Consider the following 144,179-nt stretch of genomic DNA (forward strand, 5'->3'; position numbering starts at 1 on the left):
GTGCTTTTGTGCCCTTGGCCTCAAATATTCCTTCTGACAATATTGTGAAGTATTATAATCATGATTTTAGTAGATAAGGGCCCTAGGCTCAAAGAGGCTAAGTGTGACTTTTTCTTGACCCAGTCATTCAACGTAGCTTCTCATTTTTCAAAGAGTTCTCTACAAGGGCTGCCTGCCAGCAAATGTGTTTTAAGGGACACTTTCAGTTTCACTTGACCAATGCTAAGAACTCATAGAGGAACACGGGCTTTTACAAACAAATATCTGTTCACCAATTTCTAACTTTCTAGCCTTTCATATTTCAAGTTGTGGTGGCAGGGTTGTCTTAGAACGCTGACAGCACCTGGGTGGCTCCAATGGCTTCAGTGGTGAGGGTTACTTCTCAGTTATTTATCTTCCCAGCTCATAACCACGGCATCTTTCCAGCGCCTCAATAACAAAAAACCATATCTGAATAACAATATATACAATGCTGTCCACTCAGGTAGACTTTACCAAGTTTCACTTGTTTTTAAAGCAAAATACCTGCAGAGAAGGCAATGTTAGGACTAAAAAGGTCAGTTTACACCTTCCTTAAACCCGCTACGAAAAAGCATTTGTTCGACAAATGGAATAGTTTAGGAGTAAGGCACACACTGTAGACTGTGATTTAAAGTGATTGACATCTTTGGCACAATGTACAAGGGAGAGGCGTGTAGCTAAACATTTGCCAATATTCTTTCCTGGAAAAGTCAGCTGTGAGAGAAGCAACGATGCATGTGTGTAACGTTTTAAAAGCCCGAAATCCACTTTCCCCAGAGTAGGAACTTAGGAGTTCATCAACAAGGATAGTATTGCGAATTAGCTAGTCAACTTGGCTAATTAGCTCAAGAGAAAAGGTAATGCTGTCTTTCCAAGTGAGTCCCCTTTCAGTTCTGTGATGTTTGCACATCTCACCTGGGCCTTTCGATTACAAATCCACCTCCTTAAGGAGCCCTATGAAAAAAAAACAAGATAAAAAAAAATCCAGCTATAAATCAGCCACGTGGAGCTACTGCTGCAGCAGCGGTGGCTGACTTCCTGGTTTTCTTCCTGCAAGCCTCTGGCTGGGGAGACTGGGCAGTGGGCACCGGGGAAGAACAGGGCAGCCTAGTGTGGCTGTCCACCTGAGGGGCAACGGGGGCAGCATCCTGGGAGGGCACGGGCGTCAAGGACAGAGTTTTGATCTAATAATTATAATAAAAGTTTGGAGATCTGCAAGCTTGAGGAAGCGGAGCCGTAGAGCAAAGGCTACGACCAGCCCTGGGGGAAAGTGTTAAGTTAGTTCCAAGGTTACTAGGGACTCTGGGGGGGGGGGGGTTCTCGAGGTCGCGGGTGGAGAGAGGGGGCACTGCGGAGCTAAAGCGGGCAGGTAGAGAGAAAGGAAGCCTGGAGAGCTACACTCCCCGGCCGGTCGGAGCTCTGCAGAGGCCGCCGGAGGGGAGGGGGGTGCGGCAGCGCAGCGCAGAGGCAGGCGCGGGGAGGGGGCGGAGGGGCAAGCCGGGGGAAGGTAAAGCCGAGGGGAGTTCCGGATCTGGAGCTGGAGAGGGCAGGCCGTGGGGAGGGCGGCGGGCGTAGTGATCCGGGAGGGGGAGAGAAGGAGGAGGAGGAGGAGGGCCGGGGGAGGGGGAAAGGAGGGAGGGGAGAGCGGTGGCGGCGGCTGCGCCGGGCTGTGTGTCTCTCGCCGCCGGAGGAAGATGAGGCTGAAGATCGGGTTCATCTTACGCAGTTTGCTGGTGGTGGGGAGCTTCCTGGGGCTCGTGGTCCTCTGGTCTTCCCTGTCCTCGCGGCCCGACGACCCGAGCCCACTGAGCAGGATGAGGGTGAGTGACCCGCCTGGCCCCCTCCGGCAGCGGCGACCTGCAACTTGTTTTGTTTGTGCGCGCGCGCGCGAGCGTGTTTGTGTGTGTGTGTGTGTGTGTGTGTGTGTGTGTGTGTGAGTGGCGGGAGCGAGGGGCGGCGGGGTCGTGGCCGCGTGGGCGCCGCAGCTCCGCAGGTGGCGCTGGCCCGGCGCCGGCCGATCGGGGGCGCCTAGCCCTACGGCGCGGGTACCCCTCGGTCGCTGCCGGCCCGCCCCCTGGCCGCCCCTTCCTCCCGCGCGTCCCCGCCCCGGCTTCAGCGCCGTCACCCGCGCTGCCGCTGCTGCTGCCGTTGCGGCGGCGGCGCGGCTAAAGCGGACAGTAACGCCGGGACTGCCGGGGCGGGATCGCGGGACAGAGTCGGCTCCCCCCGGAGCCGGGGCCGCTCGGTGTCCGACTCGGGGCTGTGACCCCCGCGCTAGCGGCGGGCGGGCGCGGGCTTGGTCCGAGCTGCGGCCTGTGGCGCGTGCAGGCCTGAAGGAGGCGAGATGCCGGCGCCGCCGCCGCGGTCCGGTGGAGCAGGCCCCGCGGTCCAGCCTCTCCTGAGGTCCCCGCCCAGTCCGGGTGCTCGCCGCGGGGGCGCCCCCAGCCCGCCCGCCTCGGGCTCCAGCCCACGGCGCCGCCTCCCCGTAACTCCCGTGGCCGGTTGCCGGGTGCGACGTGGAGCGAGGCCTCGCCCCGCACCCCCTGTCCCTTCGATTCCCGGACAGGGGGAGATACGCGTCCCCACCCGGATCGGCGTCCCCGCAGCCGGGAGCCGGGGATCCCCCCGGCCCTCCGCTTGCTCTCCCTCGTCCTGCCGATCCGGAGCGTGCTGCCCTCCTCCCGACCCTAGCCGGGCTGCTCCGGCCGAGGACCTAACTTGTGCCAGCTCCTGGCCGCCCCCCGCTGCCTGCTCCATCAGCCTGACGCCGAGAGGCGCGCTCCGCTGGGACGCATCCGTCTGCCGCCCTGGGCGCCGGCGGTAGCCCTGACAGTGCCTGGCTTTGGGGGTTTAGTCAGGCTGCTCCGAACTTTAGTTACCGGGATCCGGCCTCTGCGCTACAGTCACCCGGCAGTTGGCGGCGCGAACTGCTCCGCTCCCGTTTCCCCAGCTTGACCCCCAGCCCCCACCCCCAGCACGGTAAACCGTTACACCTCCCTCGAGTTCCCCATCCTCCGAGCCTCCCAAACCCGCGGGCTCGAGTCCAGGTTAGACTCAGAAGGCACTAGGAGTTCCGGACCCAGAACTGAGCAGCCGTGGGAGGACTCTCTTAAGAAAGTGCCTTTTGCAAATAAAAAATCAGCGTTGCATCTCCATGATCTACTTTATTAACTTTACTTTTAGAAAGTTAGCGTCAGGAAGTTGAGGGGGAAAGCTTGTGAGACCTTCCAAGAGTAAGGCTTCTAGAGGAGGTTCCCATTTATCATTTGTTGGTTATGACCCAACTTAATCTGTAAATTGCAGTAGTTAAGGCTGGCTTTACGGAAGTGGAGTCCCACCCAAGTCGTCTAAATTGATGAAACAATTTTTCCTTTTCACTGTGTTTGGGGTGAATTTTTGAAATATTTTTGCTCTCAAACTGATTTGATGAGATAAATATTGAAATTCGTTTTCCCAAGTCACCAAATGCTCTTTTATATAAAAGCATTATATGATGCTGGAAATCCTAAGCCCCATTTTTCTGAGAAGGAAATTGAAAACCTGCCAAAACTGGTTATGTTTAAAATGTCCTGTAGTTCTGATCCTTTTGAAGCCAGGATTGGACCCAGCAAAGTGGAGCCTACCTGTAATCCCAGCATTTGGGAAGTTGAAGAGGGTCATGTTTAAGTTCAGGGACAGTTAGGGCTTTATGAGACTCTAGTCTTGAAAAACCTGGAAAAAGAAGTGGGGGTGCAACATAGCATCTTTCTAGGTAGTTTATTAGTATTGACATATAATGAGCTATAGTGACCACCTTGATGTCTATGAAGTGAGCATAGCTTAATATTTTTGTCCAATTTATTTCATAAGTTTGGTATAACTTGTCGTTTCTTTAATTTGCCCAAGATAGACAAAGATTTTTTCAAGATTTACCAGCACAGTTTTAAAGAGAATACTTAGGTATCAGGAGACATTAATAACTTATGAGCAAAGAGTAAACTGAAGCAATTTAAGGTGTCAGATGTCACAAGTGTTCATCATACTATTTCTTCCCTCTGATAAAAGGGAACCTCACCCAGTGTGTGTGTGTGTGTGTGTGTGTGTGTGTGTGTGTGTGTGTGTGTGTGTGTGTTAGGGAAGATTCAGATGCTGAGGCCCCGAGTTCTGGGTTTTTCCCTCTACCTTGTGGTGCTTCTCCGATGTGGCTGCAGATCTTTTATGACAACCTGCTTCTCTTTCCTGGATGTGGGTCTGTATGTATGTGGTCTCCTTTTGATCCCCCAGAAGACCCGAGCTAGACCAGAACAATCTACTGTACCAGATGAAAGTTCTGCCTCTTCTTCCACCAGATAAGCCTGTGGCTCTGTCCAGCCAGGGCCACTTCTGTCTTGAACTGTTGTTATTACTGGAACTAAACAGTAGTTGGAAGATGTCTTTGCTCTAATTTTGTACAGCAGTGAGGTGAAGTCAAAATTCCCTCTTCTGAGCCTCTTGGTATTTCTCTGAGGTGACTGGTATTTTAAATGACCTTACCATTTCAATCTGACTTTGTTTTTGTTTTGAGAAAGGATTTCTTGTAGCTCAGGCTGGCCTTGAACTCTGTGTGTAGCTGAAGATGACCTTGAACTTCTGATCCTTCTCCCTCTACCTCGTGAGTGCAGGGATTACAGTCATGGGTCATTATGCTGGATGTGTGGTGTGCCAGGGAATCTTTTACATGTTTAGCAAGCATGTTGTCAATGGACCTATGTCCACAACTCTATTATATGATCAGCTTTGCTGATTTGTGAATGGCTGCTGCACACTAGGTATGGTGCTATTTAAGGAAATACTTCTTGCTTTGGTTTCATGTGTCTTGCAACCTGGTGAGAAAAATACATGTTATCAAGCCTTCACAAATATACAAATAAAATTGTGCTATGAAAGAAACACATGACTACACTTGTGTTCTGAAGGAAAAACCTCAGGAGGTAAGAAAATGGAGAGGTTTGAGTATGCAAGTCTCATTTGAATAGCTGACTTTTGAGCTGAAATCTAAAGGTTTGAACAAGAGTAGTTGTTGAACTGGGTGTGGGATGGGGAAGTCCTGAAAGAAGCAGCAGGTGCAAAGGTTCTGAGACCTGAAGTAGCAAGAATAAGGTGAGAAAGGTCAATATATGGAAACAGAGAGTGTCATAGGGTTTTACTGCTGTGAAGAGACACCATGACCAAGACAACATTTAATTGGGGCCGGCTTACAGGTTCAGAGGTTTAGTCTGTTACCAAGGTGGGAGCATGGCAGCATGTAGGCAGACTGATGCAGGAGGATCATCTAAAGGTCTCTAGGAAAAGACTGACTTCCAGGTGGCTAGGATGAGGGTCTTAAAGCCTGCACCCATAATGACACCCTTCCTCCAACAAGGCCATACCTGAATAGTGCTGCTCCTTGGACCAAGCATATTCAAACCACCACAGAGTGCTACTAAGTAGAACAGGCTAGGTCTTGTAGACCACGCTAAGAGTTTACATCTTAAGTGTAGGAAGCCACTGAAGGCTATAAGCATGAAAGACATGCTTCAGAAAGATCCCTGCAAGGAAGTATGCATACGTTGGTTTGTAGAGCAGATGACAGGAGTCCCATAGGAGTAATTTGGGTCACACATGGCACTGGTCAGATGATTTTAAGATGATGTGGGTGGTGCCATCTCTGGGCTGGTAGACCTGGATTCTATAATAAAGCAGGCTGAGCAAGCCAGGGGAAGTAAGCCAGTAAGTGACATCCCTCCATGGCCTTTGCATCAGCTCCTGCTTCCTGACCTGCTTGAGTTCCAGTCCTGACTTCCTTTGGTGATGAACAGCGATATGGAAGTGTAAGCTGAATAAACCCTTTCCTCCTTCCTCCCCAACTTCTTGGTTATCATATTTGTACAGGAATAGAAACCCTGACTAAGACCCCTCCCCCCAAATTGCTGTATGCGTTGGTTCTGTGGGACAGTTCTCTACTGAGTGGTCTTAGTCAGGCGGGGTAGCACCCTGCTTTCAGATGTTCCTTCCTCTCCCACTTAGTCGGGCTTTATAGAGGCTGCTCATAGGATAGCAAGTACAAGCCCATGTTCTCTTAATCTGGCAAAAAAAGGAACTAAAGCAACAAAGCTGTTCATTAATCCAGTAGCTGTATAAGCAGACAACAGGAGGGCATCTCAAGGAACTGTGTCCTACTTTGTTTCCCGTTGTGTTTCAGCTTACGCTTGATACACTTTATGTAGTCCATTCTTGAAGGAAGTCAAAGCAAGACCCTGGAGATAGGACCTGAAGTAGAATGCTAGAGAAAGACTCTGTACCGGCTTGCTCTAGGGCTCACTGTAGTCGGCTGACTTACTTATGCCTCCTAGGATGAGGAGCCCCCCTGCTCACAGCGGACTGGCACTCCCACGCCACGCTAATCAGTAATCTAGAAAACACCCCATAAACTTTCCTGCAGGTCAGCCTGATGGAGGCATTTTTCTCAGTTGAGGTTCAAGTCGACAAACAAAAAAACGAAGCAGCACGAACTGGTTTTGTGTAACAGCTGCTGGGGAAGGCTTACACATTGCTGTTTGTGGGGTGCGTACTTTTCAGTAAAGAAGGAATGAGAACAGTTGGACAGCGGTTGGATTTGGATCCCTTCTTGGTCTGGGAGGCCAGCCATGTGGAATGGGAGATAAGAGTGGGGTAGGGGTGTATCTCTGTATACACGGCAGCATGTTGGGGGCTGTGGTGACCTGGAGAAACAGAAAGGAGTGCATCGGCAATGGAAAGCAAATTGTCAGTTGGTGCCTCTAGTGAATAACTGTTTGCAAATTCTAACTTAGTAGTTAGCCATACAGGACAGTAATCAGTTGGTCAGCAGAATGTGACTAGCTGAGTGCGGGGAAATATGATCATTCAGCTTCAGGGTAGATAACTGTCTTTGCTCATATTTTGAATGCTAATTCTTACACCCGGAGAGTGAATGTGTAATCTGACAAAAGTAGCAAAATAAAGAATCTCGGTTTCTAGTGTGCACTTGACAAAAGCCATATATACATATGTGTGTATATACTATATTAATATATATTAAATATATGTATATATAATACATAATATTAATATATATTAAATATATATTACATATATTAAATATATGTATATATAATATATAATATTAATATATATTAAATATATATTACATATATTAAATATATGTATATATAATATATAACATTAATATATATTAAATATATATTACATATATTAAATATATATATATTACAAAGGGGAAAAGTAAAAAAGTGGAATGCCTGCTAATGTTGACAGATAATTTTAGGAGGAATCTGGAGCCATTGCTTTTGTAATAAGTGGGGATAGGAGTATGAAGGGCATCCACTGAGATGTCCATGTATTATATTCTGGGACTGTGAATTGAGTCAGGGACACATGAGCAAGGATAGAAATGGGAAGTTTATTGGGAAGACAAAGAAGAGCCAATCCTGGAGACTGGGATGGGCTGAGGGGCTGGGTCAGCTCAGAAGTTCTGCCGGTTGCCTTCTCTGCACGGCACACACCTTCTCCTAAGCCTGTGTGTTATGGGCTTTCCTCCCAGAGGCTGCCTGTTGCCCTGTAGCTCAGGTGGGGAAGAGCTTCCAGTTTTTCTCTGCCAACTGGTTTTTCCCATATGTCAGGTTTAATACCTCTCTGTCCATACCCCTCATCTCTTGCTACAATATAATAAACATGACACCCATCCTGCAGTCGTTTCCTACAACTGAGCGTTTGTTAAACCTTACCCATTGCTGTAGGAGTTGGAGATGGTCTGTAACAGAGACGGTAGTAAGCTGTGCCAGAGTCAGGACCTGTTAAAGGCTGGTCCTGATGGTTACATAGGAATAAATTGTGCTTGTGTGCATATGTAAGAGAAACGCATGCATACACACACACACACACACACACACACACACACACACACACACACACACACACATGGGGGAGCATCTAGGCCTTTTAACATCTCCTTACCTCGTGACTTCCATTTGTTCAAAATAATGTATTGAATTGGGTCCTTTATGTGCACCCCTGGGCTGTACTACGGAGCTGTAGAAATGTCAAGGATGTCAGGCCTTTACTGAGAGAGAAGAGCAGCCACAAAAGGGAGAGCTTTCAGGAGCTGTACTAGGTCAGGTGAAAGTGGAGAGGGAAAACAAAACGAATGGCGTTTCGACAGCTGCAGAATGTCAGGGACTAGGTCAGGTAGAAAGAACGTTCTAGACTAAAGGAGTACAGTAAGAAAAGTGTGTAATCTTTCGCTGTCGAGGAGTGGTGGACTATGAATGGAAGAGAGCTCTGACCACACTTTGCAGGGAACTGAATGAAGGGCTATGGAACTGGGCGGGGTTTTATTGATTTAACATTTAACAAGGCCTTTTAAAGGCCTTGGAAGTGAGATTGAAGAGATGGTGACATTTACATATCAACTTTTACTCTATGAATATTTCAAATATTTACTAAACATCTACTAAATGCTTTCTATTGCCCGGGGCATTGGCTGCGGTATATACAGAAGCCGAAACAACTGTGGCTAACATGCGTTGGATTCGTCCTATGGACCAGGCATGGATATTCTCTCTGCTGTGTTAATTGTGACAACCTTTGAATGCCAGTGTGATCTAACCCAGCTCATGCAGACCAAGCTGCTGCAGGGAACCCTTTATTCAGACACGACTTAGCAAGCAGTAGCGTCTACTCCCAAGAGTTCAGCCTTGAGAGTCAGGATCTCTGTCTTTTCACCACTGACAGAATACCTAAGCTAAACAAGGAAGAGGGGTGGGTTTTGGTCCACAGTGTCAGTGCTTGCAGTGTCCTGGGAGGGAACACACATGGAGGAGACTAGCTCACACTGCCACACTGCCGTCAAGGAAGCAGAGGGTGGATGGCAGTATAGGGTCAGGCTGGTCCTGAGGGCGTGACCCACTCCCCTGCTTCCCTAGGTCCTACATCCTACCTCTTCTCTCCCCAGTTACTGTCATCACATTGTGTGTTTGACCCTCAGGTTCATCCAGCCTCCCCAGTTGCTCATTTGCTCTGTCGTTAGCCAAGCCCTTGATACGAGGGAACCTGTGGGGACCCTGTACCTCCAAACATAAGTACTTAATCCTTCACCTTTGATTTTAACACGCTCAGATGGTGTGTAGAAAGGGCGGTCTGCAAAAGAGAGCAGGACAGTTTCAGACAGACGCAGTGCGGTGCCGGGTCGTGTGAAGGAACGCAGAGGGGATACCTTGGGATGGATGGATGTTCGGGAAGAAGAGGGAGCTGGAGCCTGAGGAGTGACTTTAAGCCTGCCTTGTGAATCTGAAGCAAGTGTGTTCCAGGTAGAGGGGACGGGAAGTGCGGAATCCTCCAGTTGGAAGTGATGCTGGAGGGTTTTGAGAACTAGAGAAGTCGGTGCGGCTGGAGTGTCTCCCTGTGTAGGATAGAACTTGATGGACTCAGATGTTGTCAGAGTACTTGCCTGCAGTGTGGGTCAGGTCCAGTGCTCTGTTATTAAAGTGATCGTTCCTATTCTTTGTCCTTCTGACATCATTCCCCTTTCCCTTTCAAGTGTCCTGGGTTGCAGGATAAACAGATGACTATTTCAGTTACTAGCTGTGGGTTTTATATAAATAGAACGCCACACACACCCTTGCCACAGATTTGCCTGCCAGATGTAAGCAGCTGCAGCGGCTGAGATAAGACCTATATTAGTCGACCCCAGTAGGGCGTGTGGGATCTCAGACAAACAGCTTCTAGATGAACTGGAGCTGGGTGTCAGCACAGTGCTTGTTTTAAAAGGGGACGAGTTGGCTATACTGACAAGGGCCGGAATGAAGTGTGTAAAAACATGAAAGACCATGGCCAGTCCTGGAGACCCTACAGAAATGAGCCTTGAGAGATGGAACCATAAGTATGATTAGAGCAGGCTAAATGCCTGTAGGAGATTATTGTCTTCAGGTTAGGATGAGGCTCACCTAGGAGAGGGGGACAGAGACTGAAAACAAGGTGACATTACAGGAGTGGAACTGCTCGAGGGGAGGACGAGTGCCTGATGTGATGGAAAGAGGGTGCTGGTGACTTTAAGACCACAGCCACGGAGTGCTCTTATGGAAGCGCGGAAAAGATAACTCAAGGGCCATCCGCAGACTCACAAGCCTCAGTATTGACACAGGCTGGGTCAGGAAAACATGGCAGTGGCCGTGGAGACGCTGCCTTCCCACTTAAGCATCCTGTAGTGGTTCTGCCAAGAGAGAGAGAGGGGCTGTGTAACATCTTCAGCAAATCTCAGTAAATAGTGAGACTTGAAAACTGGCTCACATGAAGAAGCTGAAGTGGTAAGAAGTTCATTCTGGGAAATACATAGAGGAGCTGGAGTATTATTAGAAAGCTTTTACTTACAGTCTTAGAGGAACACAATGGTTGTATCCAATAAGATGTCTATCTCCCCCTGCATACTATAGTATGGGGATAGCCCTGCATGCATATTCTAAGTTTATGTACAGTTTATAGTTGTGACAATGTGGTGATTCATAGACTAAATATTATGACAATACATTAGACTTTTTGTGCTTTTCACTCAGAACCCCTATGACTTATAAAGTTGCCTAAAAAGTCACTTTAATTTCTAAGTTAGAAGAGAAATTTGATGCCAAAACTATCAGACCAATTGTTCGTGTCTCATACGGCCGTTCAGCTGATGTACATGTGAAGGCGGGAAGCAGGATAGGAAAATTGGGCAGATTTCAGCCGTCTGGTTTGGGGGGGTGAGAGGAATTATAGCGTAGCATTCCGGTTTTCAAGGCGAGATTTACCGTTATTCTAATTTAGACCTGTGAGCTTTGACAGCAGCAGACAGCTTGAACAGCAGCTACCCAGGGCTTTCTAAGTCCTCTAGAAGAATGACGAACTAACTTGCAGTTACTTCATTTGCTAAGCATCCTGATTTTTCAAACTGAGAAACGTTCTTCTTCCTGCCCCATTATACATTCCCCTCGAGCTCCCCAGCCTTCGAAGTGCTTCGGAGCATCACCCGGAGAAGCATTTGACATGCCACCAGGGAAACCTGCTTCAGTTCACTGAATACGAGAACCAGCATACTGAGACTGGAGGGAAAAAAATTAACTCTGCATTATCTAATTAGGTTTATGGGATTGCTGCAGAGTAGCCCTGCTTCTCAAATCTAGAAGGCACAATTAACTGCAGTACTATATCAATACCAACTAGTCTGCTAATAGGCTCCTAAGCAAAGCAATTGGAATTTGTTATTACCGAGATTTTTTTTTTAACTGGTGAATTAAAATTAAATTATACACTACCGGGAACCTTTCTGCAAGAGAATAGATGATGCTCTAATCATTTTTTTCACCTTTTAATTTTTATTGATTCTTTGGGTCTCAGGATACATTTAGCCTCAAGAGGTATGGTACTCTTTTCAATAGCAAGCTTACATACTTAATAATTTTTTGGCTTAGTTTTAATTTTAGCATCTGTAAATTTTTTAAGGTTTTGTGTGTGTGTGTGTGTGTGTGTGTGTGTGTGTGTGTGTGCAGGAATGTATTTCTGTGCATGTGTGTGTACCTAGTACCCTAGAAGCCAGAAGAAGGCAGCAGATCCTCTGGAACTGGAGTTGCAGGTGGCTACTGAGCAATCTCTCTAGACCCCCAATTGTGTTGCTTTTATGAAATGGTTTATAGTATGCTGTAGTGTTTACATGCTTACACTCTGTGTCTGTGCCTTACGTGAGAGCTTGGTATTAAGCAGTTGTTCACAGGGAAACTGTGATGGTTTTGTCAACTGGATTAGATTGACATATGGGTTTGTCTGCCAGGTATTAACTTAGGTGTCTCAATCAGCAATTCTTAACCTGTAGGTCTCGATTCCCACAGGGATCCCATATCAGATATCCCATATATCAGATATTTATTTGTATTATGATTTATAACACTAACAAAATTAGTGAGGAAGTAGCAATGAGATATATGGTTGGGAGTCACTACAGTATTAGGAACTGTATTTAAGAATCACAGCATTAGAAAGGTTGAGAAACACTGGTCTTAATTGATATGGGAAGGACCCAGCCTTAAAGTGGGCCACCTCATCCCTGGGGTTTGTTTCCTGGTTTGTGTGAGAGCGGAGAGAACCAGCTATGCAGTTGGCATTCATCCATTCATTTGCTCTGCTCCTGACAGGCTATGATGAGCCTCACTGTTTTAAGTTCCTGTTGCCTGGATCTCTCTACTATCAGGGACTGTGCCCTGGAATTGTGAGCTAAAATTAGCCTGTCCTCCCTCGGGTGCCGCTACCAATGCGGTATCTTTATACTTAGCTGAGCATTTCAATCCTGATATATTAGTTTAAAAGGCTAAGTAAGTAACTTTTTTTTTAAAGCACAGACTAGTAAGACGCAGTTACATGTTATAAAAATAGTCCTAAGACCTGTGCTTGGAGTCCTGAAAAATCTTGGCCCAACATTATTTATTGTTACATTCTACATTTTAGAAAATCCTATTGAGTTTGAGGTACATATTCCACATACATTTCAAGAACGTTTTCCTGTTGATATATGTGTGAGTCATACTGCGCATGCACAGACACAGGTATATGTGAGCGCCCTAGTAGACCTAAGAGAACATCAGATCCCTGAAGCTAGAGCTATGGGCAGTTGTGAACCATCCAGACTGGGTAGTTAGAATTAAATTTCAGTCCTTGTGAAAAAGCAGTGAGTGCTCTTAATTGGTGAGTCATCTCTCCAGCCCCTCATGTACGTGTATATTGGGATCTAGTGTCTGGCAAACAGTACAGCCATTGACCTCTGAAGTGGCTCAGTCAGCTGTGTGCATTTGCAGCTGCCTGTGAGAATGTTCAGGCACAGGACCTGACAAGAGAGAACCCCAAATGCATCCTAGTTCTTTTAGGTTTGTAGTTTGTAATGGGTTACGCCAACATTTTACAACCTGGTGAGGTTAAGTCAGTTAAGTTGTGTTTCTTTACCGCTGCCATGAAAAACGGCATCTGTGAGTGGATATTCCTTTCTCCTAGAAAGATGTACCCCAGAATATATTATACTGTACTGCATGATTTTTGTTAACAGAAGACTGTTCACATAGAAAAGGTACACTTTGTGCGGCCATTTAAAAACTTGTCTGAGATATATCTTGCTTTGGACTTTTGTTCGTTTTCAGACAGGCTCTTCTGTATCTCATACTTGTCTGAACGCTGACGATGGTCTTGAATGCTGGTCCTCTGGCCTATAACTGAGGGCTGAGCTTACAGACATGCCATCACACCTGGTTTATATAGCACTGGGGATGGAACCCAGCTTGGCTTTGTGCATACTGGGTAATCACTGTACCAATTTAGCCCAGCCCAGCCCCAGCCCCAGCCCAGCCCCAGCCCAGCCCCAGCCCCAGCCCCAGCCCCAGCCCCAGCCCCAGGCCCAGCCCAGCCCCAGCCCCAGCCCCAGCCCCAGGCCCAGCCCAGCCCCAGCCCCAGCCCCAGCCCCAGGCCCAGCCCAGCCCCAGCCCCAGCCCCAGTCCCTGGAGACAGGCTTTCTTGTGCTGATTTGCAATGGCTGAACTACCTCTGCAATTCTTTTCCTGTGGCAAACTCAGCATTTTGCCATACAACTTTTGTTAGATAATTTGATTATTATGCTTCTTAAAATTCGACTAATCCTTCAGAATTAATCTTTTAATCTCTAATGCAGCAAGGTAAGCTGTGTAAGTCTTAGCGCGCGTTTTCTCTACAATCTTGTTTGAAAGCTTTTACATCTTTTCTTTTGAAAGAAGTCATTTAAAACCCCCTGTTCCAGCATCCACTAATTCTTGCTAGGATGATTTAAAATGAATAAAAAGTCCATTAGGTTTTTGGCAAATATGTTCTCAATTATGATGTAGAAAAAAATGACTGCAGAGTGCTCTTCAGAGTAACGAACTGGAAATGACTCTATACATCACGAGTTTTCTACTGTGATGGATGTTTCGGTTTTTTAAACTAAAAGATCACCAAGACTGGGCCTTGGGTGAGCTGAAATTTTATCTTAGCAGTTAAGCACTGGATTGCTAGAGCAAGGGCACTCGGATGTGTCGTGTAATTAATTAAGCTTCCTTGTATGATGGCCTCAGAGCAAAGTCTAAGGCCAGTATCTGTCTGAGAAGGTTGGAGGGAGACCTTTCTATTGTAGCTGGCAATTTATTACATCTGCCTACAGTCCATACAAATGATAGTGGTAGTGGGGGAAAAAACATGTTTAGCAAATAGCTTTCTAAAGTCCTCTCTTCTAAAAGTGGATGTTTTTAAAAATATTTGTATTTTAAGGAAATACATTCTTTGTGAATTGATAACTTCTCTTCTTCTTGTAGCCAATATTCCAACTCAAAGCATAGCACACGTAACATTTGTATCTTAAGATAAATGCAGGGTCCATGAAAGCAGAGTACAGTTTGGAAGGGCAGCATCACTCTGCAGAGGAAAAATTACTACAGCCTTTCACAAACCTTGATTCACCAAGGATGAAGTGTCAGGCTTGTATATCCATATGCCATGTGGTTATTCTCGGGTTGCTTTTTTCCAGTGTTATACTTGAAAATTGGAAGAGATTTCTATAAACACAGGTTCATTTTGTTTTCCATTAATTACTAGCACAGAAACAATGCAAGCTATTCCCCTGACTCCGCTGCAGAAAATCCCAGCCCGAGTCTAATGAATAGATTCACTGTAGTACAATCATGGTTCATAAGAGACGGTTATATTATCCTTGACTTCTATTCCATTAACTGGTTACGCTAAGCAAAAAGTGAATGTTCACAATCTTCCTTATAGGGCTGGGAGTGCACTGTTCAGCCATGAGGGTCCATGTTTGAATCCCCAGATCCCTGGAAAGCCGAGGGTGATACAGCCCAAGTCATTTCCTAATCCCCGTTCTCTTCGGGTGAGATGGCAAATCGGTAGAAGCCCTCCAGAGCATGAGCCAGCCAGCAGGAGACTGTCTCAAACCAGGTGGAAGGCAAGGAGTGACATCTCATTGTCCTGACCTCCATGTGCACTCCATTTGATGCGTGCACTGAGACAGGCTCTCCCTCTCTTTCCCTCCTCCACCTACACGTGAGAGTGTGCACACACATGCATATGTGCAAACACACACACACACACCTTGTATATGTATATTGGCAGTGATCACATTCTAAAGATCAAGCAAATGGCTTGAATCCTCATTTACACGCACTTTTAGCTTGTACAACTGGCACTTGTATTTAAAATATGTCTCGTGCAGGTTAAAAGACCTGATAAAATACAGAAAGATCGAAGGTAGTTTTTATAAATAGTGATAAGGCATAAATCCTTTTTTGAGATACAGTAAAGATAATATGTATTTATTTCGGTGCAGTTTTTGTTTTCGAATGGATTGAAATTTCTTCCCTGTTGGTCCCTCAGTATTCATGAAAAGAACTGCCATTTGGTTAGGGAGTTCTTTGTTTCCTTCCTCTGATAGAAGGTTTGAGTCTCTGACTATGAGGCCTGCCCTTGAGTAGCTGGCCAGTTTCTTTGGGTCGGTGAGAAGGTTCTTTCCAGGGCCAGCGTGTAGTGGAGGTGTGCAGTGGATGAGGCAGAGCATCCAGACCTGCCATCGGGCACCGTGTGCCTGAGTCTGGAGCCGCCTAGCTTGTTGACAATTGCCAAACACGGACATGGAGAAGTACATTTTTCTGAATATATCCAGTTCTGTCTCTCTGTCTGTCTCTGTCTCTCTGTCTCTCTCTCTCCCTGATTCTTTTTAATTAAAGACAACTGAGTTTTATAACTCTGCTCATGAACCAGTGCTAATGAGAGAATGCAATTTCATTTCTAAAATTGAAGATAATGAACCTTTTAAAGTTTTGCTGTATGTAATCTTCCCATTCCCAACTCATTGTACTGCTTGCACATGCCTCACTTAAAACACACACACACACACACACACACACACACACACACACCAGTGGTTTTCAGAGGCCTCTTCATCCTGTAGAACGCACAGTTGTGTGAAGAATGGAGTCCAGCACTGACTGTGAATCAGGAAAAGGTCGGAGGTGAATTTTTTTTTTTCTTACATAGATCCTTTTTGTCAAAGAACTGTGGCTTTTCCTGGGTTGACAAGGATATAATTTTAAACTGCTTCACATATGCAGCAATGAAAATCAAATCAAATTTAAATTTCTAAGTAGACTGTCTTCCTGATAATATCCTTTAAAACTGATTTAGGACAGTAGTGCTTGAACTTTGAAGTCTTGGCATTCTGGAAGCTGAGCATTGCTGTTGAATTGGCTTCTCTCCTCCTGCCAGCCTCCCCTCCCCCGCCCCGTCAGCTCTCTAAGCATAGGTTCACTTGCCACGGTTTTCCTTAGTAACTGTATCTTAAAGAGTACAGAATCAAATACAGTGTCTTATCACTTCAAGTTCCTGATTCACTCCTCTACTGTTTACCAGTTTAGAATTCTATCAGAGCCAGATTTTTTCCAGACCCATGAGTCCGTCCTGATATTCAGTCTTTCTTTAGGATATACACACAGAAAATACAAACCAAACCAAAACTGTGCCACATTAGTTTGAGGTGAAGCAAAGCACAAGAGAATTGTGCTTGAAAAGGGAGCAGCATCAAGCATTACTGCCTGGTCTTTAATTTCTTAACAATACCATCTGTAGGCATGTTTAGATTCTCCATGTTTTATTCTCACACTTTATCCTTGCAGGGATGCGTGTTTAGGTAGGAGAAACGGCATGCCCCACATCCCTTGGGCCTTATAGTAATGGGATTGGAATTTCAAAGCAGATTCCACTTTATTGGGAAGGATTCAGGACCACCAAGTAACACATCCTGAACCATTTTCTATGAGTCAGCATCTGTCAGAATGTTAGCATGTGCTACCTTCTTTAAAAGGGAGCTCTTGAGCCAGTGAGGCTTAAAAATGCTGCCCCATGAGATTCACAGTGCACATTGTGTGTTAGCAGATGTGGAGAGTCCTATGAAAAAGGATCTTCGGGCCTCGAGCTCAGCTGACCCAGCCTATCCAGTCTTTGCAGAATAGTTTGTTTTCATTAAAGAAGTTAATGTCTCCTGGAAAGGTATTTTCCTGATACCCGAGCTAGTTGGCAAGTCACCTGGTGATGTGTGGACAAATGGACTCTCGAGCAGGACAGTCTGTCCTCACTGGCTGATGAATTACGTGTCTATACCTATGTATGCCATTCACCATCTAACTGGAGTCGTACCATCCTTCTCAGTCCGTTCAGGGGCTTCCTCTTTCCTAAGGCTCTCCCTGTATATAGTGTGTGATTCAGAAGGGCTCGCCATGTGGCCCTTGACGGTGTCCACCTGTAATGCTGTTAGCATTGCCTGTTTCCAGACATATTCCTGTGCTCCTGGTGGGCAGACAGGTACTCTTGGTAAGCTGCCCTCCTGGTCCTAGCAGACTAGTCCCTAGCAGATGGCACTTCAACCCTGGCTAGTGGCTTTCATCACTCTCTCCTTGGTCATAAGTCCTCAGAGACTTTCTTACCTTTTATTTATTTATTTTATCTGTTTATTCATTTGTTTGGTCATTCATTTATTGTGTGTATGTGTACTGTCTGTCTGTCTGCCTGCCTGCCTGTCTGTCTGCCTATCTGTCTGTCTGTCTGCCTGCCTGCCTGTCTGTCTGCCTGCCTGCCTGTCTGTCTGCCTATCTGTCTGCCTGCCTGCCTGCCTGCCTGTCTGTCTGCCTGCCTGCCTGTCTGTCTGCCTGTCTGCCTACCTGTCTGTCTGCCTGTCTGGCTGTCTGCCTGCCTGCCTGCCTGCCTGTCTGGCTGTCTGCCTGTCTGTCTGCCTATCTGTCTGTCTGTCTGCCTGCCTGCCTGCCTGCCTGCCTGCCTGTCTGTCTGCCTGCCTGCCTGTCTGTCTGTCTGCCTGTCTGTCTGTCTTTTGGCTTCCCAGGAGGAGGAAGCTCTTAATCGTCAAGCTCCAACACGTTCCTGTGCTGTCAGCAGTGTGTCCTGTGCTGTGTCACACGGACAGCTCTCACTGATTTTGCTCTATTGTTTATTTGAAGATAGCTTTAGTTTAGTTGTATATCCCCACTTACAGAAGCTATTTCACCACTGTTGGAGAAATTCTACTTAATGATTTAAAATAGGTTTCTTGGGATAATCACGTTTTATGGGCCACCTCTGTCTTGCCCTTTTGCCACCACAAATCATAAGTACTTGGTGCTTGTATTCAGGAGCTCTTTTGTTTTTGTTTTTTTTTGTTTGTTTGTTTTGTTTTGTTTTTAATTTAATTTTTTTACTTATTCACTTTACATCCTGCTCACTGTGCCCCTCCCACAATTCTTTCTCCATCCTCCCTCCCCTTCTCTGAGCGGGTGGGCCTTCTCCTAGGTAACCCCCCACCTTGGCACTTGTCTCTTCAAAGCTAGGGACTTCCTCTCCCACTGAAGCCAGACAAAGCAGACCACCTAGAAGAGCACATCTCACATACAGGCAACATCTTTTGGAGTAGCCCCCATCCAGTTGTTGGGGACCCACATGAAGACCAAGCTGCACATCTGCTACATATGTGTGGGGAGGCCTAGGTCCAGCCTGTGTATGTTCTTTGATTGGTGACTCAGACTCTCAAAGCCCCAAGGGTCCATGTTAGTTGACTCTGTTGGTCATCTGCAGAGTTTCTGTCCCCATCGGGGCCTGTAATCCTTCCTCCTATTCTTCCATAAGAATCCCCAAGGCAGGAGCTTCTTTGTATAAAAAAAATCAACAAAGACTGATTCCTTGACTTCGGTTAAAAGTAAAGTAGTTTTAAGTGTGACCTGTATTAGATTTCTGTTCTTAGAAAAGTAGGTAGATGTCTATTTCAAAGCACAGGGATATAACAGGCCCCCAAATCAACTGAAGCATGAACAAGCATCTTCAACCATGTAAAACCAAAGCCCTGCAATGCATATTGCATGAACAAGACTTTCTGCGTCAGCACGGATGAAGTATTAGTCTAATAACATTTGCTCGGAAAACACCAACTTTTCTTTTGGAAGCTCCCTGCCATCATCATGTGCTCCTTCCTCGCTCCGAGGAACCTTTGTGTACAAAATTAACATCATTTGTCTCTTATGGTTTGCTTGGCATTCAGTGTACACGCGTGCCTCTGGAAGTCTGAACGCTGCCTGATGGGAAGCATTAGTTCCACCAGCAACCCAGCCTTTCCCGTGGAAATAGATGCTGGTCGACTGTAAAGTCCATTAGCAATCGGCTCGGTTAGTGTGCTGATGGTAAGGAACAATAAGTAACTACTTGAGGTCTGTATAAATGAGGATATAGGCCTAGGTACTATCAGCAAAACCCAAAACATCAGCTTCTTTTTTCCCTCCTACCTGAGATCCAGATTGATAATGGCTGCTCTTCGAGGCTCTCTGGAATGTCACACGATCAGGCCCCTTCCCCTCCTATTCTAACATTCTTACACTTCTACCCAACCCATGGTCTAGTGTTTCACTATTGTCTCAGTTACTTTTCTGTGGCTGGGATGAAGCAGCTTATAGACAGAAGGATTTATCCGGGCTTCACGGTTCCATAGGGATGGGATCTCGCCACAGTGCCTGGGAGCATGGCCGCAGGCAGGCACGCAGGGGTGGCGCTGGAACGTCGCTGAGTGCTCACGTCCTGATCCACAAACCGGAAGCACGGAGCACACTGGGGATGACGGGAGATGTTCGAAGCTTCAAAGTTCATCCAGAGACGCATCTCCAAAGCCACACCACCTAATCTTTCCCAAACCATTTCACCAACTGGGGACCAAACGTTTGAGTCCCTGGGAGTCACTGTCACTCAGACCAGCATAGCTGTGGTGTTCTCATTTTTTTTTCAACAGGAGGGAATCAGAAAGATGTTTGCTTCTTTACCGGCACACAGATCTCATTAGTGAAAATATAGTCACTTAGGTTAATTTGCAGCACCAGTTTTTAAAATTGTTTTGAAGCCCCGAGTGATGGCTCAGTGGTTAGGAGCACTGGCTGCTCTTCTAGAAGCTTTGGGTTCAATTTCCAGCACCTTCATGGCAGCTCACAACTATCTGAAACTCCAGTTTTAGGGTACCCAATGACCTCTTCTTGCCTCAATAGTTACCAGACACTCACTCTCTCTCTCTGTCTCTCTCTCTCTCTCTCTCTCTCTCTCTTCCCCCCCCCCCCCCCCGTAGATATACATGCAGGCAAAATACCTTTGTAAATAAAACGGAGGCTGGAGCTGGTGTGATGAGGTGCACCACACCTAATCCAGTGCTTAGGAAGCAAAGACAGGCTGATCCCAGGGGCCAGCTACACACACACACACACATACACACACACACACACACACACACACACACAGTGTGGGGCTGGCAAGATGGTTCGGTAAGGGGGTGGATTTGGAGGACAGAGTGAATATGATCAAAATACATGAAGTTATCAAGTCATTAATAAAGAATGTTTTAGAGGAAGCTTTACATTATGTGTGATATGTTGATGCACAGAAACACCAGAAGAGTGGTTCTAAGCATCCTAGGTCTGAGGCAATAAAGGAGAGGCCGAGGTGGGAGAATTCTGCGTGGATGGCTGTCTATTGTAGCTCCACAAAGCCCTGAGGCTGGATTGGGTGGTGGAAGTGGTAACTTCTGTCATTCTCTCTGTGGTTAAGGACACAGCCTAGAGTTTCCTCCTTTGTTGAGAAAAGCTCCTCTTTCCAGGAGCTGAACAGGTTTTTAGCCCGGCGGTTGTGGCATGCACCTATAATTCCAGTACTCAGGGTTAGCAACAGAGGCAGGGGGATCTCTGAAGGGACTCTAAGTTTGAGGCCAACTTGGTCGACAGAATAAGCTTCAGGACAGCCAAAGCTACACAGAAGCCCTGTCTTGAAAAAAAATTATGCTGATTTGTGTATGTGTGTGCCCACCCCTTAACTTATTTTGGTGTACTGTTAAGATCCTTAGGATATAAAGGTGACTACCCTGTCCCCAAGGGAGCCACTGTCTGGTTTTTTACTACAAGCAGGATGGGAAGCTATTGACACTATTTTGTGTGAGATTAGAATAGAACTTTCCACTGGGAAGTAGAAAAGGGGAGGCCCCTGGAAGAGAATCAACCTTGAAGCTCAACCAATGCAGAGCATGGCCAAGGTGACAAAGCGTGTGACGGTGGCTTTGTGTGCAGGGTGGAGTGAGGAGAGAAACCAGCATCTAGCAACGGAATGCAGAAAGAGAAGTAATTATCAAGAGTGTGGCAAACATTGACAGTTCCTAGATAAACCGTGTTCATTTATCCTAAAAGGTTTAAGTTGTTTTGAGTTTATGGGGCTCACGTTTCAGAAATGTGAGCATTATTTTTGCCTTTGTGGGCATGTCATATTGTCTACCCTCGGGGTCACTGTTGGCCTGGAGGTGTGGCATCATGTCATCTGCTTAACTGCCAGAATCCCATACTGTTACAACTGTGGGAAAAGAGGACCCCCTAGCCCCACTAAATCTTGCCAGGGAGTCCAGTCTCTAGAGGAAGCATGAAGACTTTCTGAGAGAGACAGAAGAAATACATCGAGGAGTCAACTGAAACAGACAAACAGAAAAGACTTTCAAGACCTTCTCCTTCCCATCACCTGCTGCCAGTCAGCATTGTAACGTTTGTCTGAGATCGTGGACTAAATGCCATGTCATTCAGCTCGCTTGCATGGGTCCTGTACCACGTGCAGACTGTTCTGAATAACATACATCCCACAGGGAAATAAGCTCTTGTTTTAACCGAAGGAAAATTCAGAATTCTGGATCCCTCATGTGTTAGACAAAAGGGGAGAGTTGTGAGCAGGACCCTCAAAGCTGTGGAACGTGGCTGTGCAGCTTGGATGCCTGCGTCCCCTCTCCTCCAGGTTGTCTGCTTCTTCTTTATGTTGTTTCTGAGGTATGGAAATGAAGACGGAGCATGCTTCTCTACCAGAGGAAAATCTGTTTTTCTGTAATTTCTTGTTCCCATATCTGACTTCCTAATGGTCTTTCTTCGTCACAGAAAGGCGTCTTGAATTGTGATATGTGGTGTGCAGTAACCCTCTGTGGGGATGAGTAAGCCAGAAAGACACAGAAGAAGAAAGGGGGTTCTTAATGACCCAGGCTGTTCTTCTGCTAACACAGCTGATGAATAGTGCAGTCGCTTTGGCCCAAACCCCCAAACTGCAATGTTTTTCCAAGTATGGTAAAGTCACGTTTCTAGCCACCTTTCTAAAGGATGTCCATTTAGTACGTTTATATAAATTCTTCATTTAACACAGAGGTATTTTAGTTGCTTACACAGTAGGAAAGTAGGCTGTCTGGTTAAGCTAAGTATATTCAGTGTCTGACAGTTCTAGTAATTTATTATCCTTTTTCTCTCATTTTTCCATACACATTTTGTAAAGCAACTGGACTTTAGTTTTCTCCTTGTCTGTTTGCAAACAGATTGAAAGTCTTCTTGATAGTCTAGGAACCAATTAAATATTTCTTTAATGGCTCAACTAATTGCTCCATAACTATTATTTATTTTGCTGTGCTTGCTTACGGTAGAGAAAGTTAAAAGCACTAAGAGATAATAGAGCATTAAGGAGATTAATGGTGTAAACTAATTGGGGTTCTTACTGCCAGGTTTAATGTAACATGTTAATATACAGCACTTACAGGAGGCATGTTTTGAACATGTCTTGGTGGTTTAAAGGGACAATTTAACTTTAAATAGACACTTTCCTTATCAACTTGGAAAGTGTGTCCCATTGCCTGGGGGCTTGTATATAACCACATTTCAACTTTTAGAAAATGTTTGGAAAGCTGTTGGGATTTTTTTTTTTTTTTTTGCCAGTGATCTCCCCATTCATAGAAATACTCTGTGGGTTTGAATGTGCACTGAGGAATTTATTATGGTTAGAAAAAAAGGGAGTGATGGTGTTTGTTGATAACAAAACTGTTAGCTGTCTTGAATCCAATGCCTTGTTTTGAGAAGTTTGCTGTGAGACTTTGAAGAATATTTGTCCTCTAGGGAGTCTGTTAGTTTAGCGTGGTTTTCAGCTCACGGAGCATTCAAGTCTGAATTTTGGAAATGCCCTCTGTAATCTTTATTGCTATTTAAGAAACCGGTGAAAGGACTTGTAAACCTGAGCTGTCAGCTTGGGTTTCTTTAGCTGAAGTTCCACTTGAGCTCAGTGTATAAGTGGCTGGTGTAAATTTCCAGTGTTGGGTGGATGTTCATAGGATGGTGTGCCATGCACATGAAGTATGTCTTCGGTCATTTATTCCCTTCAATTTCAAGACAAGAGTACAAAATCTGTCCTTGGGATTTCGAATGAATGTTGAGGGTTGGGCCTGGTGAAGTGCCCCGAACGTCTGTCACGGCTCTAATACTGTCTGCTGTTTTCCTTCCTCCTCTTCTTCCCGAGGCTTTTGGGACAACTACCATGCTTGTAAATTTAATTCTTTCTTAATTCACTCCTAGAACTCTTCTCTGAGTCTAATTCCTTCCTGTGTCTGTAAATGCTTGAGTGACATCTCATTTCTCCAGGATCTTGTAAATGTAAATGGACAATAGAGGCATTGAATTTGGCCTTTCCCCTGGTGCCCACAATACCTGAATGTAACCCACAAACATATTCTTCTCTCTAGGACCGTAGATCCTTCTAGTAAGTTAGCTTCCAACTGCCAACTTGACACAGCCCAGAGGGATTTGAGGAAGTCTCAATTAAGGGATTGCCTTGATCAAGTTGGCTCTGAGTGTGACTTTTGGGTGTTCTCTAGGTTAATCAGTAGCTGATGCAGGAGGACCCAGTGGATGTTGCCAATCCTGGGCTGATGGGCCTGAGCTTTATAAGAAAATAGCTGAAGTTGAGCCTGGAGAGAACCATGGTTTCTGCCTCAAGTCCCTGCCCTGCTAGTGTCCCTGCCCCGATGTCTCTCAAGGATGGCCTGTAATCTGTAATTCGAAATAAATTCTTTCCTTTCTAAATTACTTTGGGTCACAGTGTTTATCATAGCAATAGACATTTTAATTTCTTAGGGTTTGTGCCCATAAGTACAGTGGCTGATAGGACCAGAAGATGCTGTTGGGGCTCCTCCCTCTTTGAGCTGGAGTTACAGGCAACTGTGAGCCTTCTGACATGGGTGCTGGGAACTGAACTCAGGTCCTCTGCAAGAGCAGTGTGGACTTTGGGCCATTGAGCCATCTCTCTAGCCCCTCAAAAAAAAAAAATGCACTGGAAAACCAGTGTATAGTATGATCCGACATTGATGGATTGACACTTTAAAGACCAAAACTTAAATATGCCTCTTAATGACGTATGTTATTTAATCGGGAATAGCCACCTTTAAGTTAATATGGCCATAATAACTCCATATGCTGGCTTTGTTTACTTTCAGATGTGTTAAGGTAAAATTATTTGATAGTCCCCCCAACTAATAGGGAAATCTCTTAACACGCAGACAGTAGGGAGTCACTAGTTTCCTTGGTCAGATTTTAATAGTGAAGGGATTCTTACATTGAAAGGTATCTGAGGGGCTGGAGAGATGGCTCAGTGGTTAAGAGCACTGACTGCTCTTCCAGAGGTCCTGCGTTCAATTCCCATCCGTAATGAGATCTGGTGTCTCCTCTTCTGGTGTGTCTAAAGAGAGAGACAGTGTACTCATATACATTAAATAAATAAAATCTTTTTTCTTTAAAGAAAGGTATCTGAGATGTTTAATATGGAAACTTTTCACATGTTTCTCAAGGTCTGTAGAAAGAGATTGGAATTGAGGCCATGATCATTTGGTAACATGAAAATTATTGCTGCTTGGTTGTCATGAAGACAAAGTAGTTTGACATTAATGCTGCAGTAATAGTGCAGCAACTGGCCCAACCCTAGAGCCACCTCCTTGACTGAAGTTTGCTGTGGTCCATAAATGCTATCTTTATTACCTTCTGTTGTTTAATTAGCAGGTTTATTCATATAGAAATGTTCTTTGCTAAGACATTTAGAGATTCACTAAAAACAATATGTATTTCAGAGAAGACAGAGTTTTTAGATCTTGTTATTTCTCAGCCCCCTCCTTTCCATTTCTCTTGTTTTCCTTTCCTTTCTGTGTTTTTCCTGGTAGGCAAACAGAATGAGCAATCATGTGGGCCTGTGAGATGCCATCGCAGAACTCTGGGTCCACACGTTTTCTCCGAGCACGTTCTGGGAAGTAACCGTTTGAGACTCACTACTAAGCTGTGTGCCTCTCTGCCCTTCTATAAACAGAGGAGAGCTGCTCTGCGGGGTTTCTATAACCCGGGTTTCTTACGAAACATTTTCTATTTCACCAGGATGATGTTCAGAGCTATTGGAACATGTCCTCTTAAAGAATTACCTCTGAGGGTAAAGGGAAGTTGGTGTGGGATGAAATTTTACAGACCCTGAAGCAGGCATTCATGATCAAAAATTTATCTTTTAATTAATTTAGCAATAAAGAGAAAAAAGCAGCTTCCCTCAATGTGTGTTGTGAGCGAGTGTTTGCTGGTCCGGCTGGTGAAGGTGCTTATCCCTAAGCCTACATTTGTAACTCTCGCCTGCCTCCTCAAATAACCCCCAGCACACACAAAATAAATAAAATGTAATTCAGAATGCCTCCGTGTTCTCAAGCCTTATACCAAAAGGAGGTTTAAAATGATGTGTTGGTGACGAGCAGAGGTGTTTGTACTGTGTCTGGTATTCTGGTTCCATCATACCTAATATTGATGAACATTAGACAGGCCATCTCCATAGCTCCTAGTCTAGGGTTTGTTCAAAACACAGTAGGAAGAAATGCTACCTTCATCTCTCACCCAGTTTGGCTATCTGAAAGCCCATTAACGGGCTTCCCTAAGTCCAGCGCTGGGATGCTCGGGCTCCGATAGAAGTGGAGGGATGGAAAGGAGACGATGACTTTGGGCCCAGACGGCTGTCAGGGTGATCCTGCTGTCTCTCTTAGAGCATGCTATTCAGTTGGTCAAACCTCTCCTTGTCTGCACCATGGGCACTGCCCTCCTCATGGTGCTACCTTGGGGACTGGGGAATGGCAGAAACTAAAATATGCAAGTACTATTTGTCATAGTGCTTAGAGCTCAGAAAGGAAGCAGAGTCTTCTGAAACCTTGAAGCTTACCCCTAGCAACAAACTTCCTCCTGCAAGGCCACACCTCCTAATCTTGCACAAACACCCACCAACCAGCAACCAGGTTTTTTTTTTTTTAATGCCTGAGACTTACAGAGACATCTCAGCCTCAGAGTGGGATTCAGTGGGCTCTTACCTCTACCTCATTTAAAACCATTTGTTAAGGGAGAAAAGACTAGGAGGCAGACACTTCCTAAAGCGATATGCAGGAGCGCATGGGAGTTCAAACACTTCTGTGTGAGATCCATTAAAGATTGAAACAAAATCCTCCTGGCTATCAGACTTCTATTACCACTTAAATTTGGCAGAAACTGTTGGTTATACTGACATTATCATCCGCATGCCTGTAATGCCTTTACTTTTTTTAACCCAGTGACTCGAAAACATATAAAAACAAAATCTTTATTAGAACAGTAACCTTTGAATAATTGATATCAACCAAACACAGCATAGCAAGTGACAAGAACACTACACTCAAAACCTCATTTCCAGCTAGACAAGACAACCCAGTAAGAGGAAAGGGGTCCTAGTAACAGACCAATGGGTCAGAGACACCTCCCCCAAGCTCCCACAGTTAGGGGTCCCATAAAAATCACAAGCTAACTAATATAACATACATGCACAGGACCTAGCACAAACCCATGCAGGCTCCGTGATTGTCATTTCTATCTCTGTGAGTCCCTGTGAAGCCTGCTTCGTTGATTCTATGGGTGTACTCATGGTGTACTCAGCCCCTACGGCTCCTACAATCCTTCTCCCTCTTCCGCCCCTGCTCTGCCTAATGTGTGGCTGTTGGTTTCTGCATCTGCTCCCGTCAGTTGCTGGATGACACCTCTCTGGTGACACTTGACAACTGGGCTAAGCTCCATTCTAAGATTACGACAGAATATCACTAGGAATCATTTACTTGACTTGTTTGTTGTTTTTATTTATTTATTTTTTTGGCCAGTTGCATTTGATTTTATTCTAGGTCTCTGGGCTGCACAGCCTCTGGTTCTGGGCCATCCAGGCAGTTCAGATGACCTAAGGTGGTCCTCAGTCATTAGTCGGTCACTCTGACAAGTTCACTGCCACCATTGCTCCAGCACACAGGACAAATGAGACAGAGGAATTCTTATTGAGCATCAAGTGCCACAGACTTGGCTGGTACTGAAATATCATTGAGGTGCCCCTAGGGCTCTGAGAGTTTTGTCATGTTCCTTAACCAAAGGTAAGATTCCCCGAGATTGCTTTCATACATTGTTGGTATCTAATTCTTAGAGGGCTCCCAATCTGTGCAGAGAACGAAATGGCATCACTTGCTACGAATGCTCTTAAAGAATCTATTCCTCACTCAACCTTTAGACAAAGGAGAGTTTATAAAGTCAAAGAAATTAGTAAGACGTTGTCAGTGCATTGGAGAAACCATTTAGCCAGCCAGTTACACACGTAGCTTTTGCATCAACCCTCTGGAATTAAGCTAATTGCATTCTTTTGAAAGTCAGTCACCTTTTGCACACAGCAATTTTATGCCAAGAGAATGGAAATGTCAGGTCTTTCTATTAAGAGAACCGCATCCCCTCTAGATTCTGAAGCAGAACAGGGCTACTCAGATGAATCCGTTTAGCGCCATCTTCAGTCATCACTGTATGTCCCAAATCATGCTGCGTTCAAAGACGGCCTTGTCCTCAGACACTGCTTTGTGAAACCTTGGGATCTCTCTTGAGAAGTAGACAAGTATCCAATTAGTACACTAATATCGGAGAGCAGACAGCCTCCTTCAGGTTATTTTAGGATGCCATGTGCAAGACTGTTATTTTGGTTAGTAGACTAGCACATGTTCTCCTCGGCTTGTTAATAAGCTGCTTTATTTGTTTTTCTGAAACTCTGGGCCTCTCTGGTGTCCAGGCTGTGCTAAGGAGTAGGAGGTAGAGATGTTCTCACGATAAGGTAAGACATAGTTATTTTCAGATTTTTAGTACCAAGACTGAAATTTAGTATCATTGATTGTGTTTTGTGTTGCTTTTTATTTTCAGTGAGACTAGACTAAAAACCTGAATGGAACGGACTTGGAACAGCAGGTCTCAAAGGCCACTTTTGAGCTCCAATATAAAATTAACATGGGAAAGACAGACAGGCCATGTAAGGAGCTGTGTGCTGTAAAGATTGTGTTGGCTGCTTTCACGCAGCCCGTGTTCCCCTAAATGTTTAATATCGGAGGTCATATTCCTCACACATAATTCTGTTCAGATCAGATTTATTACGGTTTTATGAATTTTTTTGGGGGGGGTTTACTTTTTTTCATCATCTGTAAAGTTCAAACCTTAACCTCACTTTTGCAATTTTTGAGACCCTTTAGGATGTTTTCCACCCCTGTATACTTCTGAGAACCTGGGGCTTTGTGCAGACTCGGCAGGACTCTCCCGTGGCGCTTTCTCCTCCATCTCTAGAAGGCATTTCATGGTTACCTCCCTAGCCCAGTGCTTCTCTTCAGCCCAGAATTATGATATTTGTACTAATACTATTGTTGCAGTAAATATTAAAAATATTAAATGGTTTATTTCTTTACCGGCCCCGAGGTCTCACTCCTCAGGCCTGGTTTTATTTTGGAGCTGCGTGCACCTCTGGTGCCTGGTTCGAGCCACCACCACGACCCAACTTGTCTGTGCAACTCCCTTCCCTGGCGGTTTTCTACTGCCTATTCTCTGCGTCTGTCCTGGGGTCTTTACCCCTAAATCCCACATAAATACAGCCTGATAGCTTTTCATATAGGTTTATATATTCAATTCTCAATCCACAAAGCCACAAATCCTCAGTACACAATAAAATTATATCAAATAGACAAAGATACAAACTGTCCCTCTATATGAGTTATTAGACCTATGAAATCCTTAATGTTCATTGCTATTTATCACCAATCAATTCCACCAGGCTCTAGCTGGTCCTTGGAAAAACTCAGGTTGCCACGACCTTCACCCTCTGTCCTCTGCCCTCCTCCGACCTCTGACCTCTTAGACCTCCCTTGCCCTGCCCAGTCACTGGCTTTCCTTTATTTTACTAATTAAAATGGGAAGGTTCAATTGGGTCATTTGACTAGGCCCGCCCTTCTTGGGGAAGTGGAATTAACATTAAAATACAAATAGCTTCAGGACAATCTACACACTATGCATTTTTTTGGTGTAGTCGCATCATACCTTTCTCTGTATAATGAGATATTAGTTAATAAAGTGACTAATTACAAACGTGGCCAAAGTTACAGAACTGAGGAATAAAAGACCCAGCTATGGATACAAAGCCAGTGCTCTCTGAACTTGCTGCCTCAGTGCATTTTGCTGCCTTTAGAAGATAAAAATGAAACTTTAAGTGCTTTGAAGGGGTTCACAGATATTTGTATGACTAGAATACAATCTATTTTAAGCAAAGAGAACTAGGTTATGTGCTATTTCTATATTGAGCCAAATCTGTATGTTTTCAGTCTGTAAACTTCAGTATTAATCCTTCATTAGCATCAATGGAAATGCCAGTTCTCATTTATTCTGGTAGTTTCTAATTGTGTCCTACAACTTGCTGTGTTAATTGCCCTGCAGGAGACTAACAATGCTTCAACCAGATTTTCTAGAACCCCACAAGTAGCCGTAGATCGCTTCTCATTAGTATAGTTTTATTGTGGCATTTTCTTTATAGAAAGGCAAGGAGGTTTCGATCTCTGAGTCTGTGAGGCTTTGAGGTTCGAGAACAGTGACATCTGTCATTAGTGCGTGCTTGTATTTCCAGCCACGGCTGTCCTAGAACTTACTCTATAGACTAGGCTGGCCTTCAACTCAGAGATCTGCCAGCCTTTGCCTCTGGAGTGCTGGGATTAAAGGCGTGTGCCACCACCACCTCCTGGCTGGATTGTACTGTTGGGTTCAGAAAAATCTTCCCCACTGAAAGCCCGACATATGAATTGTAGCTATGAGGGTTAGAAAATCAATAACACTGATTGTTTTGTGTGTGTGTGTGTGTCTATACCTGTTTAAGAACAATCTTGATATTGTACATTATTTTTATTTTGCCAAAGGGAAGCACATGTGTACTTTTGGAAAATGGGAAAGCAACCAATATTTGAGGTGCTTTCGCTGGATCTTACCCACTGTCTAGCTTTTGGCTAAGGAGAAGTGTTCGAAGTTGAGAAATGTGTGTTGCCAAGGGTCCAGCTCCATCCTGGGCATTGTAGAAGGCAGAAACTGGGATCAGGAAGAAGTGAGTGAAGTTGGAAGTTCCTAAACTTGGAGGATACTAGGAGAGTCTGTAAATGTCACAAAGGTCACAGATTGGGGCAAGACAAGAGCACATACCTCTTCTAACTTATCTTCTGCTGTTGCCTTTCCTGAATCACTAATCTTACTCTTTTCTGCTCTTTCCTTTTGAGTTAAATAATCAATAAATAAAACCCGGTAGCAGGTTCACTACCCAATTCACCCTCCCCCCACACACCTTTCTATTTTGATAAGCTTCATACCGCTCAATAGCTAAGCCACTGTCTAGCCCCCATGCAATTAATCCACCTCCTGCCAGCCAGCAGCCCAGAGTTATTACTTACTAAACTCTGTGTTCAATCTTGGCTGCCCTGGATCCTGAGGACTGCACTCTCCCCACTCCTTCACATGAAGGCCATGACTCTCAGTCCTGCCGTCTTCTCAGGCGTGGCGTCTTTCCTCCACACTCTCCCAACCAAGCGTGGCATATCTCCTCCTCCCCCCCCCCCCTTACCCAAGCCCAGGGAAATTCCAAAAACCCTGCCTCTATCTCTCCTTCCCAGCTATTGGCCATTGGAATTTTTATTTACCAATCCGACATTTAGGGGCAGGTTCCCAGAAGCTATCTGCAGATGCTCCTGAAAGCAGGTTTTCTTTGGGGGGGGGGGGATATAATTAGCATTAGACTATAAGCAGCTACATTTTCCTTATCTTGTTAAGGTTCTGCTTCCATTAGAAAGCCTTGCAGCCTGCTCAAACAGATTTCTTAACCGTTTAGAGCATTGCTTGGCCATGGACAGTGCACTGGGCTGCCGTTTGATAGCATATCTGTGGTTGAACCTGGGCTCGCCTGTTGAATGCTTTCTACATAAAGTAAGAGCATGTGCTTGCTCTCTGTGGCGGCCCTGTGGGTGCTTTGCTTTCTCAACTACATAGAAATGTCTCCTGTCACTTTAAGGCATTTTGGTTCATGATTTTAAAGGTTCATGGTTTTAGTTCCTTTTGGGCAGAGGTTCTACAGAGAAAAACTAACCAGAACCAGGGCTGAGCGACAGAAGTGGGTTCCCAGTGACTTGCCTGGGTCAGCGAGGGTTTGGTGCCTCTGAAACAGTGGCACCAGTGAAAGCAAATCAGGAGACGAGGTCAGGTTGAAGCCTGTTGTGGATTCGTCTGGCTTGAACCCTAATGCTATCATTACCTATATCTTTCCTGCTTTAGGATCGTAGGTGCACACACATTTATAATTAGAGCCCCTTTAGGAATCAATTACTCTATCACCATATAGTGACTCCGTCTCATTCTTCGGATTTTTGCTTAAATTTTATTATCAGGTCGAAGTATAAATGCCCTTGCTGTCTTTTGGATTCTGTGTGCACAGAGTATCTTCTCCCATCAGTGTGTTTGCGTTCTTAAAGCGAAGGGACCCTTTCATATGTTGCCCTCTATTTTAATACTGTAGGTTTCAGAATTCATCTTATTTTTTGAAAGGCAAGTCTCCACCTTCCCCGTCTTTGTTCTTCTGTCTCAGAACTCTCTCTCTCTCTCTCTCTCTCTCTCTCTCTCTCTCTCTCTCTCTCGGATGCTGTGACTGTTCTCTTCCCTGCTGGCGTTTGCTGGAGTACGCAGTAACACAGAGTTTCTTAACCTTTCTGATGCTGTGACCCTTTCGTATGGTTCCTTCATGTTATGCTGACCCCCAACCGTAAAATTACGTTCATTGCTACTTCATTACTGTGATCTTGCTACTGTTATCAATTGCAGTGTAAATATCTGATTTGCAGGATACCTGATGTGTAACCCGAGCGAAAAGGTCCTTCTATCCCCAAAGGAGTCTCGACCCACAGGTTGAGAACCACTGCAGTAGTGGTTTGACCAGGACTGTTGGGACTCCATATCTTAGCTGTTCTTCAGTACGCTTCTCTACCTAACCAGTAGAAATACACCCTTGTGTTATGCTACCCCTCCCCCAGCACTTATTCTCAGCTTATTCTGTGAACACACATCTTCTCGCACCGTTGTGTGCAGCTACTTGGAGCCAAAGGCTAGTTTCGCTCAGCATCACCGCTACGCTTCCACTACGAGGCACCTGCCAGTGCCTCCAAGTCAACCAAGCAGATCCCGGTATCTCAGGCAATCTGACCCAGCCTCCGTCACTGCCTCCAGCCATGTGTAACCGGCTGGACCATTTGTCACACCCCGTGTCCTGTCCCCTTCGCTATTTTGTCCTTGGCTTTCTCTTATCAGCACAGAAGGTTTCTGGCCTCTGTTGCCTCTGGCTCAGACCAGAGATAGGAACCTAGCATTTGAAGGCACACTTAATTAATTATGCTTGTGTAGAAACACGGAAGCTTATTTAGGACAGGTTCTAGCCGGAAGAATGAGTACTTGTTTTCCAGCCGGAACCGTGCCTGGAGGCTCATGCTCTGGATCCCCTGTGGGCCCGGAGCCAGGGTGAGAGGTAGATCGAGTTTCAGAGTTCAGCAGCTCACCTTCGTTAGCCGTTTCATAAACATACTTAGAGCTTCATGAAAAACAGTCACCATCTGTACGATACCGAGCGGCAGCCAAGCAGAAGAGAATTTTTATTCACGTATTTATTTATTCTCATGTAGAGGCTGGATTAGTTTTCATTCTTTCTGATTCTTCAACAGAAATGGTAAATGTTAAATATTAAACGGTTTCTGTGGAAGGCAGGTCGTTGTAATTCTGTCTCAGTGCTATCTAGTAGAGAAACAAAATAAGTTCTGGTCGTAAGTGTAATTTTAATTTTGCTAGCTTCCACATTGAGATTTTTTTAAATCCAGGTAAAACAATGTTAGCATTTTACTGTCCTCACTGCGTTCGGTCATACATCACCACATAGTCAGCAATTCTTGAGTGTGTGATTTACTTCCTTTCCCGCTTGAAATCTGGTCTGCGGAGACAGTGACAGCACATCCAGCCGCACAGCCACAGGTGCGCTCACCTTAGCTTCCGGGGTGCATAGCATCTCTCTTACTGCGTTCTACTTCGAACTTCCACCTCTCCTGAATTCACGTACATACAACTCTCTGTAACAAGGGTACGTGTGCTTTGAGAAAGATACACTGGTCATTCAGACAAATATCCCTTTATTAAAACTACGTAGATCGTTCCATTTCTTTATCTTTAATATGACTGAAGACCTCCAGCCTCCATTCCATGACACAGAGTAATGGTTCAGATATTGGCCTTCCATAGACAAGCCTGCTGGGGTTTTCACTTTACCACAGCTGTTTCTAATGCAGAATAAGAAAGCCAGGCTGAGAATTTGTGCTCTTGTTTCTACAGCTACGGTTAGGGACAAGAACGTTTTTCAGGTTAAACCTTCGAGTCTAAGAAAATTAAATGTGACAGCATTTGCAGCTCGGCACAAAAGCAGTGAATGCCTAGGCGTCTTTGCAGAAGTTTCACTGTGCTGATTATGACTGGGTGGATATTTCTGGGGTGCCTGCATTGTCTTGATTTGGCCCCTTGTCCTACCTGCCTGACCGGCCCGTGCTTTTTTGGAAACTGCTTAAGTAAATACAGTACCACCAGGTTGTGATGCCACAAAGTACTGTATCACCAGGTGATGGTACGGCACACCTTTAACCCCAGCACTCAGGAGGCAGAGGCAGGCGGGTCTCGGAGTGCAAGGCCAGCCAAGGCTACACAAAGAAACCCTGTCTCAAAAGACCAAAAAAAGAAAAGGAAAAGGAGAAACAAGTCCTCTAGCTTAAAGGAGAAAAAAAGAAGGAAGGAAAGAAGGAAGGAAAGAAGAAAAGAAGGAAGGGAGGAAAGAAGGAAGGAAGGAAGGAAGGAAGGAAGGAAGGAAGGAAGGAAGGAAGGAAGGAAGGGAAAAGGCTGTACCAACATAGCAATTAAGTGACATGAACAAGGCCAACACAGGCTAAAATGGAAGGTGCTGGAAGGAGAGAAAACTTGCCCAACCTCAGCACCCTTGCCAAGCCCTACAAGCAGGGAAAGACACTGAGAGCAGGAGAAATAGTCTCCGCCCCAAAGAGCTCACCAGTTCATTATCCAAAACCAAACTGTCAGCCCTGAAAACATATACAACTAACATTATATAGACTAAGCAGGTTATATTTTGTGTGTGTGTGTGTGTGTGTGTGTGTGTGTGTGTGTGTATCAACAGAGAAAGAAGCTATAAATTGAAAGAGAGCAAGGGTTTAAAGGGTGGAAAAGTAAGCAGGGAATGATGTAATTATATATATGAGTGATAGTTAACTCTCTAAACGACAATCCAATACATTGTTTTAGAAACCTAAAAATAAATAGCAATTAAGGACTGTTGAAGTCATTTTAACTGCCTTTGGACATGATGAGCTAACACAAGTTTTCAACCTATCGTGTTTTTAAAGGCGTCAGCTCCCAACCCATCAGGCTAACATTTCGTGCTTAAAGTAAAAACAAAACTTCTGGAGCCCAGCAGGCAGTATGGTTGCCCACTCTGTGATTTTTAAGGGAATTCTTTTCAGGATGAGTCAAAATAGCTGCGCTTTCCCATGGAACTGGGGACAGCAGCACGCCTGCTCACTGAAAGGCAGTAAGCCTTGGAAAGGTCATCCAAAGGTCCTTCAAGACTTATCCTGGACAAACTGCAAACACAGCGGGAAAGGTTTGCATTAACATTAATCTCGTGACAGGAAGCATGTTCATGCCTATACTAACAAGAATAGTTATTCATTACTAATTTTGTATGACATGATTAAAGTTCGATTATCCAGTTTCAGTCAAATAAGTTTAACAACTGAATATTCTCATTCCTGTGTGTGTGAAATACAATTTAAGTCTGCAGAAGTGTCAAGCAGAGGGTTTGGCCAGCGATTAGGATGGTTAGATGGTTTCTATTTAAAAGAAGCTGTTGTAGGAATATTTAATCCCAATCCAGGGGTTCTACCCCACCTTTGACCATTTAGTTCCTACACAACCTTTATATTCACAATAAGCCTTATCAGCACTAGAACCCGGCAGATCTCTACCCTCTACCTACTAAAATCTACTTTCTGTCAATAACCCCAGGTTATTACTTGCTGAGTTTCATCGGGGTTGCTCTTAGCTCCAATTAACCAGGCTTTAGGGCTATGTTTTCCTGACTCCTAACCCATGGCGACTTGTTTTTTTTCTCCTCACCCTTTTCTCTCACTCATCCTTCTCCTCTATCACCCCCAGGCCTAGGAACCCTAAAACTCACCTATGTCTCATCTGCCCAGCTATTGGCTGTTGACATCCTTATTTACCAGTCAGAAATAACTTGGGGACAAGGTCACAGAATATCACTTGGGTCAATGTGGGGCGACCAGGTCTTGACTAAAACAATGTTAACATTACAATAGGAGTAGCATCAGGCCAATCTAAGACAAGGGGTTCTGGTTTGGGTGATCTAAACCAGTGGTTCTCAAGCTGCGGGTCATGACCTCTTTATGGGTCAAATGACCCTTTCACAGGGTTCACCTACGACCATCAGAAAACCCAGATATTTACATTACAGTTCATAACAGCAAAATTACAGTTATGAACTAGCAACAAAAATAATGTTATGGTTGGGGGGTCACCATAACATAAGGAACGGTATGAAACTGTGGCAGCATCAGGAGGATGAGAACCACTGCTCTAGAATAACTTCCTTGAAAATGGGTAATTAACACTGAAGGATGAAGGGATGTAGAGTCTGGGCTGGGTAGCCCAGTGCTGGCCCACCACCGTCTCTCACTTGTCTTGTCTTCTCTGCCTTCTGCTGTGATGACTTTTGATAGAATGTAGTTCTGTGGTCCCATGGGCTAATCTGCTATGAGAACATCAGAATACTTCCCCACATATCTACAGGCTTTATCAGTACAGTGGAGCAAAGGCAATCCAAGTATGTCCTTGGTGTTTCCATGTGCCCTGTGAACCACGGGACATTAGCCAGAGAATAATCATCTCTACACACATAAGATTCTTGGAGATGAAATTTTTTAATGCCTTTTATGGCAAATACTAATACTTGCAACTTCCTCTCTTACATGTGTTCAGTTTAGGAGGATGATTGATTCTGGGGCAGAGGTGCACACAGTGTGCAGGGGAGCACATTCACTGAATTCGAGTTTACTAAGTACCTGAGGGGAAATGGGCGTGTTTATATGTTATCAGTAGTACCATGGTAACCCCCAATTTGGAAGGCTTTGTTTCCTTAACATTCAATATCCTTAATTTAAACAAGAAAAATAAATATTCCTCTTTTTACATTCTCCCGTCTAGCGTTTCCTCTTCTCACACAGGACAATGTTCTCATTGTGCAATTAAAATTGATGAACCTGATCCTCAGCTCTGTGGGCTGACAAGGTTGCGTTGGAGAAGGCCAGCTAGCTCCCTCTGAGCCTGGGGTTCTTCAAAGATACTTTGTTCTGATGGTTGTTGGGATTAAGTAATTGCTAGTCAGAACTGAGGCTGGAGGTATACAAGAGAAGCGGAATTCTTTCTTTATTAATGCTTGTGGAACCGCTCGGGCAACAAGATAATGATCCTCGTGGCCTCTGAGCTGTGGGGAATTATATGAATGACGACATGCTGCCTATAGAAGTCCGAGAGACAAACCTTTATTGTGTATTGTACTTTGCTGTCAAGAGCTCCTATTTGCACATACCCTGAGAACTGTAGTTGGATGACTGTATGGTAATTATTTCTGAGAAATCCTGAAGGTGAACTAAAAATGCTGTAAAAATTCAGTCTTAGGAAATTAAAGATTAAATTACAAAAACACCACTGCAGGTAAATATTGAAAAGCTGACAAGCATACAGTGTAGTGTATCTATTCATTTGCTGTCCATTACACTTATACCAACTGTAGCTCTAAAGGTCGGTTTTTCAGTCCTAGGGGAAATCATATGAATACCTTTTTCCTTTATTACTTGAAAGGATTCCTCGTAATTTTCCTAGTACATTTCATTTTAGACTGAGGGCTTTTAGATAAATTTAAATGGACTTTTCAAGCATTTGTGTCTGAAAAATACTCTTAAGTTTTTCAAAATCTAATACATACAAAATCGAATGTATGTTTCACTTCATGAATTTAACACGGGAACTTTTTTGTTGCTCCAAGCAAATTTGGTAAACCCTGAAGAATTTCGGCTTTGGAAAACAAGGATTATTATGTCTCTGGATTTGTTTTTTGTTTTGTTTGTTTGTTTGTTTGAGATAAGATGTCATATAGCCCAGGCTGGCCTCAAATTTTCTTTATAGCAGAGGCTGGCCTTGACTTTTCAGTCCTCCTGCTTCTGCCCAAGTATTAGGATTACAAATGTACTCTAAAACACTTTTAACTCTCAGGAGTCTGTAGTGTGGTAAGTATTTCAACCCTTGGCTTCGACTAACCCCAGCTTTGTTTTGAGAAGTCATTAACTTGTGGTTTAGTGGAGATCACTTTGTTAAGGTCACAGTGGCTTCCAGTTTCTTATCTCTTAACTTGCCTGCCCCTTGAGACACAAAGTGTGTTCACGAAGAAGGGTCAAGCTCTCGCTGTGATCAAATCAAGCCTGTGGGGACTAAGGGACTAAAAGTCCTAAGAGAACACTAAATTTTAAGAGTCTTTTTTTTTTTTTTTTTTTTTTTTTTTTTGTTCAGGAAAAGAATTGAAAGACTCAGCTTAGCCCTAGGGACTTTGGAGCCTACACAAAGTGGACACCAACAGAGCTGTTCCACCCACTGGTCTAAATCTAGGCTCCCAAGCCTGGGAGAGTCGGATTACTGGGTGTTTGGCACAGAGTTTATAGAATTCTTTGATGGAAGACCTGTCACCCATGTCTTCAGTTTGCTCCCAGACTTAACAGCTTTGTGGATTTCTTTTTAAAATTAGACTCTTTCTACGTCCAGTAGTTGGACAGCATTTTCTACAGTGTTATTCAATACCTCTCAAATAGCAAGGTGGTACCATCCCATTCTGGCACACAGCCTGTGCTTCTATTTCAAGAACACACCCACTGCCTTGATGGTGGCCAGGTGCCAGCTTGTGTAGCCAAGTTGTGGTTTGGGCGTGTGGACCCGTTCCTCTCTAACCCTATCATAATCTGACTCCCTTTCACTCTGGTGGAATCCAAGCTGGGCAACAGGTGCTGTGGCCTTGATTGCTTCTAATCCGGGGCCCATGATGTTAGAAAATGTGTGCGCACACAAAGGGAGTTGAAGGGGGAAAGTCCAACCACTTCGAAGATTCTGTGTTAATCCCTTTCCTCTCCTTTACTCTTTCCCCCTTTTTCAAATCCTAGGAGCAACCAGACTAATTCAGAAGTGTCCGTTGCTGACCTGAGCCCAGATACAGAGCCTCGTGTGGTTCATGGAAGCTTTTCAAGATTCATATAAACGCCACTATTGTTTAGAAACTGTTCTAGTAGTTAGGACTGAACTAGATGGTATCAGCCATTTTCCCAAACATTCAGCATTTTAGAACATACTTTTAAAACAAGTATAATGCTATCTATACGGTCCTCTTCATATTATTCCAGCTGCTCATTGACTTGAGAGACACTGTATTCCTTTAAAAAAAAAGTGCAAGGCTAAACTTAAAGTTTACAAATCTTTCAGTATTTCAAAGTAGAAATGAATGTTTCATACAAAACATAAATGCTTAAAGTCCTTAACACTGTTATTCTTACTTTGGAGATTTCAGAAAGGCTTTGATATCAAAGATGTCTGTGTCTGAATCCTGGCTTCCCTGTTAGAAATTACATTCACCTAGAGAGTTTACTTGATTTGCCAAGCTTCCCTGCTTTCATGTATAAAATGCGTAGTCCTCAATGAGATTGTTGTGAGACTGTTATATGTGAAAGAGCCTACTAGCGTGGTTCACTGGTAAGCCCTTGGTATTTGGGTCCTCTATTTGGCAAGTCTGTGATAAGTGTGTTTCTCAGGGGTTTGGAGTGAGGGTTTCTAAATTGAGGTTACTATGTCTCCTGGTCTTGTATACTGTTTTTATTATGTATTTGCATACAGTTTTGGAAATCTATGGAAAATCTGATTCTCATTTTTGGCCACAGTTTCATAGCTGTTAACTAATTACTCAAAATGCTAAAAGAAAGACGTGGCTAGTGAGCCTAGTTAATAGAGCTGTACCATTGTGGAAAAAAAAATCCATACAAATTGTGTAGGTAAAAGGTGACACTCTCATGGATTAGCTGTGTAAATGCTATAGTCATGGGTAAGTCCTAGAATCATCACCTTTTTTACATATGTGAGTCTTTAGTCAGGACAAGTGTGTATATGTGAGTGAGAAATGGTCCTCAAAGCAGAAAATATGCATCAGTTATGACTTGAATAGGAAAAGTCACCCACAGGGTCCTGTGCTTGAATACTGACTCCTTAGCTGGTGCTAGTGTTTTTGGGAAGTTGTGGGGCCTTTAGGACTAGGGCCAAGTTAGCAGAAAGGGTCAGTGTAAGCGTGTTATCTTGAGGGTGGTATCTGCTCTGGGCCTTTCTGAACTCTCTGCTTCCATGGAACACCTTTATGTTCCTGTGAGCCCTCCCCTGTTTAAGTATCTGTTAGGTATTCGGTTACAGCCGTGAAAGTAAAGTAGCATCTTACCATCCCTTGTCACAAAATGTAACACTCACTTGACACGGTAAGAGTTATTAATCGGTCCTGCTAATGCCTCATCCGTTTGGTATCTATGAGAGACAGAGCTGGCATGAGGAGAGTGCTTTAGTCTGTTTTTATTTGCTTGAGGTAGGCCTGGCTGTGTGACCCAGGATGGGCTGGGATACGCGACATTCTACCTCAGCCTCCCCAAGTCTCAGCCTTAGAGGAAGCATCACATGCAGCTTAAAATCAATTTCTGTTAATCCACCCACAAGTACACAAAGTACTCTTACTTAAATTGGGCTTAGTGACTGTGGTTATCAAAGTAGTCGTGGTTTGGTGCTTTGAGCGTAAGGGGTGGTTTTGCCACGTATGGCTTTCCTTAAATACACTTTAAGAAACACAAAAATATGAAGTTGAGTATTACCAACTTCTGTGAAGATCTGAAGGGCCAACATACTTTCCAACATATTAAAGGGTGGCCTGGTAAACTTAATTTGTAGATGATGCTTTTACAAGAGACTCTCAAAGGAAAATAAAAATGCTGAGGATCCTGACAGGTGTTTATAAAATAGTGCCATAAATCATCAGACTCCAAAGAGTCCTCTGATTGGTTTTTTTAATAACTTTAATTTTTGTAACCGTACCCCCTCATTAAATTTCCTCTTGGTGTCTGGAGACAGGCAAGACAGATTAAATTTCAGTATCTTATGCTGTTCATTAGATCAGTGGAATTGCTTTAAGAATTCAAATGATAGTACAAAAATCCCACTTGCCTTAAATCTTAGGTCGTTGCTTCCTGTAAGGCAGAAGCCATTTCATTTCTTGGTGATACCCAGCTCCTGATGCTCAGAACAGTAGGCTTCACTCAGCTCCCCCAAACTGACTTTTTTTTTTTTTTTAAGGGTTAAATAGGTAGTTTTGTTCCAATTACTATTCTAATGGAATAAAGGTGAGCAGAAACGAGATTTAGTGAAATAAAGGGCTCCAGAAAGCAAAAAGGAAATTGTGATTATTTGAGCAAACAAGACAGTAGGACACTTAAAATTCCCTCTCATTGTTTTGTGTTTTGCCATGGAAACAGCATCTAGTAATGGGTACCAAGAAATAAGTGTGTACACTGTGCACGTGTGTGTGAGTGTGTGTTTGTGTGTGTGTGTGTGTGTGTGCATGTGTGCATGTGTGCATGAATGCGTGCACACTGTTTATCCCATCCATGTACCTTGCAAAGAAAGAACAGCTGGGAAACTCAACCACTTAGAGATCTCTGTAGTTTGAGCATTTCTAGTCACATTATGTCGAGTATTGAGAAATTAAATGAGTTGCCTGAATAATAACAAGGAAATGCAGTTTCTTCTCAGTTACTTTTAGAATAAACATTGAAGAGTTTTAGACACAAGGAAATGTGTTCTTTTCAATGTAGATAGTGGCCCAGTACAACCACTTTTCATTCATTCATTTATCCAACAGCATTTTAACACTCATGAGTGTGGGCACTCCCCCCACACACACTCACATGCTCGCTCACACACACACACACACACACACACACACACACACACACACACACACAAGTGCACGCACACAACCTGCAGTTCCCAGTTTCCTGCACGGACTAGGAGAATATGTCCTGTCCACTGTGCCTCGATCTATGAGTCTTGGCTCTTCAACTGGCCCCACTGACAGTGAACGCCTGGTCATCATTTCAGTTCTTTTGTATTTTATTTATTTTCATCAGTATTTGTTTGTTAGGCGCTATATATGTGATATTGCAGGAAATGGAGATAACCTTTTCTTTTATTATATTATTCTCTAGCTCAAGAAAAGTTAACATCAATAGAATAATTAGCCAATACTAAGATAACGTTTAAAACTAGAACAGAGCTATTAACCATATTAATACTGAGACATATAAATCAGTCCTTTGATGAGAAACTAATTAGTAAGTGAAATGAAATTAGAGTTTGCTTTGTCTTATGACTAATGGATTAACCATCAGTAAACAACTATGTTCTATGATTCTTTAATTATTAGACTTGAGTTCTTTTTTCTTTTTGTACCAGGGTTTTAACCCAGAGCAAGCTAAGCATGTGCACTGGCACTGAGATAAACCCTTTAAACTTAGAAAATGCTCTATGATTTACTGTGAATGTTAAGATCTCGATGTCAGCTATATAAGATAGGTATTAAATAAGTATGTAAACTTTTCTTAGAAGTTTTTTTTTTAAGTAGATTTGTCCTATTTTTGAGATCCACTCTGAAGTAAATGTTAGGTTGCTGTGATGTGAAGTATAACACACAGCAAAGGTTTACAGTAATTACAGTTACCTAAGTACTATGTAATTCAGTCTTATTTAGCCTCTCACACACTTCAGTTCCTTCCGTGCACAGGGACTGATGTAAGGAGAGATGTACTTACATTTTAGTACGGCTTATAAAAGGAGCCAGAAACCTTGTTCTCACGACTTACTCTGTAGAGGTTTCATTTATGGCAGTAAAAGCACCATGTTTGGTGTGTGTGTGTGTGTGTGTGTGTCTGTCTGTCTGTCTGTCTGTCTGTCTGTTTGTCTGTCTGTCTGTCTGTGCGAGCATGTGTATGTGTGTCTGCATGTATGTGTGTTTTATTTTTTTATTTTCCTTCAGTCACAAGGTGATAACTTTATGTAATACAATAAAGATGAATTGATAGGAAGATAAAAGCATACAAAATAGAAGCCCACGTTAGATTGAAAAGCGGTAACCTCAGCTCTCAGGAGCCCTGGAAGATGCTCAGTGCTGACTTGGGCTTCTGAGCACAGCTTCTTCTCTCCAGGAACCATCACGATTCCTAGGGTGGAGCTGGTGCCCATCATCCCAAGATGCAGGCTCTGTGGACCATCAGTGGCGCGTGCAGGGATTTGTTTCAATGAAAGGAACTCCACATAAATCTCTTCTGTAGACTTAGGTTTGGCATTGCTTTAAGGAAAGTGGTTTTGTGAAATGACAGGTCTAAAGCAGGGAAGACAGACTTTACATTCTAGATGCTTCCTTAAAGCTGTAAGCATGTGCACCCAGTTAATTGGTGACTTTTAAGAGGGAATATCTCTCTGGGCCCCTCTGATGGCTCTGCAGAGTTGGACACACTATTGCCCCCATATACCTGAGTCAACTGCCTGGTGTGACATAGTAAACAATAGAGGGTCACGGTGGAACAAGGATATGTGACAACCACATTAAAGCCAAGGATAGTCCCCTTCTGCCGTCCGTCCCCATCACTGTTTTAAAGAAAACTGCCGCTAAGGTCACAGCAATACTGTGTTATTGTTGAAAATCTGCTAGCTTCAGCCCCTGAATTTTGAAAATAGTACCGTTTTTAATCTGCATGGTTATTCTTTTAAAAAAAACAAGCCCTAAGTCTTAGCCTTAGCACCTCTTCAAATCAGTTCTCAGAAGTGCCCCTACTTCATTTTCCAATGCTTTCCCTGTGCTTTAATAAAAGATGAGCCCTTTAGAAGCTAACGAGCAACTCTGAGAATCACTGCTATTAACGCTGACAGTGATCACCACACACTCAGACCGCAGTGTGTTCTGCACGGACCCTTCACTCTTGTTTTAAATACACGAGGCTTCCCACACCCTTTGAATCCCATTTCTGACTTGTTCATTCTATTTTGTGTTTTCTTTTTAGTTGTGTGCTAGTTTCTGTGTTTGGGGGTGTGCACATGAATGTGGGTGCCACCAAGGCCAAAAGAGGGCGTCCAGTTTTCCATAGCTAGTCACGGGCAGGTGTGAGCCACCTCTCGTGGGTACTCAGAACTGAACTCAGGTCCTCTGCAAGCGAAGTAATGCTTTCTAAACCACTGAGCCATCTCGGCCACCACCCTCCTTTGTTCTGACATATAAAATGTTCAGTATAATTAATGAATAGGTAGTGTTTGGTGAATGCATTTCTTTGTAAACCTTGAGCTATATATAATACTTTTCATATAAAACCACTCTGTAACTATAATGTAACTCAGCCTAATAATTAACATATTGGGTTTTTTTTTTTTAATTTAAAATTGCTGGATAGCCCATTTTATCATGTATGTTTTATTTAGGAGTTCCTTTATTCCACGTTTGGAATAAACTTGTCTCTCATAAAGAAAAACCCCTGGCAGCCCAAAACTTAGCAAGCTAATTTGTCATTATAATCACCTAGAAAGCTGTTTTCAGTGTTCCCCCCACCCCAAGCTTTTAAAGAAAAATTTCACACGTTCCCATCAGACTGCATTGTTCTGAGTCCCTTGGTTAGCTGGCCTTTTGTGAAGGCCCGTACTCCTTCTTCAAATCTAAGTGAGTTACAATTACTTGAGGAAAGTTACATTAACTACTTAATTTTTCCTGTTAGCTGTCACATTTCTACTAGATGTCCCCAGTCTGAGGTGTCAGTGCCGGTTTCTCTCCAACAGCCAGACCCCCTTCCCTTATAATTTTCTGTCTCTGAACTAAAGCTGCCCAACAGAGACCAGTTCCACTTAGTGCCTGAGATCTTGAGTTCTACCGCTGGGCACGCCTTTTCTGTGTGTTCGCTTCTGGACCCTTCCAGTGTACAGAGCAAGGAAATGTGTTGGGTTCTTTTTCTCATGAATTCACATGGAGACTTCTAATTGAAATGTAACATTAATTTTTAAATCATATTTTATCTCCTTGAGTTTTACTTCTAACTAGTGAATGCATTTTCTGTGTAAATGTAGTGCTGACATTTGTAGAACAAAGAATAAAACACTGAATAAAGTTTTGAAGTTTCCATATAGTTTTTTTTTTTTTTTAAAGAAGAAGAAAGAAAGAAAAGGAAAGGAAAGGGGGAAAGTGAACCTGGACTGGGCATGAAGCTCAGCGGGTAGAAAGTGTGTACCACCTTCTAGCACTGTGAAATCTAGCCAATAGAGATGATGCTCAGGACTCAAGTGTGTGATGTCTTCAGCAAAGTGATCTTGCCATCAGGTTCCAGGGGATGACCAGAGCAATGGCAGTGGCCTCCTGTGACTTCTAGGGAGGTCTGTGGGACCCATGAAGGGATTGCTATCAACTCAGGATACCCCAAGACCAACTTATCAGCACAAAGGAGATGGATTTTCCCCAGAGCAACAAAGGTCATTGAATAAGAGACAAAGACAGGAGAGAGAGGAAAAGGGAGAAGGAGAAAGGAACAAGGAAGAGGGGAGAAAAGGCAAGAGGGAGGGAGAGGGGTATTTGTCCTGGGGTGGGACAAAGAACTGCCTCAGAAGGACATGACACATAGGAAAATGGCAATTTATAAAGGTAAAGGGGGAAACCCCTGTGAGGATGAGATGCTTAATTGTAATCGGGCATGTTAGAGTCAGAGACCAGAGTGGGCTCTTAGTATTTTGGTAGCTAGAGCTTGGCTGTCAGCTTTGGGAGGAGGAAGGGTCCAAATAAGGGGATAGACTTTAGTGACTAGCTTTAGGAATGTAATCTAAATCTAAACAGTTTTTAGCAAGACAGAGTGAATGGGGGTGTGGGAGGGCCGGGTAGGGGGTGCGTGGGAAAGAAGGCCTGCCTGCGCCATGTTTACCGTGCTTGGGCCAGCCAGAGTCCCTTCAACCCCCACAAGTCTTACTGTTTGACCTTTAACTCCCCTTTAAAAAGTGTCTTAAGACCGAGCATCTGACAGCAACTATAAAGCAAGCAGAGAACTCAGTAAAGACCCAAGAGCTTACCTTCTTTTATAACAAAATATGTATTTTAACTTAGGACCCTATGCTGCCCACCTAGGGTTTCTGGCTTCCCCGTGCCTCAAGGTTAAGATGTCACACCACACGGTGTGGCTCCCTTTCTGTGACTGGTTTGTAATGTTTGAGCTTACTTCACAACATTGTTCTATTTGAAAATTTTCAAACCATCTTTGGAGAGAAAAAAAATTGCTCAAGGTGAGGAGCTGGAGGCAGGAGGGTGGAAAGGAGTTCAAGGTTCAAGGTCACCCTCAGCTGTGTTATTTGTACTAAAAGAAATGCACGAGGGTGTTTTTCTTTTGAATTGTACTGTTTTTATGTTGTGGTTGTTGTCCTTAGTGCAGAGGACTCTTTCTTGTCTTCGTATGTTGGGGGGACAGAGGGGAGGGAGGAAGAAGAGAGAGAGAGAGGGAGAGAGAGAGAGAGAGAAGGAAAGAAGAAAAACTCCCACCTGTGACCTGTCTGTGAACCGTGAGACAATGCTTCCATGCTGGGCCCTTGAGCCCCTGATTTTCCTTCCAATTCTTTTCTGCTTGGCCCTTGCCTTCAGTAGAATGATCTTTCTTGACAGGCAGTAAAATTCACAGTCTACTGTGGCAAGGAACTTCCTCACAGTGTGGGGAAAAGACCTTAGGTTACTATATAAACATTCTAACAGGCCAGTTTTCTTCAGGATAAATAATTTTTAAAACAATCTCCACATGAAGCTTAGTAATTTAAGAGGGTTGTATGAGTGTATTCAATATAGAAAATAAGAAAGGCCGAGATAAGAGAAAAACAAGTCCTTGTAACCTTAGAACTGGAGAAAGCTTCAAGCTTGCTTTCTTCCTCCTCTTCCTGTTGTTGTTGCCTGTTTCCTGTTTGGGGCTGTGCAGTGCCAGCATCCTGTGAAGCAACTGTATGCATTCTCCCCTTAAAATTAATAAAGATTTTGAGCAAAAATACTTTTCTTCAACTTTTAAAAGTTAATGTATTCTTCAGCTGTATTAACTGTAGCGTGACCTCTTGATAGTTCCATTCTTTTGGTGAGCATTTATGCATAATTTATGAAATTAGAATTATCTTCCCAAAATATATGTCTAGCTCTAAGACTGTATAGTCAGGAGGAACCCAGCAAGTCGAACAGGGAGGAGCATGGACCCTGCAGCTGGTGACCATGCATTTGATCCCTGCATTTACTGCTTCTTGATAAGGCTTTCCGAGAGCTAAACTCCGAGTCCCATTTCTTATCTGTAACCTGAAGATTTATGGTCCCTCGGTAAAGTGGTTCCTGGCAAGAATTGAAAGAGATAAGTATTGGCTCTTGGGAATGTAGGTCAGTGACTACAGCATTTGCCTAGCTCGACCAAGGTCCAGGGTTTTGGCAGGTGTGCTTGAGCACTCCGAGGGGTGGGGACAACATGAAATTGCTGTTCCTTTGTTTCCCCTTCCCCATTGCCACGTGGAACGAGACGGAGTTGTTCCTCTTGCTCAACCGCTCCAGTGTCTCCCTTTCAAAGGCCCAGTTTCCTGAAATCACCACTCCAGTGGTCGGTAGGGTATTCTAGAAAGAAGTGTGTGTTGGACAGCCTTAGGATAAAATCGAAATACTGCTTTCCTCCTGGCCAGAGAGTGGTAGCAAAGTTAAGAAACACAAATTAACTTAAAATTCACTGCAGCAAAAATTTAGTGTTCTAGTAATCTAAATAGAAACTGTTCCCTTCCTACTAAATCTGAGATTTAGAAGAACATCCTGAATTATTCTCTGTTAAAGCTATGTCTGGCTCATTTATTTTTGTTGCTTTTGTTTTGAGATGGCCTCAGGTAGCTCAGGCTGCCTTTGAAGTTTCCATCCTCCTGCCTCAGCCTCCTGAAAGCTGGGATTAGAGTAGTGTGTGTCACTACTCTCTGCCAAGGCAGTTTCTCACCATCTAACTTCACCTAGTTGAGTTCTAAATCGGTCTGGTTCCCTTAAATTTTTTATAAGGAATTTTTTCCCATGACCCTAAGAATAGACCAGTGGTCACATTTGTAGATAAGTATTCTTCAGGGTGTGTTGGTCAGTTGATGTGGAAGTTTGTGGGGGATGGGGATGGTTTGGTTTGTCCCGATTGATGCCCTTTATATTACAGGAGGAAAATAAACCGAATTCCAGTCTTGAGCAGGGTTAGCCCACCCTGAGAGGATGCTGTCACGACCTTTCACGAGCTCTCCAGAACCACGTGTTTGAGGAGTGTTGGCTACTGTAGAGTGTGAATAACACAGGCATGTTCCTAGTGTCAGGAATCCTGTAGGTCTTTTGAAAAAGCTTGTGCACCCATCAGCTGTGGTCTGACAGCTCAGATTCCATTGTTTCCGAACAGCTAGCTTAACATAGGACAGAAAACCCCACGTTAGTGTTTAATTTTGAGAAAGACTGATTTACCTCTTTGTGCAAATTTGTTGGAAATGCCTCCCCCACCCCATTCCACAGGCTGTCAGGAGAGATTATAACGTAACCCACGGGAGGAGCCTTCGACAAGGCCGATTGTTGGCACTGTCACAGTTGGTGAGGGTGGATGCCAAGGCCAGACTTTATATGTAATTAGTCAGTAGATGTACTAATTGGGCTTTTAAAGCCTCAGAAAATTAATGACTTGTGTCCATTTCTCAGATCCTAGAAAGTGTAAGTCATTCACAACAGCCTTTTGACATGTCAGGACATTGTTGCTAGATTCGGATAAAATGGAGAGTTCGAATCTGATCAGGCACCCGTGCCTTGTAAAGGGAGAAGAGACCAGAAGGATTTTCTCAAGTGGAGCTTTTGTTCAGGTTGAAGAAGGAAGAGCTAAGGGAAGTTTGGGGGTTAGAAATGGGTGGAGGAGTGAAGGGGGAAACGCCAGAGCAGCCAGAGCGGGTAAGAGGTGCAGATCCACGTGCTCAGAGGAAACTGGACCAGGATGTGCTGCTGGCTGACATTGTTCTGAGACACAGGCGGCAGTGATAATCCTTTTAAACAAAGCAGAGGACTGACCTTACCTGAGCCCCCTAGGAAAGCTGAAATTGTCTACCTGCCCAACCTCATCCAGGCGGTGATCACCCCCTTCACTGCGCCAGGCATTCGCTACACAACTGAGGGAGGCTGTTGTACCGTTATTATATTACTGATACGCCTGCGTGTTGACCTGTTGCGTTTGGAATAAGTTCTTTGTTGGTCTGGGACTGCCGGATGGTGCTGAAAAGGTGGAGTTGTCTGTATACACAAGGTGTGGGCTTGGCTTGTGTTCTCATTCAAGATGAAGCTAAATATTGCTTCAAAAATGTTGTGTTGTAGGGCAGGGTGCAGCCTGGACCCTCTGGTTCACACAGCACTGGGCACAGCACAGCAGCCATACAATGACTGTCTTGAAATTCTCTCGCACTGTCTTCTCCAGATTATTTTTTCCTGTAAAACTCTTTTTTTAGTGGAAATTCTCTGTATTTACATTTCAGATGTTAACCCTTTCCCTCAATCCCATCCCCTCCCCCTCCCATTGCCTCCATGAAGGTGCTCCCTCTCCCAGCCACCATCTCCCACCTCAGCACCTTGGCATTCCCCTACACTGGAAAAACAAGCCTTCAACTGGACCAAAGGCCTCTCCTCTCATTGATGCCAGAGAATGCTGTCCTCTGCTGCATATGCACCTGGGGACAGGGGTCTCTCCATGTATGCTCATTGGTTGGTGTTTTACAGATATTTTTTCTTATCTGTTCAAAAAAAAAAAAAACTTAGTTACTCTATCCTCTGGTTCATCTGCTCCGCTACAGTGGTCATTCTGAGCTTTTGCTTTGATCCGCTGTGGACCAGTCCCATGGATCCAGTCTCTAAGTGCAAATGGAAGACCGAAGTCCAGCCCCCTGGCAGGCAGTTCTTAAGGCCAGTGAAGAACTGCGCTTCATCTCCCAGTCTCCACTTTGCTGCCTTTGTCTTTACCCAGACCCTGTCTCCTCCCCTCCAGCCTGTCTCCTCCCCTCCACCCTTTCTCCTCTCCTCCCCCTGTCTCCTCCCCTTCCCCTGTCTCCTCCCCTCCCCTGTCTCCTCCTCTCCACCCTGTCTCCTCCCCTCCCCCACCCTGTCTCCTCATCCATGGACCCACACTATCTTATGATGGGGAGCCAGCTGTAGGTCACAGCTTTTCCTGGCGTACGTCCTCCCTTCTCTGGGTACTGATTTCTCCCTATAGGTAAAGTATCTGGGTCTGTTAGAGGACCAAACTAGATACTAAGAGAAGTAAAATGTGTGTGTCTTAGTGGTGTGTCTGTTCTTACTTGAAGGCCACAGGACACTTGGGACAACCTAGACAATAACCAGCTAAGCATTTCCACCAGAGACCAGCCTGTTGAGAGTTGAAAAGAAAACCATATGTGACAACCTGTGTAACATAAGCTGGTCTGCATTTGGACATGTTTCTGCTGAATTTGATGATGCTCCAGGGACTAGGACCCTAAGACACATTAAAGCTCTGCTCTGGGCTCCAGAGTGGCACATCTGCCCGACCCAGTCTCTCTCTTGGAGTGGTTTTCTTTTCTTCTAGGTTTGGAGATTATTTTACACCAGTCGCTATGTGTGAGCTCTTAAGTTCCTGTTGCCCTGCTTTGTTCTTGATCTTCTGTGAAGAAGAGGCTTCAGGGCAGAGCCAGGAAGCTCTAATCAAAGGCTGCTTTATCCAGTCCAAGCTGCAGAAAGTGGTCCTGGGTACTGGGAGAGCACTGTATTCTGCTCTTACATTTCTTCTTAGAGGGACTATAACCCACTGTGCTTTTAGTTTTTCAAGAGGACATTAAATAGCCTCTCCCAACCCAAATCAACACTTTCCAGCTGGTCCTGCTCTCACTCTGTAAAAATGCTTTCCATAATGTTGTTATAGACGGTGAGGGTCTGTTGGTGTCATCATTTCTCCCTGAGACATCCAGGGAGATCGGAAATCATTAATGTGGCTTCACTGGACTTGCCAGGTGGGAAGGAGGATTAAGAACTAAACCATCTGCTCACCTTTGAGTGATACGAAATTATTTAATCCAGTGTTGTATTGGAAATAAGAAAGGGGACGGACACACACATGGACGGGCACACACACACACTCACATGCCCACACACATGCGCCTGCCACCCCCCCCCCCCACGGATTAATGCTTGGCACTAGGCTTTCAGAAGATGAGTGAGAAAATGGAATAAAGGGAGACTCTTACTGAGCAATTCTAGGTGAGAAAATAGAGCTGATTGGCACAAACTGAAACAAAGTTGCAACTCGATGTGAGTGGGTGGAGCTGAGCAGATGTGACCTCACCCCAATCAATTCAGCCTTAAGTACTTCCTCCTTTCAGTACCTGATGAAATGCCCTGATTGTTCTTGCGGAGGGTCTATTCAGCAGGGTTAATTTTCCTTCTTTCAAAACCTTTTGGTCTTTAAATGTATGTTTCCTCTTCTTGTGTGCATACATAATATATATTCATGCATACATTATTCATAAGTCTTAAGAATTTTCACAGATTTCTAGCTTAAAATCTTATTGCTTTGTTTTAATTTTTTTCCCTCCCGGCTCTTCGTTTTTTTTTCCAAACATTTGGGTTTTGGGGGATTTTGGGAGGGTTTTTTGTTTGCTTGCTTTTTTGTCTTTTACTCTTTAGACAGCTCATTCTGTAGGCACAATCTAATAAAAATTTACTGTAAAATATTGGCAACTTTATTAAAACATACTATTGTAGCTAACATATCATCTATAAAATGAAAACATTTACTTAGCTTTCGTGTGAAGGTTTGGGAGACACTTGGCTTTTGAACACAAAGTTAAGAATCTATATTCTGGCCTTCAATGGTTTCTAAATAGAATTATGACTCTTTTTTAGTGATGCTGTGTGCCTTGTGTTTATAGCTCTACCCTACAAGCTTGAGCTCACACTAAAATGTCAGCATAGTACCTTTGGAAATGTACTATGACATGATTTATTGGTCATCTACTTAATACTTGTATTTGCCTCCTAAAAATCATTTCAAACCATCTAATTATTATGAAATATTGACAATAAGATATTTTTTAATATGCACCTGCATGGGTCGTCTCCAGAATTAAAGCATGGGTTTTTATAAAGTCCCAGAAGGTTAGGATTATTTGGATTTTATAAATGTTTTTAAACTGATTGTGTTTCATAAGTTTCTTAGCTTTTATTTTATTTTTGGTTTTGCCTTTCTCTGTGTAGCCCTGGCTGTCCTAGAACTCATAGAGATCCCCCTGCCTCTGCCTCCTATGCTATGGTTAAAGACGTGCACCACCAGCACCTGGTTGGCTTCTTGATTAGGTTTCTATGATATTGACTTTAATCTTGGTTAACTAAATAGCCTTTCTGGGAATGGCAGTACACACTTTTAATCCTAGCACTCTGGAGGCCGATTCCAAGCCCATTTGATCTACGTACTGAATTTCCAGCCAGTCAGAGATACACAGTGAGACTCTGTCTCAAAAAAACCTAAAAAAATAAAAGTACATAGTCTTATGAATAAAAGGTGGAAAGTTGTTGTTAAAAAATATCAGTTTGTTGCTTATGGTTTTTTTTATCATAAAAATTAACCATACTTTAGTATTTTGTTGTCTCGTTTTTAAAAATGTATCCCCTTTGATTATCATCACAGGATTTTATACTCTAAGTTCCAGTCTTTCTGCTATTACTGTTTACAAGTATAAAGTGTATCAGGTGCCACTTGTGAGATAGTTTGGTCTGGGGAAACTAAGGGAACTAGGAGGGTATCAGGAGATTTACGTTCCTGTGTTTAAATAAAGTACTCATTTTTCTGTGAAGCGCCAAGATTTCACTTGCAAGAGATTTATCCAACTCTGAACAAAAGAGGAGACTTTAAAGGGATTATTCAAATTTTAGATGTGTAAGGAAGTGCGTGGTTATCTCATTTAGATTCCCCAAGCTCTAGCTTAAACCGAGCAAGCATAAAATAAATGTATTGGAGGTGAGTTTATATTCCAGGAAATGCTGTAATAAGAGATGGTCCTTGGCTGGATGATTTCTATGTACCCAGCCCTGGAGCAAACACCCGCTGGGCACCTGCTGTCTGCCTAGTGATTGGGCCTCACAGATAGATAAACTGTTGTTTGCCTGACTGGGGTGTGTGTGTGTGTGTGTGTGTGTGTGTGTGTGTGTGTGTGTGTGTGTGTAAGGTCTGTGGGAGGAGGCTGTTGAGTGATCTGCCAGCTGAGATGCTGGTTTGAACTACTGTGTGCTTATTGGAGAGTCCACTATTCTATTATTGATAGAATAGAGCATCAGAAACTACAGAGTTAATACGAAGTATTTTGAGGGACTCCTGCCCTCTCAAGCTACTATTTTAATGTTGAAAGTCATATTCCTAAGAACTACTAAGATTGCTAAAATACTTTAAACATACAACTTTCTTACAAGTACAATATTAGTTGGACAGAAAGGTGCGTGTTTTTAATTCCAGAACTCCAGATGTGTGTGGAGGCCAGGGCTCCATGTCAAGTGTCTCCTTGGTTGTTCCCTGTCTTTTTTTCCCTTGAGATTATTTATTTGAACGTTACATGTGTGGGTGGAACTGGACCCAGCGTGGCATTACGGGCTATTGTGAGCTGTCCTGTGAGTGCTAGGAGCTGACCCACGTCTTCTGCCAGACCAGGAAGTACTCCTAACCTCTAAGCCAAGCTGTCTCTCCAGCTCCCCAACTTCATGCTTTTAGATAAAGGCCTCTACTGAACCTAAAGCTCTGCCCCTTACACACCCTCTTTGGCTAAGGTGGCTGACCAGTGAGCTTCAGGGAATCCACCTGTCTCCACCCTTACCTCTCACAAGAGGCAGGTTACACCTGATTTTCTAACATGGGTGCCAGGGATCCGAACTGAGGCCTTTATGCTTATGAGGGGAGCGTATTATCCACTGAGCATCTCCCAGGCCTCATGTCAGGACTTGGGCTTTTTCATGTGTTTGCTTTTGTATGAAACTGAATAGTGAGGAGAAGCTTGCTTAACCCCTGCTTAGTTTCTTAAATAACTTTAAGTACTTAAGGGAACATCGGAGGTTTCCACTCAGAGCACCCAGGACTCATTATTTACCTGAAGGAAAAGTCTTGGATGGCTTAAAGGTCCTGGGATGAGTATGTGTGCCACTGTCATCGGTTAAATAGGAAATCTAGTGGCCAAAAGCTGGTAGCTAAAAAGGATGTTTGGACCAGAAAATGGAGATAAATTTAGATAACCTTAGGGAGTTTATCATTCCTTGACTAGTTGATTACTAAATACCAGAGGACATTTTCTACTGATTATATAGTATTTTCAGTACACTCGATTTTCTTGTGAAGTCAAAAAATTATCCTGTTCTAACAGTGGGGAAAAGAGTGTTAAAGCCAGTTCAAAGATCCGAAGTGTGTCTTCTTGGGCTACTTTTGTTGCCGTATGAGTGATTACTGTTAGGTTAGTTGAGGAAAAGATCACATCAGTGCAGATGGACTCACTCTGTTAGGAGCAACAGATGAAGCTTGGCTAATCACACAGGCCTGTAATCTCAGTGACTCTAGAGACGGAGGCAGGAGGACCACAAATCCGAGGCCTGCCTGGGCTTCCAGAGTGAGTTCCAACCCTGCTTGGCCAACGTAGTGAGACTATCTCAGAAAAACAGGATCTCAGTGGTCGAGAACTCTCCTACCGTGTGCGAGGCCCAAGGTTTAGTCCCTTGTGTCTTTTAAACTAAAGGAAAAGAAAGGAACACCAAAGATATCGAGATATGCAAGAAGTCCAAAGATGGCCAGGTCAGTGAGATGCCTCCTGATGCTCTCGGGTAATGGAAATCTCCATTTTGTTCTGACTCCTAAATATTAAAAAGTATGGTTTGGCCAAGTTTTTAGAAAGATACCTATATTCTTGTTTATCACACAGTATAGGAGAGAGACACAGAGAGCTGTATTGTTGGGTGTGTTTTTCTTCTTCTTCTTGGTGTGCCTGGGAACTTGGCAAAGCACCTTTCCAGTGCTCAAACTGGTGGCAGTACCTCCCAACCCCTGTGACTGTGGGGTTTATAGTGTGTGGGCAGTTTTGAGAGAAAAGTCACGTAAAAGGAGAAATCACTCATTTTATAACATAACTGGGGGCTTCTCCATAGACAAGATCTTAACACTTTGGTCTCAAGATTACATATGAGGACGTGACTTACAATCTGTTTACTCAGTCTGGTGGTCCTGCCAAAGCCCCTCAATGTCTGAATCTCTCAGCTGGGTTTCTTAGTATGAAGTGATCACTATAATATTAAGTAAAGACTTTAGTTTATTAAGTCTGGTAGTTTCAACAAAAAGAAGTGTGCACAGGAAGCCTTCTCTAAGGGCCTCTATTTGTTTTGGGAGATATGCCATGATGTCATATTTTATCTTACTAAGTCACACCCAAAGCTTGTATGGGGTTTTTATATTCCTGTAAGTGTACTGAGCCTAGGAGCACACCACAGTTCTGCACTAGGCCCTCAAATAGATGCTGCTGTGACAAAGTGAACTTCAGGTCCTCTCTAGTTCAAGAGTCTTAGAATATATTTGGAAATAGGGTCATTTCTTACAAAGGATGATACCCTAGTGCTGTGGACCATGTAATATAGAACCATTTAATATAGGTGGCCCCAGCCGTGAGATTATTTTCAGTGCTGCTTCATAACTATAAATTTTATTACTGTTAGGAATTGCAACTATCTGATAAGGGAACCTTTAAAAGGGGTCATGACCCACAGGTTGAGAACCACTGCCCTAGATTTTCAAGGGATAGTGAGACCTTCATTTAATCCCAGACTTATCAGTTTTAAACCCCTATTAAGCACTTGTGCAAGAATACACAAATGCACACAGCTACACACATACACGCACGCATAGGCACGGACAGGACGTTTACATACACACACAACATATGGGGCCCAGGCGAGCCACAACTCTCGGTGCGACCAATTTTCAGCTCTCTGAAAGGGGAAGCTCTGGAAGGTCTGCTCAGATGGATTAGTGTAGACTCCAGCTGTATTAAACAGAGCACAAGGCACCAGGGCCTGATCATCATACATCCCCTCACGTCCTGCCGCGTGTGCATTAGAGGCTAAGGGACCGTTTCCTTTATTTTGACAGCCTTCCTTCCAGTTCTTTGGCTGTTTCTTCTGTTGAGAGTGAATGACTGCAGCCCAAGAAATCATGTGAACTTTCCAGTTAGAAGGTAGTCTGTCTAATTTCTTTGGTGTACTTTTTTTATTTTGTTTAGAAGTATTTTTAATCATTAACTAAAGCTTACTGTGTGATACTTTTAAATTCCATGGCTCGTGAGTGGTGACATCGTTCCACAGTGGCCATTTTCTCCAGACTGTTGTTAATCAAGGGGCCATGTAAGCCCATAAGCTCATCCTTAAGTCCTGTGATTTCACACGTACTCTAGAATACTGTCGTTTGCTTGAAAGACCATTTTTATAGTCCTTCAGATTAGTGGCATCTCTACCTCGGCGTAATCATAAAAAAGGATTTGGGGGTTCAGAACAGGGAGCATTTTATAAGTTATAAGGAAACAGTGACCAGTCTGACTTACTTCTATTTCATGTCACCATCTGGTGAGAAGTGGTTGTGTATTTTGTGAATATAACCATCTTGTAACAGAACCTTTCGGTTCTCTTTGCATTCCTAGTCAACGGTGATTCATTGGCTTTGGCTGTAGAGTAAGTCAGTCGCTATGGTAGTGTCATGAGTCATGGATGTTTCTGACTCTCGTTACTCTCTGGAAGAAGGAATGCACCGCTTTGCTTCTCCAGGGAGTTAGGAATTACACTGCTTTCCGGCTGCTCTCTGAATCACTTGACATTAGAAGTTGGCATGGTTGTTCTTAATTGACGTGTCATTTGACAGACAGTTCTAGTATGTGGTTCTACCTTCACAGTTACTGACACACAGGCTTCCAGAAGCCATCGATTCAATTTTCTGGCACAGTTAGGTATCATTAGTGCACACTGTCATGCAGAGAGGATAGTTAGGACTCTGGTGAATCCATGATATTGCCAAGAAGGGTCTGTCTGCCGATCCAAGCCTGTTGATCCCAGTTCCGCAGTCTCCATTTTGTATCTTTTCCTTTTCTTCTGTCTCTCTTACTACAAAAGTACAAATTTTAGGACTCACTTCTCCAGTGAATATTCACTGAGGGCTCCATACAAAGGCAGATGCCGAGGACACAAGAGACTTAACCTTTGTCCCTTCACCAAACTGCCAGTTGAATGTGGGGCTTGAGGGACCTCACCCAACCTTTCACCCATCTTTGCCTATAAAGTTTTATTGTCCCCATCTGTTTACACAGTGTCTGTGACCACTTTTACCCTAGAAGACCTGATTTGAATAGCTGTATGAGAGACCTTATGGCTTGTAAAGTGTCACGCAGATAGGGTAGTTAGGACCCTGGTGAATTCAGAAGATATTGCCCGGAAGGGTCCGTTTGAGTCTTAGACAAACTTGCCTGGCCCCTGCCTCTTAGGTAACAATAGAGACAGTGCATAAATGCAGCCTGGTGTGTAGCAAACTCTGACCAGTATTGTTAGAGACTATCTACTGGGAACCTCAGCCACGCAGGTGAAACGAAGCAACCGAAGTTAATAGCCCCATATTTAATCTTAAGAAAGTTCTTCGGAGTGTTGTAAATTTAAAAAGTGAAGAGAGACGGTGCGTGTGGAAGAAGGGGGGCGAGGAGAAACTGGTCAGCCAGTCAGAGTGCAGATTTTTAACTCCGCTCGGGTACTGACTCTGATCTCCGGTCATTTGGTTAGTTCATTCTGGGTGACAATGGTCATACCTCACTCAGGAGGTTACACAAGCCTGTGGGGGGGGGGGTGGAAGCACGTGGAACACACTATTCACACCCATCTGTGGTCCTACTCTGAGAATAATCTTTCCTGAAGGTGACTGGCCAAAGTGAAGAAAGCACGGGGGGGGGGGGGTAATGGAAGCAGCTGAATTCAAGAGCTACCCTGGTGACAGAATTAACAGGGAATTATGAGGGACAGAATGTCAGAGGAGCAGATTAAAGCAAAACGAGACGGTGACATGAAGTGTGGCTTTGGACTGAGGGTGTTCAGGGTCTGAGGTAGGGAACGCGGCTGTGAGGCTGTGGAGTGAGGTAAATGGTAGGTTCTGCTGGGGTGAGTTAAACAAGGAGGTGGATGGAAGGGGCCGGAAACCTTTGTGTACATGGAAGCCACACGTGCGGTGTGACCCAGGGAAGCGAACAGAAGAGACAGCAGTGTGAAAGTGCTTGCTGAGCTTGAAGAAAGAGGGTCTCCTGGGATGAAGACAGGGCAGGCTTCTTCTTGGACCTTCAAAAAACACTAACAGCTTCAAGTTGGACAAAGACCCATTAAGGGAGAGACAAGCTCCAAAGAGCTTCAAGTAGAAGATGCGCGTGGGGTTTGAATGAGATTTGAGTCCGGCGCAGACCTTCCTGGGGGACTGGGAAGCTGAGTTCACGCTGTCTGAAATCTGCAGTTTGTATGTTAGCATAGGACAGGTATCCCATGGCTGCAGGTTCACCTTGTGTGCTGCCGTGTGGTCCACGTCCTTCTGCTATTGCTTCCTCCTTTGAGACAGACGGTAGTTAATGGGGTGCATGGTGTGGCTGTCCAGACCTTTCTTCCATATCCAGTGCCACGTCCTTTCCCCGGCTCTAACCGGTTCTCACCAGTTAGATGGGGAAAAGTTGACGGGGAAGAATGTGTGTCTTCCCTTTTATGTTCAGTTTGGTTCAGTGTCAATAATGCCAGCTTCACACCTGCAGCGCACTACAGGGTTCGCTGGTGCTCTCTGGTGTGACTCACTTACAGCACTGTACCAGTTTGAAAGGGCAAAGAGGCAGACACCTCGCCTTGGCTTCAAAGCTGGCCGCCCTGTTGCAGAACTGGCCATACTTAGGGGACACTTTCCATCTGATCCGCTAATCCTGAGGGACTCTTCATGAACATTTTTGGTTTGATGACCATCTAGTTATTTACTTTAATTGTTTTAAGTTAGTATACAAATGTAATGAATTCCATACTGGGCACGCAGGGGCAAGCCTTTAAGTCCAGCACTCTGGAGGCAGAGGCAGGGTGGGCGAATCTCCATGAGTTTGGGGTGAGTTTAGCGCAGCCAGGGGCTCTGTTACACAGAGAAACCCTGCCTCAAACAAACAAGTAATAGCTTTCACTGTGGCATGTATGGGCGTGTAAGAGATTGTATTTTGTTTTGATCCGTTCCCCTCCCCCACAGCTCTGCCCTGTGCCCTTGGCATCCTCTGGCTGGTCTCTCCCCGCCCCCAAAGCTCCTTTCTTCTCTTGGCACTGCCGTCTCTTTTTCTACTTGCCTTCCTGTGACTCAAAAGTTAGATTGAAGCTTTTACACAGCTCCGGCCAGTCATAGGCTCGATCTGGAAGCCTTGTCTTCTGAAGGAAAGGCATCACGGGTTGACATGGTCAAGCTGTATTGGGCCTTATAGTTCATGTTTTAAGGACAATTGTGCAAAACTTTAAATTGACCCCGAATGACAGCTGGTGTATTTCGCTCCATTTTCTGATTTTTTTTTAAATACTTTTGCTATCTTTGGGCCATTTTGTAAATATACAAAGGTTCTTGCCCACTGAAATGAAAAGTAGGTGTAATAGAATTCAATAGTTTGGTGCCCCGTAAGCCAATATTCTTGATATTTATGCACTTACTTGTTCTGTTGGTTTATCCTTGAATCCATTGTAACTGGCTGTATGTTCTCATTAACTGTGTTACTATCATCTACCTTCCAAGTTCAAGTCTCTTGTTACATAGACTGTGAAGAGCCTACTTGCAAGAAAACCTAGCAAGGGCTGTTCCCTCTTCAGTTTGGACCCTTCCACCTTCACGGATCTTCCTGTCAGAAGTCCTCGGTGCCTTTGCTTCTGAGGTACAGTATGTCAACCTTTTGCCTAGGCCCTACCATTCTTTTTCACAAAGCGGTGTTTCTCAACATCAGCACCATCTCTGGGGACCTTGAAGCATACGAAAGTGCCCTGCTCTCTGCACTGGGATTTCATTGGTCTGGGCATGTGGCGTTTGAAAGCGCCCTAGTTGTAATATCTACGAATATGTAATGTGTAACAAGCCAACCTTGGCCTGAATGCTGACCCTTCTATTGCAGAGTTATTTTTATTTAGGATGCACTTGTCTTATGATCAGTGAATCCAGAGGGACTGTCCAGCCCTCCGTGAATTTTTTTGGTATGATGACTGTCTGGTTATTTACTTCTCTTATTTTAAGTTCGTACACAAAAGGAATGGGTTTCACTAGGGCATTTTTGTGCATCTGTATGCCAGTGTAAGAGAGAGATTGTGTTTTGTTTTCATTTGTTCGTATGTGTCTCCAGAGCAATCCATAATCAGTTGGTAGCTCTGATTGCCTCGACAGAAGGAAAAGCAGGAAATGCTGCTTTTCATTGTGTGCCTATTGGATCTGTAGCTTATTAGATACTGTAATATGACTCAAATAAACTGATCGTTTATAAAAAAATGATTTTGACTTCTCTAAAGTCAATCCTTAGCCATCTGATTGCCATCTGAAATAACTTACTACAAACACTTCTCTCTCTAATGAACTGTAAGTAGATAAACAGCCTGACTGTCACTGTTGGGCCTAGAGCTCTCATGTATTCCCTAAAATGAAGGTTTTGAACTTTAATTCTCAAGGTCATTCAATTAAAACTTTGTCTTAGGATCATGGTAGTTCTGTTGACCTGTTTGGGGATGGTGTGACTGAAGTGTGAAGTGACCCAGCGTATGAGCTGTCCTACTTTACAGCCCGAAGGCAGCCTTGTGTCCCCCTGCCCAGCTGGGCTGGCTCTGTACTTCCTGTGCCCTTCCTTTAAGCGAGTCATCCTCCAGCTTAGGTCATTATTACAACTAAGGCGCTTTCAAACACTACATGCCAGACCAATGAAATCCCAGTGCAGAGAGCAGGGCACTTTCGTATGTTTCAAGGTCCCCAGAGATGGTGCTGATGTTGAGAAACACCGCTTTGTGAAAAAGAATGGTAGGGCCTTGGCAAAAGGTTGACATACTGTACCTCTGAAGCAAAGGCACCGAGGACTTCTGACGGGAAGATCTGTGTGGGTAGAAGGGTCCAGACTAGAGAGGGAGCAGCCCTTCGCTGTGTTACCAGGAATTTGGCAGAGTCAAGTACAGACAGTAGTTTTAAAGGCCACACTGGCTTAGTTACACTTGTCTGAGTTTTGTTTGCTTTTATAGTTACTCAGCCAAACTCTCACTGAGTAGAAAACCCCGAATTGGGACCAAATGCATAACTCTACCTTGTTTCCCTGCCATTTGGGGCACGTAGCCAGCTGGCTGATGGGTGTTGTCCATCTGATACCACTGCTGCCATATGGCCGAATTGCTAACAAAAGGTTCAATTTGTCATATACCGGCTAGCTGAAAAACACGGCTGTAGCCTAAGACCAATTAAGTGTCTGTCTCCATCATTGGGAAGTCTTTTAGACAGAGTTAAGTTCATTAAAAGACAAGTAAAGATGTGTGTATTTGAAAAGCTTGTTTGGTCATGCTTCCTTTCCAATCGGAAAGATGGCTTCCAGGGCGTCGTCCTGATTTACTGCATCCTGCTTGCGGTTCACAGTTTAGAATGTTTTATTGTTCCCTCAGCCTTTTCTTGAACATGAGAACTTGTATCATGAACTCTGCTGTGGTTGCTGTGCCTTCATGTACTCATTGTATATCCCTCCCTTTTATATAGGAAGACAGAGATGTCAATAACCCCTTGCCTAACCGAGGAGGCAATGGACTAGCTCCTGGGGATGACAGATTCAGACCTGTGGTGCCATGGCCTCATGTTGAAGGAGTAGAAGTGGACTTAGAGTCTATTAGAAGAAAAAACAAGGCCAAAAATGAACAGGAGCACCGTGCTGGACGAGATTTCCAAAAAGACATAATGCAGAGGCAATACCTTACATTTAAGCCTCAGACATTCACCTACCGAGATCCTGTGCTACGCCCAGGGGTCCTCGGGAACTTTGAACCCAGAGAACCCGAGCCTCACGGAGTGGTTGGTGGCCCTGGAGAAAAAGCCAAGCCATTGGTTCTGGGACCAGAATACAAACAAGCAGTTCAAGCCAGCATTAAGGAGTTTGGATTTAACATGGTGGCAAGTGACATGATCTCACTGGACCGCAGCGTCAATGACTTACGCCAAGAAGAGTAAGCAAATCCTCTTCTTTCTAAACTCGGGGCAGCTACTGTTTTATAGATCTGTAGATTTAGGGAGGTTGTTAGGACTGGAGGGAATATCTGTGCCTTTGTTTCAGTGAAATAAAAGGACCTTTGTTCAGCAACTTGGTCAGAAGGAGGAGGCCTCCATTTTGGCATCATATTGTAGATATGATGCATTCATTCCTGGGGTCTGACATGTCGGTGCTGGGAAGCGTGTGGTCCCCCGACTGGCATCAGGCTGTGAATATTGTTTCCAGTCCACAAAACATAAGTGAGCTGGCACCAGAATGGAAACCAACTATGCCACTGAATAACTGTTTATCGACTGGCAGGCATTTAGTTGCTGAACTTCCTTACTGTGTTCTCATTCTGGAACAAGAAAGCTGCTCGTCTTGTGGAACGGTAGCAAATCTGATGCTGCTAAGGACATTGCATGTCCTTAACTAGATTTATGTCTCCCCTCCGATCTGAAACAGAAATCGAAACAGTGGAGCGTATGCAAAGGGGGTACTCGGAAAACTGTGGCTTCCACTTTTAAATTCTTTTCCCGTGCTATAATTTTTAAGTGACAGATTTTCAGCTCTTAGCTTTTGATAGACAGTGATTATTGAGTGACTTCAGTGCTTTCTCTTCCAGCTTATTCAATAATTGGCTCCACTGCTGTGGGATCTAAGTAGCTTTCATGCATGTGAACACAGACTGAATTGAGGATGTCTAGCAAAGTCTTAAAAGGGATTCCTGATGTGCCGTAACTGTAATCTTTATTTTAAAAGGTTGACACAGCAGGTGCACACACCACCAAATCCGCCCACAAACACACACGCACAGACGGGCATTCTTTATGACTGTGTGGTAAAAATCCCAGTACGGTGCATTCTTTAGAGTTTGACATTCATACCCTTGCTATTTAGACTGAGAAGTGATGAATGAAATATGAAAACTATGTGTCACCGTGATGGTGAGAGGCGGCCATTTTATACCGAGAAGGGTTAGCATCTCATGGGGCTATGAAGGAAAGATTTTAAACAGTTTGTTCCTACTGGAGACTTAGTCATAAGATTGCCAGATTTAACAACTCAAAATATAATATAGTCTACTTAAGTTTTAATTTCAGGTAAATAATTAGGAACTTTAGGATAAAGTGTTGTCAAACACTCATGGACATATCGTAAGATTTGTGTGTGTGTGTGTGTGTGTGTGTGTGTGTGTGTGTGTGTGTGTGTGTGTGCTTATTTGAAATCATTATTCAGCTGAGCATTCCCATCTGTTGTCTGGCCATGTTCCCAGTCAGGTACGAAGATGGCTGTTCCAGAGGTTGGACCTGCCCATAAATGTTCACTATCTGTGTGCCCCTGTACAGTGTACAGCATTCTGTGTGTTCCTACACCACAGTTGGAGGAAGGGGGGGCTATCATTTGTTGACTTTCTCCTGCCTGCCAGGACTTCCTAGTATTCTGGAATTGCTAGTATAGTTCTCACAACAGACCTGTGAGAGAGTTCTGTGCACATAAAGCCTGAAGCTCAGAATCATGACCTCCTGGTATTAACCCAACAAAGTGGCAAAGGTAAGACTCACTAGTAGGCATTTGTATGTGAAAGTATGAACTGTGTATTGTTAAAATATGCTGTTTATGGTCCAAGTATGGTTGGTTTCTAACATGAAAGCATGGTAAGAAAATCATATCAAGGACAGTCCATAGAAGAAAGGTCTCTGGTTCTCACTGTCAAAGACAAATCTGGTCCGTCTCTGAATTATTTTTTATATTGCCACCGCCACCATCTCTGTCCGTCAACCGTGTCTCTGCTGAAATCTTGCAAATGCTTCCTAACTGCTCTGTTTCTGTTACTGCCTTGTACTCACAGAGCGACCAGTGTAATACTCTCGAAATCCAATAAGGTTACTCTTTGCCTTTCACTCTATTCGAAATAAGCTCAAGGTTCTAACAGCAGCAGCCCTTGCTCTGTGAGCCTGCCCGGCAACCCTCCTCTTGCTCCCGTGTTTCTCACTCACGGCGCCTAGCTGTGTCCGCTGCCCCCTTAAGACTTTCCTCAAATTTGCCTTCTCCCTTTTGATGATGGTCAGACCCTTCCCATCTATTACATGCACTGGTTGGCCCTCGCTACTCTTAAGGTCTAGTTGGTAAAGCCAAGTTCTCCAAGTTCTGTTCTGTTCATTCTCAGAGGCCACTTTGCTTTTAGCTAGCACTCATCAAATCTCAAAGTTAGATGCTGGCTAATTTAGTTCATTATCTCTCTTTCTCACCTGTGATAAACAGGTTGAGAACTGTGTGTTTTATTCACTAGGTGCTTCTAGGTCAACAGTACCAAGCTGGTGAATAACTCTTGAGAGGATGGATGGATGGATGGATGGATGGATGGATGGATGGGTGGGTGGGGTGGGTGGTTGGGTGGGTGGATGGATGGATGGGTGGGTGGGTGGATGGATGGGTGGGTGGATGGATGGATGGATGGATGGATAGGTGGGTGGATGGATGGATGGATGGATGGATGGATGGATGGATGGATAGGTGGGTGGGTGGATGGATGGATGGATGGATGGATGGATGGATGGATGGATGGATGGATGGATGGATAGGTGGGTGGATGGATGGATGGATGGATGGATAGGTGGGTGGGTGGGTGGATGGATGGATGGATGGATGGATGGATGGATGGATGGATGGATGGATGGATGGATAGATGGATGGATAGGTGGGTGGGTGGGTGGATGGGTGGATGGATGAAATTTGCCAGCATTCTGCCTCCGGCTTCATTATCAGACATGAGATCTTTGATCTGCCATTTACCGCCTCTAACTTTAACAATAGGTTTGACAGTATTGGTCTGTCAGAGGTGGGATTAGAATTTAATGGCATAGTAAACCAAAGGTCTTTTTCCTACAGTCCTGTTGACTAAAACCTTGGGTACCATTGACTCATCTGACTGCTGGGGAGCTTGGCCTCATCCTCATCCTCACATTCGAATGTGCTCAGTGACTGATTAAGCTCAGTATTCCCCATCGCTCTTCGAGAGACATAATGTCACTACTACTAATCTAACCATCTTCCCTCTCTCTGCAGTCCCTTCCTACCCTACTCAAAGCCTTCCATGAGCAATGTTCTCCTAGTCTGTTTTCCTGCACCACTGCAACAGGACCTAGAAATAAGATGTGGCTTCTTTTCATGTTTCATTCCTATTAAGTATTGTCATCAGCCATCAAATAAAATGCACTGTATCTTTAGGTTTGCTCCTGAACCTTTCCCTGAATTGTTTTTAGTTCTCTAAAAAAATTATTTTTCTTCTTTGAAAACCCATTTTAAGAAACTTAACATAATTGTCATCAGAAGCACCTTAAGTTCAGATCCTGAAGACCAGTGTGAAGCCAAGCAGGTGTGGTAGCCAGCGTGGAGTCTGAGCGAGGGCAGAGACAGAGCAAGGCAGCCAGGTAGCCAGCTTAGACTTGGTAAACTCTGAGTTTATCGAGAGAGACGTTGCCTTACTGAAAAGCAGCTGCAGGAGACACTGACTGGAAACGTCTAGCTTGCACATATTCGTACGATCACAGACAAGTGAACACCACACACGTGCATAAAAAGAAAATGATAGGTTCTTTTCCTCTTTGAACACTTAAAATTCAGTGTAAAGTAACAAATAATTTAGTCGGCTTGTTTAAGAGCTTTCTCTAAAGTAAGATTTACAAGAGCACCTTCACATATGATCTAGTGCACCTCTTAGTGCTTTTCTGCATTTATTGACAGCATGTTAACAACAGGCACGTTGAACACACCACCCTCGTGCACACCCCTCGTGGAAAATCTGCTTCTTGAGCCCATCAGAGACTCTGGGCGTGGCTGGCACTCTTCAGCTTCGCCCTTACTGTGTGTTGCTCACAAAAGCCAGCCACCTGCAAGGCATAGCAACCTGCTCCGGTAGTTGGTCCAGCTGTGACATCTAACACTGTGGTTAACTTGCTCGTTCTTGTAGCTGTTCCAGTGTCGTGGCTGATGAATGTTCTGTACCCAAGCAGCCAGAGAGAGCTGCCCAGCTGCCAGCATGACTCATGGACATAATCACTTTGAACTGCATTCACTGGCTGAGTAACTTGCTGGGTGTTGATAGCTTATTAAGAGGCTAACAGTATTTTGAGTGTACTGGAGCCTCCATCTTTTTTGGAAGACTTGAGCCAAGAATGATCCTTCTTGTCTTCAGGTTTTTTTTGTAACAATAAAGGACTATTTATTGTTATTCAACAGGTCCTAACTGGTGTATAGCTGGTATATCCGGTTATCCTGCCAGGGGATGTAACAATGAGAAAATATTATCTCTGTCCCCAAGAGGCTCACCATCTACCCTAAGGGAGAAAGGAAAGAATGTTATAATATCTGCTTAAAAGGAGCTGTAGGAAATGTGTGAGCAAAGACAAGGTTCAGAACAGTAAGCCCTCACACAGGGAGGGCGTGGTCAGTAAAAGATCTAGGGAGAGGAACTGGGGAAGAAAGGGTAGACTGTTCCTAGGGAAAAGGTACTGGACGAGTGAGTGGGTAGGTTCGATTGAATCAGAAAGTATATGAAAAAGCAAGCCAAGACAAAGCGGATAGGGTGCTGTCAGTCTGTAATGCCGGTCACAGAGTTTGCCCTGAGCTTGGCAGTCGGAGGCAGAGAGAACTTTAGGACTGCTACACCATTTCCTAGGATGGTCATGGGGGGAGGGGCATAACTGACTAGGGGCTCTGTGGTAACAGAGTAGTAAGTGACTCCAGTAGAGGTTACGGAATCAGGGAAAGAGAGAGAGGGGGAGAGAAACTGAAAGAACAGAAGATTTACTAGGTCCTAGCAAGTGAAGGAAAGGAAGAAAGAATCAAAGATAAATTCATGGCTGTCAAGCCCCATAACATAAAGAAACTGTGCCAGGTAGAGTCTACCAATTGGATAGAACAAGTCTTTCTACCCAAAGCTTACTTGCCTAAGCTAGTGTCCTCCCTGGCTTTAGAGAACCCATGCAGGACCAGTCACCCAGAGGAGTGGAGAGTTCCATCTGTGGTTACGATAACTCATCTTCTATTGAAGTTTGAGATTTTCCTTCCATTCTGTGAGCCGCTGCTGCCAACACAGGAAAAGAAGTTCTGTCCTTTTTCTGTTCAAGACGGCAGACACAGAGTATAGAATTCAAGCTGGTTTTGTTTCAAATAAATGAATTAAATATTTTGACTGGAGCAAATCCCTCTTCCTCTAATATTTCACCTTGCCTCCCACTTGCACGCCCTTTGCATTTCAGTTTATAAAGCTGGCTTAGTTGTATTTGCAAAGTGTAATAATAGATGTAAAGTACTTTGAAACTCTTAAGAGTGAGCTACGGAAATGTTAGTAGGATTGTTAATTATGTCCTCAAACTTATCTGTGGAACATACAAGTGCTTTAAAAACACAAGTATACCCATTTGTACATTTAAATATACTTAAAATACTTAAAATTATATCCATACCTTATACAAAAAAACAACATTGTCTTACAGGATTTCAAAATAAATATTGATTTTTTTAAAATTTTATATTTAATTTTATATTTAATTCTAATTTTATATTTAAGGTGAATTGTGACAATGAGAGTTTTCTCATTCTCTCTCCACATAAGAGGTTCTCCTTGATTTCCATTGGGTTTTCTAGAGTAATTAATTTGTGAAATGGTTAGTATTTCTAAAATGTCAATTAATTAAAATGTTCTAGCTTTCTTTTTGACTTTTAGAGACAAACCTCACATAACTGGACCCCGAGTCCATCTTTGCTCTGGGTCTCAGAAGTACACTATCATTTCCAGCCTTGTAATGTTCTTTTTTATTTCAGTATCTCTTTAGTCTGACTCAGCAGTTTAGGTTGCAGTGAGCAAGAACTTTGGAGCCACTCATAGGAAGTTAAAACATATTTGGGGTAATATATGACACGTACACATACATGTGCATAGATGAGCGTGCACATAAATGTACATTTCAACACTTTGCCCCAGTTCCTACTATCAGAATATATATAGGTCTCTATGAGCATCCCAGTTACGCCAAGAACCGTCTTTAACCCACAACCCTCTTATCTAATAAACTCCAAAATATATCTGTTGCTGTTGTGGTAAATAATAAAGAAATGGCATGACCAGTTCCTGCGCCCACGATGCCCTGGCTCTCTGACCTAGGAGGTCTGCAAGCCGTTACATCGAGGCACCTTCCCACGGTGCACCCACTCAGAGTTCTCCTGGCGTGATGTTACCATGCCGGGCCCACACATCCCTATTCCGTGGCGGGCTTGGTGTGTCCCACCACAGCCACAGCACCTTTTCTTGAACTCAATTAAGTCACCACACGAAGGAAAACACCACACAGTAACCTCTGATCCACTTTATATAATTTTCCCATCTAGATAGCACAAAATCCTGTAGACACACATCCCTTACAAAATATTCATAACATTCTGAATCTATGCATAGAGAAGAATCTTAACATCTGCTGCCATGTTGTTCCCAGCTCCTCCTCCTCTTGCTCCTCCCTCTCTTTCTAAAACTTTATTCCCGCCCATCCTTCCCTCTCATCCAATGACAGGCCTCGTTTTATCTTGTACCTGCCTTCCTGCATAAAGACATCATTTACATATGTCTCATTTGCAAAGTGCAGTTTTGCAGCTGATCTAACATATAAGTCTAATACATAGCAAACTCATTTGAAAGTGGTTTCAGGTAAACTTTTGTGGCCATTTCTCTTCTTTGACTCCAAATGGTACTTTCTAACTAGAAATTTGTCACTCCTGGAAATTTCTAGTACATTTAGGGATTTTTCCAGATTTACTTGTAAAATAAGTTCTGCTCTGAATCTCTGCTTCTTCTTTCTCCAGTACACATGCACATAAAAAGAAATGTGCAGGGACATACATTCCCCCTGGGAATTTCCCCAGCTGTGATGGCTTCTGTTTAATATTCTGGTTAACAGCAGGAGGTGTGTTAAATCAAAAGGTGACATATCATATCACTCTTATTTCTTTACACGGAAGAGGTTCACGTTCACAGACTGAGGCTACAGAGACTGAAAACTGTGCTGATGTGTTGTTCTGAACTGCCATCTCAGCAGAACACCCATAATCTTAAATCCCCTTACCCTCTCTTGGCATGCCTTCCCTGACACACTCAGGGGGTAACCCTCCCCAAAGCGGGGGTGACTCATCTGCTGCCCCGTTTGGTTCACATTGACTGTCTTGTCAGAGTTGCAGGTGCATGGGAGTTAGCTCTGCTTCCTCATGGCTCATCCCCTCCCCCTGGTCACCTGTCTCACAAATCATCCCGTGTGTCAGAGGAGAATTAGAAACTCCCGTTGCTTACACTGGCTTTTCTCAACCTTCTGCTCCCAGCCAGGAATGTAAAATTTTACACACACACACACACACACACACACGTATATATGTATATATGTGTATATGTATGTATGGACTGGAAAGGTGGCTCAGCAGAAGACCACGCATTTTTGCAGTGAACTCTGGGCTAACAGGCATCTGTCACTCCAGTTCTAGAAGATCACACCCTCTTTTGGGTTCTGTGGGCACTACAGGAATGTGGTACACAGACATCCCTTCAGGCAAAACACATACAGTTCAACGTTTTTTTAGATCTTTGAAAAACTATGTGCGGTGGCATTCGAAGGTATCTTGAACCATCCCACTTTGGTGACAAAAATCTTAGGTAAAACGCTGAGTTCTCTGTTTGTTTGGTTGGTTTTGAGTTTTTTTTTTTTGTTTTGTTTTGTTTTGTTTTTCTTTTTTTTTTTTTTTTCTTGTCAGACTAAGTTTCCTGCTCTGGGGAGACAGTTGGAGGGTAAAGTGCTTAGGAACTTGTGCCTACACATAATTTGCACATCACATGCAACTTTGGAATGGAAACAAAGCCTGTTTCCTGCCTATCTGAAATACCCACAGGAATGCTTTTCGGACTTTCTCTTTCTAGAAGGTCTCAGACTGTAAGGCTGTTAGTCTCTGCAAAGTGATTAGCCTTCTGTGTACTAGAAGGTCAGTTCCTCAGGAAAGAGAGCCACTTGCAATAGATCCAGACACTCCAGCAGTTGCCACTGCAGCCCTGTGGAAGCTCGGGGTGAACAGCAGGGGACAGGTCCTCTGGGCTTAATATGGCTCTTCTGGGGACTCGGTGGCTCAGGCTGCAACATCCAGAACCATTGGATACAGCCTGCTATCAGTGCGCAGCTCTTTACTGTGCTTTGCCCTTGTGTGCTTGGTGAATAGGGAAGTGGCCTTGAGTCATTGTGGAGGACCTGGGCGTTCAGGGGTTTCCTCCCGAGCGTTAGTTACTGTTAGGTGGTTATCAGGGACAGGCCACTCTTAGTTTAAGAGGTGAACATATTTTATCTGTGAAAACCTTAAGGAAAAGGTCTTCCTCTTTGAACTGCCTTGTGGCTTCAAAACCAACTGGGTTTGGCATGATGCTAAGCTGTCTGGGGAAACTCCAAGGGCATCGGGCAGAACTGAAAGGGGGTTGACAGTGAGCAATTACCACCCTTGGATTGGGCTTTTGATTTCCCTGAAATGCCCTTTACTAGAACCTGATGCCTCCCAATGTCTGCAGAACGGAGAACACAGCCTGAGGGTCTCAAGGCTACAAAGGATGGAAGAGCAGACCCGTCTGGGGACCTTTAACTGGTCTTTGACTTCTCCTTTCCCTGGGGATTTGGTCCCACAGTGACAATACAGGTTTTACGAGCTCCCGTCCTGTCCCCCTGGTTCCTGAAGTCCTAAGTATGAAGTCATCTGATTTCTTCTCATCTTTTATTTTTCCCTTGTTTATGAAAAGCTTCCCAGGAATACGGGCAATACCGTTTGATCACAAGTACTTGGTTATAAAGAATAATCAGAGCCAAGCCACTGAGTGTGGGGCCACCGTGCGGTACGGGCACAACTCTAAGAAAGGAAGGCATTTTCCACATTGAAAACAGGTCACTTCTGTGAACATAGGGAACTGGCTCGCTGTCACATAAGAAAAGGGACGATCCGAACCTCTCACTCGGTGAGCAGGTGCTGTCCTGGGCCCACACACGCAAGAGACACTCAGGGCAGTAGAGAGAGGGCTCACTATTGCCAGGTAGGCCGTGAGGCCCTGTGGTGACATCCTTAGGCCATACACTAAGGAGTTTTCACATGTGTTTTTGCTGCTGTTGCTGCTGTGTGGCTGTTAGTGTTGATGGTGTTCAAGATTGGAGAGAGGACAGTTTGTCAAAGTAGTTAAATCAGGCTAGAGACACCTAGGATACTTTCTCTGTCTCCAGATTAAGTGTGAGGCTGACATCCCATGAGGGAAGGCTAGCTGTCGGATGGACATGGGGGCAGCTTCAGCACCTTCTGTCTTCAGTGGGGGTTGTGGAAGCTGCACAGTGTGTATCCCAAGTACGCTTTGAGAAAGTTAATTATCTTTGCTCACTGGGAGCTAAATACGTAAAAGATACATCAGCAGGACGGCTGCTTTGTCAAGCCTACAATATATAAAGTAAACATGCTAAAAGGTTTTTTAAAAAAATTCACCTGGAAGCCAAGCTAATTACACAAGTTACAGCCATCTGAATAATATACTCTAATTACATTCAGCAATACCTTTTAGTGTGTCCCGGGGAGACGGCCCACAGCTGTGTTCTCGTCACTGAATCCTGGGGGAGATCCCATCTTCAACATATAGCAAACATTCGGGAAGAAAAAACACCGTTTTTGTTTGTTTGTTTGCTGTTTTGTTTTCATTAACCCAGTAACTTATTTTAGAGTGAGCACTGTCATTTTAATCAAAGGGGGGGGGGGGAGATACCTGCACTTTGTGCAGAATCGAAAGTCCCAGTGAGCAAATCAAAAACTAGGATAAAGGGCTCTGGAGAAAGATTTGAGAGTCTAAACTCCGTTTCTCGAGGCCCTGGAGATGAGCACGCACCACGTAAAGAGACAGATTGAGTCCCAACTGCACTGAGAAGAGCAGCGTCGGCAAGCTCATCCTCCTGTGAGGCAAGAGCGCCCCCCAGAGCCTGCGCCTCTGAGCTGCAGGCCCGTGGCCACCTCCAAGGAAGAACTTTTCTGGGTTTGTTGCTGTTGCTTGGTTGGTTGGTTTCTTTGTTTCTGAAGGAAAAGGAGCCTGAGGGCTGGGATGGGGCTCAGGGAAGTCCTCAGGGAAATCGCTGACAGCTTTTGGTTGAAAGCTATAAGGCACAGTGATTAAGGGAAAAGCCAGTAGATTTTCAAAAACTACGTTGATTTTAAGCAGTTTCTCTATAAATTCATTGCTACAAATTAGAATAACACAAGACTGCCTTTCATTGCAAACTTCTGAACATCAGGAAGTTTAACTACCTACTACAGTTACTCCAGTCTATCCAGACTACCCCAAATTCTCTATATAACTTACCATTTTGAGATAGCTTCTGTCCTGCCTCGGCCTCTTTGGATTTTCTGTTATAAGGATACCGGAGCTTTGCAAAGAGGCAGATGACCTGACGCGATGGCACCCTGTCTCTACACCAGTGACATAGGACTCGTGGATAGAGAATAGCGCTTAGTGGCCAGCCTTGGTATTCTTGGGGCAGAAATGGTGTTAGGTGGCATCTTGAAACTATTTGCCATTGTCATAAGAATTAAAACTGAACTCACGACGGCGGCCAGGACTCAAGCTTTCAACATTTTATTGGCTGGGTACCTTCTCGAAATAGTTAATATTTCATGGTGATTGCTTTTGGAATTTAGGAACGTAACAAAAGTTACCCATCGTTCCTCGAATCTAGAGACAGGATAGGATAAATAACAATAAAATGTATTTATATGATGCAAACTTTATTAGACATTATTTCAAAGACTTAATTCTAAACTTTTAATTCATGGGTTCAGGGCCCTACATAGCTTATTCTATACAAGGCTGGAGAAATGGCTCTGTGGTTAAGAGCACTGACTGCTCTTCCTGAGGTCCCGAGTTCAATTCCCAGCAACCACATGGTGGCTCACAACCATCTGTAATGGGATCTGATGCCTCTTCTGGTGTGTCTGGAGACAGATACAGTGTACTTGTATATAATAAATAAATCTTTTTTTAAAAAAAGAAACAAAAGGCTTCCCCCTTTTTAGCAAGTTAGTGGTATAAAAGAGGACACGTTTGCCGTGTGTAGCACTGCTAGAGGCAGAATAGCTTGAGCATTTGAGTTCACTGTAGAGCCGGGTTTTCAGCAGGGAAAGCACAACTGGATGATACTGTGCTCCTTCCACTCCCTTCAGTTCCGGTTTCCAAGGGAAGACGTTTGTTGCACAGTTCCGAAGTAATGAAGTAGGAGGGCCTGGGTCATCTCAGAAAAGCGTAAGGTAAAGCTAGTCGTACGCCATGGTGAAGTCCCCCACCCTGAGGTGTCCATCATAGGGTAAGGTGTGGGTCACACCCGTTGTGGCATTGTGGATCAGGTCCCCCACCCCACCGCCATGCTTGTCTCTGAAGTGTCTCCTTATTTGTAAGAAGTGGTAAGCACAGTCTAAATGCATTCGTCGCAGGATTGTTCCTCTCCGTTAAGGTCTTTTTAGACGACTCTGGACTTCCATCCTTTTCGTCTTCCCATAACCCCTGCTCCTCAAAGTGTCTAGAAATCACTGCCCTAAATGATCTTCCAAAAATCTCTCCTATGTCAGAATTCCTTGACTTCCTGTGTTCACGTCTTCTGCTAGTTTTCTACCTTGTTTCTCTAGGTTTGGAAGCTGAAGAAACAGCCAGTGCTCAGCCATGACGGCTCAAGATTACTCGGCTTCTTCCTGTGTTCTCAGAGGTCTAGGAGGCAGGCAGTGGACGGACCCTGGGCCGCTGCCGACATCACAGCTCTGTGGGGAAAGTAGGAGCAGCTGCAGCCTTGATCAAGTAGGCTAGGCAGTGGGGTGCAGGGACATGCGCCCTGGTCTCCAGCACATTAGCAAATCGTGGTTGTTTCTAAGAACTTGCACTCAGTATCCAGCCGCTCAGCAGAGCAGAGCAGGCATCAGTCCGGCAGCAAGAGAGACCAGGCTCACCCTTCTTCAGTTTCCCCAAAGTAGGCAGGGAACCGGGTGGATTATCTAAGGAGATAAACGGTCGCCCAGTTGATGTTGCTACGCTCACTCTGCCCCGTTTCCAGGATACAGCCCTGTTAGGAAAACGTCTCTTGTCAGGCCTTACATTGTACACCAGCTCCCAGGATGCAGAAAGACCCCTTTGCTCTATAAGTGAAGAGGAAAATGATTACCTACCCTTTCTCCGTGTTTAGCAGCAACCACTGACTGGTGAACGTGTCTTTTTATTGTGCATTTATACATTCCTGATTTTTTTTTAGGACATGAGCTAATTCTGTGTGCCAAGAGGTCACCATTGCTTATGTTTCCTTGTGTTTAAGCCTCATCTGTCTTCCCTACGTGATACCTGCCAGAGACGAGGTTTGCAAACTGCCTAGCTAACACTAGGCAGCAAATACGCCAGTTATTTATAGCGGTGACAGTGGTATAAGATTGATTTCTCTCCACTTTGTCTCTATCTCTTTTTTTCTTCTCTCAAACAATACGATGTGGCCTTCAATTCTTTCCAGTCCTGGAGTTTTTGTTTTATGTGTTTATTGCTTTGTTGTTGGTGATGGTGGTGGTGGTCAGTTTATTTTGTTTTGTTGAGACAAGGTTCTCTATGTGGCTGTCCTGGAATTCACTCTATAGACCAGGCTGGCCTGAAGCTCAGAGATTCACCTGCCTCTGCCTCTGCCTCTGCCTCTGGGCTTTAAGGCATCACCATTGCCATCCATTGAATTTTATCTCTTCCTTTGAGTCCACTCTTTTTGCTTTCCTTTCGATTCTCAACCCCCCCCCCCCCATAATACTTATTAGACTCCGTAGGCACTGTGCGGAAGATTCAAAGTCACAGGATAGCTGTCAGTAGGAATGGATTGGACGCACATTGCTCATAGAAGATTCATAAAAGTTTAAAGGTTAAGGCGGTCAGGAAATCTCCCCATGTTCTTTGCTCATTCTGAGCACGGAGAATCTCCAAGTGACCACCAAAGTTTAGGTGGCTGCCCTGAGAGAATCCAGACTTCCTAGGATCATTCACTGGGTCAGCTGCCCCTCCCCACACAACAAGAGGAAAGGTGACGAGCAGTTTTATGGGTGGTATTTGCGGCACAATCACAAAGCATTTTCAGTGTAAGGAAACACTTAAGGAGGGGGTGAGGAGCGTGGAGGAGCAGTGAAGCAGAGGAGACAGTGACAGTCAACAGGTGGTCAAAGGACCTGGACCTGGCACCTCCTGATGACCTGAGAGTGACCCCTGGGACCCTCACAGTGGAGGGAAAGAACCAACTCCCACAAGGCATGCTTCACCACCTCCTCCCAGCCACCCCCAACACACACATACATCTCACACTCACACCACATATATCACACACACCACACACACATACATCTCACACACACACACACCACATATATCACACATACCACACACACATACATCACACACACACATCACACACACAGACACACCACACACATATACATAACATACATCACACACACATACAACACGCACATACTTATATCACATACACACACACCACACATATATCACACACACCACACACACACACATACATCACATACACACACCACACATATATCACACACACCACACACACATACATCACATACACACACCACACATATATCACACACACCACACACATACATACATCACACACACACCACACATATACATAACATACATCACACACATACATCACACACACCACACACACACACACATATACATCACATACACACACCACACACATACATACATCACACACACATACATCACACACATACATACATCACACACACAATACAAAAGTAAAATCGATGCAACAATAGTGTTTTAAAGCATTATGAGATTATGTATGAAGATGCTATGAGGCCCATTTTTTTCTAGGCTGATGTAAGAAGTTAAGTTACAGGTTTTGTTTTGTTTTCTAACATAAAAGCAAAGGAAGGATGATAAATCCCAATCTGACTCTTAAAAGTGGGCATAAAAAAAATCTCAGTTGACCAGGAGTAGTGGTACACACCTTTAACCCAGCACTCAGAGGCAGAGGCAGGTGAATATCTGTGAGTTCGAGGTCTCCAGATAGAGCTTCAGGACACCCAGAGCTGCAGAGAGAAGCACCGTCTGGAAAAGACATCCCAGTCATGTGCTTAAAGGACATCTGCTTAAGCCTAAGCTGAAGTATCAAACTAGGAAGAGGACAGAAGGAACTCCAAGAGCAGAGGGACTGGTACTAAGAAACTGGCTTAACTGCCCTGTCATTCCTGTCTCCTAGGTCAGATTCTTAGCTATGGCTCACATACTGGTCATGTGACTAAATATAGGAGTTGTGAAGAAGTTGGCAGTAGAAAAAAAAAATTCTGAACATGCAGCAACCAAAAAATTAATTTAAAATCAGTCAGTGCATAATGAGGCCAAACTGTTTCTGGCGGGCAGCGTTCTCCCATTTTGTATTGTTTGACTTCACTGCACGCGTGGTTCTAGACACAGTGTGGACGCGCTGCATTGTATCGATTGCAATCTAGGGCCCACGGAGGCTGCAGGCTGCCTGGAGCAGCTCAGCTCTGGTCGGAGACTGATGGACGAAACAATACATGGGATGTTTCCTACTTTCACAGAAACACAGCACTTTAGCTGCAGAAGACAAAGACAGTATGTTTCAATTGCCATTCCTCAATATTCCAGCATCAAATTACTGAACATTCGGATGGAGTTTGTCCAAATGTTTGATTTTTTTTTTAATTTTGTCTAGTGCTGAGAGAGTACCTGCGTGGAGACCTAAGCTGAGTTCCCTGAAACAGGAAAAAGAGAAATTCACTGTTGGGAGTTTTAGTTGCTCATGAGTTTCCTAAGAAAAAGAAAGTCAATAGGTTTCCATTTGGGGAGTAGAATAGAATCTCCGGTGTCTCTGAACCGTCGCCAAGAGGCTTCTACCGTCTCTACTGCATGTTCCTGTGGAACAGTCTTCTCAGCCTTGGCAGCTGTAAAATCATCAGAATAGGTGTGGAGTCATGTGCCTCTTACCCCAGGACTGGGGAGGCAGAGGCAGGTGGATTCCCGGGAATAAACAAAGCGACATAGTGACACCCTGTGTTGAACAAGAGGACAAAGCAGGCTTACAGGGCTGCAGCCTTTGGGGCAGAATACCATCGCAGCAAGCCTGAACCTGAGATCAGGGTGCTTGGGGCCTCTCACACTGCAGACTCCTAGGAAGAGCTGAAGAGAACAGTCAGCCTGGCGAGGTCCACATTTAGAGCTCTTTGATCTCCTCTTCTGGCAAATGTGGGTCATAAAAGACTTGGCTCCTAAAGTTACTGTGAGGAACAAATGTAATATGGAGCCCACAAGATGGCCCTCACAGTGGGTAGCCGAGGTCCCACTGGTTAGAGCTGGAGGCTGTGGGCCATGACCTCTTCCCCCACTGTGTCACAGAGCAGGGGTTCTTACTTGTGGTAAGACACCTCCTCCTCACTCCTCCCTCTTCCCACCTCCTCCCTCCTCCCTCCTCCTCCTCCCTCCTCACTCCTCCTCACTCCTCCCTCTTCCCGCCTCCTCCTTCCTTCCTCCTCCTCCTCCCTCCTCCCCCCTCCTCCCTCTTCCCACCTCCTCCCATCTCCTCCCTCCTCCCTCCTCCCTCCTCCTCCTCACTCCTCACTCCTCCCACCTCCTCCTCACTCCTCCCTCCTCCCATCTCCTCACTCCTCCCTCCTCACTCCTCCTCCACACTCCTCACTCCTCCCACCTCCTCCTCACTCCTCCCTCCTCCCATCTCCTCACTCCTCCCTCCTCACTCCTCCTCCTCACTCCTCACTCCTCCCACCTCCTCCTCACTCCTCCCTCCTCCCATCTCCTCACTCCTCCCTCCTCACTCCTCCTCCTCACTCCTCACTCCTCCCACCTCCTCCTCACTCCTCCCTCCTCCCATCTCCTCAATCCTCCTCCTCATTCCTCCCTCCTCACTCCTCTCTCCTCTTCCTCCCTCCTCACCCCTCACTTCTCACTCCTCCCTCCTCCTCCTCACTCTTCGCTCCTCCCTCTGCACTGTGTCCTGGAGCGTGTTGCCCTCATCTTCACCGTTCATCTTACTGCCCACCGTAGAGGAGGAGTGGTGAAGTCCGGGAGCCACACAGAGTCCTGCACACCCACAGGGGTCAAGACATGCTTGCTTTTCTGCATTCGAGAGATTAGTCTCTAATTTGAGTCAAAGGGAGGGAAGAACAATGCATCGTGGGTGTAGGGTTTAGTATTCCAGTAACACTAAATGAACACGTCATAGAAAGAGCACCTCTCTCATTTCTGAACATCTAACTCTATATGGAAGCTAGTCCTATAATTCTTTTGATTATGAATCTTTGTAACCTAGCATCCAATCCAGAGAGCACATTGTCCTTGCAAGGGTAAGTTGTCAGGAAACAGACTAATTTCTCTGTCTCTTGGTTACTGCTGTTGCTAAGTGGCGAGGCCGCCCTCCCCATCTCTTGCTGTTCCTTTGGCAGCTTCAGCTTCCCCAGCATCTTTCTATTACATTCTTAAATATTTTACCGAGCGTGTTTGACTCATCCTGACTCCTTTTAAGTGCGTCTATTGATTTCAGTTCTATCCTCTGGCCCAGTATTGTTTTTGTCAGGACACACATTTAATTTTAATTGAAAAGGTGTAATTCCATCCCTGTCTTTTACATCTTGCATGCAGAAGCATTTGCCTGTGCAGTTGGAAACCCATCGACCCAGCACATTATCCCCTTATACTGCGCAGTCTGAGCAGCCAATTGTGTAGCTGACCCCGACTCCAGTTCCTCCTCAGTGTAATACTAGGATTGACCCATTGCCTAAGAATGCAGCCCCACCTCCCAGTACATGATTTTACTACGTTGCCCAAAGTGGCCTTTATCTCACTCTGTAGCCAAGTCTTAGCCATACTGTCCTCCTGCCTCGGCCTCCCAAAGATCTGGGATTGCAGGCCTGTGCCACCCAGTTTGGTTGTATAGCTGACTTTTTCAGCAGCTGCCTTTGTTGATGAAATGTAAGTTCTGCATTTTGCTATATAGTCAGTGATCACACATCTGCTCTATGAAGACTGAGCGCTGTCGTCCAAAGGAAATAGAGGGTTGGGCTTTGCAAGCCCTTGGTCACAACACTTTTCAGTATTCAATTTTATTTTATGTATGTAGCTGTTTTAAGACATCCCCCTTTCTCCCCCTTTTCTTTCTCTCTCCTCCTCCTCCTTCATATACTATTGAGTATTTGACAGAAGCCATGGCTGTGGGGCCTACACAAAGCTTATGGAACAAGGTTTCTCCGTAAAGCACAGCATGGTGCCTTTGTGCGTGGAAATGCTAGATAGCGTGTGGTATTACACTTGGGGCCATTTTAAACAACAGAATCCTCAACAAAATGTATAAAATGTGGAACAGCGTGGCAGCGAATAGTCTACAGCAAAGATACGTCTTCTGTACAAAAGCAGAAAGGACCAGAGCATCATCTGGTCAGTGCCAGTCAGCTCTGAGCTCCATCACTGTGTGCACAAAGGCTGAATACTAAAGTCCCACTAGTAGGGCATTTTTGTATTTTTAATATTGTAAATAACTTTGTTAATTTGTGCCAAAATAAAATCTGATAATAGCTTATAGAAGTGTCAAAAAAGGCATAAAATATTAAATGTTTCCATACAAGGAATAGAAATAAATTGGCCTATTTTATTTTTGTTAATTATTATTATTAGTAGTAGTAGTAGTAGCAGCAGCAGCAGTAGCAGTAGTAGTAGAATGCCTGTATTTCATCTTTTTTTCCTCTATCTCACCCACCCTTCCTCATTATCTCCTATCTCCTTTTATAGATATCTCACCGCTAACATGGGCTTAGGAAGGAAGCTGGAGGCCTGCCCAGCTGTGCTCCCCAGAGGCTCCTGCTATTGGGGCATAAACAATGGAACACAGGCAAATTTCTGCACTGCTTAGAATATTTATTAGATTTTTTGCTGTACTGGTCTTGGTTGATTAGCCTACCTATTCAGAGTTCCAGGGGTGCCGAGGACTGTAAATGCAGTGGTCCTCACAGGTCCTGAGCATCAACTTTTCTCAAATGGCATCTGCTCTTCTGAGTCAGTTATCTGGTTAACTGGCCTTGATCTTTATCTGGCATCTTAGTAGTTTTAGATTGTTATCTGCCTGAGAGAAATGACAGATTTTTTTGTTTATGTACCACATAAACAAAAAGAGATTGTACCTGTTTGTCACTTCAGTCTTGGCCTCGAAGAAATGTCCCACAAAGTCCAGATGGCCACGACGTTTGGTTCTAGAGATGCAGGCAAAGATTTAAAAGTCTTATGGCTTGTGTCATATAGATAACTTCATTTCTAGGGTAAGAACAATTAGTTCTTAGAACAGAGCAAATGTGGCTGTGTGTGTGTGTGTGTGTGTGTGTGTGTGTGTGTGTGTGTGTGTGTGTATGTGTGTGTTTTAGCCTATGACAAGCCTTACAAGAATCTGTGCTTCTAGAAGATTCAACAGATAAACATCAACTTCTGAAAGTGGTACATTTGATAACCAAAGGACTCGACCAAATTACCCGTCACTCTCAAGTTTCTAAGATTGAAAAGACAAAAAGCCCCATTGTGTGTTATAGTGCTGAGGGAAGTTATAACTTAGGAGAACTGGTGTTTAACACTGACTGATGTCTTCAGTACTAAGGAAGACTCTAGCGTCATCTTCTTTCATGGAGGTTTTAGTGTAAATTCTGAGCACAGAGAGCAAAACTCTCCCCAGTGGTCCTCAGTGCCCACCACTGATGCACACTGGCATTTGACGGCTTGAATATGAGAAAATCATTCAGGCAGCAGGGCACTGTGTTTTCATGAACACAGTTCCTTTCATTACCACAACAGTAGCTGTGTGTTTGTTTTGTTTGTGTGTTTGTTTGTGAGTTTGGGGGACAGGGTCTTATATAACGAAGACTGCCCTCCAACCCCAACTTTGAACTCTAATTATCCAGTTTCTACCTCCTAAGTGCTGGGATTACAGGCATAAGTCACCACATCCACTTCCAGGTACTTTAAAAACAACAACAACAAAACAATGAAATTAGGGCTCTGGAGAGATGGCTCATTCTCTGACTGACTGCTCTTTCAGAGGTCCTGAGTTCAATTCCCAGCAATCATGTGTTAGCTCACAACCATCTGTAATGAGATCTAATGCCTTCTTCTGGTGTGTCTGAAGACAGCTACAGTGTACTCACATATATAAAGTGAACAAACCTTTAAAAAAAAAAAAAGCAATGAAGTTCGGTAGCAACTATTAATTTATAAATAAACCCCAGGACACATTTTATGTGTCTTTTAAATGTTTTGGTTTGTTTCCTAAAACACTATTTTCTTATCTGTGTACTAGATATTCCTCCCCCTGGATGGCCACAATTCATTCTTCTGGTCCACTATTTTGGGACATTTGGAACCATTCCTAGTTCCTCACTATTATACAAATGCTGTGATGAATTCACGTGGGACTCAGTCTTTGTGTGTTTTACTAGTTATCTCAGTTGGACAGATTTCTAACTGAGTGTCTAGGCCAAAGAACTGATAGTCTTGCCTTTCCTCAATTGTAGTTTTCAACTCTGGAGTCCCTCCCTCTCCCTCACTCTCTCTTCCTGCCCCCTCTCTCTTTCCTGCTGTCCATCACATCCAGCTTACATGTTGCAATGATGTCATATAGAATGGATTTGTCTTGCCTTTTCTCTTTTTCTTCCTTTTTGATAACAACCTCCTTCACATATTGGCTTATCTATAGTTCAATTCAAAATTCTTTGAGGACTTTAAGGAGAAGGTGGAAGTCTATGACCCATTGTTCCAAGTGGCAGTGGCCCTCTTGAGATGTTGAAATGTGTTAAGTCCTTGGGTTCCCTGTGAGGTTTTCAGTGAACTAAAATGTTTTCCAAAATCTTGGGTTTGAGCCTTCCTGGCATCTGTCTTCTTTAGGATGAGAATTTGCATACATGCTCTCTCAGTTCATAGAACCTGAGTCTATGCATAGAAAAAGCCCCTTATATCCAGCATCAACTCAGTCTAATGACTTGGTTTCAGATGATAGTCTGTAAAATTATCGTACCGATGTACAAGAAAAGATAGGAAGTCAGGTCTCAAAGTGAATTGGGGGTGGAGGAGAGTAAAGACTCCTTTTTAAAAAAAAACTTATTTGTTTGTTTGTTTTATGTATTTAAATCCACTGTAGCTGTCTCAGAAATACCACAAGAGGGTGCCAGACTTCATTACAGGTAGTTGTGAGCCACCATGTGGTTGCTGGGAATTGAATTTGGGACCTCTGGAAGAGCAGTCAGTGCGCTTAACCACTGAGCCATCTCTCCAGCCCTGTAGAGACTCTAATAATGCCAGAAAAAAAGCAGACTCATAATTTCTTGAAATAGCATTATTAGTTTTTCTCTTCTTTAATATTTACTAACTATTCCATGCATATGAGTCGTATTGCATGTTAAATGAACTACCTGGATTCTAATGCTTTAATGACATAAATCATTAAACATGGTTAATAAGGTTGCATTAGCTGCAGAAGCTGACTGGCCTGTGAGTTAATAAACACTAGCTGTTATGTATTATGTGCTGTTCTCGGCATCTGTAACCCAAACGCTACAGTACTGTCTTGATGCTGGGCATCCTTCGTTTTGCAGTAGAGTGTGAATCATGCTGTAAGAATCCATAGCTAGGCACTACAGAACCTTCGATATCAAATGATTCTGTAGGAAAGCACCCAGTAACACCACCTGAAGTTCCACCATACCCTGTAAGTGCCAACTGTCATTAGCAGAGTTAAAATATGCTTTTGGAAACTCAAGTCCTCCATATGGTGGAGGCGAGTTCCTTATTGTAATTAGAGCACCAAGAAGGCGTAACGTCGCTCACCGAGTGAAGAAATGTGAAGCGGAAGATGACTCAATAAACATCTGAAGGAATGTTTGCAAAGTGTGATCTTCAAATCTGTGCTGAACTTCAGCTCTCAACCTGTTCTCCGCACAACTGTTTGTAATGGCTTGTGCCTGGCACCATGCCACTGTTGCCACTGAAGCCTTCATCTAAGCATAGCCCAGTGCAACGCATTACTGTGTGCACTTACCATAAGACTCTGTGTTCAAAAAAAATGCAACTCCCATCTAAACTTCAAGCCAAGAATAGCAAGGATAGTTTACTTCACCTGAACTTTCCTACACATAGATTTGATGAGGTTTTACTGCTAAAAAATAAGAAACTGCAGACTCATAAGACGTATCTAGAGAGGAAGGGTGCACCCGTTAGCAAAATGCAGGCTGGCTTCATCCGCAGCATATTCTTTGTGAGCAATGCCTCAGAACTGTGCTCGTTGGAGCCCTTCACACTCTGCTATGCACCTTACACATTGCATTATTGCTCTTGCTACCCTCTTTCCTTATCCATTCCTTCTGTCTTTAAGGTCTGTGATGTGCCATTCTCCGTCTCTGTGAGCTGACTGAAATCCTTCACAGAATGAGGCAAAGCCTACATTAATGAAGTAGCTCAAAGACGCAAACCTTCCCATCTGTGCGTGGTTCACAGTGTGTTGATCCTTAACTCCTCTTGTGGCTGCTGTTTTAGCTCAAGTATATTGGTGTTTGATAAGCTGGCATTTCTGTAAAATTAGAATGTCATATGCAAGCTCATATGTGGAGTGAGAGTCCAATATAGCTATAAACATATGGCTCACACTGTGAAGTGTTCTTTCTTTTCTTTTCTTTTCTTTCCCAAGGAGTTTTGGAGAAATATACAAGAACATATGTCCTGTCCTAGGACTCTCTGCCAGATTTTTTTTTTTTTTTTTTTTTTTTTTTTTTTTTTTTTTTTGGACTGTGGTTTGAGATTTCAGATCATTAACTGGACATGTCTGTCTGAGTGTGTTTTTCTTTAAATAAAGGAGAAAAACTTTGAAGGCAGCTATCCCCAAAAAATACAGCTTAGCATTCTTAGGGTTTTAAAGACACATTTAATATCCTCAACCCTTCAAACCAGGCAGAAATCCTCCATGCTGTGAGGCATCACTTTTGTTAGTAGCTGTGCACTGTGTTTATATGGGTGAAAATGAGTGATTCGTTTTCCTGTTTGCTTTATGAGTTTGTAAGTGATAATTAGTAAATACAGTCTAAGGGAAGAGACTTGAAAGCTAGAACGTAAGGATTCATTCTTAAACTCACTTCCCTTGTTAACTTTGATGGGCAAGTCATATGACCTAACAGCTTCATTTCCTATATGTAGAAAATCAATGGTTTTTGCCTTGCAAGAGACTTGGATGAGATACTATGTGTAGGAGAGCTTTGGGAAGAGCGAAGGCTATTAGAAACACACTTTCTGTCTCGGGGGGAGTGAATGACGTACTTGATAACAGAACCACTGGTTATCTGGTTCAGACACCATCCACCCTGCAAGATTATTATTGCAGTGAGTCCCAAAAGCCTTTGGGGATGCTGGACACTTGAGTGGAAATGGACGCTCTGAGATTCCTCATGAGACTTGAGTCTCTGCTCTGTGTTCTCAGTGCTGTCCCCCCAGCTGACCATGTCCTCGGACTCTAGCCTAAGTGTCTCTGATGCCACCTGTCTCTAGCAGAGAGGCATAAGGTCACCGTGTTTGTCATCAATCCGCTGCACAAGTCTCTCTCTCCTGGGTCTTCTTGCACAGTCCTCAAAAATTCTAAATCCGTGGCTCCCACTTCCCCTTTGGCTTGCCGGATGCTCTAACAGAGCAGCAGCTCCAGCTGATGCTGAGATGGAATTGTTCTCGTTCTTAGCGGTCTCTGGCCCAGGATGCCGCAGAGAACACAAGCTGAGTTGTCCAAAGAAGACATCACATCTGACGGCTCTGGCTGTTTAGGAGCTGTGAATTCTGGCCATACCGTGAGTGTGTTAAGGATCATTGGCAGAGGACTCTGAGTGGAGAGCTGAGGGAAAGGAAGGGTGACATCAAGGCTGATGATGTAGCTGCATCTCACTGTGGGGTGACAGGACACTTACTGTCACAGAGAGACTGGAAAGGAATACTTTCATAGTTTTCCTGATTTTTATTTTATTTACTATCAGGGTCTCTGTGAAAGAAGTTGTATGTTATATGTGGAAAACAGCAGTTAAGTTGGCTCTCTCCGTACACCTTTATGATGCTTCTGGGGATCCCTTGTACCTGCTGCTCTAGACTGTGCACCCTGCACAAGGCTATGACTTAGTACTTCTTCTGTGACTCTTAGCCTGGGATTCAGCCTGGAATGATTTTAGGAAACCTGCTTTGTTGAAGCCACCCCGCCCCCATTAACCCACTGATTATTTGGTTAGAACCAACCTTCAGAATCCCCACCTGGCTTCCGAGCAAGACCCTAGTAGCAGGAATTGATGCAGTGACCCAACTGGAACCAGAACTCTTGTCATAAACCTTGTGCACGTGACAGACAACTGTCATTTATTGAGACTGAGCTGATCTGAGGGACCAGGCCAAAGCTACACACTGGCCTTACCTTAATATTTGCTCTGGGTTCCAACTGTGGTACTGCATTGCATGCTCAAACAAGAATTACTGTTAGCAGCTGAGCTTGCCCAATTACTTAGTCTTTATATGACAGGTGATATACTTGAAAATGTTTTTTCCAGGCACAGCCATTAATTCTGTCCATCGACTTGAATTTCAACCTCCCCAAAGAATGTAAGATTTATTATTCTCCCTGTCAATAATATTTGACTCACTAACAAAGAAAAATGCATGGTGCTCTGTGACATCAGGCAATACTGAAAAAGAGTAGACCTATAAACATTTTTTTTAATCAAATCAACAAATATGTGTTGAGAATTGGCAGGATCGTGAAATGCTGTTTGGACAGAGCTGAGCTTTGCTTTTCTGATATTTTCATTTTGCAGATAATAAGCTGAGTGAGTTCTATTACCACAGACTGAATTGTGACCTTCAAGGGAGGACTGACTAATAAAGACATTAGAGAAAAGTAATTAGTGTCTAACAGTGAGGACATGGGCACCAGCTCTTCATGGATGGAAGTTGGAGAAAATGGTTAGGTTACAAACTGTTACTCGGCTCCACTGCACCTGACTAAGGAAAGACAATGGTATTGAGAAAAGATCATCTACGTGGAGGCTAGAATAGGGGACCAAAGAAAAGTGATCATTGTACCCCACCACCTGTCTTGTAGAGAGCAAGCCTGAGTCATCTAGTAAGTCTGGTCAGCAGCCCTTGCTGTGTCCAAGGAAGAGTGTGAGGAGCCTTCAGAATTGTGACACCAACCACTCTAATAGATAAACACAGGATGAGTCATCTGACTTTAGGTAGCTCTTAGTGTTTATGAGACCTGTAAGCTTTTTCCTTATTATTTCAAATTAGTATCTTATGTTTCTTTTTTTTTCAAATTACTATTTTTTCATTCACTGTACATCCCGATTGTGTCTTGCCCTTCTTCCTCTCCACCCAGTACCCTCCTCTCTTTCCCCCTCCCTCCACCTTTCCTGCCTCCCTTCCCCCTCAGAAAATAGGAGACCTCCCATGGATATCAACCTAGCTTGGCATATTAAGTTGCAGTAGCACTGGGTGCATCTTCTCCTTCTGTGGCTTGGCAGGGCAGCTCAGTTAGGGAAAAGGGATCCAGAGGCAGGCAACAGAGTTAGATACAGCCCCCAAGGCAGGCAACAGAGTTAGATACAGCCCCTGCTCCTGCTGTTAGCAGTCCTGCATGAAAACCCAGATGTACAACTTATATATGGGCTGAGGGCATAGGTCTGTTCCACGCATGCTCTTGGTTTATGTTTCTAATTTAAGTAATATATGTAATTCTCTAATGCTAAGATCCATCTATGCAAGTGGTACTACCCTGAGGCCATTTCTAGTTTGTCTTTCTTTTCTCTTTAAGATTTATTTATTTATTTCATGTATGTGTGTACACTGTCTCTATGTTCAGACACACCAGAAGAGGGCTGTTTACATCGCATGCCCATTACATATGGTCGTGAGCCACCATGTGGTTGCTGGGAGTTGAACTGAGGACCTCTGGAAGAGCAGTCAGTGCTCTTAACCACTGAGCCATCTCTCCAGCCCCAACATTTTTCTGTAACTTCAAATGAGCAGAGAGAAACTCTCCAAGAGGAAATAGATAGATGGCTTGTTTTAATGGTTGACAAGTAAAACTCTTAACTTTTATTCCATGAGCACATGTATATAACGAGCTTAGATTTAGTGAAGATATTAAGGCTGACATGTTACATGTGGTAATTTCTCCAAAAGCAAATCTTTGCACCTAGGTAAGCTAAAACAAGTTGGCCAAGGGGACCTGTTGGATTGACTGTCCTGTGGAAACCAAGATCACACAGGACGTGTGACAGTCATTGGAGATTTATAACCAGGGAGGAGCAAACGAAGAAGCGAAGCCATGATGAACAGCCATACACGCTCACCTCCACATAACGACTTGCTCTTACGTTCTCTATGAAACTGGTCATAGTTGCCTCTTCCTGCAACCATAACTAAAGTCACAGACGCTCAGAATCCAAAGTGAAAGACTTCCTTGTCCCTGCTAGGACAAGAGTTCCCTACTAGTCCATTCATTGGCCCAGAGATGGTCTCCTACTTGGAACGGCCTTTAAGGAGGTGGACCTTGTGATGTGACTGACTCAGGCAGACATTCTAAATGCAGCCCAGTGTCAGCTTCCTCTCAAACATACGCTCTGCTTGAAGTGCAAATGCAATGAAGAAATAAATTGCTTGGGCATAATATATGATTTTTAAATATCAGGGAAAGTAGTATAGATTTGTTTACTCATTATCAAAAATGATCTGCATATTAAATTTTATAATTGACTTCTTAAAAAGTGTATTAGACTTACTATGCTTTAAAATGTCTCTTTATTTTTAAATTTGTATTGGGTTGGGTTGGGGGCGGGGGTTGGGTGCTTGCCTGAGTTATAGTCCAAGGAGAGCCTACTGAAGGTGATTTTGTCCTTCTAGCAGATGGGTCCTAGGTGGTCAAACTAATCAAGGTTCTCACAAGGCCCTCCAACCCCTCATCCTCCCCATCCCACTTTCAAAGCCCCCCACAGGACCCAATATTGAGGAAATCTCATCACTCACCCAAAGACACTGAAGAAAAGGGAAGTGGCTTGAGGAACAAGGTTTTCCAAAAAGAAGAGAGCAAGTTTGTTCTAGCTGAAGACTGGACACTGATGTGAGGAAGGTCCAGTAATTTAGACATAAAGACTCACCTTCACTAAAGGTAGGCATGGGGCTAGGAAAAGAAGCCAAGCCATATCTTTGAAAGAAGACACTCCCGGTAGACCAGGAGACTGTCATACCCAGTCACGTCAGCTTAGCAGGATGTTTCGTAAGGTCGTCAGTCCTCGTTTGAGTGTTAGTGTTCCTAAGTGAAATAGAGAAGGAACTTTTTATCCTCTTCCATAGCGTGTGACTTAAAGCACAAACCCTGATCTTGTGTTTAGACAGAGGAGCAGCAGATAGAGCGATGTAAGAGTACTGAGCCAGATTTCAACATAGAACAACATAGAAACCTGGAGCGATGATCGTACACAAAGCTAGGGGCAATGCTAGTACACGAAAATGAGAAACTCACCCCGGAGATCAGAGCCTGCCGGAGTCAGCATCTAAGTCAATGCATAAAATGCAGTCAAGTGCAAACACAATGGGAAACACTATATATGATAGTAATTTAGGGAGGAAGGTTCTAGGGACTTGGAGCTAGGATATGATAAAATTATAAAGAAAAATGGTTTGGCTAATGTAGCTTTGGTTGAACTTAGGAAAGAATAATACCCAGTTTGGAGCATTCTCTAATCTTCTCCAGGAGCTGATAAAAATGAATATCCAGAGAGCGATAATAAGAGATTGGCATTATAGTTTGGGGTGTTAATTCTATATCTTTGCCATTTCCCCCATTTATACACTTGGACAAAGGCCTCTCCCTCCAGTCTGTTGAGTTTGATGCTCCGGGTAAATGGGGATAGCTTCCCTTTCATTTAAAACAGACATTTTAGAATGCTAAGTTACATTTTATGTCTACAGTACTACTGTGTTCAGGGATTGGATATAAGCTCCATTTTGGGGAGATTTAAGCATTTCCTTCTCCCTTTAATTATTCAGATAAATAGTATTTTTAGATGGAGGCCAGAAAAGCTCCATATTTATTTTTAAATGGAAGAAGGTAGTTAATAAAAAAGTCAGTGTTTCTCAAATTATGGGTTTGATTCCTGTGCCTAAAAAGTCTTCGCTGTTAGATTTAGACTTCCTGCAGAATTAACAAAAGAGAGTCTAAAGTTATTTCTTATTAAAACAAATACTTGTAGCGAACAGTCTAGAAATTAGTTGCAGTTCTTTAAGGTACAAGCTGAGAAGTTGGGTCACTTCCTTGCACGAATACAGAAGTGCACACATACAATGGTGTGGAATAATGGCAGTGCATGCTAATCTCAGCAATTTATAACCTAAAACTGGCAGCCTTTTCATAGTCTACTTATGTCAATATTATCTACCAGTGGTCCAGTTATAAGGTTTTTAAATTATTTTATTTTAATCATGAGTGTGTGTGTGTGTGTGTGTGTGTGCGCGTGTGTGTGTGTGTGTGAGTGCCCATGGGAGGCAAGAGGGCATTAGATCCTTTGAAGATGCAGTTACAGGAGGTTGCGAGCCGTCCATGTGGGTACTAGGAGCTGAACTTGGGACCTGTGGAAGAGCAGCAAGCCCTCCTAACCATAGCACCACCTCTTAGGCCTTATGACAAGGGTTTTATGAACATACAGATGATGCCAGAACTGTAAAGATACCACAAGTAAAATATCAATACAGGTTTCATTTTGAGTTTTGCGGTCTACTTTGTAGATTACAGAGGTCACTATAAAATGCTTGGGGGGCAGGAAGTCATGGTGTGGCTCAGTAGATAAGAGTGCTTGTTGCACACATATGATGACTTAGCTTTGAATTCCTCGAATTTATAGTTTTTGTAAAAAAAAAAAAAAAAAAAAAAAGCCAAGCATGACCTCATATGCCTGCAGCCCTGTAGCCGCAGCTCTCTGTTGCACACTCTCGCCACCAACATAGATAGCTCCAGGCTCAGTGAGAGACTTTGCCTCAAAGGAATACATTAGAGAGTGACAGACAGGAATCTGGTGTCTTCCTTGGCCAGCACAGAGCACATAGCCACATGCACACAAATGCTTTTTGTCTCGGAAGCTACTGTGCAAACATTCCATTGGGTGACCAGGATCACTCCATATCTTCTCATCTGAATATGAAAACTTGTGACCAGAACAGTTCTCCAGTGTAGCTGAGACTCTACTGTCCTTGATGCTAGACAATCGAAAAGCTCTTGTGGAGCATGATATGCTGGCGAAAAGAAATGAATCAAAAAAACACATAACTAGACCCATCTACCTAAACATGGCTTTTCATTACAATTGGTTTTCTTTCCTACAGCTAACAGTTATCTGTGGAGAATATAGTCAAGACCCCTAAGGAAGTTTCCTGGAGGAACAACTAGGACCAACCCTGTATTTATACTATTCTTTTTCTAAACATGTATTTCTGTGATTAAAAATAGTATACATATTAAGTATCCTGAGAGATTAACAATCAATAACTGATCATAAAATAAGTTTCCGTGTGCCTCTCCTGTTCTCTTGAGTCTATAGTTCTGTGTTACTGAGCCCTGTTTGACCACAGATAACTAGAACCTCAGAAAGCAAAAGACCTCAGATAAAGACTCTATCGCAACTTACACAACAGTTAAGGTGAAACACGATGCAAAATGGGGTTTCACCTTTGTATCATGAATAGTTCCTCTTCTTTTCACATGTAATTACTGTGTATGGAGGTCAGAGGTCAACTTGCAGGAGTCCATTTTCTCCTTCCATCTTATGGGTGCCTGGAATCAAACTCAGATCTTTAAGTACAGCAGTTGGACACATTTATCCACTGAGCCATCTTGCCAGCCCAGGATATCTCTTTATCCAGTAAAGACATTATGCATGAGAAGTTCCCTGTGTGCACTTTGCTTTCTCCTCTTCTCACCACAGTAAACCAGAAAAGCTGTCAGAGAGCTAAGCTTTGTCAAGGACCTGCTTGTGGAGAAGGGAAGCCTGTGGTCAGAGAGGATGCAGTCTTCATCACCCTACTTCTCTGGTTGGGCTGGCTCTTCGTTAGGGGCTTGCACTTCTTCATGGTGTTTCTAAGCTGTAGAGGTCGCTTTCCTCTCCAGCATCCAGTGACTTAAGGCCATGAGTTCCTGAGGTGCTGCCACCTTCTGGCTCTAAGTGAGGGGTGCCCTGTCTCCATGAATACACTGAATTCTCTTCATCAGCTTCTGAGGTATTGGTTTCAGTCCATTTTGATCCTGCTATAACAGGTTGCACAATGAGTAACAACAAAGAAATGAAACTCGGAGAGTTCACAAAGTTTAAGACTGAGGGGCAAACATCTGGCAGGGAGCTCCTTGCTCATGCCTCTTCTCATGGGGAAAGGGTTAATTAAGAGCAGAACTGGTCCTGTGCAAATGAGTGAGAGGAAGCAAAAGGGGGAGCCAACCTCGAGGTTTTGAGAAACCCACCATGATAATAACAGAATAAGTGTGTTTAGTCACCCCAAGGCCTTACCTCCCACCCAACACTCCTGCCTTTAGGGATCAGGTTTGAAACATTTAAGCTCTGAGGACACATTCTACCCACAGGGCATCAGTACTGCTGTGACTTCTGGTGATTAGTGGTCCCTTCCATGTCATCCTTACCCTGCTGGCTCATCTCCATCTCGGTCCTTACTGGATCTTCTAAGTTCTTCTTGCCATCTAGAGCCAAACTATGACTTAAATCTCCCATGCCACGAAGCCTCTGTATGCCCGCCTACCTCCTACCACTGGCAGCTGTTGGGCTCAGGAATTGCTACACAAACCATAAGAACACTGACTTCAGTTAAACAAGAATAGTTTATTGAACACACATCCCAAGACTGATCCATCAGGACCACAAAAGAAATCAATTGTGGTGCCAGTCTCTTCTCAGGGCAGGCTTTTTGTACGAAAAAACAAACAAACAAAAAACAGGTTCAGAAGTTCAGAAGGCAAGGGTGGAGGCAGTACTACATTTGTCTACGTAGACATAGTATTTTCAGCTAAGTTTTAAGCTGATTGGTCCTAAGTGAGGTAAGAGGGGTTGTGGACGGGTGAGGAACGGGGGAGTTTCAGAGCATTGAGATAACACGGGATAAGTATACAGTCATAGTGTTAGGACTTTCTAGGAGAATTCTTCAGTGTCTGCTATGGATAATGACTCTGGCAAGCTGAGAACCTGAACCTAATTTCACCTTATGACCAGCATGGAGGCTGAATACAAAGTAGCTACACTTCTGTTAAAAGGAACAGGCCTCAACCATAGTCAACAAACAAGAACTGAACCCTTAGCTACTTTCTTTGTTCCCCATTGAAATATGTGGAAACTTCTAACCCTAGGTCATTCTACAGCCAAGAGGGACTGCAGAGAAGTGGGATGGAGACTATAGCTTCAGCCTAACCACACTTGAGCTGTTGTCGGTGTTCTGCACCGCAGACACTGCACGTTGAGCAGTCTCTTCAAGCTTGGGATGAAGTGGAGACGGCACAAGACCATTCCCTCATCTGCTAGGCTAGCCTGATCTCACTCTGTAGCTCAGGCTAGCCTAGCCCCTATGTCCTGAAGGTGCCCTTGACTTGATCCCACCTCCACCTCGGGAATAGATTACTTACAGGCATGAGCCACTGTACTTTGCTTTCTGTCTGCTTTTGTTACATTCTGTCCTCTGTTTTTTTCAGACTTCTTCCCATCTCTGTACTAGGAGATCTTCAGTTCCCCATTTTGTCCTGAAAGGGGCTCTTCTTCCACGGATATGGACCACCTGGTCTTGCTGGCTCTCTGTTATCTCGGAATAGGATTATACAGGATGAACATACTAAGAAGAGAACACATCTGTGTTAGCTGCTGGGAACATGGTGCTGAAACTAATGGAGCTCTCTCCTTACCATACTATGGTTTCTATGTGAGGACATAGGACCAAGTGAGATGCCCATCAATACGGAAATCATTAAATCAGTTATGGAATAGCCCATTCTGGGAAATATTATCCAATAAATGGTTTAAAGCTAAGTCTATACATGTTCACACACTCCTGCTCCGCCTTCTACCTCAGTTCCAGGAACTTAGCCAGCCTTGCCCAGCAAGTGCCTTTACCTTCTGGTCTGTCTCACGGGCAAAGGCCCCAGGTTTACACATTACTGCCTCTGTATTTTGAGCTTGTTACCCTGAAAGAGAATGGGGCTCCTCCAAACTTGGGTCTTCCCTAGTTCTGGAATCTTCATAAGACACTGTTCTGAGAGTCTTCATGTTAGGACAGGGCTTCCAACAGCTGTATTCCTGCTACTGTTGCTTTGAACGCTGCTTGTCTCGTTTTTGTGGAGTAACCAAGGATCTTTCTTTAATCGGTCCATTAGATTCCGACAGTATTAGAGATTCTCCCATACAGTGATCAGTTTCCCAAAGACTCCCATGTGTTCCTGATTCACCTGCTTAACTTTTCTCTAAATATTTTTTTAGCTGTCCAATTAGACAGTAGGATAAAGCTCTTGCACTTAAAGCTCAAGTTTCAGAAAGGAAAATACAACAATGTCTGTGTCGTAGAAAACAGCCGCCGACAGCTGGAGTCGCATCTTTGACATCCTCGGCACTGATTCAGAAGCTATTTCTTTTATCACACAATGTGCTGATACCAAGGAGCTTTATCTTGAGTCACTTTAAACACCAGCTTCTTTCTTTGATCTTGTGTTTCTGTTGAGATTCAAAGAGCTTCGTACTGTTTTCTTAGATAAATCAATTATATTTAATCCAATCAGAAAATACAAGCCCAGAGACTCTGAAGCCAAGCGCTATAGATTGTCTCTAAATACACTCGTCAAACTTTTCTTTTTGCAGATGCAAGTATTGGCACTATGATGAAAACCTGCTTACCTCAAGTGTTGTCATTGTCTTCCATAATGAAGGATGGTCAACCCTCATGAGGACGGTCCACAGTGTAATCAAAAGAACGCCGAGGAAGTATTTAGCAGAAATCGTGTTAATTGATGACTTCAGCAATAAAGGTAATATCTGTATACTTGACATCTTGGCTAGAAAATCAGTCAATCATAAGTAATTGTTAAGATGTGTAATTGAATATGTTTTCAAAGTGAAAGCCATCTACTGATACATTAGTATGTTGTCACTGTGCCAAGTCACTGTATATGAATCATTCTGTTTAATCCTAGCAGTCACCTTTAAAATACTACAATTACCTGTTTTATACAGGAGACTCAGAGAACCCATCTGACTTTCGATCAGGCACAGAGGCAGTAATCAACTGTTAGTTCAAGACTTTTTTTCTGATGCTGTACCAATTCAATTCAGTGGGGCTTGAAATTCACACACACACACACACACACACACACACACACAGAGAGAGAGAGAGAGAGAGAGAGAGAGAGAGAGAGAGAGAGAGAGTTACTGAAGGATGGGAAAACAGGACCGTGTCTATTTTTCAGTCACTCAAAGTTCCAGCCACGGTTTCACACTGAAGTCCACGTACCTGCCTTGAGCCCTCCATTCTGCACTTGAACGATGCTGCAAGTACGGAATTTGCCTTGAAGATGCGAGCGCATGCGTTCCTTCTCTGCTCGCTGTCACTAAATGCCAGACAAACGCAGCTTAAGGGGAAGGGGGCTATTTGGACTCACAGTTTGAGGGTTCGTTGAGTGCACATCAAGAAAGAGGAGGGGTAAATGTGCTCAGTTCATGTTCTTCTTTTCTTTGGACAAGGACCCACGTCTGTGTGACGGAGCCTCCCGAATTTGAAGGCTAGATCCTGCCGAGGCATCGTACTAATCACCACACTGCTTTCTAAGAACAAGCCTTCTACAGATGATTGTATTCTCTGCTTGATTTTAGATATTAAGTAAAATAAGTTATGACTGGGGGCCATGTGTGGGGACTCCTGCATCCCAAGCTTAACCTTGAGCTCTTTGTGTGACTTGGCAGAGCCTACATTCTTGAGTTGCTGACCTTCCTGCCTCTGTCTCCCAGGTGCTGTGACCAGGGGCTGGCACCCGGCTCGGTCCTCATTTTTTTAAAGGAGACCATTACAGTATTTGGGCAAATGTTAGGTCATCTTGGTTCAACTTGGAAAGAGAGGAATCAAGTGGTAATTTTCTAGAAACTTTAATTTTTATAGCTAGTTTTGAGTAATTTCTTTCAATATGTTACTGTAAGCTAAATAGATATTCTTAATTACAGAAATGTAGAAATAATGCTCTAGCCCCAGATACTGAGTCAACCTGCAATGAAAATGCAATGTTGCTGTTTCAATGCAAATCTGCACATTTGCTTATTTATTTATTTAGCTGATCACAAAACAATTGATGTTTTTGAACTGACTGAAGTGCCCAGTTGTTCAATAACAGGATGTTTACACGCTGGCAAACACATTTTCCAGTTTCTCTGCATAAGACAAGAGTACCATGAAAAGACCTCTGAGCACAGCTTCACACAACCCCCTTCGCCTAAGCTCGGTCTGGATCTCTTGACGTTTGGGCACACGTTTGCCGCTTCTGCACGGACGTAGCTAGAATCTTGATCTAGGCACGTATACTAGCACCAGAAAAAAGTAAAATTATGACACATTTCCTCCCCCTCATTTCTTGCAACTGATAACTGCAATTACTAATCATTTTCATTACTCTGAACATAGATCTTTACTTTTTAAGCTCGGTTAAATCTATTTATTACCTTGGATGTCTTATCTTGGTTGCAGTTCTCTTTTCCTCTCTTTAAAAGAAAATTAATTAATTATTTCTTTATTTATTCATTTATTTTATATATTCAGACATACCAAAAGAGGGCCTCGGATCTTATTACAGATGGTTGTGAGCCACCATGTGGTTGCTAGGAACTGAACTCAGGACCTCTTAACCGCTCAGCCATCTCTCCAGCCCTTGGTTGCAGCTTTCTATGACAAATGCTTTTACCAAAACTATTTCCTTATTTGCAAGACAAGTCTTTGAAAATTTAACTTCAGCGGGCTGCAGAGGTGGCTTGGTGGCTTAAAGCACCAGCTGCAGAGGACAGGGTTTGGTTCCCATCACCCCTGGGATGGCTCTCCAGCATCTGTAACTCCAGTAAAAGTTGAACCTGGACCCTCCTCTGGCCTCCAGGGACACAGAACAACATGAAGACAAGCAAACACTCATACACATAAATGAATAGGAAAAGAAAATATGCCTTTGAGTAGAATTGTTGACACTACCACTGGTGATTTTTAAGTGTATAAAAAAATATCCAAATCTAAGCACTACTTTCTGAACTCACCTGTGTTGGTACTACTGGTAGAAATTTTATTACTAATATTTAAAATCATCATTATAAAAAGAAGAGGTACTTTACCATCCGAAACTAGCTTTTCGGCCCCCAAAAAAGAACAGAACCTGAGGCTTGGGTTGTTTGTGCCTCTGAATTTCTCCCGCTGTCGGTGTGAGCATCTCAGGCTGCGGCTCTGCAGTTCTAAGTCTCACACTCAGGCAGGATCTACGTACCTCACCGTCGGCAGAAACTTTTGCATTCCCCTGGGACACAAATCCAGAAGGTCTGTAATTAGTGTTTCCAATTTCAAGACAGCATTAATATCTGTTGCTGCAAGCTTCGGAAAAATTGTAGTATTTGCTTAACAAGGCTCAAATAAAAAATTGGCCTGTACTTTGCTGCAGTAGATTTAGAAAAGTAAACCTTGAAGTTAGTTTTCTCTTCTAGAGACAAAACACAAGACCTCTTAAAGGGCCTAACTACTCTTTATAACCTTTAGGCTTCTGGTAATGACAGCATTCTCTCTTAGCAAGATTTGGGACCTTTAAATAGAGCAGGTTCCTCTTCAGTTGTGTGCATCTTGGCTGAGACCAAGGTGGCCTCAGGTGAACAGCCCCAGATGCTTAGAGGTCTGCAGCAGCCTGGGTTTTTCTTTGTCCCACTAGATGGGCCTTGTTCAGTGCAGTCTCTGCTTCCCAGCTGATGGAACTATAGCAGCCCCAGCTTTGTACTGGCTCCACAGAGATGGTCAAGAGAGAAGACCGGGGAACATGAATGAGCTCTCGATGCTTTGCTCACCAGTGACCCATGACCTTTCCAGACAAGCCTGCACCACCAACAGTCACAAACCCAGCCTGACAAATGTGGGTTGTAAGAAGGCAATATTTACTTAGAAAGTGGCAAGGGTGTTTTTGAGTCCTAAATACAGTCTACTACAGTATGGTGTCACAGAGAAGTCATTTGTCTTGACTGAGAGTCTAGATTTGAAAAATAGGTCACTCACTTCTATACATCAAGATGCATTTGAGGGTTGTGTTGAAGTAACGTGTCCCAAAGACAGCCCTAATGGAATTCAGAGAGACGCTAGAGATTAATGACAAAAGTTTGGGAAGAAAGAACCAAGGAGCAGACTTAGATTTAAAAAGAAAGAAACAACTAATTTTGAAAGGAAAAAATCACCAAACGTTTTAGCAGGAACATATAATTAAACTTGAAATTGTATTTGTAAGACTCTTTATTAAAAAGTTGATGTCAAAATGTGTGCGTGCATGTTATCTTAATTCTGAACACCCATATGAATGGGTGTTTTTGTTGGTAATAAATTCCCTGATGCTGTTACACACACCTGTAATATTTATTAGTGCTTCATCTGTGGAGGCAAAGGATCAAGAACCCAAGTCTGGGAGCTGGAGAGAGGTTCAGAGACTGGCTGCTCTTCCGGAGGACCACAGTCTGATTCCCAGCACCCACGCAGCTCACAACTTTTGGAACTTCAGTCCTAAGGGATGAGGTGCTATGTTCTGACCTCCTCCATGAACCAGGCACACAAGTGGTGAATAGACATACATGCAAAGTAAACACCATACACATGTAATTTTAAAGCAATTTTTTTAAGAGTTCAAGTCTAGCTTCAGCTACATGGTGAATTTGAGGCCAGCCTTGGCCATATATGTGACATTCTATCTCAAAACAAACACATTAAAAAGCTTCCTAAAACAAGCAAACTATTAAATACATGGTCCAACACAACCAGCTCTCAGCTAGATACAGCAATTTTTTTGGGTGGTTTTTGTACTGATGAGCCAAAATTTTAACAATTTTAGGATAATTTCTGTGTCCTCAGGAAGCGTCTCAGCGGGATACAGGAGCTAATTCTAGATGGTGAGCCAATTTCCTGGGCTCACAATGATAAACAAAAGCTGTTATTTTACAATGAGAAGCCAAGGTGCAAACTTTGCCAATTGTGCCTAGTTTTCATAACATAGAATTCCCCCTACTAAGTTACAAACATGTATGCATATGTAACCATGATTATCATTTAATTCTACACATGCTTGTAATGTTAACTACAGACAAAAAATGTGTCTTTTGACTGTTATGGGCCAACTTGGTGGCTAAACTTGCTCCCAGTAAGACGGTGATTTTCTGTACCTATTGTGGCTGGAGAAATATGGCCCAGAAACAAAATTTGGAGCAGTTCATACCTTGCGCAGACTCCAGGAAAACCGCATGGCCTTATCAATAGACTGTGTATCTTCGGAATCCCTGACCTTCTTTCAACTGCAAATTATTATCTTTTCATTTTAATCTTTAAACCCGACATTTTTAACTTTTAATATTAATTTAACGTTCACAGGGAAGCTTGATAATGTTTTCATGCTACCCAATTCCCCATAGATATACTAGGCTCAAAATTAACTTGTAACACATTTTGCCTTCCATCTTTCTTTGCTGTGATGGCAGAGGACCAAACCCAGGACCTCAGAAATGCTTCTCACATATGCTCTACCACCGAAGTGCACCTCCAGCCCTAACCTTCTATCTTAATTGATCTTATTATTGGTCTGACCCATGTACAAATTGATCAGTGACTCCACTGCACAGCGATTTGCAGTGATTCTTTACAATGTCAAGGAAATATAATCCAATCTTTGTTTGAGAGGAGGAGTAAGTTTCTATGTAAAAGTCCATAACGTTGGATGGATTTTTCTTTTGAATTCACAGAACACTTAAAGGAAAAACTGGATGAATACATAAAGCTGTGGAATGGCCTGGTGAAGGTGTTCCGAAATGAGAGGAGAGAAGGCTTGATCCAGGCTCGCAGCATTGGCGCGCAGAAGGCTAAACTTGGACAGGTAGGAAGTGTGGGCTGTGTGCTGTGTACTGTGCACTGTGTACCGTGTGCAAAGTCAACACATCCTTTGTGGTCACAGAAAGACAGATACAGTTTGGAATTATCTTTCTTTTTTTTTTAATTGAAATGAGAATGTTGGTTTGAATGGATAACTTAATATGTCAAGATTGACGAATGTGCTAATCTGTGAGCATCTAATTTTAAAATGTGTGTGATATTTGCTGTACCGTGTGTGAGGAGTATTTTTTCACCCTGCCTCTTTTTTTTAAGGTTTTGATATACCTTGATGCCCACTGTGAGGTGGCAGTTAACTGGTATGCGCCACTTGTAGCCCCCATATCTAAGGACAGGTAAAGTCACCTTGCTTCTTTTTCTTTCCTAGTTGAAAAGTAAAACCTTGTCCTAGACGGACACACACTATTCTTCACTGTGATCCCGTCCCATCTAGTTTGCCAGATGTTGTGTGAGACGTGTTCCTTGTGCTGTTTGTTTCCTGGGTGGAGCTAGGAAGATGCTTTGGACTGATCCGAAGGTAGCCAGCCTGTATTCGAGATAAGCTAGGTATTCCCCTGCAGAACTGTCTTCATATTCTGTTGAGACTCTGACACTTAATTGTTCCCTCTCAACAGAATAAATGCTCTGAAGACTTGACATTAGGCCTTTGGGTTTCTTATGAGCTTTGGAATGATTACATTAGATGGTAAAGGGCCAACTGTTCCTCAGGTCAAGCCTCTGGGTTCCTATGGAAACGTCAAGGTTTAGAAATAGACACTTATGCCATGGAAAGCAGTGATCACCCTTAAGTTTACAGAGCTGTCCAAAATGCCAGAAGGCAGCATCCGTCCCTAGCTCCAAAAGCTTCTGCCTCCTCCCCAGAATCCTCACTATGTCAGAATCTAGGCAAATGCAACATATTCTTGTGGCAAATGGCACTGGTCAGATGGAGAACTTGGGAGACTTTGTTTAAGGTGAAGGAAGGCCCATCATAAACACTGCACATGTGCTGTCTGCCTTCATCCCCACAGCAGCCATGCCAGCTACATGTGATTAGCTGTGCTTACTAGCACCAAGGCGGAGGAACATAAATGTCCCACAGCCTAGTAGTTGATGAACTCTTAGACAGATCTCTGGGCTTCTTTACATGTCAACGTTTGTTTTAAATTGTGAAAAGCACGAGACAAGAGGGAAGATACCTGACCAGGTAGCCAGGTCACTGTCTCCAGGGCAATGTGGAAGCCTACCCAGCAGCAAGAAAGTGGCCTTCCAGAGGTCCCAGTTGGGAGCCCATGTGTCACCCGGTGGCCCTCCTGTGAATTTCTGTTCAGGACAGAGTAAGCTTTCTTCTAGAATCTACTCCATCCTATAGAGGTCTAAGCACCATAGATTTTTTTTTTCTCTGTAAGTGATCTCCATTTTGAGAAGCCTATTCTTAACCCTTTCTGGGACGGTGAACGAGCACCAAGGTCATCCAGCATCTAGGTTATTCAGTGCTAGCATTTTACCAAACCCACAGGCAAAGGAAGGTTGTTTTGGGGTTTTTTTGTTTTGTTTTGTTTTGTTTTTTAATCCTTCAAATTCTTAGTTCATTCCTAAAGTTCCTCAATAGATTCTGAAGCATCTTTCTTGCCTTTTTTTAAAAGTAAAATACAACATAGAACCCAAGGTTTTAGTTTTGTTCAAGTGGGTTACTTTAAAGGAGGGAAGAGAATTAAGTAAAAGCAAGAAGGATGTGTTCATAATAACTACTTCCTAAGGATCAGAAAGGAACAAAGCTGGAAGGAGCTGTTAAGAGCATGCTGTCGGTGGATATGTATACACAAAAATGTACAGTCGTTTTTAATAGGAGACACAGAGAAAGCAACAGGTAGAGAGAAGTCTTGAAACCGTCACAGAATGACTCTGAGGCTACGGCCAGCGATGCTGAAGTCAAAGGGAGGAAGCTTCTCACAATCTCTGCGGCACAGCTCCTGCCCCAGGCGTTTGTGTGGACAGCTAGGCCAAACTCCCTTCTGTTCTGCCCTTCCGCTAACACGGGCTTGGCTTTCACGAGAACTTGTTCTCTGTGCCCCCGTTAGACAATCGTTTCCTAATGCAGAATGAAACCAAGTGCAAACGGAGCCTGTGTAGCTAGGCCTGGTTCCCTAATCGGTTTGGGATTCTTAAATGCGTTTTCATTTTCTATAAATGTTTCAGAGCTACATGTACTGTGCCTCTAATAGATTACATAGACGGGAATGATTATTCCATTGAACCTCAGCAAGGTGGGGATGAAGATGGTTTTGCCCGAGGGGCCTGGGACTGGAGTATGCTATGGAAACGTATTCCACTAAGCCACAAGGAAAAGGCCAAAAGAAAGCATAAAACTGAACCTTATCGGTAAAGTTTGTTACTTTCCTTTTTCTAAATGTTGAATGTTTACCTGAGTCCTCTTTTTTTTTTTTTTCCTTCCCTATGAACTCGTATAACTATGTGGGTCCATACATGTGTTTCCATTTGATCTTGCTACATCATCAACACGACACAGAACCATTTGCACTGTGCCGATTATAGATGTCATAAACGGCAACACATATGAAATTATCCCCCAAGGGGGTGGTGATGAAGATGGGTATGCCCGTGGAGCTTGGGATTGGAGTATGCTCTGGAAACGGGTGCCTCTGACCTCTCGAGAGAAGAGACTGAGAAAGACAAAAACTGAGCCGTATCGGTAATGCCTGAGTCACTCACCTCCATCCGCTCTCTCCGGCTACTGCTAACCTATTAACCCTCTCACCATGCTGAAACCTCTCTCGCTGTAAGACCTGGAGCTGTCGGCTCAGATGCTGACCGAGCTCCTTGCAGCCTCAGAGCTTTGATGAATTCACATTGGCTCCTGGAACAGCTTTCCCTCCAATTGCAGGCTCCACTAATGTGAATCATTCTCTTTCATTGGGGAAAAGTAATGCGAAAGGCGTTATGAATTTGAAGCGTAAGCAGGAAAGAGGGAAACAGCCCTTTCCTGCCGTCTGAGGAGACCAAACAACAGAGTGTGTGCTCTGTAGATGCAAAGCACGTAAAATTCGGACAGCTCCAGACTTGCAATTGGCCCCTTTAAGTCTTGGGTGCAGTGTTCAGTGAGGGAAGGACTCACCAGCAAGAGATTGTTGGGTTCTCCCTTTTGTTTTGGAGGCTAAAGCTCTGATTCTAATTTTGGATCGGTTAAAATTCGATGTATACAAAAACACGATTTTAGAAAATGTATAGATTCCTTTGTTGCTTGGTTCTCCGAAGAACGCTTGATTAACAGAAAGCTCCATCCTCAAGTCGGCTTGTGGCTCTTCAAATCAAATAGAACAATTGGATCTATGATCTCCTTTTGATCTTTTAATTGGAACATTTTGCAGTCTTTCAAAAGTGACCCCCAAATGAAATGTTCATGTAACACATGTCCATAATGTGTTTACTGTTTGTTTGATCCTCTCCTGTGGTCCTGCTTCCGATCTCCCTGCCCCATCACAGTGCTCAGAATACCAGAACTCATTTGGGGCAGTGCTTCCATGTTGTGGGTTTGGGCATGCTGTGATCAGAACGCTGAATGGCAAACATGAGGAAATTACAGGACCTCAAGTTTTATCTGGCATCTTCTAGTTTTTCGTTGAAAACCTTAAGGTTCAGAATAATCCGGGAACCTGTGGCTGACCCGTTTGGGTTCACAAGTCACCTAGGAGAAAAAGATGGCTACCTTGGTCTGTCCAGCAGTTCCGGGAAAAGGGCATGTTTTAAAAGTAACCTCCGAGAATGTGCTGAGATGAACAGGAATGTGTTTGAAGAGCAAAAAGACACAGACATAATGAAACAGTGTTAAATTGCAGCTAAGCAAATATGTCTGGAAGTATAACCAGAATGTACTGGCTTCATGATTTAAGCAGTGTATTTTAAGAAGAAAAAGCAGAAAAGAACAACTGTTTCTTGATGGGGTTTTCTGTCAGTACTAAAAACATTAACCTGACTCATTATCTGTTCAACGCGCACGTGCTGACTGCGTACTAAACACCCGCCAGTATTTTAGGGAAGAAATGGCCTTTTCAAAATAGAAGTAACCAAATATGTTCCCGTGGGACTTATACTGTAGTGAGTGGCTCGCAAATTGCACACCTACACCTTTTCAAGGTAGAACCAGTGGGACCCAGTGATAGGACATAATGTGAATGAGGAATATGGAATTTTAACAGTATCCTGTTCCCTGCACCTTACAAATCATAATGCAAATTATTGTTTAATGCGTAGAATATAGTGAAAGTATTCTGCAGTCATCTATTCAATAGTGGGACTGACTTGACCCTAAAATGTTATAGAATGTTTTTCCTCCTTCCCCTAAGTGTACCAGATTTAGGACTTGTACAGGGAAGCCCACGGGGCACCCCTTGCACCTCCACCTCCTATGATAGTGGAAGTTGTTGCCCCATGTCCTGATCCTTAGGTTGTTCCTGTGCTCCATTTGCAAACTCTGAATGAACCAGACCATTCCACAGTGATTTACGCTGTTATCTGGCAAGGCCTTGAGCTATAAAATTAAAAAAATGACAGACTTCTTCCACGGTGTATCATTTCATTCATTCCAGAATGACTCACAAATCACCGAGGGAGAAGTCAGCAGACAATGTCCTCATGGCTCTCTGTTTTGGGAGAGTAAATTTTTATCTTAATGACAAAAGAATTGTTTAAAGCAACAAAAAGAGCCAAGGCGCCCTCTAGTGGCGAAACATCACAGTTGTATAAAGATCTGCTTCAGAAGTTTTGGTAAATTCATACAGAGATTGTGAGCACATTCTTTTGGGATGGATGTACAGTTCCTTAATGTTTGGCCATCAGTCTTGCCTCTTCTGTGCATTCTTACGCTGTATTCCCCAAGGCTGTCTCTGTCTGGTGGCGAGGGGATGCTGGGACTTTGTTTTTAATAGTTACTGCATACAGTTTCCTTCCCTTAGGTCTCCAGCTATGGCTGGTGGATTATTTGCCATTGAGAGGGAATTCTTCTTCGAACTGGGTCTCTATGATCCTGGTCTCCAGATTTGGGGTGGTGAAAACTTTGAAATCTCATATAAGGTAACATTTCACTCAAACAAATGCTCTTTTCTAACTAGTTTGGGGAATTGTTTATTTGAGGGAGGGGGACCTGTGTCCCATTATGCCACGCTGGCTGTCCTGGACCTCTGCATGTAGACCAGGCTGTCCTTGAACTCACCAAGATCCATCTACCTTTGCCTCCTAAGTGCTGGGACTAATGACATGTGCCACAACCCCTGCCTCTTGTTTACTACTAGGTACCCAACTTTTATCACCTTCAAAGAAAGCTAATTTGGTTGGTTGGTGGGTGGGTGGTTGTTTGGTTGGTTGGTGGTTGGTTGGTTGTTTGGTTGGTTGGTGGTTGGTTGGTTGGTTGGTTGGTTGGTAGGTTGGTGGTTGGTTGGTTGGTTGGTTGGTTGGTTGGTTGGTTGGTGGTTGGTGGTTGGTTGGTTGGTGGTTGGTTGGTTGTTTGGTTGGTTGGTGGTTGGTTGGTGGTTGGTTGGTTGGTTGGTTGGTTGGTTGGTGGTTGGTTGGTTGGTGGTTGGTTGGTTGGTTGGTTGGTGGTTGGTGGTTGGTTGGTTGGTGGTTGGTTGGTGGGTTTTAAATACAAGGTTTCTCTATGTAGTCCTGCCTGTCATAGAACCCTCTCTGTAGACCAGGCTGACGTTGAACTTAGAGATCTGCCTGCCCCTGCCTCTTGAGTGCTGAGATTAAAGGTGTGAGACACCAAGGCCAGCTAGTTGGGGTTTGTTTGTTTGTTTGTTTGTTTTTAGAAAAAAATATATAATGAGTCTCTCTAAATTATTAAGAATGCTTCAATAAAGGATAGCTCTTAGGATAAATGAAGTAAAATGATTGGTTGTCTACAGAGCTCTGTCCAGAATTGTGACCCACACGCTCCAGAACTAGAAATGGCCTCTCCCCTCCTCCCACTGGGGCCTTGGGCTGTCGTGGCTCTATAGAGGAGCTGCTTGTTGACCGTGGTGACAGACACAGTCACACAGGGACCGGCCTTCTCCCCCTGCAATGGAGGTGCCATTCTGCTTGGTCCAGCTCTCCCATAGACCTGCCCCATTTTCTGACATGCAGGGAGGGGAGAGATGACAGGTTTTCAGATATCCATTCCTTGTCTTAAAAATCCAGGGTTTTAGTGCTGTGAGGGTTCGGCTAGGGATAACTAATCCTTTCTGTCAGAGAACGTATAATTGTCAAAAACCTCATAGATCAAAAATATTTGTAAACATATTAGATAGTGAATGGAGTTTTTTAAAAGGCAGAGGCATTCAGTTGGTGGGTTGAAAAACATGCCATCATGGTGGAGGTAGAACTGCAGCAGAGATAGGCGTGTCGTTCTATAAGCAGAGGGAGATGGAGAAGAGCAGGCAGGCCTCCTAAGTCTGTGGAATAAGGGAAGGCGCAAGGGTCTGAGCGTGCAGAGCAAGTGTGGGTGGCCTCAAGGGGGGTGAGGAAGCCACTAAAGATAGTGGGCGAGCGCAGTTAGAGCCACACTAAAGTATCTTCATGTCACATTAGCAGATTCCCTGCCCCCTTGGTTTGATTAGCAGAAGGCAGCCGACAAAGACACTAAGCAAGGGAATAGCAGGACCCAAAGCTCAGTAATCTCCTGCTATAAATAAGGCTAGTGTTAAGTAGCAGGAGTTCAAGGTTAGGAAGCCGGTTAGGAGGTGATTACGGTAATCACCCAGGTAGGAAACAGATTAGCATCAGAAACAACAGGGAAGGTTAGGATTGAGGGTCCACTTTATTTTGAACTTATGTGGAGAAAGGGCTCCCGGCTCTAGAAGAACACAGGAAGGAACTCACTAATAGTAACTTATACCTCACCACCGCCCTCCTTGTGGCCACTTATGAGTCTAACATAATTTATTATTTTAGAATTTGGCTGGCTTAGAATTCGATGTGGCTGTTGTGTCTAATTTAAAGTTAACATTTACCGAGCAAACACCCCTTTATTTAGTTTTGCATCGCCGGTCACTCACTGTCACAACACACATTCTTCCTTGACAGATCTGGCAGTGTGGTGGCAAACTGTTGTTTGTGCCTTGTTCTCGAGTTGGGCACATCTACCGTCTTGAGGGCTGGCAAGGAAATCCTCCACCGCTTTACGTTGGCTCCTCTCCAACTCTGAAGGTGAGGTGGTGTTTTTAATGGAGAGAAGGGAACAGGAGTAAGATGGTTGTACCACTGGGACAAATCTCCACAGTCATCTGGTTCTTCACCGTACACAGCCAGGCTCACCGCTGCAACGTCTTCTAGTTCCTTAATGTCATTCATTTTATCCCTGACCCTTTTTATTCATGGTTTTGACTAGTAAGGAGCTAATGTATTTACGCTGGATGACAATATTTGATACCCACACATTGTGAAATGATTAGACCCACTTAGTGTATAGACTACATGGCTTGCTGCTCCATGCGTGTTATCCGCTGTAGTAACTAACGTGCGGGAGATGGCCACAACTTGTTTCTCCTGTAATAGCGAGTTTGTATCTTTTGCCCAAACATCTCCACGGACGGCCCACTCCCGTTCTCCAGCACCCACTGTGTTTCTGTGCACTGGTCCCTTTTACACCCCCCCCCCCCCGTGAGTGAACACACACCTTTCTCTTTCTGTGCACTGGTTCCTTTTACACCCCCCCTCCCCCGTGAGTGAGCACACACCTTTCTCTTTCTGTGGCTAGGTTTTTCACTTACTGTTCCATCCTCTGTGTTGTTGCAGATGACAGACTTTTTTTTTTTTTAAGACTGTGCCTTCTGTTGTGCAGATCACATTTTCTTTACTCCTTCATCAGTTGACAAACACTTAGGTTGATTCCTAGTACTTGCCATTATTTCAGGCATCGTACTTGGTGAACTAAGTCTTCATCTTTAAGGAGTGTACTCTATGCTGGGGTTGCTGGACCAGAATTTTTCTCTTTTAATTTTGGAAGTACTCGCTAATTCTGTCCAAAATGTTTGTCGGCGACGACAGTGTCCATTTATTTTACTGGTCACTAGCCATCTTTCCTCTGTGACAGCTGCCTGTGGAAGCTGCATAGTTAATTTGCAGCTACAGTAACATGATTCTGTTCTAATAGGTTCTAATAGGAGGGAGGATGACAATAAACCCCACGGTCCAGCCGGGCTCTCAGAATCCCCGCCTGAGCCTCGAGTTCTTCGTCTGTTATCAGCATAGGGTACATATCTTAGAATCTATACTCTTCCAGCTCAGGAGTGTCGCTTTTATATACACTGCTGTTGAACTGAATCTCCGTACATAACATTTTCAGACTTGGAAAATAACATACTACTGTTACTTCGCTAGCCGTCTTATTTTCATTGGTTAGTTAAACGCCACATCCTGACTAATGAGTTCCCTGTATTTTGCTTGTACTCTGTAATCTAAGGTAGGCGGTTTATGCCTTTACAGTTATTTCTGCATGTCATGATGACTGCAGTGTTTGTTTTTGCAGAACTACGTCAGAGTTGTGGAGGTCTGGTGGGACGAATATAAAGACTACTTCTACGCTAGTCGCCCCGAGTCGAAGGCGCTGCCTTATGGGGACATATCCGAGCTGAAGAAATTCCGAGAAGATCATAACTGCAAAAGTTTCAAGTGGTTTATGGAAGAAATCGCTTATGACATCACTGCCCACTACCCTTTGCCGCCCAGAAATGTTGAGTGGGGGGAAGTAAGTAGCAGCCAGAATTTAGATATCCAAGTGTGCATATTTGGAGTCAGTGCTTGAAAGAAGGCAGAGAAAAACAGGAAGGTATTCATGGAAGCAGACAACATGGGCTGAAGCCGCCTGGCGGCATTGGTAGCATACCCTCCTAATACCAAGCCAGCCTTTGCGTGTGTGACTGTCAGCCAGTCCTCCCCCAGTTCCCCCTCTCCAGCGCCCACTGTGTCTGTCTGTCATTCTGCCCCCTTCTCTTTCCAGCTGCACTTCCTGCTCTCGTCTGGGAGGTCATAAATACTGAAGATCATTTCTCCATCCTTCTGCATCAGCGCCAGTGTGCCGTGTTTCCACGGTTTCTCACAACCATGGAACGCCTGCCTTCCAATCCACGGGGCATTGCCACAGCGCTTGTCAAATGACAGTGGCAGTGGTAATAAAATGAGGCAGAGGCATTGATCTCTACGGTCATTTCCCCTCTCTTCTTGACTTGCCTCTGTGACATCAATTCTGACTGTGTTCACGCTTGTGCCTTATGCCGCCGTATGCAGCTGCCTCACAGATCATTGAGCAGGCTTTCAGCTTTCCAGATCATGTGCCTTTGTTAATTTGTGCAGGCAGCAAATATTGATTAAGGCCCTGGTGTGTACCAGTCATTCGTCTGGACAAAAATACAGCCCCCCTTCTTCAAAGGACATTTATGCTGTTTGGGGTGGAGGGGGGAGGGAGGGAGGGAGAGAGGGAGAGGAATCCAGGAAAGCAAAGAACAAGACAAGATAGTAACACTTGTGATTTCATTCATGTTTGGGTTTGATCACCTGCTGGGAGAGTTTAGGATAGATGTAAGGACGGGTAAGGTAGTTCCAGTGAAAATGATGGCGGCTTAGAGGAAGCGAGAGCACAGGCCGTAGCTAAGGCAAACGCTGTCACAGACGTTGTCATGAGAATATAGGGACCGTGTAGAGAAGATGGTAGTGCAAAAGATGAGGGCTGGGACGCCTTCGTTTTCTATTTGAGTAGCTGACTAGGGGGCAGCTGAGGTGGGCACACCATAGGTGGGGAACGTGGCGGTGTTGAGGAATAGCGTTCCTGGGTCTGTTGGTGGCTTGCAATGCAGGATGCCTTCTAGACTTCCGGGTTCAGCATTAGCATCTAGTGACTGACACTGCGGCCGTATAGCAAGAACTAGAGACGGAGGAGAGAGGTCTGAGTCATTCCTAGTCTGCAGTGTGGAGAGCTGGGAGTAAAGAGAAACACAAGGGCACTCAGCTGCTCTTTGGACTTCCTGCTTTAATGCCTGGCTCTCTCCTCCGCACTCTTATTCCATCTCTCCTGTTCCAGCAAGATAGCACTAGCTGGGGAAAAAGTGAGTCCAGGGAGGCCAGAGTTAGTTACATCGTAATCTCCCAGAAACCCACTGGGTAGATGCAATGAATTCCCCTTTGACCTCAGCCAATCCATGGCTTTGAACTCATCTTTGTACACATGACTGTTAGACTCGCTCCTCAATTCAGATCTCCTCTCAGTCCACCCCCGAGACTAGGCAAATGCATTCAGCCATGTTGCTGATGTCTTTGCTTGAATATCATTTCAAACTCAATCCACCTCAAACTGAACGCCTTTTCTCCCTCTCCAGCCCATCTTGGCTCACTGCTCATGCCAGAAACTTAGGAGTCTTCCTTGAGTCTTTTTTTCTCACACTTGTATCAATTTCGGAATCTAGCCCTTCCTTACCCTAAGTCCCAACACTTCACAGCGAGACTAACTTGCTCTGAACACCAGGAGCTATCAGACAGGCTCTGGGAATGCAAGACACGTCATGTCACCTCTCTAAGAAAGACAGGTGGTGACACCCCAGCTTGGGTGAAGGCAGAGAGCCCTTTCTGGTGACTTCAAATCCCTCCTTCCTCTCACCTCACCCAACTTCCACGCTGGTCCTCCTCCTCCTTCTCTCACATTTCCTGCCTCAGCTGTTCCTCTACCCAGAATGCCTTCCTTTGGGCACCTGCGGGCATACCTAACTTACATACCTTTCAAGTTTTTCCTCCCACATCCTTGGTGAGATCTACCCTAGAACACCCTCCTCAGCTCCCTAGCCCCTTCCTTAATGTTCTTGCTTTTCTCTCCTGCAACCTGTGTTTCTTACATGATAGATAAGTTTCTAGCTTCTTTTCTGCCTTTCTGTTGCTGTCGACGATGAGTTCCCTGGAACACATCTATAGATGTATAGATAAACATAGATAATAGCATGCCTGCCACATGGTAGGCACACACTTAGTATTTTGTGCATTAGCGCATGCATTCAGGAATGTATAGGTGGGTGGGTGGGTGGGTGGGTGAGTGGGTGGATGAGTGGGTGGATGGGTGGATGAGTGGATGGGTGGATGGGTGGGTAGATGGGTAGGTAGGTGGGTGAGTGGATGGGTGGGTGGATGGATGGGTAGGTAGGTGGGTAGGTAGGTGGGTGAGTGGATGGGTGGGTGGATGGATGGGTGGGTAGGTGGGTAGGTAGGTGGGTGAGTGGATGGGTGGGTGGATGGATGGGTAGGTAGATGGGTGGGTGGGAGGGTGGGTAGATGGGTAGGTAGGTAGGTGAGTGGATGGGTGGGTGGATGGATAGGTGGGTAGGTGGGTGAGTGAATGGGTGGGTGAGTGGATGGATGGGTGGGTGGGTGGATGGGTGGATGGGTGAGTGGATGGGTGGGTGGGTAGATGAATGAGTGGATGAATGAGAGGTTTCCCCTCCTTTTACCATCTCTGTCCTAAATACGTCTTCAGAGGAGTTTGTCCACATTCTGGCATCTATACCCTTACTTTCCATTATCCTTTACATCCATCTGCTGAACATTCTGGAATAAACCGCCGTTTAAAAGATGTCCCCTGAGAAGTGTGAGCGTACCCAGGCAGTGAGGAGGCTCCTTCATCCACTTACTCATCTCTGCTGAGCTTGTTTGTCCCACATTGTGATGGTCCAGAGGACTGTGACTTGCTCATGCCCGTGGACTCAAAAGCTCACATCCTCCTTGGTGTCCACAGAATCTAGTGCTGTAGTTGAGATAAAGATGGAATTCCTCCAAATGTGGTTATTTTAGCACAACATTGCACGCCAAACATGAGCAAATGACTGTTTGGTTTTGCCTCCACTTAACCACGCCATGGTAGTTAGAGAAAAAGCCACACTCTGCTTATCCTGGACTGAGGCCTTGCGGCCCCTCCCCCGGAAGTGCTGCCCAGCCAGTGAGAGGACAAGAAAGCAGCTCTGTCCTGTGTCCAGAGCTGTGTGCAGAGCCGATGTCGGCCCCCAGTGCTTGCTTCTCAGTCACGAGGACGCTCCGGGCCTGAGGTTACCTCTTGGGTAACTTGATTTTGCTTCTTGTGTGCTGTGTATGCACAGCATGGGCTAGCGCCCTGGGGTGGGATGAGCTCATTTCAATGTTCAGATCATGGCTTCAAAGATGACGATGTTGCTGACACCTACTTACAGGTTGGTGACATCAGTTACAACCTGGCACCATAGCAGCCTTGAACTTCCTCTCGCGACATTGAACTTGAGAGTCTTTCACTCGGGCGCTGGTTTATTACCAACCATCCCGTTTCCTGTGTGTCGGTTCTCTTCATCCCTTAGATCCGAGGCCTGGAGACTGCGTACTGCATTGACAGCATGGGGAGAACCAACGGAGGCTTCGTGGAGCTGGGACCCTGCCACAGGATGGGCGGGAACCAGGTCGGTCACCGCGAGGGCCGCCAGGCTGACAGATCGCACACAGACTCACTGATCACACACATCACTGTGGGGGCCGCCAGGCTCAGCGATCACACACAGACAGGGTTTACTTTGGTGGGGTTTTTAAAGATTGACTATTATGTTCACCGTGTTCTCCCTGCATGTGTGCCTGCACACCAGAAGAGGGCACCAGATCCCATTACAGATGGTTGTGAGCCACCATGTGGTTGCTGGGATTTGAACTCAGGACCTCTGGAAGAGCAGTCGGTGCTCCCAACCTCTGTGTCATCTCTCCAGCCCTCAGTTTGGTTTTTAATTTATTAATTTTGACTTGGTAAAAATGTTCAGTAAAGCTGACCACTTAAACATTTCACTTAAATAGGGAAATGGAGAAAGGTTTGCACACAAGTAATAAATGTATATTCTTATGGGAACATGTAGTAATGATGACTAAGCCCAACTCTAAAGTTCTGCAAATGTGGCTTAGTAAGTGACATCAGTTTACTTCCAGTACCAGATATTTTACACAGATATTACTTTACACATATGTCCTCGCTTCCTTACATAGGAGTTTTCATATGTCTAATTTCAGTAAGTCTAACTGTTCTGTTAGGCTTACTTCTAGTTTTTAATTTTCTTGTTGTTGGTACATGATAAATATGTGTTAATCACTCATTCTGTGTATTCGAGGCTTCAAGAATTAAGAACGTAATTAATGTGTCAATAGAGGGCCTCACTGATTTCAGGAGGATAGTTCTTGTCTGCAGACTAATGGTTTCCAACATGCACAAAAAGTATGGACTAAGTTATTCAGTTTAATTATAGGAGCTAAGCTTTTTTCTTTCTGTTAAGTATGTATCGGCAAAAAAAAGACATCTATTTTTATTTGTTTGTCCAATAGCTTTTCCGAATCAACGAAGCAAATCAGCTCATGCAGTATGACCAGTGTTTGACAAAGGGGCCGGATGGGTCCAAAATCATGATCACACACTGCAACCTAAATGAATTTAAGGAATGGCAGTACTTCAAGGTATGCTGTGGCCCCGCCCCCAGGATAATGTAGGGGGGACAAATAGCCAGTAGGTTTTAGGTGGACACATGTGAAGACAGGGCTGACTTGGACTTTCTGCATTAGTCATTCACACAGGCTTGCTTGGGTGAGTCACTGAGCTATAATGGGGATCACTTAGGTCCTCTGCAATGTCACATGCCACGAGACCACCGTGATAGGCTTGAAGAGTTAGTGCTAATCTCAGAAACTCAAGAAGGCCAGTGCTCGAAGAGTGCGCATGGATGGACCCATGGCTCCAGCTGCACGTGTAGCAGGGCATCAATGGGAGAGGCACTTGGTCCTGCCAAGCTCGATGTCCCAGTGTAGGGGAATATCAGAGCGGGAAGGCAGGAGGGGGTGCGTGAGGGTTGGGGGGGCGGAGCATCTTCAAAGAAGGAGGGGAAGGGGATCAGGGTTATAAAGGGGAAACCGGAAAGGGAATAACATTTGAAATGTTAAATATATCCAATAAAAAGAATGCCAGTGTTCCAGGAGGCCACTACCACCACTGTTTTCATATCTAAAGCCAATGTTAAAAATGGAAATGAGTCAGGAACTCAAGGATCAGAAACATACTTAGATAATTGAAAACTTGACTCCTGCTGTCCAGCAGGTGGCGGTAGAGACATGCAAATAAGAATTGGATGCTCTGTCTTCCTGTTTCCTCATCTTTTGCTAACTCTTAGCAGGAGATGGATGTTTCAAAAGTCAGACTTATTCACATTACCCTGGTGGCTCTCAGAGCTGCTTTTCTGTTAGGACTGTCCTGTCCGTATTTAAAGCTTTCTGGCAAGATTCAACCATATTAATAGATTAACGTATGTTTTCCCTTTAATTGAATGTTTTCATATAGATATTTTTCCCTCACGTAATATATCCTGATTACGGTTTCCCCTCCCTCTGCTCTTCTAAATTCTTTCCCGCCTCCCTCCCATCCAAATCCACCTCTTACTAGAAAACAGGCGGGCTTCTAAGGAATTATAATAAAATAAAACAAGAGTTAGCACATGAGAACTGTACAAAAGAAGCAAACAGAAAGGAAGAGACCCAAGAAGGCACAAGTCAGAGGCCCACGTGTTTGCACTCCAGAATGGGTAACCTTCACAGTGGCCGTTAGGATAGAGCAGTTGTTTTGTTATGAACTAAAACATCATGAAAGCCTGGTCCTCCGTTCTACTCTGTAACTTGCTTTTCCACTCCTGTTCCGAATGCTTTTTCCTTCCTTAGTAATATTCCCGGGCTCCATCTTTTGTAGGTTGTGAGTGTGTCATTTCCTGAGTTTTCTTTTTATTTACTGTTATTGTTCGTGTCGTGTGTGTGACATATGTGAGTGTTTGGGTCATGTGTGTGGTGTGTGAGGAGAGGGACATCTCTCCCTCTGGCATGCATGCACGTCAAGGTTCTCTCCTGAAACCTGCATATGAGTCTAAGGGATCAAATCTGGGTTATGAGACTTTGGAACAAGTAGCTCTCAGGGTCTGAAAAAAAAATGCTTTAATAACAAATAGGAAAAGATATTACCCAATTCTGCCAGGTTAATAGTGTTTATTTTCACAAAAGACAGTGAATAGGAACCAGTGGTAAAGACCTGTGAGAAGAGCAAGTTTTAAAGTAGAAAAGAGTCTAGCAGAGCAACACCGTCCATCAAGAAGACATGGGTGGTTTTTGGAGGCTGAGGCAGGATTCTGAGTTCAAGGCCAGCCTGGACCACATATTGAGACCCTGGGTCTCTCTGTCTTGGGTCCTTCTGCTTGCTTGTTTTATCCAGTTCTGGTGTGTTAGCTCTTGTTTTGCTTTATTACGATCCCTTAGAAACCCGTCTGTTTTCTACCGAGACAGAAAGGGAATGGTTTGGATGGGAGGAGACATGGGGAGGGTCTGGGAGGAGCAGAGGGAGAGAAACAGTAATTAAGATACTACATAGGGAGACCACATAAATGGGTATTGGCTAAGGATAGAACTCAGAGGTACCACATAGTAATTTAATCCTCAGCACCAACCCCCAAATTAAAAAAATAAAAACTGGAATCTATGTGTTTTAGATACTGAGGACACTACACAGTTGTTCACTCCTCTAGGGCCCAGTGGCAAATATGAGTGTGGAAGCAATCTAAAACATGCCGTTCTATAATGTATGAGGAAAAAGATGCAGTTAAAAATACCAAAATGTTAGGTAAATAAAGATTATATATATATATATATATATATATATATATATATATATATATATATATATATATATATGGTCATTTACTAAGCAGATTTTGAATGCATGTGGTGAAACTAGGAGGAAAAATAGCAAGATATTGTAAGGAAGGAAAAAAGAAGAACTTGGTCATTGTTTCTGATCAGTTTTCTTTTTCTTTTTTTTTTAAGTTATTTATTTATTTATTATATATAAGTACACTGTAGCTGTCCTCAGACACATCAGAAAAAAGCATCAGATCTCATTACAGAGGGTTGTGAGCCACCGTGTGGTTGCTAGGAATTGAACTCAGGACGCCTGGAAGAGCAGTCAGTGCTCTAACCACTGAGCCATCTCTCTAGCCGTCTGATCAGTTTTCACAGGGGAAAACCAGATGGGCAGAAATCCAGCACGAAGAGTCACAGAAAGCTCTGAGGACTGCACTTAAGTTGTCCCTAACGTGAGCCGGCATTTTATGGAGTAGTCTAGGAAGCAGTGGATACCGTTAGGGAAAGGATTGTGAACTAAGACCTCAGACTTCCTGGCTTCTGCATCCCCTTTAGGATAAGAGAAACGCACTCAGTGGTGTACTGTGAAGCTAAGGTGGCGAGGCGGTGCATCTGAAGGCACCCTGTACAGCAGTACTGAGCCCATTTCTAGACAACAGTAAAAAGGTACCAGTAATCTTCCCAAATAGCTCTCAGGTAGGGTGTTACTAAGAGTATTTCTGGGATTTGAAATTAAATTGGAAGAATTTGTAACCTTTTTTCTGTTTCAAATTATGCTAAATTAATACTAAATTATACTGTTCACTAAGTTATAAAGATCTCCCAAATGCTGACATAATCCATTGTACACTATACAAATAATGAGAAATATGAAAACTGTTCTTAGAAAAATCTTTGAATTGTATAAAGTCTTCACAGTAGTGGTTAAGTTTTCCATAATTCTGATTTTTGCTTGAAAACTAGAACCAGTACTGTCAAGTATTGTTTTGGTTTGTTTGTGTGGGTGCCCCCCCCCCCCGCTTTATTTTTGGTATTATTTATTTATTTTGCGTTTGTTTGTTTATTCACTTTCCATCACGATTGCGCCCTCTCTCAGTGCTCACCCATAGCCCCTCCCACCTGCCTTTCCTTCCCCCGTGGGTACCAACCCACCCGGGCACCTGAAGACACTGCAGGACTAGGTGCATCCTCTCAGTTAGGTGAACAGGATCCACGGGCAGGTAACAGACTCAGGGACGGCCCTGCTCCAGTTGTTACACGGGCTTTTGTTGCCGCTGTTTTCCTTATCGAAACAGACAGTACACCACTGAGACCTACCATTCGGAAGCACTTGACTCAGGCTTACACACACACACACACACACACACACACACACACACACACGATGGTCAAGTTGTAACTATAAATGAATAACTCTGACAGGCCAAAGTCTTTAACCCCAGCGTTCAGGAGGCAGAGGCAGGAGAATCTCTGTGAGTTTGAGGCCAGGCTGGTCTATAGCGCTAGTTTTAGGACAGCCAAGAACAACACAGAGATAGTCTTGAATCTTGCTCCCCACCACCAAAGGATCAATAGCATAATTTAACACCAGCGCTATAGGCATCCTTACATGAAAGTATGGTTTGTCTCAGCCGAGTATATGGCAGTGCGGGTAGGACTGCTGGCGGTTTGCCATCCATTCGTCCTTCCACCATGCTTGATTGACAGCAGGGTTTGATGATCTCACCCATTGCCTTTGTTGCCATGGTACAGATGTCAGTTCAACCCAAAGGGCAGCAAATTAAATTAACTCTTTTGCATTTTGAAAATAAGTTTTGCCAAACACCCAATCTTGGATAGTCTGAGGCCCTTTCTTTGAAGAGCTAGGAGCTGAATTAGAGACATAAAAGCGCCTATGGTGAAGAGTGCATTAGAGCAGGGGGCAGGGATGGGAAACAGAAACCAGAAACACTGACAGTATTAACCATAGGCACTGGTGTAAAGCGGATGAGAGAGACCATTGCTTCTGTAGGACTGCAAAGCTGGAACTGTCTTTAGCCAGACTGAGAATGAGAGACAAAGGTTTGGGGGTTGGGGGATACTGACCTTCAGTTAGTGTCTATTGGGTTTGACATAGTTCAGATGGCATAACCAGAAAGAAAGGGCTAAGAACAGTGACATTCAAGGCTTGTCCAGTGTCCTTGTCCAACGTTCTCGACTGGCCTGCTATGAGAGCTGAGTAATGGCACCTCGTGGCAGGGATATCAAAGTCCATGTTATTATTGTTATTATTTTTTTATCTTTTTTTTTTTAGTCTAGTCATTATCCCCCCTCCTGGTCTGACCTACAACTGTTCCTCATCTTATTCCTCCTCCCCCATCTCCAAGAGGATGTCACCACCCCCTCACCCTCACCCCACCAAACCTCCCCACCCCTGGGGCCTCAAGTCTCTCAGATGGTTGGGTGCATCTTCTCTCGCTGAGGCCAGACCCAGCAGGCCTCTGCTGTGTGTGTCCGGGGCTCATAGCTGGTGTGTGCTGCCTGGTTGGTGGCTCAGTGTCTGAGAGATCTTGGGAGTCCAGGTTAGTTGAGACTGCTGGTCCCCCTCCAGACTTTTCCTAATTCAACTACGGGGGTCAGCAGCTTCTGTCCATTGGTTGGGTGTAAATATTTGCATCTGACTCTTTTGGCTGCTTGTTGGACCTTCCGAAGGCAGCCATGCTAGGCTTCTGTCTGTAAGCACACCATAGCATCAGTAATGGTGTCAGGCCTTGGGGCCTCCCTTGAGCTGGATCCCAATTTGGGCCTGTCACTGGACCTCCTTTCCCTCAGGCTCTTCTCCATTTCTGTCCCTGCAGTTCTTTCAGACAGGAACAATTCTGGGTCAGAGTTTTTGACCGTGGGATGGCAACCCCATCCCTCCACTTGATGCTCTCCCTGTCTTTCCATTGGAGGTGGCAGAGTCCACATTTCAAGCTTACTTTTGCTCACGGTGTTTTTCAGAACCTGCACAGGTTCACGCACATCGCTTCAGGAAAGTGCTTGGATCGCTCAGAGGTCCTGCATCAGGTGTTCCTCTCCAGCTGTGACTCCGGTAAAATGACTCAGAAGTGGGAAATGAATAACATCCACAGTGTCTGACCAGAACCCAAGACACCAACCATCTACCTACTGACACGTACATTTATGGAGGACTGGAAACCGCCTGGAACCTGCTGCAACCGTTATTCATTTTGTACAGCTCCAAACCTGGAACCTCTCTGATCAGTTGGAAGGGGCATTGATAAACTGTGATTTTACAATAACATTATCATCTGCAGTTACTGTTTACAAAACTGCTCTTACCTTAAACTCTAGATGTTTACATCGTTTTTGTTTTGTTTTATGATGACGTTGGTAACTTGTGCCTTTAACTTGGTTCCCTGAACCGCCAAGTTAAAGCATATGTTGTTGTCTTCTTTGGGAATACACTCAGGGGTCTAGAAGGCAGTTTGGTTTTGTTGTTGTTGTTGTTGTTGTTGTTGATATTGATATTGTTCTTGTTTTTTAACACACTTGAAAAAAAAGGTTGGAGTAAGCAGACTTTCACATCCGACTTGGTGATGTTCAACCTGCTGTGTATTTAATTTTACATCTTTCGGAAGCATTGCCACGGGTTGTTGGCCAAGGTGGCCTTCCTTCAGTCACGCTGCTGTTTGAAAGGTGAATTTCAACACATTTAGTGCCTCTTTCATTTCTCAGTATATTTTTTGAGAGCTTCTAATGATATTTCTATGATGGTAACAATGAATGTCACCTGGGGAATCCGTCTGTTACTCACACGTGAATTTCTTGGCTATGAAGTGGAATTCTGCATGACTGGGTCAAGGACAACAATGGGGACCATCTCAAGGCTGTTCCGAGGGGCTTGAAGATTCTGTGGGTTACCTCCCTGCCTGCTGATGTTCTCAGTACCCTCAGTCCTTCCTTCTAAACAGAGGGATTGGTTTTTTATCATCTACATTTCATACCTGCTTTCCCCAGTCCCAGTCACGATAGACACCTAGAAATAATTCTCAGTTTGAAGCTTGAAGAAGGGGGTGGAAGGGCAGGGAACCGACACAGCAAAGCCCTAGTGTGGAGGTTGGTCCTGAGGTAAGACTCGCCAAGCCCTTGTGAAATGGAAGCCTTAGGAAAACCCTGCAGCACAGCACAGTGTGGGGCAGAGATGAGCTGACGCTTGGTTCGTCTTCATTCAAAAGAAATTCCACACACATTGTTTTTAATTTAGGAAAATTAGTATCTAATTTTCCATTCTTAGATCTTATCTAAGAATACAGATCATCAACAAATGTGGACTACATTCTGGTAAGTTAGATGTTAGTTCTGTAAGCTTCCTTAATTTCTTTTTTAGGAAGTTTTTTTTTTTTTTTTTTTGTTTTGTTTTTGTTTTTTTTTTTTTTTCTTTCTTTCTTTTTTAATATTCTCCAGGGACCAGAGATTTAATTTGAACATTTATTAAGACAATGCCTACTTTAAGGGAACCAAATGTTGCAAACTTTAGTTTCTAAGAAGTCTTCTATTATTCCCCTCCCCCCAATTAAAATGTCTACATTGAGTGCCAAAAAAAAAAAAAAAAAAGGAAAGAAAAGCAATGTGGTGATCTGGGGCCAGGTAAGCATTATTGATTATATAATCATGGTGCCAATGACAGAAATTCACAAACTACTGCCAGAAGGAAATATTTTTAATTAAAGCCTAGGGGGAAACAAAAAAAAAAAAAAAAAAAGAAGAAAGAAAAAAAGAAAGCCTACTTTTTTTTTTTTTTGGAAGAAAAGCATAAAATTATTTTTCTTCCAACCTTAGTTGATCAATTTGGACAGTAAAAATTAAACATCCTGAACAGTTTTATTTATAATCTTGAATTGTTGATTTGTATTTTGCTACTGACCTGTGATCGACTATTTAAACTTTCACCTCTAGGGATATTTAAAGAAATACATTTATATGCTTATATAATGGCAAATAGGTCCACTATAGAAAGAAAACTAAGAGAATTGGTAATTACTTGTGTTAGGAATTGACACCATTTTCCATGTTAAATGGGTTTCAACCTTGTATCTATGCATAGGCTAAGAAAGGTGGCACATGAACTGTGCATGTAATTTTATGGGTAAATTACATTGTTTTTAGTACAATTCATTAGGATACTATATGAACATGATTCTATATATTGAAATCAGAAACCTTACCACACATGAACACATCAGAAGCTGCCACCATGATGACTATTTTGTACTTCCGGCTGCTCTGGAAAGAATTCCCATACCCTTGCTTTGTAAGTTGATAATATCACTATGCATTTCTACACATTTTATAAATTTGATTTATGCAGATTTTGATACACTGTATGTTTCTGTAGAAATTGTACAAATATTCAAAATTTTATTAGGGTAAACTTGAGAAGCTTATGTATAACTTAATTCTGGGTTGCTTGTTTTATAGGTGAGGAAAAATAAATAATGTATTTTAATCCATAACTTTTTAGTACTTGTAATTCTTTCTATATATTTGCATACTTACTCAGGTTTTTAAAAAGAGCTGGAGCTGAACTGGAGAAATGGCTCAGTGGTTAAGAGCATGAACTGTTCTTCCAGAGGTTCTGAGTTCAATTCCCAGGAACCACAAGGTGGCTCACAACCATCTGTAATGGGATCTGATGCCTTCTTACGGTGTGTCTGAAGATGGCCTACAGCGTACTCATATGAATAAAAAAAAATGTTTTTTAAGAGCAAGAGACAAAAATAAATATCCAGATTACCCTCAAGGAAGAAACTCAGGCTTTTTATTTGCAGGGTTTGTTTAAGGCTAATAGCTGGAATCATGCAAACTATAGTTATGAGTGTGTGCCTGTGTGTACAAGTACCCCTGTAGAATGGAAATAGATTAGATTTTGTTTCACAGACTTCCAGGTTGCTTATTTCTAACACTTGGTTACATCTCAGGAATGAGTATCTTTCTTGGCCGTGACTATTTCAAGTTTGGTACATGAAAATTATTCCACATGGATGAATCTTTTAAAATATTGAGCAGTGAAAGAATCTGATTAAAGAACCAGACAGAATTACTTTGAAAATCAATTTGGCAGTTTCTCAGAAAACTGGAAATAGTTCTACCTTAAGACCCAGTTATACCACTCTAGGGTATATACTCAAAAGATGTTCCACCACCCCACAAAGACACTTGCTCAACATAGCAAGCTTTATTCCCCATAGAAACAAGCTAGATATCCTTAATAACTGAAGAATGAAGAAAATGTGGTACATCTACACAGTTGAATACTACTTAGCTATTAAAAACATGGACATCATGAATTTTGCAGGCAAATGGATGGAACTTGAGAATATCATCCTGAGTGAAGTAACCCAGACCCAAAAGTATATGCATAGTATGTACTCACTAGTAAGTGGACATTAGCCACAAAATACAGGATACCCATTGTCTTAGTTAGGGTTTTACTGCTGTGAACAGACACCATGACCAAGACAACTCTTTTAAGGACAGACAACATTTAATTGGGGCTGGCTTACAGGTTCAGAGGTTCAGTCCAGTATGATCAAGGTGGGAGCATGGCAGCATTCAGGCAGGCATGGTGCAGGAGGAGCTAAAACTTCTACATCTTCCATCTAAAGGCTGCTAGCAGAATATTGGCTTGCACACAGCTAAGAGTAGGGCCTGAAAGCCCACACCCACAGTGACACACCTACTCCAACAGGACCACACCTTCTAATAAGTGCCATTCCCTGGGCTGGCCATATGCAAACCATCACACCCATGCTACCCCAAAGAAGCTAAACAAGAAGGCCCAGTGAGGCTGCTTGAATCTCACTTAGAAGGATGAATAAAATAGTCCTAAGAGGCAGATGAAAGAAACTGGGTGGGAGAGGAGATGGGGAGGGGAATAGGGGTGTTCAGGATCAGATGTGGAGAGGAACAGGAGGGATGGCCAGATGGCCATGAGAATAAATAGAAATCTGCAACTGATGAGCATGGGGACATAGGGAGCATCTCCAAGAAGAGACCGAGACCTGGGATAAGGGAGATGCCCAAAAAAAATTAATGGGGATGACCTTAGCTATGACGAAGTATATTGGAGATGTGGAACTTGAAGGGGCTATCTCCTGTAGCCAGGCAGGAACCCCAATGAAGTGGTGGGAACACAAACCAACCCTCAAAACTCAAACCAAATATATCCTGTCTACAAGAAATGCAGACTGGGGATGGAGAAGAGTCTGAGGGAATGTCCAACCAATAACCAGCCCAACTAGAGACCCATCTCATGTACAAACACCAACCCCTATTAATGATAAGTCTGTCTCTGAGAGACTCCACCCAGCATATGACTCAGACAGATACGACACCCACAACCAAACAGTGGATGGATATTGGAGACTGTTACTGAAGAACAGGAGGAAGGATTGTGGCCTCTTAAGAGAATAGGAAGTCCACAGAAAGACCAAGAGTCAACTAATCTGGACCCTTGGGAGATCACCAACTTTAAAGAGTATACGCAGACTGGACCTAGGCCTCCCTGCACATATGTAGCAAATGTGCAGCTTAGTGCAACTGGAGCAGAGGCTATCCCAAAAGCTGTTGCCTATTGGTGGGGACATTGTTCTTCAAGCTGGTCTCCCTTGTGTGGCATAAAGGATGTGTCTAGCCTCACAGAGACTTGATGTGCCAGAGGGGGGAGAATACCCAGGAGATCCCCCACCTGCTCAGAGAAGGGGTGGAGGGATGGATGGAGGATTGTGGGAGGGGGTGACAGGGAAGGGGCAGGGTATAAAGTGAAGTTAAAAACACACACACACACACACACACACACACACACACACATACACAGAGAAGTTTAAATTGTCCTTGAGACTAGAGATTAAAGAAAGGACTATTTCTAAATAAGATCAAGAATTATTTTGCAATAATTCTCTTAAGATTTTGAATTGCCTATAATTGAGCTTAGTAGATACTGATTGTTTTTAAATGGCTCCAGCCTACCTACCTTTGAGCAGAGCTGCAGCAGGGACTTCTTAACTTTTTATAGTGGCGGATGTTACAATCTGCTCAACTGAAGAATACTTTAACAGTGGAGTCCAATGAAATTTAAGTTCTCTAGCAGCTTCCTCATTACACTATGTGCCTTATAGGGCTATCAGTGTGCCTAAAGTACTTATATATAAGTTCTCAGCATGTGACCAAGGTCATTAATATGTTATATAAGACAAATACAATGTAAACCCCCAAAAAGGCAGTATGTTTCAGATATTATGGCCCATACTTTACAAATGAAAAGAAGTTGGTAAGTTAAAGAAGCTTGTGTGAAATGATTACCATAGAGAAGAAATTCTTCTATCAGCCTCATTGTTCACCAATTTGTGAGATGTGGCTTTCAGTGGAAATTTAAATGAAGTCTCCCTTGGACTTCTGAGAATGTTAAATCTAACTTTAAGTCCCCCAAACAAGACTTTTAATAGAAAATTTGACAGTAACTGGTACTGGATTTAACCTATCCCTAAATAACCTTAAAATGACAAAATACATGGGCAACTTTTACCAAAAATTGCACAAGCAAAGCAACCTGCCACATTTAGTAGAAGGACAACGGGGCTGGAGATATGGCTCATGGCTCAGCAGCTAAGTACTTGCTGTTCTTCAGAGTCTAGGTTCAGTTCCCAGCACCTACATTTTAGCTCACAGCTGTCTGTAGCTCCAGTTCCAGGGAATCTGGCACCCTCATAGTTATACATGCAGGCAAAAAACACCAATGCCCCTAAGTCTTGAGATGGGGGTATGAGGGGTAGAAACCCAAGGTGAACCCCATGTACCATGTCTATCTGGGAGACAAAGAATGCAGATGGGAGTCTGTCATTGCAGCAGAAAGGAAAGCTAAATGCCTATAATTAGAGTGGATAAAATATTACATATTCAATAATGGTTTTGTTTTGTCCAACCAGTCTCACTCGCTCTGGCTATCCTGGAACTCACTATGTAAACAAGGCTGGCCTCAAACTGACAGATCTACCTGCCCCTGCTTCCCAAGTGCCAAGATTAAAAGTATGCACCACTCCGTCCCCTGCTGACACAATCATATTGTTATAAGAACATTAATGAACTAGAGGTAAGTTTTAATGACAGTATTAAGGTGAAAAGGCCAAGTCCCAAGTGACTTTATTCATCACTTTTTATAAATACTTAGAGCAATTTATAACAATTTTTAAGTACAGGCTGGGGAGAAAATAGCAGTTAAGTTAGCTTAAAGGTACAAGCACTTGCCTGGCATGCATAAGGCCCTGGGTTCTATCTCTAGCATTGTTAAAAGCAAAAAAAAAAAAAAAAAAAAATTAGAGTATTTTAAATAGCAAATTCTATATTACCTGTACCTTTTAGCAGTTAGTCCTTCTAGGATTTTTTTCACAGATAAAGTCACAGCAACATTTTTATAAGTTGGTTAGGGTGCTGTAATAGTGAAGACAAGCACTTCTGTGTAACTTTGGGAATTCTGGAACTTTTTAGGCAACTAATTTAATTACAACCTATTCAATGTGGGAGTATGCAGACATCTTTGAGAATTCATTTATGTAATACTTATGTCATAGATGTATATATAAGTTTTTAAGTCTAAAGCTGAAAAAGGATGTAACTATCTGCTTACATATCCTTTTATATACCATTGAAGCATTTACTTCTATTGGTAGTGTCTAGCCAGGGTAGCTCTTAATCTTGCCTCTACCTTCCACACTAGGATCACATGTACCTGCCACCATAACCCAGCCCAGACACCATTCTTTCAACATCTTCACCAATTACATGTTTTCCAACACATTCAACTCACCTCATAACTAGCTCCGATTTTGGTATGAGCTAAGACTCATAAGCAAAGACCTGTCCACACCTCAAATCCATACTGTTAACATTAAAGTAACTAAAAACCCACACCTGGATATCTAGTCCGTTAGCCAAAATATTTTAGTCTACTAAATCACCTAAAGCCTAAAAACTAACTTACAGCTGTACTCCCAATTTCAGTTAAGACTTGTACTTTACAAACACCATAAAACTTTAAAGTTTTTACGTCTATTTGCTCTGGAAATTAAGCCAGCATGTCCCTAATGCTGGTCACTAAAAGAAATTGGCCCTTCTCTCTAAACACAAAGAGAAGCAAATTAACACACAAAAAAAACTGACATGTTCCCATCTGTGTTCCAGAAAAAAAAACAAACAATGCAAGTAATATACATTATTTTATTACAAATTTAAAAAAGAAAAAACAAAAATGCAACATCCTAAAAAAAATTCTTTTTACTGGTAATACAAATTCCTATGAAGTTTTTTTTGCTACCATAAGAAATTAAAGAAACCATTAAATATTTAGAAACATTCAACATCAAAAGCTTTAAATCTAACTGTACGTTGTAGCTCCTGAAAAAGCTACAAACTCTTTTTTAAAATTATTTTCTCTACAAAGAATCTCATCAGCTATACAAAAATCTGTACAGTTTTTTTTATACTGAAGCTAATGTTGAGCTGCACTTGAATTTCACATTCTTAGCAAAATTGCCTGAGCATATACTCCACTTTAGGACAGCCACTTATTCTTCATCCTCATCTTCCTCCTCTTCATCTTCATCTTCTTCCTCTTCCTCCTCCTCCTCCTCATCTTCTGGTTCACTCTTCTTCTTGGAGCCTGTTGGCCTACCAGGACCCTTCTTTCCTACTTCACTTTTGCCCTTGGCACGGTATGCAGCAATATCCTGAAATAGTCAAAGTAACATCAGCATCCGGTACACATTACTCAAGTGTGAAAAACCACTCAATTGTAAACAACTTAAAATTGACCAAAACTCTTAATATTTAGACCACCACTGGTTTGAGAGGATTTGCTTCCTCTTTGCTTTAGGAAGCACATCAGGTAAATAATGGGAGCTGCCTGAGATCAGTTACTGTACTTTTTACGGACACTGCCCACTTACTTTGCCAGTATAGCCCTTTCCCACCTTATATTTTATACACAACTACGCACCTAAAAACATAGCTGGCATTCTACCCTCTAAACAGATTTACACAACTACAATGAGTTTACAGCAGGAATTTACAAGGGCCACAGACACTATCACAAGGTGAACTTGTCTGTACTGCTCAAGTTGTATTGCAACTTTTCAAAAAGTGGCAGCCAGTGATTAACATAAATTTCCCACTTCTACAGCTGACATGTATAATTTAGAAATAAATCAGTAATTAATTAGCATTACTTTTAAAGGCACCATACCTTTTCGTACTTCTCCTTTAGTTTAGCTGCTTTCTGCTCATACGGTTGTTTATCTTTGGCAGATTGCTCAGACCACATCTCACCCAGTTTCTTTGCAGTATCTCCAATAGACATGCCAGGGTGTTCACTTTTGATCTTTGGGCGATGTTCAGAACAAAACAGGAAGAAGGCAGACCTGCAAGGAAGCAAGAGTTAACAAATAGAGGTGGATGGGGGGGGGGCGGATTCCGTCAGTTTTCAAACCAGCTTACGGTGGTCTCTTCGGCGCATTTGGATCCTTTTTCTTTCCTTTCTTATCACCTTTGGGAGGAACATAGTTCTTCATCTCCCTGTCATAACGAGCTTTGTCGCTCTTGGCCAACTCTTCAAACTTCGACTTTTCCTTTGCAGACATGGTCTACGGACAGAAAAAAAAGGAGTCATTCGACAAGACATTTAAAAGTTCTTAGCTGTAAAAGGAAAGAAAGAAGTGGATAAACAAGTCGAGTAAATCGGCAAACTTTTAAGCTCCACATTTGCATTAATGGCGCCTCGAGTTGGGTGAGAGCCTTTCAAATCCTCCGTTCACCAGGATGACAAAAAGCTAGACCTCCCTGGTCCCCCCACGCCCGCGGGGACCCGCCAAAACCACCCCGGAAACGGCCTGGGGCTGAGTGGGAATGCCGCCCTCACCTTCCATCTCTCGGAACATTTCTTCGAGAACTCGGCGAAGTTGACCGACGAGTCCGGATGCTTCTTCTTGTGCTCCTCCCGGCAGGTTTGCACGAAGAAGGCGTACGAGGACATTTTGCCCCGCGGTTTGTTGGGGTCACCCTTGCCCATGACGACGACGCGGCGTCTACCTGCCGAGGAGAAAGCCGAGTCGGCGGGGGCCCCGCGGGGTTGGGGGGGGGGGAGGGTGAGCGTGGGGGAGGGGAGCGGGAACAGCGCAGAGGGGGGATTCCGCTCGGCTTCCCGCCCAAACTCCGCGCGCGCCCGCCCGTCCGCGCGGCACGGCCCAGCCCCGCCCGGCCCGCGCCTCAGCCTCTCGCCGAGGCCGAAAAGCCGCCGGCCGCGCGCCCTCCTGACAGAAAAGCCGCGCGCCGTGTACAAGCCGCCGCGAGACCCTCGTCCAATTTCTTTTTAAGGAGATAAAAAACAAAAGGGGAGAGGGAAAGAACCGCGGCCGGGTTCAAGGGCTTCCCGGCCCGACCTCCATGGCCCCGGCCCTCACTCCAAATTCCGCCCGCTCTCTAAGGCCCCCCTGAGGCGGTCGTACCGAAGCCCTACAGACGCCCCGGTCTACGCGGAAAGAGCCGGGCCGCCAAGCCCGGGGCCTCTCGGCCGAGTCTTACCTGGCGCGAGCTCTTCCCTCAGACCTCCACAGAGAGACTTCCTTCCCCAAGCTCCGGCGAGAACTGGTTTATCAGTAACGCAATCCCCAGCCTCTTGTTTTGCAGAGTTCTCCGCGCCACTGCAACTTGACGAGACCAGCCGCAGGCCACACCTCCTCCGCGATGATTGGCTCTGAGGATTATTCAAACCCGGAGAGTCCCCGCCCTCTCACAGAGACGGCTTCTGATTGGTGGGTGTCAGGCCAAGCCCGTCCCTCCAGCCTTAGCCTAGCAGGTTTGGTGGGTCTCCCAGGTCGTTAACTCCCAGACCCGTTGGAACCGGTCTAGAGAGGAATGTACTGCTCGACCCTGATTGGCGGCAGGAAAAGCGTTTGAAAAATGGCGGGCCCGCCGCTGATTGGCCAGAACTGTAAACAGGGGTGTGGCACGCCCGAGAGGATCTGCCCCGCCAGATTTAAAACTACCAAATAGGGCCGCCGGCGCTAAGTTTTTCAGGTGTAAAAGATGTCTCTGAGGTGACTTAAAGCGCTAGGCCAGCGGCCGTTTGGATGCCGTGGCCTGCCCAGAGCTCAGCTACGAGCTCACGAAATAAAAAACTGGGGAGCGTGCCGTGCGGAGCCGTGACACGGCTGAGGCCGAGGTGGAGCCCGAGCCTGGCAGGTGGAGCGCCTACCGTGCGGAGTGTTCCAGCCCGGGGGCTTTCTCCCCCGACGCCTGGTGATTTAAAAATAAATACCCTCGGGTCGGAGGCGATCCCCATCCCCACAGACCCTGACTCGGCCCCGGGACGCCATCCTCCACAGCTGGTCCGCCTAAGATCTGCGGGTTCACCACACTGCACCCCATCACCTTACAGGCACGGTCGCGGGTGGGAGCCTAGGGTCCAGCGAGGGCACCCGAGTCACCTTCCCTCGCCTAGCCAGTCTAGCCGATTTCCTGGGGAAGGAGGGCCGGGTCCTGGCGTGCCATTTCTGCCTTGTGATTTAGCTGTGCTGTGTCTCCCCGACTCGCCTATTGCGTCTGTGGCACCGCTGTTTTCACGGACTTTTCAATATTTTCTCCCCCAGCAACTTCGCCTGCGCTTGCTGGGCTGCCCCCCTGTTTGGTTCGTGTGTGAGGATCATTTTCGATAGTGCTAAAGGACTATTTTTTTAAAAGATAGACTTGAAAGCTGTGTTTTCCTTGGAAATGGATGATTGTCCAGCATTGAGAATATACTTAAGGCCAGCAAACAGTGGTCACACAGTTTTTGTTTTACCGCAATAAAAAAATGTAAGGTGCCTGTTCGGGCGTATTTTCCCATTTTAAGGGTCCCAGATTTGTTTTGCTGCTGTTGTTTTGGTTTTTCAAGACTGGGTGGTTTCCTGGCACTCACTGCATACACCAGCCTGAACTCAGACACATCCACCTACTTCTGCATGGGATTAAAGGCATGTACCACCATGCCTGGCTACGGTTCCAGAATATTATTAATCATAATACTTATAAATTTATTGTGTTTATCTGAAATCTTACATCTAATAAATGGCAGTTGCAACTAATCTATAAAGCTTGTGCGTGTACACACACACACAAACACAATCTAAGCTAACCAAACTTGAGTTATTATTCAAGTAGCATTGTAAGTGAAATCACTGATGCATTATACTTTTAGATCTTGTTTTTAAATTTTATGTTTACCAGGGTTCTCTAGAGGAACAAAACCAATAAACTGAATCTGTATGTAGATGTATTAAAATGATTTACAGACTGTGATCCAACAATGACTGACTAACAGTGAAAGGTCCAAGAAACCAGAAGTTTAGTTGTTCAGTCCACAAGACTGTCCCAGATGGTTTTCAGTATTTACAGAATCCTGAAGAAGAAGGTTCTAATGGCAGTGAAGTAATTTCTACGGAGAACAAGAGCAAGCAAGCAAAGAGAGCACGCATTCTTCATTGTCCTTTGTAAGGCTGCCAGAAGGAGGTGGGGCTCATATTACAGATGGATCTCCCTGCCTCAAAAAATTCTGTTTAAAAGTCAGTCTTCCCACTTTAAATGAATTAAGAAAAAAAAATCCCTCACCAGGTGTACCGAGCTACTTAGGTTTTAACGTTAATTTCAGATGTAGTCAAGTTGACAACCAAATATAGTCATCCCATCATAGGTGATTTAGTATTTCTTTTAAAATACCATCATGTCGTAAAAAAAGGTTGCACTTATGTAAAAGTTGCCTATTTATTTTAGAAATGTAAGTTGATGGTGCTAAGCACCGAGTTTAGTAGTAGACTTAGGAAGATGGAATGTGGTTGTAGTGGTTTGAACAGGTATGGCCCCCAGAGACCGATGTGTTGACAGGCTTGGCACAGGGAATGCACTATTAGGAGACATGGCCTAGTTGGAGTGGGTATGGCCTTGTTGGAGGAAGTCTGTCAATATGAGAGTGGGCTTTGAGATCCTCCTCCTAGCTCCTTGGAGACTGTCATCTCCCAGTTGCCTTCAGAACAAGAGGTAGAGCCCTCAGCTCTTCTACCAGGGTGCCTGCCTAAATGCTGCCATGTTTCCCATCTGGATGGCAGTGGATTGGACATCTGAACCTGTAAACCAGCCCCAGCTGAATGTAGTCCTGTATAAGTGTTGTCTTGACCGTGGTGTGTCTTCACAGCAATGGAAACACTAAGACAGTGGTCTTTGCTCTCAGAATATTTAGTGTAGAGAAAGACAAAAACAGTACAAGATAATGATAAAAGTTGCTCAAGAGCATAATCATCTTGAAGGTGTAAGGAAAGCCTTTGAAAGTAGCACTGGAGTAGTTGTACACGAAGTATTTATTAGGCAGAGGAAGGGAGAGCTCAGGCAGAAAGAACTTGGAGAGAACAATTACAAGTACCCTATTACCTATTACCGGAGTGAGGATGAGGCTGGCCTGAAGGCTTACAAAGAGATTTAGTCTTCCTCCTTTAGGCAAAGGAGCCTCTAGAAAACATCAAATAGATGTTTTTCATGTTAATCAGACATGTCTATGGCATGGTATAAAAGAGGCTACACAATTTAGAAATTGATTCACTGCTTTCATTTTTTTTCTGTGACTATATATATAGAATATATGATACTATATATTTATATATTAAATCTATATATATATAATATATTTACCATGATATATAGATATAATATATGTAATAGAAACATTGCCAAGCATGGTGCCCACGCCTTAAACCCCAGTACTCAGGGGTTTAAGCAGAGGCACACAGATCTCTAAATCTGAGGATAACTTGGTGTACAAAACGAAATTCAGGACAGCCAGGAGTGTGTAGAGAGACCCAGTCTGTCTTAGGGTTTCTATTCTTACACATACATCATGACCAAGAAGCAAGTTGGCAAGGAAAGGGTTTATTCGGCTTACACTTCCTCATCTTCTGCTCCTCACCAAAGGAAGTCAGGACAGGAACTCACACAGGGCAGGAACCTGGAGGCAGAAGCTGATGCAAAGGCCATGGAGAGATGCTGATTACTGGGTTGCTTCCCCTGGCTTGCTCAACCTGAATTTTTTTTTTTTTTTAAATAAAACCCTGGACTAGTAGTCCAAGGACATAGCACCACCCAAAATGGGCGGGGCCCTACCCCCTTGATCACTAGTTGAGAAAATGCCTTACAGCTGGATCTCATGGAGGCATTTCCTCAACTGAGGCTCCTTTCTCTGTGATAACTCCAGCTTGTGTCAAGTTGACACACAAAACCAGCCAGTACATAGTCTCAAATAAACAAAAACAAAGACTAAAAATGTTGACAAACAGAACCAGAATTCACTTGGTAACACCCTGCTTAAAGAAGTTTATCTTAGGTCCCCAAGAGTAAAAACGCACTAGATAACGCTTCTACTAAAATGACTATAATTTTTTAAAGGAGGTAATAGGAGTGTTACAAAACACACAAGGAAAGCAGTGCTCTGTTGTTAGTTCTGAGAACTTAAAATGGACAGTCACTACGGAAAAGCTTGGCAGATTCTCAGATTCCAACAAACCTCAGCACCTACTGAAAGTAGATTAAAAACGTGTCTTTAACTCCAGCACTCAGGAGGCAGTGACATTTCTATGAGTTCAAGTCCAGCTTGGACTACTTAACAAGTTCAAGGTCATCCAGGACTACATAATGAGACCCTTTCTCAGACATACAGGTGATAAAGGATAAATACATAATGTTTAAAGCTGCTTTATTTGTAATACCTATATCCCAAACAGGAAACAATCCAAATGTACACTAACTATACATAAATAAACAGGAATATGGTATATCCAAGTGCCAGCGTGCAATAAATCAAATAAGGATGAACACTGATCCAGCTGCTATAGCCATCTGTAATCTCAAGCCTTTCTGCCCATGTGCTTTGCTCCCACAAGTAAGACGTTTTATATGAGAATAAATGCCTAGGCCAACGCCCTCGGTCTGTTCCCTGGGAGCTCATAACTTATTCTAAGTCATGTCACATGGCTGCTTACCTGGTGTGACGGTTTGCGTATGCTCGTCCCAGGGACTGGCACTATTAGAAGGATGTGTGTCTGTTCCTCCCACCTTGATGATAATGGTCTGAACCTGTAAGCCAGCCCCAGTTAAAGTTATCTTTTATGAGACTTCCCTTGGTCACTGGTGTCTGTTCACAGCAGTAAACCCTTAACTAAGACAGAAGTTGGTACCAGGGACTGGGGAATTGCTGTGATAACCCTGACCATGCTTGTGTCAGGAAGAATGTGGGTTTGGGGACTTTGGATTTGGAAAGCCATGGGATGTTTTAAATGGAGTTTAATGAGCCATCCTAGTATGAATATGGAAGACTTTGTTGCTGTGAGTGATTTGAAGTGTGCAGACCTGGCCCAAGAGGTTTCAGAGGAAAAGAATTTCAGTACATGGTCTACAGACTGTTTTTGTGGTATTTTGGTGAAGAATGTAGCTGCTGTTTGCCCTTGCCTGACAAGTACCTGAGGCTAAGATAAAGAGATTTATACTAACTGTACTGAGAAAGGAGTTTCAAAAAAGCCCAGTGAAGACTTTGTTTTCTGGTTAAGTCTCTTTACATTTTTTTTAAAGATTCATTTATGTGAGCACACTGTAGCTGTCTTCAGACACACCAGAAGAGGGCATCAGATCTCATTACAGATGGTTGTGAGCCACCACGTGGATGCTGGGAATTGAACTCGGGACCTCTGGAAGAGCAGCCAGTGCTCTTAACCACAGAGCCATCTCTCCAGCCCTCTCTGGTTAAGTCTCATGAAGAGCATTTTGAACAAGTGTAGCTAGCAAGCATGGGAAGGAAAAATGTAAAATATATGGTGTGAGTATTAAAGGGGCACCAGAAAGTGAAATGGAGCTAAAATTTTAATATATTCAAGCATATTAAAATGAATTAAGGGAGTAGTGACCTTGAAGCAAGATTCCACCCAGTTAAATTTAGATCCAGGCCTAGTAGTACAAGTCTTTAACCCCAGGAGGCAAAGACAAGCAGATCTCTGAATTCAAGGACAGCCTAGAACAGAGCAAGTTCTAGGTAAAGAAAAACTTAAATCCAGGTTTGGTAGCCCACACCTTTAATCCCAGTGCTTAGGAGACAGGCATGCAGATCTCTGAGTTCAAAGTCAGTTTACAGAGCAAGTTCCAGGACAGCCCAGCTTAGGCAGTGAAGGAGTTGGAAAACAGAAAGCTGGTGATAATGTAAATGGGACAAGGGGGCCATGTTCCAGCCCCAGCAAGCAGCAGAACTCAGCAGCTTCAGCCATGTGGCTCTGGCTTTAGAGTGAAAAACAGAAGGGACTACTGGGACAATTGATGCTGGTCAGCTGGAGATGAGAAATTGATCGTGGTTAAGACACCTGCATCACTGAGGCGAAATCTTCTGGGAAGTATTTTCTGCGAGCACAAAGAGGCTGTGTTCACAGATAGCCAAGGTTGTACCTCATGCTGCAGTTGGATGCGGTAATGTGTAAGAGTCACACAGGCGGTACTGGTTATGAAGGCATGAATGCATCATGAAGAACAGCTGAGGCTCGGTACTGTGAGAGGCCATGGAAGGCCACTGGTGAAGGTGCCGCCTCAATTGCAGTTGATGGCCCAGGACCAAAGGGGTCACGTGAAGAAGCTGAAGCTTGGCATCCTGAAGAGAGCCTATGAGAGGTTATTGCTGAAGCCTAATTGCAGAGGAAGACCCCAGTGTATTGGAGATGTCAGTACCAAGAACAGCAGCAGCAGTGGAGTGAATGAGCCCAAGTTTAGAGTGCTACAGAGGACAGAGCTGGAGAAGTGATACCTGCCCTTTGGAGGAGCCCAGGAGATCATGTGTGGAAGAAGCCGGGGCTGGAGACATGGCTCAGTGGTTAAGAGCACTGACTGCTCTTCCAGAAGTTGAGTTCAATTCCCAGCAACTACATGGTGGCTTACAACCATCTGTAACGGGATCTGATGCCCTCTTCTGGTGTGTCTGAAGACAGCTACAGTGTACTCACATACATAAATAAAAATCTTAAAGGAAGGAAGGATGGAAGAGAAGGAAAGAAAGAAAGGAAGGAAGGAAGGAAGAAAGAAAAAGAAAGAAAGGAAGAGAACGAAAGAAAGAGCTGTAACATTGAAGTTGCCTTGGAGACCCCATCTGTTAAAGATGCCAGAGCCCTGGGCTATCTGCTGAATAAAGCTGCTAACAGAGTAGAACCAGCTCAGAAGAAAGAAGTTTGTTGCAGTCAACAGAGATAAAAAGGGAGTGGAGCTCTGAAGATCACTTTGATAGCAGACATGGAGATTTCTGGAGTTTGCCTAACTGGTTTCCTGTCTTGTCTTGGAGATGACAGTTAAGTGATTGGATGAATCTCAGAAGAGACTTTGAACTTTGGATTTTTAACATTGTTGAGACTGCCATAGAGTATGGGGACTTTGGAAACTGGGCTAAAATTACTTTTGTATTATGTTATATAATAGACCCAGGTATCTGTATAAGCCTATGAAGGCCAGGGAGTAGAATGTGGTGCTTTGTATATGCTAGTCCCATGAAATGGCACTATTAGTAGGTGTGGCCTTGTTGGAGGAAGTGTGTCACTGTGGGGGTGGGCTTGGAGATCTTCCTCCTAGCTGCCTGAGGATGCTCAGTCTGTTCCTGGCTTCCTTCTGATGAAGATGTAGAACTCAGCTCTGCCTGTACCATGCCTGCCTGGATGCTGCCATGCTCCCGACCTGATGATAATGGACTGAACCTCTGAACCGGCCCTGATTAAATGTTGTCTAAGACTTGCCTTGGTCATGGTATCTGTTCACAGCAGTAAAACCTTAACTTAGACACCTGGTCTTCAGTTTCCTGTGACCAGAGTAGTGTCTTCTGTGTTTGGGGCAAATCCTTTCTGCCTGACTCTATTCCAAGAAATCCACTCTCTGTACTGGAACTTCCACCTCCCTATTTCCCACCAAAACTAATAGGCCAATAGCATTTTATTGACAGGTGATACTTCCATACAGTACAAGAAAGTCTCTCTACAACCAGCTATTAATACAACACAAGATAAATTTAAAAAACATGGTAAGTGAAAGTGATGAGACATGAAAAACAACTTTTGTATGATTCTGTCCACATGACATTTCTAGAAGAAAGCCAACATGTAGAAGCAGACAGCCAGAGAGTGGCTGCCCCGGGGCATATTGACAACAGGAACAGACTGACTGCAGGGGCGCAGTGACACTTTTCTGGGCAACCGAAGGGTTCTAAAACTATATGGTAAAGGTTGCACATCCTCACAGATTTACTAAAAATAACTTTCAGATGGATGAAATTCATGTCATGTAAATTATATATCAATAAAATATATCTTTGAAAGCCACTGACTTGTTTTTTCCTTTATTTTATTTTATTTATTTGTTTATTTATTTTAGGACACTGCACTCCAAATGGTCAAGGACAGCTTAGACTTTAAAAACAAGAGCAGAATGAAAACACAGACGTTATTGTTTGAAAACAAAGGAATACACGGACAGTTAAGCGCAGTTGCTCTTGGATGGCAGTCGAGTTGCTGAAGTGGCCTGAGGTCGGCTGAGTATCAGCTTCCATACATTAGGAACATAACTTCACATGTGTGTGCTCATGCCTGTGACTGTGTCACAGCGGGTGTGTGGCACTTAGAGGGCACACTGTCAGTCTCCACCTTCCACTTTGTTATTTGTCACTATGTGAACCAAGCCAGCTAACACACACACTCCAAGATTCTCCTGTCTCCAATTCCCCTACCGCCGTTACAGAACTGGAATTACAGATTAGCACCGCCAGGCCCAGCTTCACGTGGGTCCTGGGGATTCCATACAGTTTCGTGGTAAGTGCTTTCACCCTGAGCCTTTCCCATGGGCCCAGATACCTTTTATCTCCTCTCTGTGTTTCCAGTTAAAATAAGTCTGAGGCACATATATTAATATTATATTGAAGGGCTGGAGAAATGAACTTGGAGGTTACAAGGATCAAGGTTTGATTTCCAGCACCCACATGGTAGTTCAAAAACATCTGTAACTTCAGTTCCTGGGTATCTGATGCCCTCGTCTGACCTCACCTGGCACCAGGCACATATGTACAACTTCATCTTCTAATTGTATTAGTATCAAATTGCATTAGTATACTTAGTAGTTTTGCTAAATATAATTTAGAAATGTATTCACAAACAACTATATTTTCAGATACACTTTGCAAATTGTCCTAGAACTATATATACAATGTAATATAATATATAATTTATATATATGAGTAGTCTAAGATTGGATTAATAATGAAAATCTGGACATGGTGGCTACCACTTTGCAACCCCAGCTCTGTGTAGACCTAGCACGTTGAAAGTTAAGACAAGAGGACAGAGAATACAGTGACAACCTGGGCTACATAGTAAAGTTTCTGCCAGCCTGTCTAGCCTGCATAACCAGACCCTGTCTCAAATAACAACGATGATAATAATAGTAGTAATAACAACAGTAATAAGTATCCTAAATCTAGTAGGATTTTCCTGAAGCAAGCAAAAGCTAAAGAAGTAATCTTTGTTGAATGCATCAAGAGTCATTTAAGGAATCCCTTAATCAATTTTCTGTACACGGGTCCAGCCCTCCGGATACGAAGAGCAGAATTCTGCTTAGTAAATTCTCAGCCTATCTCCTTTCCACATGTGTTTGTTGTTGGAGGGTTGGGTCTCAGAGATCTTGGAAGCATAGCAACTAACCGTAGAGTTAAAACAAACAAACAAACAAAAAAAAATGATGACTATGTTACCAAAACTAAATCCAGAGCTGAGGGTGCAGATCAGATCGGTACAGTGGTTCTCAACCTGTGGGTCATGACCCCCACAGAACTAGCATGGCAAATATCCTGTATATTAGATATGTACACTACAATTCATAACAGCAGCAAAATTAACTATGAAGTAGCAACAAAATCATGTTACGGTTGGGGGTTGCCACGCCATGAGGAACTGTATTAAAGGGTTGCCGAATCGGGAAGACTAAGAACCACTGCCCTAGATTAGATGTTTTTAAAAAGCCTATTCTCAAAAGCTAAGAATAAATGCTAGTAGTAGCATTCTATACAAGCTTTAAGTGGTGTGCACAATATTTAACCAAAAGAATCTGTGGTTATCAAGCCCTTTTTTTTTAAATCTGAGCCCCTGATGTGCTAAACAAAAGATTTTGGATTCAGTTTTAGAGTCTTAAAAACCTAACACACAGCTCTTCCCCTTAAACTTCCTTCCCTACACTTATTTTGTTAGCCCAGCTCCCAATTCTGGCAGGCATCCCCTGGGAGCCCACAGGCCATTCCAAGCCTGGGAAGCAGGGCGGCTAACTGCAGATCTAAACCTCTCCTCCTACAGCTCTTCCAATCCAATGCCCTTGTCTCATCTCACACTCGGCAACAGACCAAACCAAACGATACATCCTGCATCCTTCCCAGCCTGAAACTTCTGCAGGCACCTCCTGGGAACCCCCAGGGCACTTCAGCCAGGAAAGCACACAGGAGAACAGCAGATCTTCACCTTTCTCTCCATTCTTCCAAATCTATTGCCCATTCTTTCCCCCAAGCTTTGTAGTAGACTTCCTGCTATGGCCTCTTCTCATGCTCTGTCCCCATTCCTGGGGACTAAGCAGATCCTGATGGAACACCCTGCTTTTCTCCCTCCTGTGGACCATGTGCATCATTCCCACATCCCACCTAGCCCTTCCTCATTCCTAAGTGTCATCTAATACAAAGATATACATTTTACCTGGAACCCTCTGTGGCCACACTTAATCAGGATCCAAGAGTAATCACCTACCATGTAAACCACACACAGCCATCTCTCTCTATCTCTCTCTCTCTCTCTCTCTCTCTCTCTCTCTCTCTCTCTCTCTCTCTCAAGAACCAGAGAGGGCAACAGAAACCAAGGAGCAAAACACTGACCCCATAAAGACAACCAGATATCAGCACCTCAAACTGTAGTTTTTCCAAACCAGTATGAAATTTCCCAAGACCACCAGTATATAAACACAACGAATAATAGGGCAATCTGTATCCACAGAGCCAAGAAACTAACTGCTACCACCTCAGGCCCTGAGCAGTGCAACCCAGCTGAAGCATAAGACAGATTCCTTAAAATCGAGTTTATGGATACGATAGGGGTCCTTAAAGAGGAAATGAATGAATCCTAAAGAAATCTATGAGAACATAAACACTGGAAGGAAATGAATGAAACCGTTCAAGACCGAAAGTTGGAAATAAAACAAATAAAGAAAATGCAAGGCCACCGGGAACAGCGGAGATCCACGGACACAGGCCTTGTGAGAAGGCACTCTCCGAGTAGCCCGGGAACAGAGAGGTCTGTGCCAAGCTTGCGCACCCCCCCCCCATTGGTTCAGGGGAGAAGGAACCCTGCCTTAGGGTCCCTGTTTAAACCCTGTGGCCTGTGAGTACAGAACAGGCGCTCAGGCCATCTGCCACCAGGAACAGCAGAGATCCAGGGACACAGGCAGGTGCAAGGGAGATACGAGAACCAATCATTGACAACAAGACCACATATAATCACAGACAACAAGATGGCAAGAGGAAAGTGAAAGAACTTACCCAATAGAAACCAAGACAACCTGGCAACACCAGAACCCAGTTCTCCCATCACAGCAAACAGTGGAATACCAAACAATCCAGAAAAAGAAGACTCAGACCTGAAATCATACATCAAGATGATGATGAAGATCCTTAAACAAGAACGGGAGGAAAAGCATAAAGAAATAGAAGCTTTTAAAGAGGAAACACAAAAAACACTCAAAGAAATCAAAGAACTAGAGGAAAACAGAACCAAAGAGATGAAGGAATTGAAGAAGGAATTTAAAATGGAAATGGAAACAATAAGTAAAACACTAAAAGAGACAACCCTGAAGGTAAAAAACCTAAAAAAAAAGAAATCAGGAGTCACAGATGCAAGCATCTCCAACAGACTACAAGAGATGGAAGAGAGAATCACAGGGGCCAAAGACAACATTGAAAACATAGACAAAACAGTCAGAGAAGATGCAAAAGCTGAAAAGTTTCTAACCCAAAATGTCCAGGAGATCCAGGACACAATGAGAAGACCAAACCTAAGGATAATAGGAATAGAAGAGGGTGAAGAATATCAAATAAGAGGCACAGTAAATATCTTCAACAAAATCATAGAAGAAAACTTCCCTACCCTTAAGAATGAGATGACCATGAGCATAAAAAAAGCCTACAGAACTCCAAATAGAGTGGAGCAGAAAAGAAATTCCTCCCGACACATAATAGTCAAAAGGGCAAGTGCCAAAGCAAAGAAAGAATACTAAAATCAGTAAGGGAAAAAGGTCATGTAATATATAAAGGCAGACCAATCAGAATCACACCCAACTTCTCAACAGAAACTATTAAAGCTAGAAGAGCCTGGACAGGCATCATGCAGACCCTAAGAGAACACAAGTGTCAGCCCAAGCTGCTATATATACCTAGCAAAATTCTCAATCACCATGGATGGAGAGACCAAGATAGTCCAGGACAAAACTCCCAACCAAAAAAAGCCCAGGTCCAGATAGGTTCAGTGCAGAATTTTATCAGACATTTATTGAAGCCCTAATACCAATACTAACTATTCCACAAAATAGAATCAGATGGAACACTACCTAACTCATTTTTTGAAGCCACAATAACCCTCGTTCCTAAATCACACAAAGACCCTACAAGGAAAGAGAACTTCAGACCAATCTCACTTATGAACATTGATGCAAAAATACTCAACAAAATCCTTGCAAACCGAATCCAAGAACACATCAAAACGGTCATTCACCATGATCAAGTAGGCTTCATCCCTGGCATGCAGGGATGGTTTAATATACCGAAATTCATCAATGTAATCCACCATATAAACAAACTCAAAGAAAAAAACCACATGGTCATCTCACTAGATGCTGAGAAAGCATTTGACAAAATTCAACACCCCTTCATGTTAAAAGTCTTGGAAAGAACAGAAATCCAAGGCCCATACCTAAACGTAATAAAAGCAATATACAGCAAACCAATAACCAACAGCAAACTTAACGGTGAGAAATTTGAAGCAATCCCACTAAAATCAGGGACTTGACAAGGCTGCCCACTCTCTCCCTTTCAACATAGTACTGGAAGTCCTGGCTGGAGCAATTAGACAGCAAAAGGAATTCAAAGGGATACAAATTGGAAAGGAAGAAGTAAAAACATCACTATTTTCAAATGACATGATAGTATACATAAGTGACCCCAAAAATTCCACCAGAGAACTTTCACAGCTGATAAACAAGTTCAGCAAAGTGGCTGGGTATAAAATTAACTCAAACGAATCAGTAGCCTTTCTATACTCAAAGGACAAACATGTGGAGAAAGAAATTAGAGAAAAGATACCCTTCACAATAGTCACAAACAATATGAAATACCTTGGTGTGACTCTAACTAAGCAAGTGAAGGACCTCTATGACAAGAACTTCAAAACTCCGAAGAAGGAAATTGAGGAAGACTTCAGAAAACGAAAGATCTCCCATGCTCATGGATTGGAAAGATCAACATTGTAAAACTGGCCATTGTACCAAAAGCAATCTACAGATTCAATGCAATCCCCATCAAAATTCCAACCCAGTTCTTCATAGAGTTGGAAAGAGCAATGTGCAATTTCATCTGGAATAACAAAAACCCTGAATAGTGAAATCCATCCTCAACAACAAGAAAATATCTGCGGGAATCACCATCCCTGACCTCATGCTATATTACAACACAATTGTGTTAAAAACTGCATGGTACTGGTACAGAGAGATAGGCACTTGGATCAATGGAATAGAATAGAAGATCCAGAAATGAGCCCTCACATATATGGTCACTTGATTTTTGACAAAGGAGCTGTAAACATTCAATGGAAAAAGGACAGCCTATTCAACAAATGGTGTTGGTTCAACTGGCACTCAGCATGCAGAAGAATGAAAATACACCCTTTCTTATCTCCTTGTACAAAGCTCTAGTGCAAGTGGATCAAAGATCTCCACATTTAACCAGGTACACTGAAACTATTAGATGAGAAGGTAGGGAAAACCTTAGAACACATAAGCACAGGAGAAAATTTCATTTTTCACAGAATACCAATGGCTCATGCTCTAAGGTCAAATATCGACAAATGGGACTTAATGAGATTGCAAAGTTTCTGTAAGGCTAAGGACACTGTCAAGAAAACAAAATGGCAGCCAACAGATTGGGAAAAGATCTTTACCAACCCCACATCAGATAGAGGCCTAACATCCAAGGTATGCAAAGAACTCAAGAAGTTAGACACCAGAGAATCAAACAACCCTATTAAAAAATGGGGTACAGAGATGAACAAAAAGTTCTCAATTGAGGAATATCGAATGGCTGAGAAGCATCTAAGGAAGTGCTCAACATCCTTAGTTATCAGGGAAATGCAAATCAAAACAACCTTGAGATTCCACCTCACACTAGTCAGAATAGCTAAGATCAAAAATTCAGATGACAGGAGATGCTGGCAAGGATGCAGAGAAAGAGGAACACTGCTTCACTGTTGATGGGGTTGTAAACTGGTACAACCCCTCTGGAAATCAGTCTGGCAATTCCGCAGAAAAACGGACATAGTACTTCCTGAAGCCCCAGTTATTCAACTTCTGGGCATATACCCCAGAGACGCTCCAACATACAACAAAGACACATGCACCACAATGTTCATTGCAGCTCTATTTATAATAGCCAGAAGCTGGAAAGAACCCAGATGTCCTTCAGTAGATGGACACATTGGATACAAAAATTGTGGTATATTTACACAATGGAGTACTACTCAGCTATCAGAAACAATGACTTTATGAAATTCTTAAGAAAATGGATGCAACTAGAGAATATCATCCTGAGTGAGGTGACCCAATCACAAAAGAACAGACATAATATGCAGTCACTGATAATTGGATACTAACCCCAGAAAGCCCTGAACACCCCAGAAACAACTTACAGACTATATGAAGTTCAAGAAAAACAAAGACCAAAAAAAACAAGAAAAAGAAAAAAAAAGAAAAAAGAAAAAAGAAAAAGAAAAACCATTATGCTTAATCTTTATACACCAAGAAAACTTTGACTATTTCCAGGTTACATCTTGTATTACATGTACTTTATGCTCATTGTAACTAGTAAGATCTTAATGCATACTATCAAACCTTTAAAAATTATGTTTTAAAAATCTGTACATTTATCACTGTTTTTTAAAATAAAGTTGTTCAATTAAAAAGAAAAGAAAAAATTCTTGCCTACCATTCAAAATTGGAGATTGACTTAATTATTAACATAAATGTATTAAAATTTCTGACAATCAAAATTTTGCCACTTAAAAAAAGATCTAAAGGACGACATAAACAATAATAATGTGTTTTTATTTTATGTTTTGTGTGAGCACTTTACTCAGGACAATGCTATGAGGTGGTCACTGTGGGGAAAATGGAGGCTCAAGGGATGTATGTAACTTACTCAAGATCCCACAACTAGTAACAAGTCCTGGCTCTCACTCACTGTACTGGTCTACTTCAGAGAATATACTAAGGACTTGTTGCAGCCATAATGGTACACTTCCATGAATGCAACAGTTGGGAGGTAGAAGCAGAAGGATACATGGTAAATACAGGAAAGCCAGGCTACTCACTGATAACCTGTCTCAGAATAAAACATAAACCATATAAGCAAAACCTTGAAACAAAAATATCGGAGATATATTTTCCTTACTTATGTCCAGTTTTTATAATGAAAGACAAATTAACAAGAGAAAATCGTAGAAATTAGTTTGAGTTCTCTAAGCGATACCTAGACATGCCATATGGAAATGAAGACCCAAAGAAAGGCTCAAGTTATACCTTTCTATGCTAGATTGAATGGCTGTGTGGATAGCCAGAGAGACATAAGATTAAAAAACATAATCTACTGTTTCAGGGAGGGGCTGAAAAGTTCTTTCTCTGGGTTATGCTATCAGTTTAGAGGGAAACTTGCAGTTTTCTCAAGCTAATCCATTTTCTTTGAAGTAGAAAGTAGGGTCATCTGCCTGATATAAGAGGGCAAGAATATTGGTAAATGGTTTAAGAATAATAATTAAAAACATTTGAAATAAAATCTGTGGAAAATGTAGAATAAAAAAAAGAAAAAAAATGCAAACTGAGGGAAATCTGAAAATGAAACATTTAAGAGCTTGAACAGGAACTTCAGAGGCAAGCCTCGCCAACAGAATATAAGAGATGGAGGAGAGACTCTGAGACACTGAAGATGGGAAAGAAGAAATGTACACATGGATAGATTGGCCAAAGAAAGTGTGCCTGTGCTTGTGTGTATGTGTGTGTGTGCATGTGTGTGCCTTAGCTAGGGTTTTATTGCTATGAACCGACAGCATAACCAATGCAAGTTTTATAAAGGACACTTTTAATTGGGGCTGGCTTACAGGTTCAGTCCATTATCATTAAGAAGGAAACATGGCAGCATCCAGGCAGGCATGGTGCAGGAGGAGCTGAGAGTTCTACTTCTTCATCGGAAGGAAGCCAGGAACAGACAGGCATCCCAGGCAGCGAGGAGGAGGGTCTCCAAGCCAACCCCCACAGTGACACACTTCCTCAAACAAGACCACACCTCCTAATAGTGCCACTCCCTGGGCCCAGTATATGCAAACCATCACTGTGTGTGTGTGTGTGTGTGTGTGTGTGTGTGAGAGAGAGAGAGAGAGAGAGAGAAAGAGAGAGAGACAGAGACAGAGAGACAGAGACAGAGAGACACAGAGAGAGAGAGAGAGAGAGAGAGAGAGAGAGAGAGAGAGAGAGAGAGAGAGACAGACAGAGAGATAAAGGACTGTGCCAGGAAACTTGATAAGGTTAAGTGGGTATAAGGCCCAGCACCCAGGTACCTACCTGAGGTGGCAGGTGCTTCCCTACTCCCTAATAGATTCCTGGCCCAGAACTTTTGAACACATGCCCCACATAGCCTAGAACAGAGTTCTGTTAATGCAGTGTCTAGAGATCCTGAAGTTTAGCCCTTCCTGGACATTCCTTCCTGCAAAAGGCATTTAATCTCTGGTCCACCCTGAGAAGGTGGTAATGTACCCATCTTCTACAATGAGCAA

General features: G+C 43.7%; 2 protein-coding genes across 5 annotated transcripts; one reads left to right on the top strand and one right to left on the bottom strand.

Annotated features, from left to right (window-relative positions):
- Window positions 1-1,715: 1,715 nt before the first annotated feature.
- Window positions 1,716-118,170, top strand: GALNT7 (polypeptide N-acetylgalactosaminyltransferase 7; the record flags this gene model as incomplete). 4 transcript variants are annotated; one of them, XM_080929029.1, is made up of 12 exons in its annotated part: window positions 1,716-1,841; window positions 61,427-61,887; window positions 93,984-94,150; window positions 99,123-99,253; window positions 99,523-99,602; window positions 101,446-101,628; window positions 104,220-104,337; window positions 106,327-106,449; window positions 107,771-107,989; window positions 111,603-111,701; window positions 112,603-112,731; window positions 117,928-118,170. In XM_080929029.1, 12 exons carry the CDS (start codon window positions 1,716-1,718, stop codon window positions 118,063-118,065), a joined length of 1,974 nt encoding a protein of 657 aa, XP_080785155.1. In that variant the 3' UTR covers window positions 118,066-118,170. The 4 variants fall into 4 exon arrangements, with proteins under 4 accessions (XP_080785155.1, XP_080785154.1, XP_080785156.1 ...); XM_080929028.1 differs by lacking the exon at window positions 101,446-101,628 and adding an exon at window positions 101,777-101,959; XM_080929030.1 differs by lacking the exons at window positions 101,446-101,628; window positions 111,603-111,701 and adding an exon at window positions 101,777-101,959.
- Window positions 118,171-125,194: 7,024 nt separating this feature from the next.
- On the bottom strand, window positions 125,195-127,639 carry HMGB2 (high mobility group box 2). The gene is made up of 5 exons (XM_080928724.1): window positions 127,561-127,639; window positions 126,899-127,068; window positions 126,478-126,623; window positions 126,227-126,401; window positions 125,195-125,711 (listed from the first exon to the last, which is right to left on the bottom strand). The coding sequence occupies exons 2-5, from the start codon at window positions 127,046-127,048 to the stop codon at window positions 125,550-125,552; spliced, it is 633 nt and encodes a 210-aa protein (XP_080784850.1). The 5' UTR covers window positions 127,049-127,068; window positions 127,561-127,639; the 3' UTR covers window positions 125,195-125,549.
- Between the last annotated feature and the right edge of the window lie 16,540 nt (window positions 127,640-144,179).

Source organism: Micromys minutus (assembly GCF_963924665.1).
Source record: "Micromys minutus genome assembly, chromosome: 14".
Classification (NCBI taxonomy): domain Eukaryota; kingdom Metazoa; phylum Chordata; class Mammalia; order Rodentia; family Muridae; genus Micromys; species Micromys minutus.

Coding starts and splice junctions, on each gene's coding strand:
- HMGB2 (XM_080928724.1), bottom strand. CDS start 127,048: ATGGGCAAGGGTGACCCCAACAAACCGCGGGGCAAAATGTCCTCGTAC. Junction 126,402..126,477: donor AATGCGCCGAAGAGACCACC/GTAAGCTGGTTT, acceptor GCTTCCTTGCAG/GTCTGCCTTCTTCCTGTTTT. Junction 125,712..126,226: donor TAAAGGAGAAGTACGAAAAG/GTATGGTGCCTT, acceptor TGACTATTTCAG/GATATTGCTGCATACCGTGC.